Here is a 120,193-nt window from a genome sequence, read left to right on the forward strand (position 1 = left end):
TATCAAGAAAAAAATAAAGATAGCCTAAAAATAATAGTCCTGAAATAATATATAGAGTAATTTTGTTTAATATACTATAGTATATACTATAATATGCTAAAGTAATATATATATATATATATATATATATATATATATATATATATATATATATATATATATATATATATATATATATATATATATATATATATATATATATATATATATATATATATACGAATTACAGAAACAGTAGAACAAAACAAGAAATTAATAAGAAAAATAGATAATACAAGATAGCCTTTATAAAAATTAAGGTAGCCTCTAGAACAATCTTGTTATAGCATTGGTTTTTCAGTATTGAACTTATTAATTTTGAAGTAATTAACTAATTGTCAATAAATAATGGATATATACAATTAAGTAACCATAAATATGATTTGTATAATTTGTTTGAAATAAAATTTGTGATGTAGTTGATATATAGCCGGAATTAAAGCTATTAAAATAATATGGTGGAAATTGATGGAAACTAGAACACAGATGGAGAAATAAATTGCTCTGTCTGCAGACACACAATGTAAGGTCCCAGTGGAGCTGATATTAGTCAAGAAGTACCATATATAGACAATAAATACCTCTAGGCATTCTTGAATTATCTCAGCCTGCTTCTAAACTTGACTCAAATTCCGTTTACCTTGAAGGAATGCGCGCTGTACACAAACGACTGCATCAAACATCGAGACGCTAAAACTGAGTGACAATACATTACACTCTTTCAACCACTTTGAAGTGGGTTATTAGTGAGGAAAATAAGTTGAAATGAAGATATTATGATGATGCGCAAAACAAAGGAGAAAGAGAAATCGTTAAACGTTTCCAATTATTAGAATATATTCTAGTAGAATCTTATAAAAAGTAGAATCTTTGTTCTTTTTGAAGACTTTGGCGTAGGCGTAGGCTTAATATACCGATATAATAGGAAGATTGATGTTGTTTATCTAGAAGGATCGTCACAATTGACGTGGCTCGTCTAATAATAAGGTATAAGATGAGCACATCAACAGTATTGGGGGAGAGCGACAGGGGGTCTCTTGTGCGCGCAGTCGTTAAGACGCACTGAGCATTATTAATACCCTGCTGATCCCTTCATGATTTGGAAGAGGTTCATCCTGGGTGTTTCAGCGGCTACTAAACGCTGGGGGTTAAGGCTGGGTTTAATGCCTGTCTCTCAGGAGGGGACTGCTGATACCGCGCGCTTATGAATGAGGTGCCTCGTGAGGATCTCTCCACGCGAGCCTCATTAGCTGTCCATCAAACTGTTCCACGCCAGCGCGCGCTTCCCCCGGTCAGTCTCTGGTTATGTAAATAATCCTTACGAACATTATAATTGATGAAATAACAATATTGTTAATTTAATTGTAAATGTAATAATGTAATAAATAAATGCTAACCATGGATAGGCCTAAATGATATTGGGAACCCCTTTGCAAGTAACTTTTTTATTTATTTTTTTTGGTGGGAGGTGGGGTCTTTTTCCCTTCTTGAATTTATAATAATTTTTAAATTGGTAAATATTAGTTCTAGTTAATTGGTTAATACTGTTATAGTACAGTTTGGAAACATTGCTATTTTTTATGTTTTTGAAAGAAGTTTCTTCTGCTCATCAAGCCTGCATTTATTTGATCAAAAATACAGAAAAAACAGTAATATTGTGAAATATTATCACAACTTAAAATAATAGTTTTATATTTGAATATACTTAAAAAAAAAAAAATTATTCATGTGATGCAAAGCTGAATTTTCATCATCATTACTCCATCCTTCAGTGTCACATGTAACATCCAGTCTATCACATGATCATTTAGAAATCATTCTAATATTCTGATTTATTTTGAGTGTTGGAAACAGTTCTGCTGTCTAATATATTTGATGAATAAAAGGTTAAAAAGAACTGCATTTATTTAAAAAAAATTCTAATAATATATTTTCTTTACTATCACTTTTTATCAATTGAACACATCCTTGCTGAATAAAAGTATTTATTTTATTTTAAAAAAGAGAAAGAAAAAAAATTACTGACCCCAAATTACTGACCAGTAGGGTATATTGTTATTACAAAATATTTATATTTTAAAAACTTCTTTCTTTTTTTTTTATTCATTAAAGTATCCTAAAAAAGTATCACATGTTCTGAAAATATATTAAGCAGCAGAACTGTTTCCAACTTTGATAATGAATCATCATATTAGAATGATTTCTAAAGGATCATGTGATAATGATCCTAAAAATTCAGCTTTGCATCACAGAAATAAATGATAACTTAAAGTATAATACATTTAAAAACAATTATTTCACAATATATATCACAATATTACATTTTGTTCTGTATTTTTGATCAAATAAATGCAGGCTTGATGAGCAGAAGAAACTTCTTTCAAAAACATAAAAAATAGTAATGTTTCCAAACTTTTGGTCTGTACTATATATATATATATATATATATATATATATATATATATATATATATATATATATATATATATATATATATTATACATTAATATTATAAATTAAATTAGCTATTTAAAATTAAGACATAGGCCTACGAATACAAATTAAGGAGAAGCGTCGGCCGATTAAAACTGTATTTAATTGTAAGATTTTTACATCGTGATCTGACAGTCGGCCTATTCGATGTAGCAAATAGGTCATCATTTTGTCATTTTAATTCAGAAACAATCGATTTATTTGTATTATCATTTATAAGATATCAAGAGCAACTTTTAAAGGCCGATCAAGGCCATTATCAAATCTGATCCAAGGACAATTAATGATGTTTTAACATCCTCGTGGACGCAGAAGTTAAAACAGCTGGAGGGAGAACGCTGTCGTGAAAGCTGTATGAAATGCTAAATCAGTTAGGCTATAGTCATTCGTCAATAAAAATAAATAAAAAAAGTAATTAGTAGATTCATAACTCAAGTTTGCCCTCCTTCAGTAAGAACTCCTCGTCTCAGCCCCCCAGTGTCTGAAGTCATTCAGTATCACCTCTGTTACTTTATCTTGCTTTATCTCAGAATACCCTCAATAGAATTATTATTTACAAACAGATTTGTATACTCAGACAATTGTTTATTTAGTTTAGCTAATGGTACATATTTATCTAATTTTATGAACGTCATTTCTTAAAAAAAAGAAAAAGAAAAAAAAAAGTAAACTGGGCCTTCCAGAATCACAACACGATTTTCCGTCATCAATAACACAAGCAAACACACTCACACAACTAAAACCCTCGGCATTGCGCGTGACCGATCGTGCAGAACAGAATTTACAGTTCTTCTCTGCATCAAGTTCTTGCTTTGATTGTCTCTCAAGACAAGTGAGGCAGTCATCTCTTAAAAACAGTTTAGGATGTGATGAGCTTGAGTCCTAAAATATTTTAAAAACAAAAAAATAATGTAACCTAAAACAATAATTAATAAAATGGTGTAGATTTAGGTAGGCTACCACACATTAATCGTTCGTTTTTATACTTTTATTTTCAGTTTGTGTTGATGTGCCAAACACGTGACGTTTATTATTTATATCTATTGACGAAACGAAGGTAAAGGTAAAGGCAAGGTGGATTTATTTAACCCGTGTGGCCTTGCGGGTTCCCCCGTGATCAAACAGTCAGTGACTCCCTCACTGCAGACAGGGTGTGTGCTCAATTGTCCTCTCCACGCGATTGAGGCGCGCGCAATGAGTTCACAGGTCTCAACATCACTTATTAAGCTCATTATCGGCGGCCTGTGGAGAAGACAGATAGAAGACCACCCTTCTGAAATTTAAGAGAAGTTTACAACAGTTGGTTACTTGAATTCGTAGGCCTATCTGAGAAATAAAACCCCTATTCGATTATTTTTAGTCATTTGCTTTGCGCAGAGGAGTTCTTCGTTAATCATCCCTTTTAAAAATGAATCTAAGAAAAAATTGTATCATTGCTTATCATGATTATTATTATTAGCTATTCTAATAATTACGCTTTCAATTTGAGAACGTATTGTTAATCGTTATCTTGACTTTAGCACGTGTAATTAGTATATTTATTTACATACATATTTAAAACTCTGTTTTTATCCGAAAAAGGGGAGGGGTGATAACTCAAACAATACCGCTAAGATAACAATATTTCCAACCGAGTATAATGAGTGTGATTATTGTCGTATCATCATGCTAAGCGGTCGCTCGTATCTCTTATCTCTCTACAGCTTTTATAGAGAACACATCCAGATTTATCGGGCAATAAAATTGAGCTTTACGTTCTCGCACAGACAGCTAGGCTGTTTTACTGCAACATTTTTATTTTACAAGAAAGTCCAAACAAAATCCCAAGCCATTACTGTAAAACAGAATGTGAACAGAAGCGCAAGAAAAAAGTTCTTCCAGTGCTTTGGTTTTTATTTGGATCGTATTTAGACTCATTAAATAATAATGATAATAATGCGTTCCATAAGTATAAAAGTAAAATAATATTTTACAGCACTACGTAACAATATATGTTTTTTTTTCTTCTATGGCATAGCTAGCCTTTACGCGGATCATATTTGTTTTGGTGCAATTTTCTAACTGCTTTTAATGTGTCTTAAAAGTTAACTTTCATCAACTAAAAAACACAATCATTTTAAATAAAGTGGACTCAGCAAATATAGATCTCTTACAGGTAGAAGCACACTCCTCCTCCGCAACACACCATCTAGTTTATCCCTCGTTCTTCTCCTCCTCCATGGGTCCTACCTTTGGAGCGCGTCACGTGGTTCTGCTCTTACAAATAACTCAGTAAAGTAGAGAGCAAATCAGAGAACAGTTATATTAGGCATTATCTGCAGCAGCAGCTATCTCCAGATACAGACAAGGAGGCACAGAGACACGTCCAAGCGCGAAGAGGACAGCTACAAGGTTTTTCGTGTGTCGCAGACTCGTTGAAGTTTGGATTCTGGGCTAAAATCAAGAAGAAAGAAGAGAGTGGGAACTTCCACGGCGATATTAAATCAAGTCACTTGGAAAAGAGGTTTCCTGACTTTATCACTGACCGTCCTTATCTGGTGAGATAATAAAGCGAGAGCTCTTGGATGAAATTATATAAACCCTTTCCTTACAGCTATCAATGTTTGTATGTAATCTGCGTTTTCAATGATAAAAATATAGATGTTAGAGAGATTACAGTGCGGATTGATTCGATCCCCACAGATGATTTAATGGGTTGGTAAAGAGTTTTCCCAGGCTATCTGAGACTGCTGCTGATAATTATTTATATCCCTACGTAAAGATATGGACAGTGATTAATGTCATTTTAGTCTATTAAATACAAATCGAAAGATGCAGATAACCGAAAAATCCCGACAACTATAACGGTTTGTCTATTTTGACTGTAGCATCCGATGCATTATTTTTCCAGTTTTTGATTGTTTATAAAAATAAAATTCGACTTATTACATTCCTGATTTCAAAGCATTGTTGCAAATATTGGATACTGGAAAAAAAATCATTCAATGATTATGAATTCAAAACTATTATTAGGCCTATTATTATTTGATGGTTTTATTCTTTATAATCTGTTACAGAGAAAATGATTTGATTTGTTATTTTTGGTTTGTTATTAGGAGAGAATTCCTTTTTCTGAGGCCGCTGCCCACGAAACCCTTGCATTGGAGATTGTTGGACGTTATCGAGGGTTTTACAACAATTTGGGCTAATTTTAAGATTTCAAAACTTGAAAGGATTGCTTAGTCACTGGATACATTATGTATTCGAGTCTGGCTTTATCTTCCAACCCGTCCCCCTACGCACACGATTCCGGGAACTACATCCATCCGTCCGCCAGCTCACCTGTGTATGTGCCCACCACCCGTGTCCCTGCCATGCTCCAGACCCTGCCCTATCTACAGACGTGTGAGTCCACGCATCAAGCCCACGGGCTCGGCAGTCACCACGGCTGGCCACAGACTGGCACGGAGAATTCCTCTTTCAACCCGGGCAGCCCGCATCCGCCGCACGGTTTCTCCTATTCGCACAGCCCGCCGGTAAGCAGCAGCACCGGCAGGGACGCAGCGTACCAGAATCCGCTGGTGTTGGGTAACAGCGGCCGGGCGGATCAATATGGAAGTGCCTTGGTGCGCTCCGTCGGTGGATCGTACTCCAGCCCGTACGCGGCCTACATGAGCCCGGAGATGGCAACCTCGTGGACGCCAGGGCCCTTCGATGGAGGCATGATAGGTCTCCAGGGACGCCAGGGAACTCTACCAGGAAGGAGGTCCAGTTTAGGTAAAACTATTTACCACAAAATATTTTTTTTCTCTGTCTCTGATTGGGCATAGGTAATATATCAGCACAAAAATAACAAAACTTTTACTCACGTTTTGTCTGCACCACTTTTAAAATAATTTTGCTGAAGATTTTGAGACTCGTTTTGACGTCATTTTGAACAAATCCCGTAGGCCCTATGTTATAGTTAGTTACTACACTTGGGTCGTTAACTGGCAACAGTTTAAAATCCATCTTTCAAGCCAGCAGGCAAAAAAAAATGGTTGGAATGGAGGGGGTTTTGTTTGATGCTGTGATCTCACAATTTATAGTGGCGGTCTTTCAGGTTATTTATTGCTGTCTTGGTGTTTATGTTAGACTCTCGTTGTTAAAAGGCACTAGAATACCAGCTAGTTTTGGCTAGGGCACACAGTCAAATTACAAAACCCTATCAAAACACAACTTGATCTCATTCCACTAATACACATCCTTTAATGGGATATGCAATCAATTTAATTTAGATGTTAATTTAATTCCCTGCTATTGTCTGTCCACTTGTGGATTGATGAAAGGGTCCCGTGCACACCTCATAATTGTGAGAACTATCCAAGCTACTGTCACCTTGATCAAACTTTTCTAAACAGACCATTACGGTGCTAAATACACATTTAGCAGCCATTCCCTTTGAAGCTCAGTTCTTTGGGCCGACATTTTTTCTTTGATAGTCCATAAAACGTCACATTTCTTTCTACAACCGGGGCTAACATAAGCTCGGGCGTTTGATATTGAGCAGTTGCGTATTTTGATGCTTTGTTACAAACGTGCTGGATTTTAGATTCCAGCAGCCCATCAGGATTGAACAGCCTAGACATTTCCAGGCTTCTTTGAAACTATGCAATGTCAATACATAATAATATTACAAAGATTATTAATACGCACTTCGTTCAAATTGTCGGAGAGCGTCACGTGTCAGTATCTTGACTGATCGGTGACCCCTCGATCTTTAACACTGATAAGAGTCCCATTGACATTCGGCTCGCCCGAGGCCCTCGTGCCTCGTCAGCCGCCCTAATAGACACTGAAGTGACCCTGGATATTCTTCATTCCGTGTAGAGTTTCGTCACATTCCATACCGCTGATGCTCAGAAGACACCAGGCCTCACCCAAAGATCTGTTTGGATCGATCCAAAGTGTTGAGTTTTTACAGGACTTCAACGATGAAAAGCAACTTAAATCAGGCCTTTTCTTAACACATCAGTGAAATTTTAGTTATTACATGTTGTTCATTTCTTTTTGCAAATATGACCATATTGGATACGGAAATTATAACTATTTGAAAATTCTTCTATTTTATAAATATAATTCGATTTTAGATATTATTGTGTGCCCAGGTTATGCGTCATGGTGTTAGAATTCTCCCTACATACAAATCATATACACACATATAAAATGTTACAGTGAACCTGTTACTTTTTGAAAGGTAGCCTATAGCTATATTTAAACATTTTCGAATTTTTAAACATTTCCGAATTTAGGTCGAGAGTGTGTAGTAACACGCAAATAATTTTTTGTGTGACAGGACTTGAAGAACTTAAATATTCATCGCTTCCCATTAGAAACGGCCCATATTTAAAAAAATATAAAATTATTATTATTATTATTATTATTTTCATTTAAGTTTATCCATATGTGGCTTTATAGACAAATAAAACAGAAATAACAAAAATTAAAACTGTAACACCTTGAAAACATCTCATTACACTGATGTTCCCTTGATTTGAACTTTAATTATCTCTTCTCGCGTTGTTGGCTATTTTATGATTTTGACGATCATTGTCCTCTCACAAATCATTTTGAACCTATAAGAAAAGCTTTGGAAATGAATTAAAAACGAACTGCATCTTCTTTCAGAGATGCTGGAAGAGCTGCCGGGTGAAGGGCGTGAGTGTGTGAACTGCGGCTCCATCTCGACGCCGCTGTGGAGGAGAGACGGGACCGGACATTACCTGTGCAACGCGTGCGGCCTCTACCACAAGATCAACGGCATCAATCGACCTCTAATAAAACCACAGAAACGCCTGGTAAATGCCCATTTAATTAACAGTTAATTATTGTCATTTACTTGTGTTTTAGGTTTTACACGACCTTCTCCAAACCAACATTTTTTTTTTTTCAGATGAAGCAATTGATTTAGATGTTTACATAGATGTTTAATTTTCAAACAAATACTTTTTTTAATGTGAAGTAGGCCTATTCTTTATTGGCAAATACTTCAAATTAAATTATTTTTAACAGCCAATACAAAATTCCAGATTACAGAGAAAAATATAAGATATCCTGATGTTCCCAGACAAGATCTAAACCTTTTTACAGATGAAATACTTAGCCAATATTTTTACAATATACAGTCTCACAAAATGAAATTATTTTTGCTAATTTGTGTTCATGTTAAGAGTGTAGTGGGTTGATCTCAGGGTCAGAATACTGGGGAAGGCCATTGAAAGAGAGAAACTATGCAAAGCCTTCACTGCTGTACTGTTTCCCAGGAGGAGTTCCTCTCTCTCTCTCTCTCTCTCTCTCTCTCTCTCTCTCTCTCTCTCTCTCTCTCTCTCTCTCTCACTCTCTCATATTCTCATTATTACTCTCTCTCACACAATTTCTCTCTCTTCTCTACCTCTCTGTTTTCATTTTTGCACCCATGACCTTGTCCTTGGGTCGGTCTGTTTTTAGCCAAAGCAGCGCAAAACTCAAAACAGCTTCAAACTTTATGCTGAATTTCAGCCGAGAAGCTCATTCTTCCTCTAGAAGAATATGAATGATGTGTACCTTTAAAATCCTTTCTTTGATTTTATAAAACGATGCTTTGAATTAATATATAGGCCTGGTCACAGAGCTCCCATACATTTTCTTTATTATTTATGACATTAGTTGCTAACATTTAAAATAAATGCTGTATAATACAATTACACATGTTTTAACAACAGATATATATATGTATAATTTCTTGATTAACACATTCATGATTCAGGATATTTTTTCCTTATATATACACATTTTATCTCCCCTTTTTCTTTCATTCATTCCCTTCTCAATTCCTCTCTTCAGCTCTCTTAAATTCTGTATGTTTGTCTCCACAGCAAAACACGTCACGACGAGCAGGTCTATGTTGCACTAACTGTCACACCAGTACGACCACGCTGTGGAGGAGAAACGCAGAGGGAGAGCCCGTCTGCAACGCCTGTGGACTGTACATGAAGCTCCACGGGGTGAGTGTGTGACTCAGTCGGCATTATTGGGCCACACAAGACTGATATTTCTAACTAGAGCTCGATTTGGGAGGTGCATGCTGTGTGTATAATATGTGCAGACCTGTAGTCTACATGATGACATAGGTGTGTTTTATCTGAAGACAATAAGAGCGAAGAAAGGAAGGGGAGTCACTTAAATCAACTTTGTTCTATAAACTAATTATTATCACTGCTGACAAACTGACTCTCACAAACAAACAAAAAAATTTTTTTTGTTACACCCACTTCAACCGCCATTATAACTGAACTCATTTTTAACTCTTGATTGCATAATGAATAATCAGTCAGAATTAAATGATAATCTTTTCACTTTACTCTTGTTTTAGGTACCAAGGCCATTAGCAATGAAGAAAGAAAGCATTCAGACGAGGAAACGCAAACCGAAGATGCCCAAAAGCAAAGTATCCTCAGGTAAGAGTCGAGGAAAGCATTTTTAAAAGAGACGTTTTTGAAAAAGGTTCGATTTTAGATGAAAGCAGGCATGAGTGATTTGGATGGAAGTGTGGGAGTGGGTGACTCAGAGAATGTGCGGAGAGAAATATGGGGTGAGCGAGAGAGTAAAGGGAGGGAAAGGGGAGTGAAAGAGAGAGAGAGAGTGCACTCTTCTCTGCATTCAGTGGACATGTGGTGTGTGTGCGGCAGCACCGCAAACACCAACGGATGTTTGACGCTATTAATTGTCATTCACAATAACCAGCATGTCCAGTTTGCTGTTCTTTTTTTTTTTCTTTTTTTTTTTTTGGCTGTCAGTCACATTTTGTTCTATTTGTCTTCAGGGTCAACAGTGTCTGGCACTACGTCTCCCAGTTCATTGCCCGTGTCAGAGAACGCCTCTACAATAAAGAGTGAGCCCAATATCGCAGCTTCACCATATGCGGGCCAAACTGTTGTCTCAGTCACACAGGTATGTACTCCTGTGATTGACTCAATTGTATTTGTTTTTCTTTGAAAATGTCACCATCAATGAAAGGCAATTATTAAATATGGGTTAGATAAATGATTGATTCCAGAGTTCAGTCTGGCAGCTAACAATGTCTCTCTTTGTTCTTTGTCAGGCATCCACACAGTTGGACAGTGCCAGTTCAGCACATGTGGACATCAAATATGAAGACTACACGTACACCCCGACGTCGATCGCCCCACAGAACTCCTGGTGTGCGCTGTCCCAAGCGTGATCTGAGACCTACTACCTTCTCTAAACCTCTCCGGAGCATCCTGGGAGAAAAGACTTTTAACAAGATCTACCTAACAGAACCTTTACATAAATGTAGACAGACGGATCTGAGGATCGCGAGAGATTGATTGTAATCAGTGCTGCTTTGCCTCGTTGTTTCAGCGTGGCATATCTGTCTGTGATGTCACGGCAAATTCACACAATTCCGGCAAAATACGGCGGGCGACAAGCAGCGACAGTTCTCAAGTTCCTTAAGCAGCGATCAGGAGGACAAAAAAACATGCTTTTTATGGCTTCTGAGCATGTTTCATGGCTTAGCTGTTAATGATTACCTTTTAAGATACATTATTTATGTTGAGATAAGAATAGTGGAAGCACACAAGACTCTCCCATAATTCCCCTTATCCTTCAGGGAATGTGTCTTTATGGTCGCTATGACTTTAGATCGCATACTTTCCCTGGATGAGGCTTTTGAAAGTCTCTTTGTTGTCTTTGCTGATTCCAGACACTTTTAATGCTGTATTGTATTCCTCCGAATGATCCGAAGTGCAATGACCCTCTCTTTTCAGCAAATTTTGAAAAGGGACACTTTTATATTAATTGTTATATTTTGTGTTTTGTTTTGTCCGAATATGTTAACCTAAATTTATTTGCTGTATTTTGTTGATATGTATTGGAAATATAGCATTGTTTTATTTCATATAAAATTGCCAAACACCTGCTTTGTGTCTGCACTTGTTTGTAAATCTCCCTAAATTGTGTCTATGAAACTATGAAAATGTTTTTTTTTTTTTTTTAAATACATTTAAAAAAATGTTTATGGGTCTTAAACGGTTATTTATTTGAAAAAAATAAATAAATAAAAAATGTGTTATTTAAAAAAAAAAAAAAAAAAACTGATTAGTAAACATAAGATAAAAAAAAAACACATGTAAATCTTTCTGGAAAAACCTTATCTTTGAAGGTTGATGACGGTTCAACAGGCAAAAGTGTATTTTATAATATCATATTATATTTTGACATCAGTATCGTCCTGTTTTTATTATAATGATTTCCATAGATTTATATTCATTTTTTCAGTGTCCAAAAACATCTCTGTGAACTTTAAACTGATATACCAACACACTTTAGTGTCAATTTCTAACTATGTTATGTTTTGCTGAATTGAAATCATATGAAAATATACAATCTCATTCGTAATTTTTGTAGTTTTTCTGTATTTGCTCACGCCCCACTGACAGTTTAGGTTTGAGGCGGATCTTGCTTACTCTATTCTAAACATCTTATGTTTTTGCACAAATTAATTCATATGAAACCACCATCTTGTCAAACACTTAGTTTTTCTCATGGACAGGTTGGATATACACATTAATTTACTCGATTATTCCTCAAAATATAAGTTTTAAAGCTTCATTCCCCAAAAAAAGACCAATTTAACATGAGTTGTTCTGTTTTCAAAGGTAGTTGTTAAAAGTGTTAATTTTTAAAATGTCCTGACTTTATAATGCCAAAGCGTAGGCCATATATGAATTGTATATGAACGCTTTGATGTTTATGACTTTATATCGTTCTTTTGTGTAACCTGTATCCTCATAGCTATTGCTGAGTGTTTGCGTGAATGACTCTGAGCGTACGGTGTCTGAGCGTACCTCTCTCCGCAGAGTGTTGGCGATCAAAGGTTGCTTTCCAGCTTGGCTTTATGGTGCTGAGGTTTTGGGTTGGGCTAGAACATGTTGGCTCTTGGCGGGCACGTCAGCATGTAGCCCACCCTCTTTACAGCCCCATGGCGACAGAGAGGCACCGCCATCCACCTTTATTGCTATTGGTCAAATAAGCTGGCGTTATCTCTTGGTGTCTTCGTTTTTGTTGCCCAGGTGATGCTGTGCAGGGTCAAGAAACTGTTGCATCAGGTTCATAACCTTATCCTCAGGAGTAGTGCTTCATAAGCATTTTTAATTCTGGGTTTTTATGTGCTCATTCTATGATTATCATTACACAATTTAATAATATGAATAATTATCACTTCTGAAATCAGGCACTACTAAGTGGTAAGTATGGAAGCCTACTTTATACTGAACGTCACTTTGAAACATCGAAACTCATCCATTTCTCCTTTAACAATCTTTATCTGAGGCTAACCAGGCCATCAAGACCTTCAGGACAACAATGAAGTGATTTTCTGAGCAAGAACTAACATTAAAACAAGTGACAGGCAATTGTGTTTGTAAGTGGTAAAATGTAATAACATTTTCAAATATTTCTGATAATCATCAGGAGATTCCATGTCTTTTGTCTGTAGTCTATATTTAATGATTCTATATTTATTAATTAGTATTAATGAGTCTATATTTAATTGAATTTCACATCTCCAAAGGTCGACCATCATGATTTAAAAAAAAAAAAAACGCTTGAGGTTAAGTCAGTTTAAAGGTTTTTTTTTTTCATCTGTTTTTTGTTTCTGTTCCTTGTTCCATTCCATTTTCTTTTAGATTGATATCTCATTTTCCTCTTTTTAGATTTTCTCTTACTGTTGAGCGTTCCTGTGGCCAAAGGCAAAGTTTTCCCAGGGTCACCTTCCTTCTTTCACTCTATCTGCATTGCGCTCTCTATCCTGCGGTAAAAACAGGATATTATAGAGCAGTTCTGACCATGAAGGAAGTTATAGAGGGGATGACCATTTTTCCTACTGTGACAGTGGACTCTGGAGGATTGTTGTTTTTTGTTTGTACATGTGTGTGTGTCACAGTGTGATGTATGGCCATACACATCAGTGACTGTGTCTATAACCACATCTGACAAGCTGCAGCAATCATCAGAATCCTGGGATGGATTCATGGGGACTAAACTAAGACTTTTTTTCCAAACACTATAGACTTCAAAAGATCACTTTCTTAGCCAGTATCGCCTTGTTTTCCAAGTTTATTTAATGCTTTTGAAAGAAGTTTCTTATACTCTCCAAGACTGCATTTATTTATAAAAAACAACCCCCCACCCCCACAAAAAAAAACACATCATAATATTTTAAGCATAATCTATTGTTTATTTTAAAAATAACAAACTTTTATGAAATTTTGCATCTCAAATAATGATAATAATAATAATAATAATAATTATTATTATTATTATTAATATTATTATTATTATTATTATTATTATTATTATTATTATTATTATTATGTAAATCCAATCTAGAATTTATATTTATGTTATATTTATTTAGACAATTTTATTGGGAAAAAGAATATACAGATATATTTTGTATTGTATATATATATATATATATATATATATATATATATATATATATATATATATATATATATATATATATTGTAACAACCAAGTTCCACTCTCACGAGAATTCATTTGCAATTTTGCAACCCAATTATTATGCAAGATCAAATGAATTGGCTACAATGCTGTCAATCATAAACCTCAGTGTTATATGAGGTAAATTATACTCTCAGAATTATAATTGCATGCTCAGAGAACAAGATTTAAAACTAGAAATGTTTGATTTAAAAAAAATAGACATCGAACAAGACATTGCACCTTGTTTTTGTTCACCTGTGCATGTGTATACTTCAGGGCAGTTTTTATTGAGAATCTTCTTTAGAATGAGCAGTCAGATATCAGAGCTGACAGAGCTACCACAGCCAGAATGCACTAATACTGTAATGTGTTCTCATTTAACCCCAATATAAGGCCTGGGTCAGAGAACAACCCAAGTGTGAGGGAGAAAGTGAGATAGTGCCTGGAAAACGGGGAGAGAATCAACAATAATGCAGCAATACTAATGAGTGCTCCAACTAGAGCACCCAGCTTACGTCTTCATTCAGAAATGTCTAAAAGGGGAGTTTTCTTAGACTTGATGTCTTTCTGTAGACTACTGGACTACTCGATGGAGAAGGATTGAGCAAGATTGTTCTCAATTTTCACCAGTCTGTAGTTCTCAAAAAACACCAAGGCCACCAGCTTTCAGAACACACTATCAGTAAAACGACCTTAGAGGTGCCCTGTGTACTTTAAGCTATAGCATTTGTGAACTATTAAATCTGCCCAGGCTCTTTCTTTCTTTCGCTCTCTTGCAGTTTCTCTTTCTTAACAGCACTACACCATGTTGACTGCCTTATTGGACCCCTACATCAACAACAACAAAAAAACACCCCTCATTCCCTAAGACACTGGCACTGGCACTTGTGTGTTTGTGTTAGTAGCTCTTGGGGGTTCACCACAGGACTCCTATTATATTGCAATTGAGGACTTTGTTCTTGAATATGACCCCCACTTTTCATGTTCTTGCAGAATACAAAGTAACTGACAAATGGTCCAATTCAGAGAGGTCAAATGAACCTATTCTTCATGGGGCAACATTAACATTCTATGTTACAATAATAGTTAATACTTATATTATCCCTATTGAAAAGAAATAGAAGCATGTTCAATTTTAGCCCCCCCCCCCAAAAAAAAAAAAAATCACTGAAAAATGCAGAAGAAATAAATTCATACATGTTTTTTTGTTGTTGTTGTTCTTTTTTTTGTGCAAAACAAAGCCACTGCAGACGAAATAAAGCAATAAAGGTTTTTTATGACATGAGTTTAAGTAAATAACGAGACATCTTCATATTTGGGTGAACTATCCCATTAACAATGCAGAAAAAAAATGTCCTAAATGACAGGGTGATTAAAAGAGAGTCCCTCTCCGCTCATGCACTCACGAAAACAAAAACAAGAGGATGACCCCACCTATCCAAAGGTCAAGGTGTGCTCAGGCCAAAGGTTGTGTTGTAACTAAAGGACCATAAAACAAAGTGCATCTTTGTACATAATTATCACAGCATGCCACGTGCACACTCAAATCCAGTGCAAGTACAGGCTCAGAAATATGCTACCGTAGCTACACAACACACAAGCAAGCATGCACACAAAGTAAGACAGGTGTTCTGTGTTGGTGTTTGCGCGCACCAGCTTTTCCGGACACACACCTGACCAATAGTCAGCTTCATTAGACACATATATCAAATATCCACTGCCTGTTATCCACGGTCACGGTCAACAGTGTGTTACTCATTAACATGTTTTAAATAATAAAATGCCATTGTATTTATTATTAAAAAAAAATAATTTAAGTAGTGTTTGCATTCACATGTTGCGTGTAATTTTAGCACATAATATTAAATCAGCCCTAGAAGTTTTCATCCTTCCTCTATTTTATTTCATTTATTTATTTATTTGCAACATATTGCAATACAAGTTATAATGGAGGCCCTGAGCAGTATCTGTCAGAACATGCTCAGAAATACAAATCTGTATTAAATGTACCATTCATACTACCTTGCACTGCAATGCTGGGCCATTTAACCCACCTATGTCCACAAGCATAAGTAAATGTTTTACCAACTTTGAAGACCTTCAGCATGGCAAGCGATTTTAACATTTACTTCTGAAAATTAACTATCACAATTTTTAATGAACAGGTACTGATTAGCATCTTCGGTTTCACTAGTAACTATTCATTAAATACAAGATCTTATTTAAATAATAACTAGGAAACTATCTATTTAATTGGTAATGAATCATTTTGATTTTTACATTACTATTCCTAATACCAATAATTATTTTGATACTAGTCACTATTCCAGCAGTGGCTAGTATCTAGTTATATTCTGTCACCATTCGAAATAAGTACATTTACCTCATTCATGACATTTAATTAATAGGTATTACTATGGAATAGTTACTAGAGAAACTGAAAAATATGTTGGTCACAAAAGGATTGCTTACTAAATAGGCCTACTGTGGTAGTTAGATAATAAATAAATAACTGAATACTAGTTAGTATTACTCATTAGTCTTAAGGAATACATTTTTAAACAGCTAGCCATATATTGAGTGTGTGAAGGTGGGAGAGTGTGTTTCACGCGCATGTCCTCGGAGAAGGGTCAGCTCCTCATGCATTTTTCCTGTTGTGGGATTTAATACCATTTCATGTGGGTATTATTAGAGGTGGCTGTTCCTAAACTTAGCTTCATTCTCTAAGTTATTCATTCTCTAAGTTTGTCCATGCGTACACAAAAAAGAAATGGCAACAAATAACCAGACGGACGAGGAAAATGCCAAAACAAGAAGGAAAATAGCATTGTAAACGATGAGACGGAGACGTCTGAGAGCGATGACTTCCGAGGCTTGGAGTAAGATCGTTTCCTTGCAGTGGAAAAAGAGACAGGAAGGGGAAAAAAGTTTGGGGGTAGGTGTGGGGTAAAGAGAAAGAAAAACCCTGATCTTTGTCTACAATCAATACACCCCTCCTCCGCCATGTCGCCGCCATCTCCCATGCCGTAATTTACGATCCCTCGCTATTTATTTGGCTCACACCTCCCGGTACAGCCCAGTTAAACAACTTCACACCAAAGCATGCAGTTGAATCATGATGGCAGCTCCTTTTGCCGGTATATTGTACAGGGCCATGTATTTATTGTGATTTTTTTTAACTATAAGTTGGCGTGGGAAATGGCGACGTCTCTCTATTGTAATGTCTGATGGGACGTATACATTTTCTGAATAGATCGTTTTTGCTGAAGCTTCCTCATGGCTGTGCTTTGCACTTCTCAAGTGTAGCTTCACCTCCCTTTCAACTTTGAACCCTGAATAAGTACCATGTGGTAAATGACAAAAAAAAAAAGTCCAACTGAATCTAACAAGCAAAAGAGAGAAACACCAGAAAACGTCACATTTTGTACAATCTCCAAAGTTTTGGTATTCTGTATGTGCATATGTGGTGTGTTAGCCTTGTATGTGTTGTGTGTCTGTGTATGTGTGTGTGTGAGAGAGAGAGAGAGAGAGAGAGAGAGAGAGAGAGAGAAAGAGTGTTTGTCTATTCATCTGTCATCAGGGAGGCTTGGTGAGAAGACTCTGTGGAGCCCAGAACTCAGGGGTCAAGTCCAGGTTTCCCAGCCCCCAGCATCCCTCCCGCTCTCCTCCGCTCCAGAGAGATGGACAGAATCAGGGAGAGGCGTGAAGGATGGGGAGGAGAGGACATGCGCCTGAAGTGATAGATTGACGCTTACAATGAGAAAACAGTGGGAACAGATTTTTTATGGACGAAAAAAGTGTTTACTTTTTGAATTTCACATCCAATGTGTTTGGCTTCTGTAGGGTTCATTTTTTATTAGTTGCAGTTGATGGTAAAGAATGTGTATTTTGCATATTTTAGGAACACAGCAACCTCTCTGCTGATGTTTTTCAGAACTTTCAAATAACTAAGGATTTTTTTTTTATTATTATTATTCTAAAAAAAAGATGGATGTTTTTACATTAACAAAACTTTCAGAAAATAATTTATAGAACTTAATAGAAATTTGAGAACAATTTTGGTTAATTTCTATTTGACATGTATGCCCTTCTCATTATATAGTAGCATGCAGAAGTTTGTTGTCTGTAGGATCTTTTGATGATTTTGAAAGAAGTCTCTTATGTTCACCAAGACTGAATTTGTTTGATCAAAAATACAACACAATGTGAAATATTATTGCAGTTTTAATAAACTATATTGCTTGTAAATTCCATTATCAGCAGTCTTACCATTGATTTCATGCGTTCTTGTTTCACGCTCATGTCTGTTCTTTGTTTTATTATTGATCAAAGATTCCTGGAAAAAAAAAAAAAAACGTTTTTCACAAAAAAAACGTTTGAATATCTATAATGTAATTTATTCCTGTGATGCAAAGCTGAATTTTCTTCAGTGTCACATGATCCTTCATAAATCTTTCTAATATGACATGAATGCTGATGCTCAACAAACAGTTTTACTATTGTCAATGTTGAAAAAAAAATGTGCTGCTTAATTTTTTTTTTTACAGGAACCCTTGATCAATAATAAAACAAAACAAAACAAAAAACAGACATGAGCATGAAACAAGAGCACATGAAATCAATGGTAAGACTGCTGATAATGGAATTTACAAGCAAAATTAAATCATGATGGTTTAATTGCTATAAGTTGAGACCCTGTGCCACCCTATGACCCTATTTTAAGTAATGTCCTCCATGTCACCCTCTGTGTGTCTGTCTGTGTGTCTTGCTGTCTGTCTCCTCAGGTGAAGTGTGGAGTGATAGGGCCCAGGACTGCTCTTTCTTTCACCTTCTTGTCTCCAAAGTGCCAGGCGTTTCACTCAGGGTGAGAGATGTTACTGAGGTGTGTGTTATTCTTGATGTCAGCCTCCAGCCGGAGCAGGAGTCAACACAGCTAGTTACATGCACAGCACCATCAGCCTGTCAGTCAAGTCAGGTAATCACACCCCCACTGGTTCAAACACGTGCTCTCACATGCACACGCAAACATACAGGGGGTACTAGTTTCACACCTAAGACACCTTTAATGCAGGTGCATTTAAGTCCAATGTTTCCTGAACTCTGATTCCACTCTCATTTTACCCTTTGTGTTCACTCTAGAGCCCTTCCATTCTCAAATCATTATGTTACGGCATTATCCGTGTGGAGATAATATCCTCTTGGGCAATCAGTCACTGGGTATGTCGAAAGAACCACACACATACAAGCACACTCCTTAAAACATAAATTATTGTCATCAATGTATCTGTGTAACTAATACATTTAGACTATTGATGTGTTTATGAATTTGTAATAATTTTTTTTCAATCACTTTATTTTTTCAGGATTCCTTGATGAATAGAAAGTTCAAAAGAACAGCATTTATTTGATATAGAATTTTTTTGTAACCATATGATTATTAATTTAATTTTGTAATAATATTTTATTCTCTTTACTTTTATTGTCTTTTTACAATTTGTCATCTTTAATTAAAGTGTCTATATATATATATATATATATATATATATATATATATATATATATATATATATATATATATATATATATATATATATATATATATATATATATATATATATTAATGTATGTTAAATATATGGTAGTTGCATTGTGTTTGCGTGTGTTTCAAATATCCAAATATCCACAATCCACAATAGTTCGATTTTCATGAAACACATGTGAAGTAGTTTCAGTCAGGTCTGATTTTTGCAGAGTCACATTCCACTAGAAACATTTTCATGAGTGGAATGAACTTTGACCCTGCCCCCATCAGCTGAACTCTAGCCTACTCATTAATTTATAGACTCTGTGCCATCTGATTGGTGCCGCTCTGATGATGTCAGCCCTGAAACAGCAGCACTAAATTATAATCAAAGCCATCGTAAAGACAAGGGCCTGCTGCACATGTGGAATTCTTTTCTCTCTCTCTCTCTTGTTGCCTTCTCTTCTCTTTCATTATCTCTCCACCTCTCCCCTCTTCATCGTCTTCATGCAGGATTTCCTTATGTTCTCGTCTCCATCTATTTTCTCATTGTCTGTTTGTTTCTCGTGTTCCTTCATTAAGGTTAATCTCTCACCCTTTCGTATTCTGTTGTCTCTCTCTCTTGCTGCTTCTGAACATGCACTTTGGATAACCCTGTTCTCAGACCCTATTCTGCACTTTGCAGACAGGAAGCCAGAGAGAAAGCCAAATACACTTATATTCTGGTGGGTTAAATTCAAAAGTAGTTGGCTGAAAGTAAGAGTGTGTGTGTGTGTGTGTGTGTGTGTGTGTGTGTGCTGGCCGACTACGTCTTCAAGAGAAACTTCCAGATTTATAGAAGTGGCTCTGGACCTTGAAATATTTTTTAATCGTGATTTGTTTGATTATGAGGGGGAGTAGAAAGAGAGCTGGACATAATTCTCTCTCTTGTCTCTTTGTCATCCCCCCCCACCCCCCCACCCCCCCACCCCGCACATAACCTCTAAGACACAAACACTAAATCACTGTCTTCCTTACCGAATTATGCTCTTATTGTTAATAGTTTCATTAACAAATTTTAATTCTGGTTCCAAAGATTCATTTTATTTTATTACAGTCATTAGAGTTGCATATTATTTCACCCCATTTTTTAAAATAATATTTAAATATTTTCAGTAATTCTACTCTAATAATTGTTAATAATTTCTTCAAATTGTTGTCATTATAGAACCATTCCTCCTTGAAAATGACCCTATGATTTCCTCACCCTCAAGCCATCAGTGTATTTGGCTTTCTTATTTCAGTCAAATGCAATTGGAGTTATATTTAAAAATATCCTTGCTCTTCCTAGCTTTACTATGGCAGTGAATGGTGGTTGAGATTTTGAAGCAAAATAAAGTGCATACATCAATCATATCAATGGCTCCAGGGGGTGAATAAAGGCCTTCTGAAGCGAATCAGTGCATTTGTGTAAGAAACATATCCATATTTAAAACTTTATAAACCCTAATCTCTAGCTTCCATCTACTGTCATGCGCACATTCATGAAAAAAGTGGCATTCCTGTGGATGAAGTAGGCATAGCGTAAGAATATGCTAGTTTAGCGAGAACCGTTTTGTTTACAGCAAAGGAAAACCAGTCTCCTCTTATATTATATATATATATATATATATATGTATATATATATATATATATGTATATATATATATATATATATATATATATATATATATATATATATATATATATATATATATATATATATATATATATTTTGGTATCAAAATAAATATTTGATACCAAAATAAATATATATATATATTTATTTATATATATATAAATATATATATATAACTGCCATTATAAAACCTGGAAGAGCCAGGGCTTTTATATATATTTTATATATATATATAAAAATATATATCTGAAAGGAGAAATTCATATACATCTAACAGTGGTGGTGCAGACTTACACAAATGTTTGCCCCTATTTGCAATGCTACCTGAGGAAAGAGAGATTTCACAAATAAAAAGTATGGTGTATGATGGTGTACAAACACTACATCACTGTCTTCCTTACCTATTTATGCTCTTACTAGTTTCTTTAACAAATGCTCTGAATCAGGATTACAGACTCAGGGGGTGTTTACATGACACCATTTTCAACTGAAAACAGAAAACTTTTTATGCCATTTAGCTGTTCATTTGAAGGTTTTTGAAAGTGCATGTTTTTGAAAACAATACCATTATTGCAACTGCTGGCCTGGCATGCTTAATAGAGCGTTTTTAGTCGAATTCAAGTTTAAACTGAGATGATTTTGACAGCATTCAAAACTGGCTGAGATGATATTTCAAGTTTGCAGGTTCAGTCTCAAACTTGTCATCAGCAAGGTTGCATGACTCATGGAGAAATGTTTGTCTGAAAGGTATGGATCTCTCTCTCTCTCTCTCTCTCTCACTGTAATGGTATTTGTTGGGTTTGATAAGCTCCTCTCTGACGAAGTGGACACAGAGACAAAGGCCGCCTGCTGCATTCTTCTGAACCCAGAGTTTAACACATGCTCAGATAACAGAAAGGTATTTACAGCACACTTTACTGTTACCTCAGAAAAAAAAATGGCCTGACTCTAGAGCTTATAACTAATACTGCATAAAATGTCAGAAGAGCATTTACGCAATAGTCCTTTTAGTTTATTGAATAGAAATAATTTTATGTGCTGGAATTGACTGGCTAAGACTCTCCATCTGTCAGCCACTGTTATATACATGAAAAGGAAAAGGACAAAGCAAGATTTAAATGATGTCAGTAAAAGCGAAGTGAGGTTATTGGGCTGTTGTTATCGCAGTGATGTGAGTTTAATGTGTGCAGAATAGACTGCAGTCAGTGTGACTGTGAGTGTATCAGTGAACGGCAGGCCTGTCCATCTGAAGTCCCGCTGGGATTCCTCTGGCTGTGTCTCATTGTGCTGGGCCCTGTAAGACAAAGGGTTAAGTAAATGTTTGGGGAAGATAAGGCTACTCCTACTGACAGCATGCAGACTTCATGGACCGGGCTCCACTACGGCCAGATACGTACTCTCAAACAGGCGCACAGACACACTCCTCCTCACTTTTGCCTCTTTCTCAATTACAAATTTTCTCCCATCTCTCTCAGGATTACTTTATCATTCTGCTCGAGTCAATGACGGTGTATGTACAGATTTGTGAATAAGACACTTTATATTCTAACAATGCACTGCATTTTCCTGTCCCCATCATAGTTCATGATTGTTTTCTTCTATCTCAATATCAAAAATGAGTGAACACTGGATGAATTTTAACTATGAGCTGATGTTGCAATTTTTGCCATGTTCGCTGACTGCTAAGCAGTGACTTCTAACATCAAGAAATGGCACTCTAAAAGACAGGAGGTAAAACTCAATGTAGTCTAAACATTCTTTGCTCTCTTTTTTATACAGTGAAAGTGTTATATATGCTAATTAATTTGCAATGTTTTTTCTAAATTCACATTAAATACATAAGATTATTAAGATTTTTATACAAAGTTAATAGATTACACTATTAGGCTACTTTACCAGATAACTAACATAATCTATAAAGTTGCAAAATGCATTTACTTGCAAATATTTGAGAACTGAAATATTTCATGATATATTTTGGGAATATTTTGAATTAAAAAAAAAAAAAAACAGTAGCCATGATAAAAAAAAATGCATGGTTTCACTGTTTATAATGGGACTTGTATTGGTTTTACTGAAAGAAATGTAATGGACCCTCTTGGTCCATTTTGTTAAAACCAATAAATCCTAATGGAATATGTCCAAAAACACACTACAGAAAACCATAAAATGTTCTGTGATTGTGTTTTTATTTATTATCATTAATAATTTATTTATTTATTTAGTAGGGACATACGTCTATATCAGTTGTGGCTGCTGTGTGTCCCATGACATGCATGAGAGCCCCAATCCCCAATCAACCCCCACCGACCCACACCTCGTGCCCCCTCAAAAATGATCTCCTGGGGCCTCATTTAATAAAACTCTCTATAGATTTCATCCTAAAAGTGTACGTAGGCACAAAAGCTAGATTTTGCATATGCACAAATGTTTTCAGATTTATAAAACCATGCATACGCCAGAACCTGCGCAAAAAGTCCCTATATAAATCCCAGTAAGGGGAAGATTGTGAGTACATGCATTTCCAGCTCGTCTCCTCCCTGAAATAACCATATATGGAGCTTGCAATGCTTAGTTTTACTTAGTTTTACCCGTTCTGTTCCAAAAATACTCCTTCCGGTTTGTCACAAGTTTCAGAAAGTTTTTTTTCGAGTATGGCTCTGTGTGACGTTAGATGGAGCGGAATTTCCTTATATGGGTCCTAGGGCACTTCTGCCGGTAGAGCGCGCGCTCCCGTGCCTAACCTGATTTTACCAAGTGAGACATGTTCCTGGGACAACATCGTTGTTGACCCTGGAACAACATTGTGATTAACCAATCAGATTTGAAGAACCAGTTTATAGATTTTGTGAAGTTTATGCTTAAAATCAGTGTTTGGTGCTTTTACATCAGTGTCATTCATCTATCATTTCCTCTGATTTTAGGGATTACTCATGGTTAAGGTTAGGTTTAGGTGTAGGGATATGGTTAAGAATATATTTTTGGAGTAAAATGTTGTTCCAGGGTCAACAAAATATGTTGACCTAGGAACACATCGGACTTGGCAAAATCAGGACGTGCGCGCTCCCGTATAGCAGAGCACTGAGTGAGAGCACAACAGGCATTCGCTGATCGGAGCGATTCACTGATCAGAGCGAGAGAGTCGCGAAATGTCACAAAAGAAGTGTGTTTTTGGTTGCCAGGGCAAGACAACCCTGCACAGATTACAAAAAAAAAAAAAAAACAGCATTAAGGGACCAGTGGATGGAGTTTATTTTTACAGAGCATCAACGGAGTTGTGCAAGTGTTTGTGTTTGTTCCCTGCATTTCGAAGATGCTTGTTTTACAAACAAAGCCCAGTTTGACGCCGGATTTGCACATCGTTTATTTCTTAAGGATAATGCAGTCCAAACGAAAAAGGGTCACGATCGTGTGTTGGAACCGCATGCGGTGAGTAAAACTGCTTCAAATATCTCTGTGTTGTTAACTTAGCTATCGGCGCGTAAGCACATCAAGTAAACTGCACTTTCCACATGTACAGCTTAAAAAAAACAACAACAAAAAAAAAACACGACAAAGTGGAACTTAGTCATTTTCCAAAACCGCTAAGCAAATATATACAGTTTCAGTACATACCACATAGAGATGTCATTGCTGATGCTGCTCTTGTTAAATTTCAGCCTCTGGATCTGATTCTGGATCATAAATATACGCTGAATCTGACTGTTAGCCATGGTTTGTTTTGGTTTGTTTTTCCTCACGGTAAAGTCACAGCTTCCAAACGCTCTCAACGCAAAAGCCTACTGGCGCTCGTGATTCTTTAGCTCCGCCCACACGTCACGCCTCCAGCCGGTCGTGTTTTTCCGGGAAAAATCGGTACAGACTATCTTTCTCTTATGAATATAATAAAACTAAATACTTTTTGGAGTTATGAAGGATGCAGTACTACTCTATAGGTACTCAAGATTAACAGGATATTGAGTGAAAATGAGCATTTCACCCCCCCCCCCCCCCCCTTTAAATCATAGCATAGCCTAACACAGGAAAATTAAGTAGCCTAGTGTTAATAAAATGATGTAATTATGTTTTTTGTAAAATTGTGTAATTTTAGTGTTTATCTCCATTAATGCGAGTGGAGTATTTAATGTAAATGTGTATATCGACATGAAAACAGAGTTTAAAATCGCTGTTTATTTAATTACTTTTCTCACTCCAGGAAAAAGAGTTTGTACGCATGGTCTAACAGGGCTATTCAAATCTTGCCCTGGAGGGCCAATGCGGTGTAGAGTTTGGCTCCAACCCTAGTCAAACACACCTGAGCATGCTAATCAATGGATTTGGGATCATTAGAAAATCACAGGCAGGTGACTTTGATCAGGGTTGGAGCCAAACTCTGCACCGCATTGGCCCTCCAGGGCAAGATTTGAGTAGCCCTGGTCTAGAATGTCCGCAAGCTGTGTACATATTTACAGCAAGTTTATTTTTTATAAATCACAATATGTCCGTGAAAAATTGCGTACACATGTTTCTATGCACATTTTGTGCGGACGCAACATTTATAAATGAGACCCCTGGACACTACATTACAAAATTATTTGTCAATAAAAATGAAACAAAATTCATTTTAGTTGAAATTGTTATAGTCAATCCCCCACCCAGTTAATGTGGTCTAGAACCGCTCCTGGCTGTTCCAGTTGCTATCTCAAGCTACAAGACTGAAAGTCTGGCCAGGAAAACAGACTTGCACACACTCATTCCTATTTTCTTTAATGTGCTCTGTTCAGTTTTTCCTACTCTTAAAACAAGCTATGTCCCACAGTGCTCTGATAAGAGAGAGGCTGTGTCAAGGTTTTTTTTTTTTTTTTTTTTTTGGAGGGTGTGTGGCAGTTATTTAAGCTATGACATTGGTTCTATATGTGTCATGTATGTGGGTACATTACATTGATGTGTACAACACATCAGCGCTATTAGCATCACGGAAAATAGCTATCAAACAATGTTGCATTAACAAAACATTGTTTAGTGTCATTTTATGGCTATTTATGACAGCTTGTGAACTGAAGGTGGGCCTACAAATACAAAAAGGTCCTGTTATTTGCCATTAACATGTTTTCTTGGCCATTGTACCATAGTAAAACTGTTCCTATACTCATTTTTGTATGTGTACTATGGAAATGGAATGATTCTTTGGCATGCATGCACCATGTGGTAATACCCTGTTAATTTTTGAATTGGCTTGAAGAACCATGTAAATGCCATGGTACACTAATATGGTAATCATTCAGTGGCATGGTATATAAGAAAATGCCATGGTGTTTCCAAATGATAACATCACGGTACCACCACAGTACTTTTTTAAGGGTCAACCCAGCACAGGCTCATTCAGTCAGTTCCAGCGAAGACAAATGAGCCCTGAAAATACATAAACTACCCACTTTCCGTTTACTTCTTACTTTCACACATATTAAAATTATGGCCTACATTTTACACACATAGAAGGTCATAAATTTAACCACAGACGTCAACTACACAATGAAGTGCTGCCATTGATGTGTTCTCGCCATGCACAAACAGTGAACACTTTCTGTACACAGTTAGACGTTTTGTTTTTCTCCATAATTGGGCTGTAGAATAAACACAGAGGTTAGGTTGAGGAGCAGGGATGTCAGATAGTTTACGGAGACTTCATTCATGTACGGTCAAGTCTGATTCAGCCAACAGCTAATAAGTACGGCGAACGTCCCGTCAAATTGTTAGAGATGTCTAGAGCAGCTCGGTTAATGATACACAGTCCTTGATTTGCGCGAGCTGCTAAATAGCAGTAACATTAGTTCAGCTGTTTTAATGGTCTTGTTAGCATGTCAATAAAAGATTAGTATATCAAATGATCCATCACCTGCCACCTTAGTTATGAAGAGCTAGCACCGGCAAAAATGGGGGGAAAACAGTCAGTTTTGTTTAAAACTGTTCTTGGATCAGCGTGAATCATAATGCATATAGTGGGGGTGCATCCTTTCTCAGCCAGGGAAGATTTAGGCGGACAGCTGTTTGAAACGGGGGAATACATTCATGAACGTGGAAATTAGCTTGTGCTCTTTGGGTAATCTACACCTTTGGGAGGACTGGGAATCTTAAAAACACACGCCTATCCTTCTCTCACTCCCCCCACTCTGTCCATCTCTCGCTCTTCCTCTGATTCTTCGTTTCACACACATACACTCACATAAACACATTCAGACGTTCTTTATATCTCTCTTTCCTTTTGCTTTACCCTCTCGCCCATTGCTATGACCCTTGTTTCTCCCACTTACTTTCTCTCCATTCTCTCTCTGTCTTTCTCCCTCCCTCCTGCTGGTTTTATCAGTGGTCCTGTTCAGTGTCCTACTGTCATGTCTTGATGTGATTTATGTCATGGGCTGTTAAGTTTACTTATCTCCTCCCCCTACACACACACACACTGAGGAGTTGGCTCCTACTTTCTAGGGCTCAGCCATCTTGGCTCCTCTGTTGCCCAGCACCCTGACCTGGGCAGAGTGAGCAGGAGTGTTTTTGTGTGTGAGAATGCTGGTGTCAGTCAAGAGTATGGGGGACTGAAAATAATTGAATGGTGTTTAGTGGACAGTCAGAGATAGTGATGTCACTCATGAAGCATTAGATTTTCTCCCTGATATGATCCTATCCTATCCTATCCTGGTCTATCCTGTCATATCCTGGCCTAGCCTGTCCTATCTTATCCCATCCCATTCTCTCCTGGCCTATCCTTTCCTTTCCTTCCCTATCCTATCCTTTCTCAATCCTGTCTTGGCCTGATTTATCTTAACCTGTCCCATCTTGACTTATCTCATCCTGGTCTACCCTATATCTTGTCCAGGCCTACTGTATGTTGGCCTATCCTATCCTGTCTTGTCCAGGCCTTTTCTATCCTATCCTATCTTCTCCTGTCCTGTCTAATCCAGGCCTTTCCTATCCTATCCTTTCCTATCCTACCCCACCATACCCTACCCTACCCTGTCCTGTCCTGTCCTGTCCCGTCCAGACCTGTCCAGTCCTAACTAACCCTACTCATTCCTGATCTAACTCGTCCAATCCTAGCCAATCATATCCTGTCCTATGCTATCCTATTCCAATTCATCATATCCTAGCTTCTCCTGATTTATTGTATCTTGTCCTAACCTGTCCTATAATATCAAACCCTGACCTATCCTGGTCTATCCTATCTTGACCTGACTTATCCATTACCATACAAAGAGAGCTGTATCCTTTTCTTCATTCCATTCTTGAAGTCTGAATCTTTGCCCCTTGACTTCATCTGGCACCAAATATGTCATTTTCTCCATCGCACAATAACTCACAGAGTATCGAGCTCCATATATATGTCGTTGTTCTTTCTGTAATTTTGAAATACTTTCATCCCAGTGTCTGCTATGAATGCATGTGATATTTGTGAGGTGCATATGTGATTTGTGTATGTGTGTGCATTGGAGAGGTCATCCACATCTCTCTTCTACACGGCTCTTAGAGCAGAGCCTTTGAAGTGCTTTTAGAACGGCCACACAGCTCTCTGCTTTACCTCTCGCTTGACAATTGTTTATTAGTTTTGAAACGGCTTTAGTGGACATCAGGCTTTCTGAGATGGCGCGTTTGAGAAGAGGACAACTCACCATTCAACCAACCCCTCCTCCCCAAGAGCAGGACCCAGGACAGTGAGTCACAGAGACCTTTGAAGGGTAAAGGGAGACTCAGGTCTGTTGGGGTAGCGAATTTGAAGGATGGAGGAATGGGTAGGATAAACGTTACATTTCGAGTAGGAGAAAGTTTGAGATGGTCGCAGAAGAAAGCTTAGGAGAGTAAAAAGACAAGTGAGAAGACCACCCTGGTGTTTAAGAGCTCATTGCGTGTGAGATTTATAGCAGTGGTTACTGTTTGTAAGAGGTCTTTGAGAGTCCTGTGGAAGTGCTAAGAGAGTGCTGTATAAACGCCTCAAGAGGATTAGGAAACTGACATTTATGTGAAGGGACAGCATGACAAAGCAGTTTTAAAAAACTGGACAACTTTGTAAGAGTGCCTTGAAGACAGTGTAAACATTGCACAAAAATCTAAATAATCCTCTTAAACAGGTAGCTGTGTTTCGTAGTTGCTGGTTGGTCATTAGCTGGATTGTTTAAAAGGATGTGCAGGTGCTGAGAGTTTTGTGCCGGGAGAAAATAGTCTTTTTTTAAACTCATTTTACAGTGAAAAATATCTAAAAAGCTTTATGATTATCATACGATTACATTCTAATTTATTTACATTCAACCTTACAGTAGAAAAACTGTCTTACATTATATGAAAACCCCTCAATAAAATATATTGATTTTGGGATATTTTAACTAGAAATCTGACAAATCTAATAAATTGGTTGTCGTGTTGGTTTGTTTTTGTAATATTGTGTTCACACAATGATGTTTTTGAGTAACCTGGAAGTGACTAGAGGGAGATTATTTGTAAGAAAAAGTAATTGTCAATTATTTTTAAAATACAGTATATTCTAACCACACTTCTATCCCCTTGACTAATATAGTCCTCATGCTAAAAAGAACAGTACAATGCTATTATTAATCAAGAAGTCACTCGAACTTGCCGTGGCTAAAATTATTACTGTGGGTGCTTTTTTTTGTCTCTGTTTTTCTGAAATCAGGAAATCAGTGCATGTCTGCATTGCAGCTGCTTCCTCCAGTGACTGTCATAAAACATGTACATGTACTTGTGAACAGGTTATGACAATTTGAATCAGTTGATATTAGTTACTTATAAGTCTTATAAGTCTCATCAAGGTTTTTAAACATTCCGTCCAAAGAAGACTAATGCAGACTTGAAAAAATAGACAGTGTGTCTCCACTTCTAAGGCATGAAATCAGAGCTACATTCCAAAAATATGTGAATTACCAAAAAAAGACCACAAACTTTGTCTATTTAAAAGTGTGTATTTAATGTTTTTAGGACTGTTACGTTACAGTCTTTTGTTTCATTGTAAGCTCTATTGAACAGTATTTCGAAGGTAATTCACTGAGCTTATACGGATCAGTCTGACCCTAGATGAACAATGCTTCTTATTGGTTTTAGATTAATAATCCATACACAGCACTAGTTTTCTTACTTAATTTTTCACAACTCTTTCTCAGGAGTTGAAGAGTTACTGAGAGTTCAGTTCATCTGTCTTCTCTCAAATAAAGAGAGACTCCCTGCAAATATGTCTAATCTTCCTTAGCTCTTTCATAACCATCACTTTTCCCTCTCTCTGTGGGACATGATACGTTCGCTCCGTCAGCTTGAGGCTTATCGCTGTGTTTAAAGGGTAAGAAAACACTGGGATGTTTGGTTTCTAATAGGCCTGTGTGGTGTAATTGGCTAATTGCTTGATTTTTCTCTGAAGGGTTCTGTGTTCTGTCACAGAGGCAGGAGGCCATAAACACATATGAGCATCTCCCTCACTGTCAAGGCTTTCTGAGTTGTAATTGGCTGAGAGCTGCACTGTCAGCTGATTGGCCGGGCTGAGGATGAATGGCCACGCTGACAACCAATGGGGCCAGATGAGGGTGAGCCGGGTGAGATATGGGACGCCGCATTCTTGAGCATAATCAAATCTTTGGAGCTTTCACTGATGGGTATGTGTTATGCTTGTTGATTTGCCTTCATTCGTCTTTACGATGAGTCCATGTTCTTATGCATTTTGTGCATGCGATGAATCATGTTGAGAGACGGCTGTATAAATCCTCAATGAGATTTTTTTGTTTTGTTTTGTTTTTTTGCCAGTGAGTGAATCAGTTTGTATCAAGAGTTCATATGCAAGAGGAACCAAGACACACCTCAAAAGATTCAAACAAGTTTTTGCAGCAAGCTAATAAAGTTTATATTGAAGAGGTTTTGGGATGAAAGGTCACCAGCTGCCCTCTGCTCAGCCTCCCCTCACCGCTCCATCTAGCGCTCCAACAGAAGTGCTGAAAATAACCTGTGATGGATGCAAATCTGAACATTTCCCTCATTCCTTCCTCCTTTCTTACTCTACCTTCCTCTGCTCATCAGACCATCTCTCGTCAACTCTATTAGTCCAGATGAAGATGGATATGGGCAGTCAGTTATTTATGGATTAGGGGCGGGGCTCTGAACCACTCTTGCCATTCTTTAATGTCCCTAAAAGCTCTTGGGCATGTTTCACATTACCATAATTATCTTCTTTTTCTTTTCTTTTTTTTCTGTTTTTAGGGCTCCTTGAACTTTTTCTTTTTTGATGTATTTATTATATATATATATATATATATACATCAAAAGTAATACTTGCTGAATAAAATTAAAACTTTATTCAACAAGTATTACTTACATTGATGAAAAGTGACACCAAAGACATTTGTAATCTTACAAAAGTTCAGTTTTAACAAAAAAAAAAAAAAAAAATAAAATATGGAGCAGCTCAAATGATAAGTCAATTAGTCTGTCCTTCAGATGAGACGTTAAACCGAGGTCCTGACTCTCTGTGGTCATTAAAAATCCCAGGATGTCTTTAGATAAAAGTAGAGGTGTGACCTCAGCATCCTGGCTAAATTCGCCCATTGACCTTTGATCATCATGGCCTCCTAACAATCCCCATATCTGCTGATTGGCTTCATCACTCCGTCTCCTCTCCACCAGTAAGCTGGTGTGTGGGTGGCGTTCTGGCGCACTATGGCTGCCGTCGCATCATCCAGGTGGATGCTGCACACTGGTGGTGGATGAGGAGATACCCTGACAATGTAAAGCGCTTTGAGTGCATAGAAAAGCCCTATATAAATGTAAGGAATAATTATTATCATTGTTAAGTAATTAATAATATGTTTGCTCAAGTTATGTTTGCTTTGTTTTATTCACTGCTTACTTACGACTTGTGTTTTGTAGAAAAGAGCAACTAGGACTCGGATCTCGTCAAAATATCTCATTTGTTGTTCCCTGGAAGCAAGAAAAGTTTGGAAATTACATTTGGGTGAGATATGATCATTTGGTTGAGTTATTCCTTTTATGTAAACATACTGTACAAACACTCAGACGCCTCAGTGTTGCGTAAGAAACTGTTTCAGACGCACACGCACAAATACTGAGAGACGACATGTCTAGTGCTCTGTGAGGCGGAGATGGACGAGATGATCTGATGTGTGGGTAGACACACGTCCTGGGACACAGGAATCAGGTGGGGGTGTTTTTGTGCTCTGTTCTAGTCGACTTCCTCTCTGCGCCACAGAACTTCCTGTGTTGATTCCGTGAAAGCAGACCCACCAGCTTCCCCCCAGCGGAATGAGTGCATGCCTGTGCACGTGGGTGCCCATCTTATATATTGTAAGTCACTGCCACCTACCACACTCAGCATTCTCTTTCTGCACCCTGCAGTCATTTAGCCTGCTTCAGTATTTGTCTACAGGGTGTGACTGCTATAAATGTGGCTACTTCAGTGTGTTCAGTGTATTTGATACCAATTTATTGTAAGTTTTGCAACCAATTATGGGTCAATGACATAATACAAATATTTTTGAAGCGCCAACCTGTTGTTATTATTATGAACATATTTTTGTTCATTTAAATAATTAGGTCATTAATTCATTCAAATTAAATTTGATATTTTTTACATTTGTCAGGTCGATACTAGTTTCATAATGGGAACATTAAAACAATGAAATAAATCATTTAAAGGAGAACTTTAGTAAGTAAGCAACAGTGTTGTTATTTCTTGGGAATACAAATATTTTTAAAATATGGTAAAAAAAAAATTGCTTCAGCTTTTATTCATATTTTTATTAATTCATATTTTATGTTAGTCATTATATTTAATGTGATGCCACAGAAACGTAGTCCTATTTTTGAATTAACAATGTGTGATATTTGTTTGAAAAATATGTCTTATATTGACCAGTATATTTCAACTCTCACATGTAATCAGGATGTAAAATGTCATGTGGTGCAACTCCATAGAAACAGTGATATTTAAGAATTGATAGTTTTGTGATCTTAAAAAAAAAAAAAAAAACGAACAAAAAAAATGTTTGAATTTTTGGAAATAACTATTAAGCACAATTATATATATATATATATATATATATATATATATATATATATATATATATATATATATATATATATATGCATATTCTATATTGAGGATGCAGACCACATGTGGTGCAACTCCATGGATTAATGGATGGGATTATTTTTATTTCATTTTATGTAAAAAAAAAAAAAAAAAAAAAAAAAAAAAAAAAACACTAAAACACTTCCTACTCTGAAATATATATATATATATATAAAATATATTTGAAATTAAGATGATTAATAATTTTGAATAATGCAATTAATAATTAACGATTCAAAGTTGTGAGGAAACATAACAAATAAATAAATAAAATCCCTTTTTGATTGCTAATACCACATGACATTTTTAGAACCATTAAACTAAAACTTTTCTTGAAAATGGTATAAACAATTTTTTTTTTAAAACCTTATGAAACCAACAGGAATACAAAGAATTTAGCAAGTGTTTTGCACTAGATTTGTATTGTTTGCACTCTTTGACCGATGCTTAGAACCGCCAGCACAAAATACTCAAGTGCAGCCTCTGTCACCTCGACTGAAGGGCAAACAGAGACCGTCTGGCTCGGTGAGGTCACCTGTGACCTGGGAAACACACAGAATTTTGCAGAAGCATATGACAGATGAAAAGATTTTCAATCTATGGCATGTCCAAACAAATGTTCTAATGATTTAGGATATGGGCTTACATTTGAAATACACATAAAGTGAAATAGGCCTATATCTATTTATGCTACAGTGATTTTCCATCATTAGAAACGAAGAAATGGTGACTTGTGAATCTCTGTGTTAAGATTACATTATTCTTTGGGGATTGGTAACCAAAGCTCCCCTGTTCCCGACCCCGGTCCTGTATCTTTCTTTCCTCTCTCGTTCTTGTTTGATGTCACTGTAAGTGGAGTCTCTGGGTGGGCTTGGACGGTATCGGGTCTTGGACTGACTGACTGCTCCATCATGTTGTTTTCTGGCAGCACTACAGACAAATGATCAAGACACATCCATTCCTTTGCTCCGTAGCGGAACAGAGCGATCTGGCCATGCCTTGTGCTGTTAAACAGCAATGGTCCTGGTTTTCATCCTTTCCTTACCGGCAGGTTTAAAGACACTCTGTTGAGTTTATCAAAAGTAGTTTAAGAGCAGAAACGACATCAGGACTTCCAATGGGAAATCATGCGTGTGTGTGTAAGCGTGTTAGTTTATATACAGCATCTCTGATGAATCACTGTGGTTGTGAATTACACAGCATCCTCTAGTGAATGACTGCAGAACTGCTTCAAAACTGCACCTGGATTTGTAATTTTAGACTAAAGCTAAAGCAAAACCTTGTCTGCTGCTGTCATGATATCAGCTTAATTAAATATCAAGACAAATTGGGGATTATGTATACTTTTTTGTATTCATATTTAAAATTTCTTGTTGAAAATGTGTAAAAAGAAAAAAAAATAGTATAATGCTCAATGTAAGCATTTTCAATAGTTATATTAGACGTTTGGATCCCATTGTATTTGGGAATCATTTACATCTGTTTTTATAGCCAAAGTAATATAGCTTTTTTTTCACAAAACACAGGTAGCCCATTGTTCTTTCATGCGAACTGCCATTTTATGATGACTGAGCTTGTTTCTGCAGTGTTAGACGTCTTTTGAGTTACATAAACATTTATGCAGCAGTATTTTTTTAAAGGAGGATTCGCCATGCCTTGTAAATCTGTCTCATGCTTTGAAGTCTTATCTGGCTCAAGACATGGATCGTAGTGCTGCTCTGATCCTATGGAATCCCAGTCCCTCGTGTGTGTGTGTATGTGTGTGTGTGTGTGTGTGTGTTCCTACACTATGAACAGCCCCCAGAAAACCTTGATGCATATTTTACTGTTGAACGTTCAAGTGATGTGATTAATGAAATGTAAAAGATAAAACACTTTTTTTCTATGTCGTAATTTGAATTTGTACATTTAACATACATAAATCAGGTATTCAAGCAATATGGATTGTTTTTCCCAGGGGCAGACTATTGTTAGCGTAAAAGTGTCTGTGTTTGAGTGGTGTCTGTGTGTGTGTGTGTGTGTGTGTGTGTGTGTGTGTGCATTTGTAACATTTATCAGCAATCCCTGTTTGTTCATTATAGTATGGGAATATTGATGAATGTTTCCTGTGTTAATCCTATAGTTTAGGCATATATATACTTTTAAAACGTGCTGTTACTCCCCCAAGTGGGCAAAATGCAGATCACATATCAGATTAGCAGATTTTACGCTTTGCTTCATGAACCTTTAGAAACCAGTTTGCATAGATCTGTCTCCATTTGCTATCAAGATTGGTGTAGTTGCGCTATATATCCATATGCAATCCACAGTGATTAGCCTATTACATGTGAATCTGGTTTAGTCTACAGTAGAATAGTGTGCGGCACATGACTCAGCTCACTGACCTGGTCCGTCTGGTACTGCAGAATCAGATATTGCTATCATCTGTCTCGCTGACTTCTGGTGTCATTCTCTCAGAGCTGCAGTTCATAGGTTTGAATAGCTCATGCTGGACCAGAGCCCTGCTGATTCATCTTATTTAATATGCATAGACAGAAAGGTGACCTGGCCTGTTCATTCACTTATAGACCCAAGTTTATGCCAGCGTCAACACTCAGCACTCTTTGTTGTGGAGTATTGAGAACTGTGAGTCCTAACTTTAAATGCATCAGCCAGGATATATGAAGTGTGTCTCTGTTTTGAAGCTCTATTTGGAACTTCTCTGAGTACCTTTACAAAACATTACAATGTCTTTAGTGAAGTAAAAGTTTTTTTTGACTAAATCTATGGTTCACATTCCACACATTAACTTAACACATTAAGTTTTTTTAGTTTAACCTTGTTTTTCCCTTATTATAACTATGTTTTCACAAATGCCATGAAATCTTATAGATTTATTCGCAATTCAGCCAAATAGTCTCACCTCTGACCGCCTTGACCTCCCTCAGAAATACGCTCAGGTGGTCTAATACAGCTGAAACTGTATTTTCCAACCTCAAGAGGCACTTCGTTTTGGCTTCCATCTTAGTCACCCCTGATCCCAAACGTCAGTTCCTGGTGGAGGTCGACGCATCAGTGGTGGGAGTAGGTGCAGTTCTTTCCCATCGTGCTGCCTCAGACGACAAGATGCATCATTGCGCGTTTACTCCCTAGTGTGTTTTACCTCAGATAATAGTCATCTCATCACTCATATGGGAGGTTGAATCAAAAGTCAAGACGGCCTTAGAAGGGGTAATGCCTCCGCCCGAGTGCCCACTGAATCGGTTGTACGTTCCAGAGGAGTTACGGTCCAACGTTATTCAGTGGGGTGCCCTCGAGCTGGCGAGGTATGTACCGCCATGGACGCTCGAGGCGGTGGGCTGGAGCGAGTTTCCGGGGACAGGCGAGCTAGCTGCCGGCCGCCCACGATGAGGAGGGGCGGCTGCCGTCCGTGAGGGAGCGGAGGAGTCGGCGCCGTTGGCCAGGGGGCCGGAGCCTGCTGCCTCCGCGATGGAATCCGGAGGGGGAGGGAACGGGGGACTCCTGCCGGCTGCCCAAAATCGGAGGAGCCGTCGCCGTCCATCGAGCGGCGGAGGAGTGTCGTGCCGTCCGCCGAGGGAAGTCCAGTGCCACCGCCAGGCACCACGGAGGAGATCACCCAGCTGTTTTTCTCTCTCCCCTCTCTCGTCCCTGTCGCTCCTCCTTGCATCTCCTTTTCTCTCACCTCGTCTGTCCTACCCCCAGGTTCCCGCAGGTCCCCGTGATCGTTCCCCCCGGAGGGAAGGGGGGGGGAGTAGAGCGCAGTCTCGGGAGTACCCCCCGGCCTGCAAGGGGCGATGGGGGTATGTGGCGAGTGGGGCGGGGCCGAGAGGCGTGGGAACGAGGAGTGAGGCCAGGTGTAGTGATTGGAGATGAGCTGCACCTGTGCCCCACCGCCAGTATCGAGTCCCACGTAGGAGATGGAAGGATATAAAACTGGAGCGACTATAGTGAAGGACGACCAGGCCTGGGACAATATTTTATGTTTTGCTTTTTATTTTGTGCGCACCAGTCGTCCGTGAGGGGCTGGTGCGCTGTTTTGTGTTTATTTTGAATAATTAAAGTTTCATTTGATTGTGTGCCGGTTCCCGCCTCCTTCTTCACGATGAGTATGGAGTCTATCATTACATGTGGTTTCTGACAGGAGATCCCAATTTGTGCCCAAAGTTTAGAGGGAGTTTTGTTAATTATTGGGAGTGATGGTTAGTCTGTATTCGGGTTATCATCAAAGCAATGGTCAGTCTGAGCAGGCCAAATGAGATTTGGAGAGAACGTTGCGATGTTTAGTCTCCAAGAATCATTCTTCCTGGAGTCAACAAATCCATCTATGTTTGAGTATGCTCATAACTCTCTACCAGTGTCATCCACGGGCCTCTCCCCATTTGAGTGTAGCATAGGTTACCAGCCACATTTTTTCCTAGTCTGGAATCTGCGCTCACGCATTTGTCCAGAGGTGCCACCGCACATGGACCAGAGCCCGTGAGACTCTGCTTCAGGTGAGGGCGAGCACCAAGGCCAAGGGTGATCGCCACCGGTATAAGCCTCCCGTATACGTCATGGGCCAAAAAGTGTGGCTTTCTACCAACAACATTCTGCTCCATTCTGTGTGTTTTATTCACAAATTAACCCGCCCACCCCGGTTTCCCCACTGCCGCGACTCATAAATGGGGAACCCACCTATTCAGTCAATCGTATTCTGGACTCCAGACGGAGGGGATGAGGTGGACTGGGAAGGTTACGGTCCGAAGGAGAGGAGTTGGGTACCTGCTAGGGACATATTGGATCACTCCCTGATTGATTACATTCGACAGGTAGGGTCGTCTGGGAATGCCAGGAGTCATTCCTAGAGGGGAGGGTACTTTCACGGTTGGTAAACCATGGTCTCGGGTTTGCACTATGTGGGTGCAGTTTGTGTGTGTCTCTCGTCAGCACTGATTGTTTCATGTGGGCGTCTCCGTTAATTGTTCATCTACACCAGCTGCTACTCATTACCCAATCCCTACTTATTGCCCTGTCTTTCGTCTTGTGTTTGTCAGAGCGTTGTTTGCAGTCTCCCGTGTGTATGCCTGGTCTCTCGTTCCTGTTTCTCTGTATTCTCCTATTCGTTGGATCGTCTTTGTTTCTGGAATCCCACTCTTCACCACCACAGATCCAACTACTCACCCCCACAGATTGCTCATCTCAGTTCCTGTGTCACACTCTCCTGCTGCATCTCCTCACCACCACTTCCTGGATCACCATCAGACATCGCTACTTCCTGGATCACCATCAGACATCGCTACTTCCCGGATCACCGTCAGACTTCGCCTCACTTACCTGTTGTCCTTGTCATTGTTCCTTGTGTATCTAAGTTTGTTAATAAATTCCTTCTTCTACTTGCACTTGCTTCCTCACATTGATTTGCCATTACAGCTTTTACATCAAATATCGTTGTTACTATAATATTTACTAAAGTAAAACCATTCTGAGGAACCTCGAATGCTGCTTCTGGCTTGGGTTTTCCAAAGAGACTTGATACAGATCATTCAGTATGATGATTATTATCATGTAAAAGATGGGTTTATAAAGGCTAATTTCTCTCACTAGGCTATTCATAAAGTAAATAAAATGCTAATAAACTTTCCCATGCCATGGCAATGAAGTTGAATAAATGAATCTTTGGTTCCTTGAGATTAAAAGAGCAAATCAAAGCAGAATAAAGCGGCTTTGTGTGTCTAAAGGTTCTCTATATCCTCCTGTGGATTTTTTTTTCTTTGTGGCCAGGCAGGTTTAGTGGGATTTCAGCAGGACCGGTTTATCCAGGGGAGAACTGGTGTTTGTGTGCCGCGGTGAGGAACTGCTCGAACCTGTTCTCCTCGTCAGTGGAGAGAAGGAGGGGCTGCATAGAGAAGGAGAGAAGTGCAGGGCGTATGTAACACTCTTCCTTTCTTCTTTTTCATTTCGTTCTCATTCCCATTTGTTTTTTAATCCGATGTGGCTCTCCGGGGGGCTCTGGATGAAACTGGCTTGACGAGGAGACCAACAGCATCACGTGATTGGCAGGTGAAGTGATTGACATCCACAAGGTGGCACGAGGTGAGTGAACTGCTTGTTTCTCCTGAACATACTGTAGTGACCAGATGTCATGTGTTTTGGTATTCATTTATTGAGCTATTGCATGATGTTATGGGTTAACAGTAACGCAACATATCACATTTACAGAAACACAGTCACTCATTATTCAAGCTATTTCAGTTGGGTAGGAAGGTTTTTTTTTATTTTTATTATTAGTGATATGAATTAATCTGGTCTTAGTATTACATTTTTTCCATCCACATCGATCTATTTATAATATTAACGTTACTGTTTCTTATGTTTTTATTTTCATATCAATTGGAGTTTTGGGGTTACAGGTTACAGGTCACAGGTTATTTTTTGATCAATGACAATCATTAAAAAGAACTATTAAAAAGTAATAACTGAATACTAATTACATTGAGTCCATTGACCTTATATGATGAACTCAGTAAATTTTCACACAGTTTACATTTGTTTGCAACCCCCCCCCCCCACCTCTCTCTCTCTCTCTCTCTCTCTCTGCCTTGCTCACTTGCTTGCTCACTCCCTTACATCTCTGTCTCTGATTCTCTCTTACATTTTTTGAGTGTCCTGCTCTTGGTGATAGACCAAGTAATAAACTGATAGTGCTCTGAAAACTTGATCATGTAAAACGTAAAACTCAAGCAACTGTCAAAAAACAAAACCCTAGCAAATTCATAGACAGAGATTGCGTAAAGTCAGACCTGATCCACCACTCCATCTAAGAAGCATACTTTCTCATGTATATTAATAATATTATTTTGCCCCAGGCCTGCTCAAGGACTGCACCTGTCCATCATGTTGACGAACTGATCGATTTTGTACGTTTTAGATCAATTACAGTATGCAATATCGGTAAAATGCCACTTATCTACTGACACTGTGAATGACCTCTGACCCCAAATGTCAAGGTCACTGAGAGTCAGAGGTCAGATCTAATAGTTAACACCTATTCCTGTGGTAAATCTATACAGGTAAATTCTAAATGGCTAGTAATCTTTTTTGCAAAGTCAGCTTAAAGGAGTTGGTTTAAAACATTAGTTGTCATGTGTGTGTGTGTGTGTGTGTGTGTGTGTGTAGATGTGTGTGAAAAGTAAAGTTTGCAGTTCTTAGAGACAGGTTCCCTCTTGCTCCTTTTGCTGTAACGTTCAAAACTGTTATCTAACGTATCCCGACATGCAGGGAGAGTTAAGGAGCAGGCGAAAAACACACAGATCAAAATGCAAAAAAGATTGTATGGGGGAGGGAGGGGGGGGCGGTAACCGCACCCTCCAAAGAACCTCCAGCGGCATGCTGTATCTTAACTGTTAGAAGACCTGCAGATGGGGTTAAAAGCTATAATGAGTCATTATAATCTATGTAGATTTTTCTAATGTTGCTTTGCAGCACTGTTCCCACTTTGTATTGAAATGAAAATCCCTGTTTTATGAGAACGTTTGTTTGTGTCCCATCAGTTTTAAGATAAGTTATCCTCTCCTAAACTTGTATCTGGTGTAATTTACAGAACCTAGGCTGAGACTACTTTTCAAAAGTTTGGGGTCGTGAGATCTTTTGAATGTTTTTATAAAAGAAGTCTCTTCTGTTCACAAAGGCTACACGCTGTTGGGCCTGACAGTAATATTTTGAAATATTATTACAATTTTAAATAACTGTTTTCTGTTCTAATCATTTTAAAGTTTTTACTGTCATGGCAAAACAGCATTTTTCTTTGTTCTTCAGTATCACATAATTCTTCAGAAATCTTATTTTCAAAGTTGACAACAGTTTTGCTGCTTAATTATTTTATGTGGAAACCATGATATATATATATATATATATATATATATATATATATATATATATATATATATATATATATAGGAATCTTTGAAGAATAAAAGAGACGAAAATTATTAATTTTTTGTATCATATCATTATAAATAGCTCGTCTTTTTTTTCTTTTTTTTATTGAATGGGTCTTTGCTGAATAAAAGTATTAATTTCTCATAAAAAGTCATACTGACTCCAACAGAAACCAAACCCATACTTTTGAACTGTACTGTATATATTATATATGTATATATATTCGCATTTCAGTGCATTTAAATCATTTGAAAATAAGTTTATATGACTAGGTCTTTACATCAACCATGGAGATCATCAGGAATTTAGCTTCAGTGTTCTGGTAAAGATTTCTGAGACAGTCATTTATGAGGCAGGACAATGGACATTTGTAGGTAGCACAGGTCAGGGAAGATAAGGTGTACATTGTCATATTTAGTTGGTGCAGCATATGTCAGTTTGAACTTAAGATTTCTGCACATTGCATGGGTTATAAATAAACTCCCTGATCCTGTTTGTTTTTAAATGCTAACACACACACACACACACACACACACACACACACACACACACACACACAATCTCTCTCTCTCTCCTTATATCTTACAGAGTCATACATGCATACACAAATAAAGTTGGGCCTGCGGTGCACATCTTGCAGAACCAGTTTGGCAAGTCCAGGTTTTAATAGCCTTGGTGTATATGAGTGTAGAAATTTCAGGTCATATTTTAGCAGGTTAAGCCAGGGCAACAGCAAAACGAACTGGCATCAATTGTACCCTAATCATGCATTGATTTAACAAATCTTTATCTTTTACATGTTTCCCTCATTTGTCCTTCCCATCCTTATTTGTAGGAAGACGAGTGAAGAGGCAGGTGTGCAGGAACACCAACATGGCTGTGGAAAGCTTTCCTGAACTCCTGCAGAAACTGCGGGAGGTGCATGAGCATGATTTAGAGGGTAAGATCACCCATCTTTTTTGTTTTGTCTTGAACACTCTTGACTGAGATTTCATCACTAGACAACTTCACTACCACAGTAACAGTGACAATCATCGGGAAAACATCTTTACATCACCACAAAATAGATAACTGAGAGTGAGGTCACATTTACTGTTGCTTGGCGAAATTTCACAGAGAGAATCCAGTCAGTTCAATTAGGAATCTGCATGATCAGGAGTTTCGCTTGAGGGTGAAAAATTTCCCATGCAGATTTGGAAGTGACTTCCGTGTGAGCTTTTCTTCACATATCACTAAACTGTTGACTCTGGACATTGGACCTTTCTGCCTGCAAAATGTCACTAATGTAAATGCACCTTAAAAACCACAGTAAGTGCATAAATAAATGAAATACATTTTAACATGAATAATACATTTTTTTCATAAAATGCTATGAGCTCACAGATTCAACAACATTGTTTAATATGAATCTGACATCATTCATTCACCATCATGTCCTTCCAAACCTTGTTGACTTCCTTTTTTTTTTCTCTTGAGCACAAAAGGAGCTAGTTTAATGAATGAAGGTGGGGTTAATTCAGCAAAATGGAATTACATTGTGACTCACATTAACACAGCAGCCAAAAATATCAGCAAAAATAAGTCTGAACATGTTCTTTGAAATAATAAGTAAAAAAAAAAAAGAGACATGTATCTGAATATTCACTGAATGTTAGGTATTCCGAGTTTGTTCCATCATCAGAACAGATTTGGAGAAATGGATCCTATGCAGTGAATGGGTGCCGTCAGAATGAGAGTCCAAACAATTGATTAAAACATCACAATAATTCACAAGAAATCCACACGACTCCACTCAATCAAACTTGTGAAGTAAAAAGCTGCATGTTTGTAATTAACAAAAGTATCATTAAGTAAACAGTTCTAAACAAATATTTTGGTGGATTTTGATGTGAGAGGAAAACAGGGGACTTGTCACTGGATGTAGAGTTATTATGGATTATGGACTCGTATTTTGCCTGAAAGTGACAGCTTAAACTTAAAACATCTTGACTGATTTATTACAAACATGCAGCTTTTCCCTTCACAAGATGTTAATGGATGGACTGGAGTCATGTGGATTATTGTAATTTTTCTTTTTATCAACTGATTTTCATTTTCAGCAATTTTCTTTTTATTTCTGTAGGAACTTTTCCTTTAAGTAAAATCATAACAGCTGCCACTGCTTTCTTATGTGCCGTTCAGTGCTTCAGACTCCAGTTGTCCAGATTCACTATGTGTTTTTCTCACTCTCTTCAGGGTGGCAAGAGAAAGTACTGGAGCTGACAAATAAAAAGAATATGTGAGAGCGCATACCATATTTTTTCAAGCTAAAATTGATTGACATCAACTTTAACATCCACATCAATAATGTTTTATGTGCATTCTGTTGTAGCGATGCAAAGCGCATGGAAGAACTTTACAACAGGAACCAGCAGATGAAAGAACAGCAGCGGATTCTTACTGAGAACATCAAACAGCTGGAGAACAGGTGTGTGTGTGAGAGAGAGAGAGTCAGTTTTAAATGTAATGCCACGTACCACTGCCCACAATGTGTCTGTCGATCCTCAGGTTGCGGGCCGGGTTGTGCGACAGGTGTACAGTCACTCAAGACGTTGCTAAAAAAAGACAACAGGAGTATGAAAACTCCCAGCTCCAGAGTCTGCAGCACATCTCTCTACTAGGTGAGCTATAAACAGAGCCTTTATACGAAGAGGAAATATTATGGCATTGACCGTGTTGATTCCTTTTACTCAAAAAGTCAGATTTTTTGTGAAATTATTAATCAGGTTTTACACAAATTTCATGCAGCTGCTGTAATTAAATACCACGTTTTTATGAAGTCCATCTAGTTCACAGAGGAATATATGAGACTATTAATTATTTTCCCATTCACTGCTGCAGTGAGTGAGATGAATGCACTAAAGAAAGAAAACGAGAGACTGCGAGAGGAGCTGAGGGGCTTGAGGGATCTATCAAAGTGAGTGGCCCATTTGCACAACATGCTTCCTAGCCATATTTGTGCAAGAATTTCCTGTTGCTTTGCACGTGCAAGTTCAGATCCTGTCACATAGTGGCACAATCTGATTACACACTGTGGTCTGCACCAAATTTTGGCAAAATATCTTTCGCCAGATGTTAGTCACTTGTGTTCAGGGCCAGATTGTATGTTTTACAATGTATTGTATGTAATAGTCATGCAAACTCCCTGCTTCACCTTTCAGTAAGCAGAATGGTCATTCAGAAGACGCAATCACCCCAGAGGTCAAGGAGTCACCTGACACCGCAGTGGCTGCTGTGACTGTCCTGGCCTCAGGGCTGAAGTCCAGCCAGCCTCCACCAGGGGACGCTACTGTACCTGCAGCAACTGTCAAACGTGAGAAGGACAATAGCCCAACTGACATCCTGGGTAAGTTACGGTTGGGTACATGTCTGATATACATGAGAACAGTGCTATATAGTTCTGATAACACTTGAGATTACTGCTACTGAATGTATCATATCTTGTTCACATCTGATGAAAAGATATTTAATGTTCTTCATTCTATACAGAGAAAGCTTCTGAACACAAATTTATGCAAAGCTGGGGCAGGGCGTTTTCATTAGTAAGCAATAATTCGTTTATTCAATATTGTTTTTGATCTTTTAAATTGGTTGTTTTATAGTAAATCTTGTTCTCTCTATCCCCTTGTGGTTTTCTTGGTTGCTGATATTTGTGTTACTCTCTTGAAGGAATCGAGTAAACCCATGTTGCCCACCTCAAGATGGGGCACAGAGCACAGTGCTGAAAGAAGGTGAGGTGGGAAGACAAAACAGACCCACTAGCCTGGATTCCATCACCATGATTTGTGCACATTTTGAAGTATCACATCAGAATAGTCATAGAAATGCTTCATTCGAAAAAAAAAGTTTTTACGCTCAGATGAGGTGGTTTTTGACTTGTGCAAAAAGGGAATAATGTGAATATGGGAGATGGAAATGCATTTTGTGCATATATTCCTCCAAGCACATCAAAAAAGCCATTAACTTTGTGCTATGGGAAGGTAAATCCTAACTAACCAGTGCACCAATCTTGTTCCATAGCATCTAAAATGTTGTTGTATGGTCATTCGGTAATGCCCGAGCAAAGTCTGTCATCAAATTTCTGTATAATTGCCTCCTAGAACTGTTAAACTGCGTTCCCAAACAGCAGCATCCACCTCCGAAAGCAATAAGCACATTCATTGTGTTTCGTCTGCTCGTACTGAGGTGCAAGCAATTTATTATATAGAAAAATTATTATATTCAGGAGCTTCTCCTACTTTACTTATTGATGTATAGTGCCAGTTTATTAGGAAGTGACAATGTTGTTCTCTTTGACTCGTTGGATGGAAACGGTGCTTGTTCCCAAATGTTTTGTGCGATATTCCAGTTTTGAGCATAAGTTAAATTTGCAACTTTTGATTGAAACCTGGCTATTGACAATGGAAGTGAATTGAGATTGATGACACATCTTAATTCTTCTCCTCGTGTGTCCACAGATCTTCCAGCGTGGACTTGGTTGAGCACAGACGTTCCCCTTTGTCTCCTTCTCTTCCATCTCCTCTGAGTCTACTGAAGAACAATCCTATTTTTTCTTCTGTTGCCTCTGAGGATCGTAGCAACCGGCAACGTATCCACACCCCCGTCCCCTTCCGACCGCTTCCAATCAAGACCGGACGCCTGTCAATCCCGTGGTCGCTCTCAGAATCTACTGACTGGGTAACATTAGCAGCAGGCGGCTCTGGTGTTGGTAGCAGGATAGCGGTTCACACAAGCCAGACCCCGATTCCCAGCTCAAACATTTTGCGATTCCCAAAACTGATCCCATCAGGCAGCGGCCTCCAGTCTCGCACACATGGCCCAACACCTAGCGTTCTGCGGCCCTGGTCCCGCAGAAACCTGTCAGAGCATGCAGAGAGTACAGAAAAGAGAGTGACAGAAGCCGTTACAGCGCCGCCCCAGTGGAAGCCTTCAGCAGCGCAGCCAGAGAGGATTTTTGGAGAGAATCTGAGAGAGGATGAAGAAGAAGCTCCGTTAGACCTGTCTGAGTCGGGACGTTCAAAAAGCAAAGAGAAAGAGAAGACACACTCACAGAGCGATGGATCTTCATCTTCATCTTCCTCACCACCTCCTGCACTTTCATCATCCTCTCAATGCCCATCAAGCCCTCAGAGTGACCAGCAGACAGTGGACAATAATACACAGGTAGACTTCAAATATGCAGAAATACCTCCACAATAAAGACATTCCTTTGGTTGAGACAATATTTTGTATTCTGTTAATGCCTGAACAGAAAGCATAGGAAATCATGTTACGATATGTTTCAATCATGAAAATATGTTAATTATACTAACAAACTGCATATCAAGTTATATTACCAAAGCTAAAAATTGTCAAGTCAAACATTTCTTTGCTTTTCTTTGCAAGATAGCTGCTTAGCTAGCTGCTAGCTTAGCTTATTCCTAGCTTGGTTACGAAATGCTCAGCTAGACTACAATAATGAAACAAATTCCTTTCTCTGTGTCTTTTAGTTTGCTTCCAATAAGCAGGCTAACATTGTAGCCTACCAGCTAAGCAAAGTGCTAACTGCTAAGTAAAAGCTTTTTCAATTAGCTAATACAAAATAATGAAACATTTTGATCAAGCATTCAGGATCTTGCTCGACTAGCAGTCTTTGCTCTCTGACACACAAAGGTTCTGCTTTGTCTTCGTTTTGCAAGAAGAGCAACAAATACAATAGATTACTGATCATGTTGTTTTTAAGATGTCACTTTCTCAATATTAGCTTCTTGTGTATGAAACTCTTTGCATTTAACCTGTGTATACTGTTTATTAACTGTTGCACACCCAAACTTCTTTTTGTTTGCACTGTTCTTGTTTACGAAGCTCTGTGCATAGCTATGGGGAGGGGGGGTTATATTGTGGCCAAACAGATGTTTTTTTAATCATGGCCACATTGTACTATTTCTTTCCTTCATTTTAATGTAGTTGAATAGTGGCCACACTTTAAATAAAAACTTGGAACGAATTAGTACAACATGGCTATGATTTACCTAAAATGACTTCATATATTCTCTGTACATGTTTGTATTTACGAGTACGTGAATAAAACTGACCGTGAGGTTTGGTTCATATTACCCAGCAGGAGGAAGCACAGGAAACATGTCAAGGGCAGAAAGAGGAAAAGGAAGGTGAAACATCTCCAGCAGCTGAAACGTCTGTCAGCTCAGAGAAGAAGAAAATCCCAGCACTAACCATTTCCCTCCAACCAGGTAAAGCTTCACACTTGTTGGTCGGTTTAAGTTTAATTGCACTGCTCTAAGTATAATTGGTCTGTCTTGCTTTGCAGTTGTGGTTGTGGAGTCCCTTAAAACAAGAGGACAGGTAACCTTAGCACTGAATAGATGTTATGCAATTATGTTTTAAATGGCTTCAGTTGAAGTTTTCCGATCTTATGAGATCAGTTGTAACTTCTGCTTTATTGTGGTCGGTGGTGAAGGTGTCTGATCTTGGAAGCAGACTGACGGAGCAGGAGGAGAAGGAGAACAATAACCTTGAAGCAAGCAGAAAAAGACCTGGGCAGGATACTGATGGTAAGAGAGCACGCATGCATGCATCCATTCCATTCATCAATTTAAAGTTCATTCAATTAAAACATTTAGCATCCTAAGAAATTTCACTTGTGTTGTTACATCTTAGCTCTTTCCCAGCGCTCACTAAAGGAGAGGAAAATACGGCTGTGCAGGGGACCTCAAGCAACCCATGCAGACTCAGACCAAGGATGAAGGTCTCTTTTTGAATACATGCACACTGCAGCACAGACTGGAATGAAATAAGATCTATTTTCATCATGTTCAAGCTATTTTGTTCAAACTATATGTGGATGAATTTGTGCATTCATTGTGTCAATTTCCCATCCATCTTTAGCACTACTTTATCAAGAAGCCAGTTTTTTTTACTGAGAAGGGGGCTGTTAATAAACTTATCAGCTATGTTTTTATTTCCTTTTATTCATTTTCTTCCTCTTTTATACCAGAACATGAGTTTTTAATAAGAACATATAACAAGTCCATGTAATTGCTTGCTGTTTTGTGTTGTTACCATTCTGTCATGTCAACACTCAGTTTGTGTTCATTCTCTCTTCTGTATAAGAGGTGTTGCATCTCATCTATTTTTGTCTCTGAGCGCTTAGGCCCGCTTCTTGTAGATGTGACAAAATGAGAAACCCTCGGCTTCCCCTTTTGGTTTTTTCTGAGATGTCAAGCATATATTTTGTAATAGAGAATTTTCCACTTGCAGCTGTAAAAGCTTTTAGAGTGTAAAAGGAGGAAGGGCAAAATTGTGAAAAAAAAAAAAGTTAACTTTTTTAACTTCCTGTACCATTGCTTCTAACTATCTGTAAACCTTTGCTTTGCACTATTTTTTAGATACTTTTAGAGATAATTTGGAGAAATGATCTAATAACCGAAATGTATCACTTTTTAGACACTAGAAGGACATAACTACCTAACAGCTAATGTCTAAATAAATACACATATAAGTGCATTTCATGAACAGATGGCTGCAGTCATACTTTGTGAACTATCACCTGTAATTAGGATGTGGGGAACACCTACATTGCTACAGGAAGAGAGTAAATCATTTTCACTGTGAAAAACCAGAGAGATTTGATTCACTGGAACAATTTAGAGTTTTCACTTGAATATGCCAATCACCACGACACTTAGCTTGTTACTTTTGTATTCTGAACAAAGGTGGATGAGTTTAAAGTTGCAAAGGTAAAAATCCAAATAAAAACCCTTGGTTCGAGGTATCACACCTGACTCTCTGTTAATGTGAATCTCTCTTCTCTCTATTTGCATATTAGGAATTACGTTCTTTTGCCTTAGTAGTTATTAAAGAAGAGGTCGATTTATGTCTTTTCTTGTTTATTATGTTTCTTTTCTCTGTCTCTTTCAAAAAGAGGGTGTTTAATCTGACCATCAGACCATCAGTCCTTATGTAACTGTGAGGCCAGACCAACTGTTAGTTTGACTATTTCCAATCCAAAAATACATCTGTGTGTTTCTGTCTGTGGTTGTACACTAATAGATACCCACAGCGCACTCTTCTAATCTGTTCTCAAGCAAATCTAAATCTAAATCTGTTTTTATTTTATTTTTTTTTATTTTTTTTACTTTTCTCCCTTTTATTTTTATTTTAGTATCACTTATATTTGAAATCACTCTTTTTAAATATCACATTATTTGTGTTCAAAATTTGAATGAGGCTTTGGCTGAACGAACAGTGCTGGGCTTTATTTCTGAGAAGTGAAGTGACATTGCAAAAGGTTTTTAAACAACGTTTTTGCAACCTTCACACAAGGTTTCACAGAGTTGTACAAAGACTATTGCGTGAATATGACACGCGGATGCTGTAGAGGAATATTCATGACAGATTTCCTCTGACAACAGGGTGTGTCTCAATACTTACTGAGCTCCCTACCTAGAAAGTATTTTTTTGCGTCATAGAGCTCGATTTATTGTTGGCTATTATCACCTTGTTGGGAGTCGGGTGAGCTCAGTGTGTGTGTATGAGCTGAGCTATACTTCCAACGGGTCTGGTGTCCTACACTGTTGCCTAGGAAGGCGTCTCAGAAGTTTTTGAGACAACAGCCGCTAACTTCCTCTTGGGCAGTAGCCTACAGCGCGAGAGTTTACTGAGACTGAGACACAGAAGCGCATCACTGATGGAGAAACCGGTGTGAAGCGACTTCAGTAATTCTACATCTCGGTCAGCTAGCGAGATCTTGTGAATAAAGAAATATACTTCTCGTGTGGATTGCGACTGAAGTGGTAAGTGCACTTAAAATATTTAATTTTTTTTAGTATCATTTGCATAGTTCGAGTTGTTATTTATTTAATTATATTTTTTCTTCTTCATTATTTATATTTTATGTAATTGTCTTTGTAGTTAAACGATTAAGTTTAAGACCCTGTTCTTTAAAGCTGTTTTTTTTAACGACGTTTCATATGTATCTAAATTAAACAGTAGCCCTAATATTAATATTTTAAATTAATTCAATGTATGTCTTTAATGCTGCTTGTCATACTCTTTATGGTTTTCGTGACTGTTTTTGTCGTTTATCTGTAAACTAGTCTCTTATCTCCTGTGTTAATTTTAGAAAGAGATAGAGAGATACATTTATCTTGTTCACTCAGACTCATGTTTAATCAGATTATTTAATTGGTTATTCTCTTGCTGAACTCTTTACTCGGATTCATTTCTAAAGTATGACACAGTTACTGTGTCAAATCCAGTAGGTTACATGTTTTTTTCTTTATTTATTTAAGCGCAGTCCTGTGTTTGAGGAACCCGCATGTTTCTTTGAAATAACTTCATGCTTTAACTTTAGTTACACTGGTACTTCCATAGTTCACTATAGTTTTACACACAACAATATCAGAGTACACATTTCAATATTTTTCTTCCTCCTTGGTGGATTCAAAAACACTCTTAACGGTTATATTTCACATTTTTCTATTGGTTGCTGGCCCGATAAAGTCAGCAAGCTGTGGTGCTTTCTGACAGTTTGCACATACAGTATGTTTCTGGGAAAGAAAACAAATAACAATGTGAAAGTCCTGACAAGGAAGGTAGAAATTGATACATCCCAAATTTGCATGTGTGGTTAAATGAAAAGAGCTGTAGTTCTGAGTCTCCCTGTTCTCCTGCAGGAAAGGTGGCTCTTGGGCTTTGAGGTACCAAATAATTTTTTGACGGGATGGGCAACACTGTTGAAAGGCAAATCTGAATATTTCCTCCGGGAACGATCAGTTATCGGATTCTGAGTCGGAAGAAGGAAATGTACTTGTGATTAAGCCAGCAATTAAACAGGCTGAGAGGAGACAAACTGAATGAAAGCTTGAAGAGCCACTCTCTTGTGAAAAGAACTTTACACTTTAGTATACCTTTCATTAAAGTACTTATTACAGAAATAATATAATTTAAAATTGTGTTCAGACACTTATTTGCAATTGAATGAAAATTGAATTATAGTTTACATTTATGTGCTATTAGTTGAACTTAAAGGGGACATATGATGCAATTTCAATTTTTCCTTTCTCTTTGGAGTGTTACAAGCTGTTTGTGCATAGATGAGGTCCCTAAAGTTGCAAAGATTAAAGTCTCAAACCTAAAGAGATATTCTTAATAAAAGTTAAAACTCGTCCACACCCTTCTAAAACGGCTTGTTTAAACGCGCCCCCACATGTCTATGTTGCTGTGTGGGACATTTTGCATAACACTGCCCAAATGTTCACTCAAAGAAAGAGGGTGTAATTTTATTCTCACTGTAGTATTGTTGTTGCCTCCGCCATGTTGTTGAGATGCTGTGTGTTTCGTTGTGAAAGAGAAACTACTTTTTTAGGGCTTCTAAAAGAGGACACAACTAGAAACCATTGGTTAAGATGTATTTACAACACTGTTCCAAAACAGTTCGACAAATATTCAGATGTGTTTAGCTTTTACAGAGGACTATTTCCTGAACCTGGTAGAGTAGCCTACAGTGCCAGCTATTTTGTATCTATAAAGTGGGGCAATTCCATCTGCAAAGGACAGTCTGGTGCTTCTGACTCACAGCCTGTAAGTATGTTTTCATATTTAAAGGATTTGCCACTGACTATTCAACACGAGTTTTAAGCAGTGTAGAGTAGTGCTTGTTGTTTGTCATTTCTCCGATCACAAAAGCAAACATGGTTTTATGTTTACGCGGCGTGACATGCAACGCGATGCGTAAAAAACAGTATAAGTTATTATAATCAGTAATTGTGTCCCCACTGTATGCAAGAAATGCCTCGTTGGTAATGGGTTTTATTGTTTTTGTCTCATTGCACCGGGACACGGCATCACAATAAAATGAGGGGCGTAACATTTCCATCACCTGCTTGATGTATTCACCAATCAAAACGCATGGGATATCTGGCCAATCAGAGCACACCTCGCTTCTCAGCACGATGAGCTTTGTAAAAATCTACGAATTTTAGGAAAATGAGGCATAGAGGAGCAACAATAATGTACAGCAGCGGGAAAATAATGTGTTTTAAACTGCATATACACATTGCATTACACCAAATACACAAAATAATGTTCTTTTTTCAGAAATGTCATATGACACCTTTAAGAGTGTGTTTGAAACACTTAAGTAAAGAACTTAAATCTTTATATATTATTTAATTATTCTTTTGTCTTTAAAACATGGTTAAAGTACTAATGACAACGATTTATGATAAATAAAAATTAAGTGCTTTAGTATAGTCAGCACATCAGAATAAGTGTACCTCTGCACTTTTTAAAGTAAAACCTTTAATTTAAGATTATTACACAGCGCATGGTTTAAAATCTAAGAAGCATTGCCATGAAAGTGTACTCTGTAAGTGCCATTTTTTCAGTATTATTATGTTGTTTTCAAGCTCAGTTGATTTAAAATACACTTCTAAATCTCAAGTAGTCTACAAGTTAACATTTCATAAACTTAAGTGCACTTCTTTTTCACAACAACCCATGGTCCGATTAAAGTGTCAAAACTTTTCAAAAAGGATTGGGAATCATAAGCAACCCAAAGCAATAACAAGAACACAGAAAGAGAAAGCAGAACATGGGTGAACGAGCAACGGGAAACACATTTTTAATGTGCCACATATTTCTCAGAATAATTGTGTCTACTCTAGGCTGCAACTTTAGCAGTTCTTAAATTATAATTCAGTGTTCAGCTGAACTCAGCTTTCGTGTATAGACCCTCCAGTGACATTTCCACAATTTCCTTCTTTATCCTAGTTATCTTCAGGACAAACAGACTGGTCATTGATATGATATATGGTGTTTTGGTAGGGTGTTTCTTTTTTTCTTTTTTTTTGTAGGGTCATGCATGGCCAGGTCAACAGAGGATAAGTTAATTATCAAGCATGAAATGAAACATAACCCTGCACCATAAGAGCACATTGCACTCGCATGACAAGAGATGCAAGCTGAAGGTCCTTTGTTCTTTAGCGATAGCCACAGAGCGGCCGAAGAGCCCAGAAACACGCTGTTTCCTCTCAGCTCTCATTCAAAAGTGGGGGAAACGTTGCTTTTTTTTTCTTTCAACAGTCAACCAAGTTGGAACCTATTCATGATGGGAGGCCGTTTTGCACGTTTCGGTTGATTAATTTCTGCTATGCTCTCAGAAATGTGTTAGGGTGTTAAGGCTAGCTGATTTGAATCAACTTTGAACACTAGACCTTAACCAACCACAGTTTCCACTGCGCAGCTTCCGTATGTGCATGTGTGAGCGAGTTAATGACAAAACCACAGGCGAAAGAGAACTGCAGCCTACAACATGGAAGTCAGTACGAGAAACCGGTTATTTTGACTTTCACTACATTTATCGCTCAAGGTTACATTTCCCAAAAGAGTCATAAGCTTAAGTAGATTCTAGCTGCCAATGGGACCAAGGGTCTCTTTCGATCTACACAGACTTACAATGGTTTTGGGAAATCATTTACGTATGACTCATATTATTGCAAATACTAATCTGAAGTATCCTCTTCAGCCCACCACTTAAATCACCACTCAATCGTGTTGTACAGTAGGCCAAAACACGTGGCATTTAACATGACATGGAATACATTTTTTTGTCATGTATAGCACATTACAGTAATTTTTCCATCATAGTCTGTACAATAAATGCTTTTCAAGCATCAACCGTTGTTTAGTGGGAACTCAGAACAGATCCATGGTTTGCATATTTTCTATTTCTGGAAATGTTGTCCTGTTTTTAAACCGACAAGGCCAGCCTGCATTAGTGTCTTGTGTTGTGAACTCTTCAGGCCTCAACATGGGCTGTGTGGGGACCAAACCGGAGCAGGATCCTATCGGGAAATCGATGGGCAATAATGACAGCTCCAACCAGACAGCACATTACACCAAAGACCCCACGGCAGGGTCCAAAGCTGTAAGTAGAAGAATTTAGGAGTTTACGATTCAATTGAAAAGACAGCTTTTGAGGGTTATTCTTGAGTATGATTTCTAGTGGAAAGTGCTGAGTTGATCTAAACCATCAGTATTGGTGGTTTCAGCATATATTGTGACAAATACTGTGCTTCCACTTTCTTATAAACTGAGAGACGGAGTAGTTTCTAAAGTACAGTACGATCATCTTGACTTTGCATACACATAAATATAATTGTATATATAATCAAATATTATATATATATATTATTTTAAATTATACACACACACATACATTCCTGTTTAGATTTACTTAATCTATATTTCAGTTTTAGGAATATTAGCAACATTTCTCATTTTCATTTAAGTTTTCATGCAATATGCATACTGTATTTCATTTCAGCATTATTGAAATGTTTATTTGTTTAAACCGATGTCCTTTATTTGAAAGCCTCAGACGGGTCGGTTTTCATGCACAGAAAAGTGAACTGAAATGTCTAGTTTGGTGTTTTAAATATACTGCGCCTATTTTTTCATCTACAGAACAAAAGCCTCTCCAACCCTACTTCCGGTCCAGAGAGTAAGTGAAATTATCTTTGATGTCTAGTAAATAGGATTTCTAATAAATAGGATGTCTCGTTCAGAAGGAGGTGTTGTAAAATCTTTAAATACTTTTAAAAATATACATTCTCTACAACTCATACGGTTGACCTTGTGAGCAAGAGTAAAATCTTTACAGCGATGTGGATTTAAATGTGTCGGAAACATAAAAAAGTCGCTTGTTTTGAGGTTTAGTGGCGACCTCAGTGTGTTCTGCAGCACAGGCAGCGTATACGCCAGCTATTAGTCTCAACCTTTTAAATGACTGTATAAAAAGTATATGCTCACTTTAAACTCTTTGGAATTGTGATAAGGCCACTGCTTGCTATATTTAAAAAGCAAGTATTGATATGAACTCTATGGTGTGACACCAGTCTGTTTCTTACACAGAAACATAGTGAATGTGTGATCACAGCTCTTGTAAACTAAAGATTTCATTTGCCTTTAGCTTCAGACAACATTGCCATAGCTCTGTATGACTATGAAGCTATGCATGAAGGTGACCTGGGCTTCAGGAAAGGAGAAAGACTCAGAATCCTTCAGGAGTAAGCAGATCTGTCATTCTATATGAGGATATAACACGCAGTATATCGCTTCTTTAATTGATTGATTGACTAATCGATGTGTTTAGGTCAGGGGAATGGTGGAAAGCAGCATCTATCAGCACTGGGGAGGAGGGCTTCATCCCCAGTAACTATGTGGCCAAGGATACTCTGGAAACTGAAGAGTGAGTACATATAGTTTGTGCACATTTGTAGTGATATAATATAATATAATAATATTGCTCATATTTATATGCAATAATATTGTGTATATAATATAATATAATAAATAATATTAAGCAGCTCAGCTGTTTTACATTGATAATAATAAGAATGTCATTTTAGCAACCAATCAGCATATCTGAATGATTTCTGAAGGATCGTGTGACACTGAAGACTGGAGTAATGATGCTGAAAATTCAGCCTTGCATTGCAGAAATAAATAATATTTTAAAATGTTTTTACTGTATTTCTGTTCAAATATACATGGACTCAGTGAGCGTAAGTGACTTTTAAACGGTTCTGAGTTTTAAATGTCATTTTTAATCTATTTATGTATGTGTTTACAGTTGGTTTTTTAAAGGTGTCAGCAGAAAGGATGCAGAGAGACAGCTACTGGCATCTGGAAACAAAACAGGATCTTTTATGATCAGAGACAGTGAGACCACCCAGGGTACGTTCAGCACAGAGTGGGTTTTAGTATGGAAGCATAAGGGTAGCAATATTCAATTTGGGATGTAATATGCAAAATAACAATGCAATATGTAAAATGACAATATATTTCTGTATTTACATTTACATTTTCCAATACATTTGTGCAACGTTTGGTGCAAAATGAAAATGAACATACACCAGTTTTAATATGTAAAATGAATACTACTTTTAACGCTTTATAAGTTGCAAAATTAAAATTAAAATGTATTACAGAAATCGTTAGATATGTATAACATGTTCAAGTAAAAACTGTGGCAAAATTATCATTTAAATGCTATTTTTCTTGAATGCATTAACACCCACAGAAACTTACAATTGCATTTTCATTCAATGTCCCGCAATGTTCAAGCACGGTTTTTGCTTGAACATATTAGACATATCAAATAATTTCTGTAATACATTTTCATTTTCATTTTGCAACTTATAAAGCGTTAAAATTAGTATTCATTTTACATATTAAAATTGGTGTATGAAATAGAAAATGAAAATTGTGTAATGGAATTTTCATTTTGCACCAAACGTTGCACAAATGTATTGGAAAATGTAAATGTAAATACAGAAATGCAAATGTAGAAATGTAAAATGTCATTTTACATAATGCATAGTCATTTTGCATATTACATCCCAAATTGAATATTGCTACCCATATGCTTCCATATTTTAGACAAGGAGCGTGATGCTGAAGAATTAGCAGTGCTGATTTTTAACTTCTGAAACATTTTAACTTCAACTGCACATCTACCAGATCCTTATCTGCTCTTCAAAACATCTGTGTCTCCCCCTCAGGAAGCTACTCTCTGTCTGTCAGAGACTCCGACCCAACAGGAGACACTGTGAAGCATTATAAGATCCGCACGCTGGATAATGGCGGTTTCTATATTTCCCCACGCATCACCTTCAACACCCTGCAGGATCTGGTCAGCCACTACAAGAGTAAGTACAGAATGAAAAGATCTGGACTTATTTAATCGAATAATACATGTATTTTTAGTCGTTAATGTTTGAGGAGAATTTTACAAAGCCTTTTCATGAAGGATTGCTCACCACGCAATTTGGTTTAGAATTAACAATATGTAAAAATGCACATCTACAGAGCAAAGCGATGGGCTGTGCCAGTCTCTCACTGTTCCCTGTCTGAGTCCCAAACCTGAGAAACCTTGGGAGAAAGATGCCTGGGAGATCCCACGTGAGTCCCTCAAACTGGACAAACGTCTGGGAGCAGGCCAGTTTGGAGAGGTCTGGATGGGTAAGAAACATGCTGCTGGCTCTAATATGTATTTCTTATGTGTCTATATTGCTTTAATAACAATGAAAGTGCATGAGACAAAATGTAAGCAATTTATATATAAATCACAATGACACTGTTATTCAAACACAAATGATTATTACAGGGATATATCTTTAATTGTTACAAACCTAAACGAAAACGCTGTACCCAGAAAACCTGACCTGATCTTGAACCTGATCTGAAACTTGGGTTTTCCGTTTCCTGTCACGGTTTGGACAGGGAGCAGACACTAATGATGATATAGTGAACACTTTTGACTCATCTCTGTTTGCTTCACAGCAATATACAACAAGCACACAAAAGTGGCAGTGAAGACTATGAAGCCTGGCACTATGTCTGTTGAAGCTTTCCTAATGGAGGCCAACTTAATGAAATCCCTCCAGCACGACAAACTGGTCCGTCTCAACGCTGTGGTCACCAAAGAGGAGCCCATATACATCATTACAGAGTTCATGGAGAAAGGTGTGTGTGACTCCAGACTCCAATGTGCAGGACATGGCTCTATACATCTTTGGTATTAATCTGTTTGTGTGCATGTGTTTTACAGGCAGTTTACTGGACTTCATTAAAACCGATGAAGGCAATCGTCTCCAGTTGCCCAAACTGATCGACTTCTCAGCACAGGTGAGATGGTTTGAAGATCTCATTTGTTCAGTTCACGTGCTTTCCTCTTACATATAGAGTCACGCGTTCCCTTGATGTAGACGACAGGTTTGTCTTTGTAGATTTTAATATTCAAATGTGATAACTGACATACAGTAATATTTGTGTACAGAGGTGTGTGTGTCTGTGTGTGAGAGAGAGGGGGTGGGGTGAGTGTGAGAAGGGGTGGAGTCCACCTTTAACATGAAAATCTAATGCTTTTATTTTTTGTCACTGTTAATCCACGATAACAGCAGTTTGTTCTCTCTATTGTCCAAGTGATTCTTTAAAAAAGTGGTCAAAAGTAAGAAATAATTATATTTTAAATGTTTTAAAAGAAGTCTCTAATGCTCGCCAGGACTGCACTATTAAGCTTTGAAACTGTTTTCAATATGTTTTAACGTTTTCAGTAATGATGCTGAAAATTCAGCTCTGCATCACTGGTGTAAATTACATTCTAAATATATTCAAACAGACAACCGCTATTTCAAAGTGCATATATTTTGTTATATATATTTTGTATATAATATTACATTTGTACTGTATTTTTGATCAAATAAATGCAGCTGAGCATAAGAAACATCCTTAAAAAAAAAAAAAAACATTTATTCCAAAGTTTTGACCACTAGTATACATTCAGAATCAGGTAATATGGCAGTTATACAAAAAGATTTACGAGAAATATAAGGGAAATAGGACATATTGTCACTGATGTTTCATTCAAGTGAGGAGTTTGAATATGAAAGTGTGTGACTGTTTTAAAAAAAGGGTGTGACATTGAGTTGGAAAGAGGAAGAGAATTGCAAGCACTTAACAAGACAGACGTGAATGTGCCCTGACTGATAAGAGGATTCACACACACACACACCACACCATTATAGCTCACTAGCTGTGGCTGTCTAACCTCTCACTGTCAGTGACACAAATCCGGTAAAGTACATCATTAAAAGTAACTAAAATATGATTCCTTTTCCTGACTTCAGATAGCAGAAGGCATGGCTTACATTGAGCAGAAAAACTACATTCACAGAGACCTTCGTGCTGCCAACATCCTGGTCAACAAGAGTTTAGTGTGTAAGATCGCTGATTTCGGACTGGCCCGTATCATAGAGGACAACGAATACACTGCCAGAGAAGGTTAGTCTGTGAAACAGCCAGCAATAATATAGAGAAACCGAATTAATAGAAGTTGGTCAGCTGTGGATAAATGCATGTTTCTTTATAGGTCATTATCAGTGGAAGTCATGTTAATATATTTTTGTGACCTCAGGTGCAAAGTTCCCTATAAAATGGACCGCTCCAGAGGCCATAAACTTCGGCTCCTTCACCATTAAATCAGATGTCTGGTCTTTTGGCATTCTGTGCACTGAAATCATTAGTTATGGTCGCACACCATATCCAGGTTAGTTGTCACCACAGTGCACTTTAAATATGTTAAATGGGTCATTCTCTGCAAACTGTGGGACTTGAACCTACTTTTTAGTATGAATTCTGAGCTATTTTTATTGGTTTCACTTTGTCTTCAAGCATTTTAGACTGCTAAACTCAACAAGTTAACTGAAAATTTTAATCATTATGACAAAATTTAAATCATTATCATTATCATCACTGCCTTATCAATTATTTAAGTAAAAAAAAAAAATCTGAGTAATGTGAATTTCTACTAAAAGTCTTCAAAAAGTAAATTGTTTGGCATTGAATTCAACTTTAAACTTTGCTCAGCTAAAATTCATTATAAGACACAACAAATAAACCTAAACACTTCTTATAATTAACTACTAGCAATAAGAAATAGTTTCAGTTCTCCTTAGTTGAGTTCACATAACTTAGTGCAGTGAACTTTCAGCAAGAATCGAGTGAAACCCAGTCACGTTATGCTACTGAATAGAAAATGAATATGAAATAGAAATCAGTTTAATGCATCCTTGTTGAATAAAGCTGTTATTGTCTTACCAACCTCAAACTTTTGAACGGTATTACATTGAAAACATTTCTCTTTTTAGTTTTACAGTGTATTTTTACATCTTTGCTTTTCATACGAATAGCAGCTAATCTGCGTGTGTCTATTCATCATCAATACATTCACAGAATAAGAAAAGCATTGTTGTTATACTGTAACATTTGCCTTTTAAAAATAATAGATATTTCCGTCATCATATATTCGAGGGAATGACCTAATACAATTAAAACAAACAGACGTAAGTTTCAGTCTTTATCGTGTCCGATGCAGTAATATTAGCTATGTTCTCGGTATATTGAGTCTGGAGTGAGAAAATATTATATATTTTTCAATATGAAATTTCAACAATAACCTTATACAAAAAAACTATTAAATTGTTAAGCTGAAATTGCACAATTCCCAGAGAATGACACAAAACTACATTTGTACTAAGTGCAGATGCTCAAACTGTGTACGGTGTGTTTAGGTATGACAAATCCCGAGGTGATCCGTGCCCTGGAGAAAGGTTACCGTATGCAGCGTCTGGACTCCTGCCCTCAAGAGCTCTATGACATCATGCTGGAGTGCTGGAAGAACAAGCCAGAGGACAGGCCCACCTTTGAGTACCTGCAGAGTATACTGGAGGACTTTTACACTGCCACAGAGAGCCAGTATCAGCAACAGCCTTGAGACACACACACACACACACTTTGACATGACTTTGATTTTGCATAAATCCCTTCTATCAGGAACTGTCAAAGAAATGCCCCCAATACATATGCAACCCGCCAACCTGTTGACTTTATACGTGTGTAGTGAAATCAAGTGTGAACAGTTATAGTGTGTTATTTAATGACATGTAGCTGAATACAATTTCAAGATCTCGGTAATAGCAGTTTTATTCCTATCATGCAGAGCCCTTTGCCTTACACTGAGTGTTGCACAATAGAAGCTATATCATAATATAATTGTATTCTAAAATGTTAGAAACAATATTTCTTTTTTTTATTTGACAACTTCTCTGATGTATTTGTACAGACCTGATGACAGATGTGTTTTAGAGCTAATCGTGTGTGCATGTGAATTGTAATTGAGAGTGCACATAGGAGCATTAAAATAAATTGTGGTTTTGATTGCTTATGAGAGGATTATTTCTAAAACTTCAGCCTACATTAGGTTTCAAAGATCTTATTATCAAACGTATATTTAATCTGAAAACAAATTAACATTTTAAGAAGAAGAAAAAAAAGCATCTGTACCTAAGGTAGTCATAAATATTTCTTGAAGTCTGTGGGTTGTTATTTTTATGCTATTGTAAATGTATTCGGTTTTTATCACTTTTTTCGGAATTTCGGGTTTGGTACTTTTCAAAGCCTGAAGCTTTTGCTCAATGGATATGTATCTTTGGATAAGAATGTATCTTTATGAATTTTTGTGCAATAATAGTAAAGGATTTATGTGACATTCTTTTCTTTTTTTCTTAAAAAACTTTATTAACTTTAGATGTGGCTTCAGGAAACATGATGTTGATTATATGCAGCTGATTTTCAATACACTTTTCAATGATGTAAAGTATTTTCCAAAGAGTTGCCTGTAAATGTATGTAGTGTGTATGTATGTTGTTAAAATCTCTATAAAACAAATAAATTAATTTTAATTTGGAGTTGTGTGAAGGAAAATAATCTCATTCACACTCATTCTCATAATAGTGCTACAAACTAGTTCAATTATTTTATTGAAGCATTTATTAAACCACGGAAATCACCACATTATTAAGACATAACTAACACTCATGTTAGCAATCTTATTATTTATACATGGGTATACATCCCTTTTTTCTTTTTCCTTTTTTTTTTTTTTTTTTTTTTGCTTTGCAGCCTGAAAAAAAGAAGGACACAGTTTTGCTTTGTGATCAGCTGTGGTCATTTTGATTAGTTCAGCATTAAAATAGCTTTCCTGAAGCTTTTAAGTCCTTGTAACTGCAACTGAAGCAAACAATCAACTGTGGGAGGCAAGACACTGTCAAAAGTCAGAAAAAAAAACACAGAAAAAAACCCTCCCTGGATCAGGACGCCGCTCCAACCTGGATGAAAGAGCCAGGGACCTTAAGTAGAGCAGATTCAGTGCTATGTAAATTCCTAAAGCCAGACTGGAATGCATCTAATATACCAAAATCATTCAAATATAAACAAATATAATAAAATACAATTGTGAGTAAGCCACTGTCTCTAAAATCTTGGAAGTAAAAATCGATTTAGAAATAGGTCTAAACGTATTATATAGTATACTGTGTGATCCAGATGAGGAACAACAATATCACAAATTCTCCAGAAATGTTGCTTATATGGGAGTTGCAAGAAAAAAGCCACTCCTCAAGAAAGGCCACATGCAGTCATGAGTGAGTTTTGCCAAAACACACCTTTAAGATTCTGAGGCAGATGATACTAAAATCGAATTATCTGGCCTCGACACCAAATGACATGTCTGACGGAAATCCAATCCAGCTCACCATCCAAATGACAGCATTCCTACAGTGAAGCATGGAGGTGGTGATATCCTGTTATGAGCTGTTTCTCTGCAGCAGGGATTGGAGCAATAGTCAGGATTGCAGAAAAAAATGGATGGGGGAAAAATCCTGTTCAATTATTGAGGAAAATCTGCTGCCCTCTGTCAGAACATTGTGAAAGGGAAGAAGGTTTCCCTTTCAACATGACAATGACTCAAAGCACACAGCAAAACTGAGTTCACAGGGGTTGAAGGAGAAAAAGGTAAATGTCTTTGCATGGTCTCATCAGAGCCTAGACTTAAACCCCACTGAAATCTGTGGAATGACTTAAAGACTGCAGTCCACAAACACTCACCATCAGACTGAACTGAACTTGAGCAATTCTGCAAAGAAGAGTGAGCAAATATTGTCGAGTCTAGATCTGCAAAGTTAGTAGAGACAGAGACATATCCTAAAAGACTGAAGGCTATAATCTAGCTCAAAGATGTTCAACAAAATACTGACACATGGGTGATCCTTGTGCTCAGGGATTATATATTTAATATAATTTAGTAATATTTTATAGTTCAGTGTAATGATATATGTTCGCAAAGACATAGATTCATGCAGAAATGTTTTCCTCTTGCTGTAATGTGTTTTCCTATGACACATTATATATTTTTTAATAAGAATTTAAGTATTAATGTGGCCAAAAATAGTTTGTGATCCATTCATTATTAAGGTTGCTATTACTAATAATGAAGAATTAAAGGCCAGAGTGTATTAAACCAATATAATATACGGTAACTACATATATTGATAAATAGGAATTCCGTTTTAAAACGCTGGAACATCCGCATCTGTTGCTTTTTTGTCACTATCTTTTTTGCCTTGACTTCCTCGTGAGTTTTGTGAGATGACTCACTGACATCCTTCCTGTGACGTCTGTGATGACACGTGTAGTCAAGATGGCGGCGGCGCTGGTGAGTACCGACGCTAAAGTGTCTTCTGTTTGTTTGTTTCACAAAAGGTTTAATTTCACACTGCCGGAGATGACCCAATTTAAACCGGTTTGTTTTGTTCTGCTCATTGTAAGTGTGTCATTTGATGTGTTTGGCTATGTCCGCGCAGTGGATGCCGATTAAAAAAAACAGACGGCTAGCATAAACACTTAGCAGGGAGCTAATTATCGAGTGTTTGCTTCTAGTGAGAGCGAGTTTAAATCCTGATCTAATCTAAAACCTTAGTCATATGAAGCAGGCACTTCTCTTATTTTAACAGAAGCGACTGTGTTTGATAGGAAACGGCATCGCTTGATTGAGTCTGTATCTGCTCTGTCAGTCATTGAAATGCGTTTGCGTTGCTTTAGCATTCACTGCCTCACGAAATAAAGGAAGCTGGTGAAATAAAGTCAACAAATCACACTTGCTGGATGAATTCCCTTCATAGTTTATTAATATGTGTTACTCCTGCTGGCTGGCAGTGTTGGCAGTGTTCTGATTGTGTTCACTGACACTTGTCGACAGTTGATTAAAGTTCCGGTTTAATCTGAAGAGTTTGGATGCCATTTATGTCATATTGTATAAAATAATGTGTCGTTATTGCAAAACAACCCCGTCAGGTTGATTAGCATGCCGACACGAAACTAAATGCACATTTTCCAGCATAATTAAACGACAACTTATCAGTAAATAAATTCCAATTCTGTATTGATTTAAGTGTAAATGTTTTTTATCGTGTGAGGAGAAAAGTGAGTGAAAAGTGTGATGTCGGCAGGAAACGAAAATTCACACTATGACATGATTCATCCACCTATGTTACCTGTAATTTTTGACTTTGTTACTTTAAATCAAATTGTCATAACTGTGTAATGTCTCAATCCAATAATAAGGATGTTTCTCTCTAGTGACATCTGCTGAATTCAATCATTCGGTCTGCTTAAGTCCCGCCTCTTTCTTACAGCAACACCCACATCTCATAATTTAAATCAACAGTCCATGCATAAAATATATTTATTTCAGTAATCTGTTTCACTCATACATATGCCACAGAAGAGAAGATCTGTCGCTACTTCTGTTTCATGGCGACTTTAATTATTACACAATTATAACTCCACTCCACAGTACTCTCATACTCTGAACACAGAAAAGTGAGTGAGATAAAGACAATGAAAAAATCACAGTGCTGTGTTATTATTGTAATCGTTTGCCTGGATATGTATCATTTATCACCTGGTTGTGTTATAGAGGGCATTCAGTCCGGCAGCAGAGCTCAGTATTACCATCATTAAAAGTAACATTACCATCATCAACTGACCATTGTTCAGTGTTTAACAACAATAATGAATGCGTTTATTTGAAGTGTTAACTGTATATGTGCTTTTTGGTTCTGCAATAAGATTACAGATGAGTAAGTAAAGATATTTGTCTTTGTGTGTCTTTTTTTGTCTTTGTAGGAGATGTGGGCACTGTTATTGGTGTCCACGCTGCCTTTAGTAGCACCCTTTTATGTGCCAGGGGTTGCACCTATGAATTTCCGCCAGAACAGCCCGGTTGAAATAAAGGTGAAGCCTCTCTTTTTTTTCTTTTAAGAATTTGAGTTGGGATTTGCCTGTGGCTTAATTATTTTTAACTTTAAAAATTCTAAAAAAAACACGACACGGCAGGTCCTAGGGCCATTTGCTTGTGTATTGACCACTTGTTTTCCACAGACATGTCTTTCCAATCTTTATTGATCTGGATAGAGGCCACAGTGTTTGACACATCTTTATCATTCATCCCACAGATTCTTTCTCCACAGGTTTCTAGATTTGTGTATTGTGGTGTTTCTAATATTGACCTGTTTTTAATTACCAGGCTGTAAAACTGACCAGCTCTAGAACACAGTTGCCCTACGAGTACTATTCACTTCCCTTCTGTAAGCCTGAGAGCATCTTCTACAAGGCAGAGAACCTCGGTAAGGATCATGTGTCATTTCACTGCAGTCACGTGTCTGAAGCATTTAAAGGGATAGTGTAGTTCATCCAAAAGTGAAAATAACCCTAACCCATGATTTCATAATTACCTACGTCATCTGCTGGGGATCACAACTTTTTTGGGAATGCATATCCAAATTTTCTGAATGGAACACTTTTTATGATGGATGCATCATTTTATTGGACTATTGAATTTCAACACCCATTCAATTCCATTATAAAGCTTGGAAGAGCCAGGACATTTATATATATGTATATATATAACTCATAAGTCATATACACCTAGGATTGGCTTGAGGGTAAGGAAATCATGGAGTAATTTTCAGTTTTGGGTTAACTGTCCCTTTAAGCATAGATATGTTTAAAAACATTGCTTGCAGTGAGAAGGTTGACATATTACTGTGACGCGCTTCTCATTTTGGTAATGATGATATGTGATCAGGTGAGGTGTTGCGAGGAGACCGTATCGTAAACACACTGTACACTGTTCTCATGAACCTGGACAAGAAGTGTGAGGTGTTGTGTAAAAAGCCTGATGATCCCATCAAACTCAGCGTGGAGGAGAGCAAGCTGCTGGCCGAGCGCATCCAAGAAGAGTACTATGTCCACCTGTGAGTCCCTCCTCTACTCCCAACACTCCCCGGCCTCAATGATGAAACATGAGCAGAGCTTTGTGCTTAATTATGAGACACATTCAATGATATGCATCAGTTTGCTTGTTCCTTCTGCTAGTGTTTCATGAACGAAGCCCAATACGAATTGCTGACTTTTCCTGAAAAGTATTTTTCTATCAATCAAAACATGTCTAAAGTTAAAATTCAAACGCACAAGCGCCACAACACAACTCATTTCTACAAGCTCTAATGAAAATGGAAATACGCTTTTAGACCAGACTGATTTGCATGAACGTTGTCATTTAAAAAAAAAAAATAAACATTTAAGTTCCAAAAGTATGTCCAGAATGAAATTGGTTTTATTCAATGTTGTCAGTAGTTTTGGATTAATATGTTCTGCATATGAACAGTATTGCAGATAACCTCCCTGTGGCCACACGGCTGGAGCTTTACCCAAACAAAGAGGAAGGAATAGAAGAGGAACAGAAGAAGGACACACAGAAGGATATCCAGTTTGAGCATGGCTACAGGCTCGGCTTCACCGAAAACAACAAGGTAGTCCTGAAGAGCATCTTTTTCCATTAGCAGAATTTCATGCCAGTCTAGTAGACTTCTAATATTGCATGTTTGATTGACATGCTGTCTCGCTCTGCCCTTGTAGTTCTACTTGCACAACCATCTGTCATTCATCCTGTACTACCACAAAGAAAAGCTGGAGGAGGATGTCGAGCACAATTACAGAGTTGTACGATTCGAGGTGATGCCAAAGAGTGTAAAATATGAAGGTAAGTCACCAGCAAAGCAATGAGATGTCAAATTCAAATAGCACGAAACGTCTTGATAGATGGGGTGACAACAGAAAATGGCAATTTTAAATGTAGATAGATATAGACACTATATTTTAACAATGGTATGTTTATTTATGTGTGTGTGTTGTGTGTGTGTGCATATGCATATATATTTAGCACTGGTTTTCAGTTTATTTACTACAATTTTGTTTGTTCTTCCTTCACTCGTGTGTGCTAGATATCAAAGCAGACGATCGAAACACATGCACGTTACCTGAAATGGTCGCCCCTGTCCCTCAGGAGATCGACCCGACTAAAGAGAACAAAATTCTCTTCACCTACTCCGTGCACTGGGAGGTGAGACACGTCGCCGCCTCCATCAAGAATACTGCCTGTGCCTCGCTTATTCTTGTTCGTCTCATAAAGGGCTGCTCTGTCCTTCATTGCAGGAGAGCGAGGTGAAATGGGCGTCTCGCTGGGACACGTACCTCACCATGAGCGACGTGCAGATCCACTGGTTCTCCATCGTTAACTCCGTAGTCGTGGTGTTCTTTCTGTCAGGTGAGGCCGATTTTCATCTTCATTCTCGTTTTTACTGTTTACTTCGAAGCACTTTTCGATTTGTACTGGTGTTTCGGCATTTAAGAAAATGCTTGTCTGCAGGCATCCTGAGTATGATCATCATAAGGACGCTGAGGAAGGACATCGCCAACTACAATAGAGAAGATGACATCGTGAGATGCTGCATTCTGATTGGTTACTTTGCCTTCTGATTCTTATCTCTTACATCACGTTATCTCAGTGCCTTTTCTCTCTGTTTGTCACCAATAGGAAGACACAATGGAGGAATCTGGTTGGAAGAACGTCCATGGTGACGTATTCCGCCCTCCTCAGTATCCCTTGATTCTTAGTTCCCTGTTGGGATCTGGCATCCAGCTCTTCTGCATGATTCTTATTGTTATCTGTGAGTGTTATGCTAATATTTTTGTTTTAGCTTATTGCTCATGGCCAGGCCTGTATGGGAACTGCAGAAAACATTTTCTTTTTGCTTGTCGAGTGTTCATTCATTAAACATTTCTAATATATGACTCATAGATATGATGAAACTCTGCTTGTGTGTTTTGTAGTTGTGGCGATGCTTGGGATGTTGTCTCCATCCAGTCGAGGAGCTCTGATGACAACGTCCTGCTTCCTCTTCATGTTTATGGGGTAAATGCACAATAAAAAACACCATGTACTTCCAGGTTTAGCTTTTTCAAAGGTGGCCATATTTAAACTCTGTCCATGTGTCTCGTCCTGCAGTCTGTTCGGAGGATTCTTTGCAGGAAGACTTTACCGCACTCTTAAAGGCCACAGATGGAAGAAGGGTGCTTTCTGTGTGAGTACAAACTAATTTTGCATTTGTGGCATGAAAATAAACAAGATTATCTGGCTGAAAGAATAAGGAAATCTAATAACATTTATGTGTGTGTGTCTTTTCCTAGACTGCAACCCTGTACCCAGCTGTCGTCTTTAGCATCTGTTTTGTTTTGAACTGTTTCATCTGGGGAGAACACTCTTCTGGAGCTGTAGGTATCTGGACAAACTGATGCAATTAGAAATTTAGCCAGAAATGTTATGTAAGGCTATTTATGTGTTTGTTTGGTTTTTAAATAATAATGGTGCAGTTAATTAAAATTATTAAGGAAACTAAAACAGTTCAGCTGTTTGGAGATACGCTACTGTTCAAAAGATTGGGGGCGGTAATTTTTAATTTGTTTATGTTTTGGAAACAAATCTAAAAATATGGTTAAATCAGAAATATTGTGAAATGTGATTAGAATTTAAAATACTATTTTCTACTTGAATACATTTTAAAATTAATTTTTTCCTGTGTTTGCAAAGCAGAATTTTTAGCACCCATTACTTCAGTCTTTAGTGTGCATGATCCTATATGCTAAAAAAAACTATTTTAGGTGTTAAAATAACAGCATTTAATTGAATAAAAAGTTGTAACAATGTAGTTTTTATTTTTGATCACTTTTGATCAATTTAATGCATTCTTGCTAAATAAGTGTTCATTTCTTAATTTTAATTTCAAGCAAAAAACTAATCTTTCTGACTTTTAATTTCTAGTAGTATGTCAGAAATCACTTGCAATGATGGATTCACTGTTTTACTCCATAAAAAGTCATTAGACTTCGATTAGATTTTAAAGGACAATTCATACTCTGTGTGATCCATTAGAAGAACAGCCATGTGTTTCAGACCGAAACTAGTCAAGTTGTCTGCTTCATCAACTAACTCTTACTCCGCCTGGATGTTCTTGCTGACGACCATCTCTCATTTGCGCATATTTCAGGTTCCTTTCACTACAATGCTGGCTCTGTTGTGTATGTGGTTTGGCATTTCTATGCCTCTCGTGTACCTGGGCTACTATTTCGGTTTCCGGAAACAGCCGTATGATAATCCAGTTCGTACCAATCAGATTCCCCGCCAGGTCCCTGAGCAGCGCTGGTACATGAACAAGTTTGTTGGGTATGTGGTTCTCTTTGTGTAGTCTGTGAATAGTTGATTCAGCAGTTTTAACGGTGCATGTTTGATGTGATTGTATTGATCTCTGTCTTTTAGTATCCTGATGGCGGGAATCCTGCCATTTGGCGCCATGTTTATTGAGCTCTTCTTCATCTTTAGTGTAAGTCGAATAATTTATATAGTGCATAGATCTGGTAGATGTCATATATTGATGTTGTGAATATGTAAGCTCACTGATGTGCGTTATACTTTCATATAGGCTATCTGGGAAAACCAGTTTTATTACCTGTTTGGCTTCCTCTTCCTCGTCTTCATCATCCTTGTGGTTTCCTGCTCTCAAATCAGCATCGTGATGGTGTACTTCCAGCTTTGTGCAGAGGTGGGTATATTGTCATGAGTTGTTAAGGAATTGCAACAGTAAATATTTGCAGTTACGTGTACAGGTATACATTAAACACCACAAGTTTAATACAATTAAAATATAGTTACAACACTTCCACTCTCAAAACTTCTCCGGACAACATTTAGACCCTTTTGTGTGCCAAAATGCTGCTCAGTTTCATTTATTTGGTTCCTGTTTTACCTGTTGACCTCTATAATCTTTGACACAAAGTCCACACAAATACACTCACTCAGGCAGAAGATAAACAGGCAAATATTAAGAGTTATGATAACAAAAGCAAAGGTCACTTTATTTGAATGAACAGCGAGCATGCTAAACCACCTCTAAAATAGAGGCGATGTGCACTCAGTATGGTACAGCTTGACCAGAGCTGTCAGTAGACACTGAATAAACATCTGTCAATCATTGTGGCTCCTCCCCCTACAGGACTATCAGTGGTGGTGGAGGACATTTCTCGTGTCTGGAGGTTCTGCCTTTTATGTCCTAGTCTACGCTGTTTTCTATTTTGTCAACAAGGTAACTATCTTTACCTCAGCTTGTTACAATAGACCTGTTTTATGTACTGTGTTTGTAATGGCGGGGTGTACGCCATTTAAGTTTGGCTTAAATTAACTAAAATAAGTCACTTTTTTTTTTTCTTTTTGCATTGCACAAGCAATGACATTTCACATTTATAATTTTGAGTATCTACATTGATGCTAAACAAAAAAAAAGCAAAAAAAAAACTACTGATGGATATAGCATCAATTAAAATAGTTCGAAATTTTTCTAGGATGTAAATGATCCAGATTTACATGACTAGTCTTATTTTTTTATCCAATAAAATGTATCTCTGTTTTGATGGACTCTTTCTTTTTTTTTTTTTTTTTCAGCTGGACATTGTGGAGTTCATTCCCTCTCTGTTGTATTTTGGCTACACAACCCTGATGGTTTTGTCTTTCTGGCTTCTAACGGGAACGATTGGCTTCTACGCCGCTTACGTGTTCATACGGAAAATTTATGCCGCGGTCAAAATCGACTGAAATATTTCTTTCAGTTTTTGTTTCCTTTTTTTTTCTGTTTTTGTGAAGCAAGCACTGACGTGTGTGAATTGCTGGCATGAGGCACAGCAGCGCCCCCCATGGACTGGAGGATGAATGGAGATGTGTTTTGTATACCGCTATCAAAACCTTTCTCTTCTGCTCCCTCTGCCTCAGCAAAGATGTAAAGAAACCACATGAACAGTTCCATTTTTAATGTCTGTATATCTTCTTGCACACACAACATGGGCCAAAGTGTGTCAATTGACAGTTTTTCTTTGTTTTGGTGGGGATGTTGGATTTTTGGGCTGGGTCTCATGGTTTTGAAGACTTTGAGGGTTAGTTGCATATATAATTTTACAAATTAACATTTTGTGTCCTTTTAATATAACATTTGATTTCAGCTTGTTTCTGTCTTTGATTCAGAACCGAGTTCTTGAATGCTTGTCTTGTTGAGGGGTGTGTGTGTGTGTGTGAATGTGTGGTCACGCTGTGGTCATTATATTTTGGCGTGGAATGAAATTATGGGCAAGGATAAGGCAAGGTTATAAAAAAGATTAAAAAGTAGATTTCCTTCTGTTTCCTTGTGCTTGCTGGTCATTGGACCTAAAAGACTCTTATCATGATGCAGTATTGCTTTGATCGTTTGTTTTTGCCATTATGTAAAAAAAAATTCTACATAACACACGTTTGATATTCCATATTAGAAAAGCCATTGTTATATCATATATATGAACTATTGCTGTAGCCAAAAACATGTATTTTGGTAGATTTACCCCAAGATTCAAGGGTTTCAACACCAAATGTGTGCAGTGCCCAGTAGGAAGTGATCTATTTGCTTACATCTATGGTACTTCAAAGATATTAATTTAACATGGTTATTATTTTAGCTCTCTCAAAACACAAGACACGATATTTGGATCCCAATTTGGACTAATGTGAAGCAGCTGCAGGATTCAGTAGTTTAAAACACTATAGCAAAATCTTCTTCTACGTTTGAAACGGTCTGGATTCTTCATCTGTCATCCTCACAGGTGACTTTACGAATAAATGCAAGAACTTCAGAAAATATTTTCTCCAGATGTACTTTATTCTGCCTGTTGCGTTGGGTCAATTGGTCTGTGTATGTTTGTGGTGTAAATGCAGTGCTTTATATGGTTGCATTTTATGGTTTTATTTGTGGAGCTGTTTGTCCCTTTATGTCTTTGTTTTAGGCAAAAGCATGTTATTTTCTTTTCTTTATGAATCTTTCTTTCCCTTTCTCTTTCAAGAATGTCCATTCATAATGTATAAAACAATAAAGGTGCCAATATGTTGACATTTGAAACACCGTCCAGCTTTTGCATGAACATTTTCTCCAATTCGGCCGTTCTGGGAGCGATTTCTCAGAGGAGTAGGAAGTCCAAGCCTTGGCTGTTCTTGGAATACAAGACAAGATTGTAAAACCTCAAATTCCTCCAGATTTAAGTCATTTTCACATGAGAAATGATGGTGCGTTATGTATTGTTGGTGGGCATTTTGGGCCTAACACAACTGAGATGTGAAAGTATAGGTTTGAGATAGACTTTATAACTAAGCCTGGCTATAGCTCAGTTTTTTTTATTACTTGGAATTGTGCCGTTCTTGTCTTTTCATTTGTGCGCTGTGGTGTGGTTTCCTGTTCTGGCTGTATGGTATGCGAATGGCAGTTTTTCGGCCATAACCAGCCCGCTTCTTCTCGCACCCTCTCTCACCACTGCAGACAGGAAATCAGACGCTTAAAAAAAGGACGCCAGAAATATGAAACCGTGGGTTTGTCTTTTAATCATTTTTAACATAACACATTACAAGTCAAATGGTACAATGTACTGTACAGTAAGTAAATAGGATTGTTGTAAATGTCATCTCTTTGGATCAACCAATATACAAATCTGTCAACTTTACAATGCAGCAACTGATCGCAGGTGAGCTGTGTAACAAAAAAGCAGACTGTTTGTTGCCATTATGCTTTTTTTTTTTTTTACAATTCGTCCTGTCAATCATCAGCTCCATGTTATATAAAATAGTGTAAGGATGAATAATCCATTATTTATTTTCACCTTTTTTCCAGAAGTCATGGTAATAAGCAAGTACTAAAAATAGAAGGACTATATTGCTAAACAAGTTACATAAAAAGCTTGGAATGCAAGACTTACATTAAGCTAAAATATATCAAACTACAAGTGGATTTTGTCCTCTGCGGACGTACCCATTTTCTCACTAAAAGCCGAAAGAGCATTTTATCGAATCATTTTTCCTTTTCTTAAAAGTCCGATTGTTTTGATTTACTCTAGCTTGGTTACCTAATAATTTCCCTTAACATTTCTGTTATAGGTACCAACTAGTATTTGGGGAATAAAAGACAAGTGCATTGATACAAGAGAGGAAAAGATCATTTTAACTTGGTTAATCTGTCTTGCTGGTTAAAAAAAAAAAAAAAAAAAAAAACTAAAATCAGATGTGGCGCAGGTAGTTATTATATAAAACTTCATTTGAACCAAAAGTGCTTTTTTGGGGGGCAGAGAGCTGGGAATAATTTCCCACCAGTTGAACCTGCCAGCTTGCTTTTATAAATGCTGACTGAAAACACCTCAAAACAGTTATAGATGGAGATGGAAAAGGCTTTTGCTTTGTTTGTGGCATTGATGATTTGATCAAGTTTCAGAATTCTGAGATTGATTCTGAGCATGTTACTCTAACATCTATTATAATAAGATTAAATGACTTCCTCATATGTATGACAAGACAACATTTGAAAAGGGCCAATGCAGTTAATATTAGTGAAAATCTATCTAAAATACTGTTACTCTTTTGGGAGAGGAGGAAAAAAAACAATTCACATAAAGATGAATACACTCTACACATCAAACTAATGGCACATACAAGATCAAATACAAAATTAAAAACATATAAACATACAAGGCTGAAAAATACTCTCTTTTTTTTTCTTCTTTTTTTTTTTTTTAAAGGTTTAAAAGTGCTAGAATTCAGATCAGCTCACAGAAAACCCAGGGAGGACAAACTCAAAAATTGCCAAAAGCCTTATTTTGTTGTTAAACATATATCCTCCTATTTCTTAAAAATAAATTATAAATTATATCTATATATAAAAAAAAAAAAAGTTTTGATAGCTTCAAGCCTAATACGAGAATATGTTCAATTCTATTGTTTTGTTTTATTTTAATAAATTTTATAATTTTGTCCGTACACATTTAGAATGTCCAGTTCCATTCATTTTAAATGTCCTTATGTTTTTTTTTTTTTTTTAATTCTTATTATTATTTTATTATTTGTTGGGAAAATGTCCAAGAATCCATGAATGCCTGTGAATCATTATCAGCCCACTGATAATGCAGGATGTTTATTGCTTTCTAATGAAACAATTATTTCTAAAAGAATCACTCTTACCGTATAAGCTACACTAACTCAATTATTCTTTAGTTAGCAATTGTCCAAAAAGAAGTTTCTTCTCCCCAGGTTTTTTTTTTTCTTTTTTGTATGAAAAAACAAACAAACAAACAAACAAACAAAAACAAATAAATGAGGTGATGCGTTGTGTTGTTTTGAGGTCCTGTTTCAACGAACAGAATTAATATAATGACAAAACGACTAGGCAATATCCCAATCAAATGTCCCATGCTTTGAATGTCAAAGACCAGGCTGGTGACTTCTTTGTGTCTCTTTTCAGACCCTTTTCATAAAATGTTCATTCGAATCAAAGCAGCTGAAGAACAGAGAAAACGGACAAACATGTGTACTACTGTGCATGTTTTCTGCTAAAAGATCATTTGCAGTTTCAAATGTTTCCAGAGTGGTCTATGGTTGCTGGCAACCACAGCACAAAGAGCAGCATAATATTGTTTCGTCTTAGTTTTGTGATGTGGACTTTTACCTTTCTATGGTCTTTCCTGCTTGGGAGATATTCACATTCACTATACACACAGATGTGGACACAGAATAGATTTACCCAAAATGGATTATGTGAAGAGAAAGAAAATGACTGCTGGTACTGCTGGTCATCTGTTTCTTCCTCACATGGCCATTGGTAATGAATGATTATTTGGTAAGAACTTGTGCAGTCCACTTACTGTGAGATGGCAATTTATAAGAGATTATATGACAAAACCCCTCTTAACTCCTGTTTTCGTAAATCCAAACTGACCCTACAGCAATTGGAATTGTGGTTTCAGACATTTCAGTGCGGTTAAACCAAAGGCTCTGTACAACCAAACACACAAATAGACAGCATCAGTCAGGTCTGATCGAATACTGAAAAAAAAAACAAAAAAACATGCAAACTGAAACCTGGATCACATTTTGGGCCTCTAGTACTTGCTCTAAAGATTAAAGACTAGTCCATTCTACTGGATTATGCCACTATTAGTCTATAATATGCAGGTCAAATCCCATCCTATTCATCTCCTTTGACTCACACGGAAAAACAAGGAACAGGAAAAGCTATAGGGAAAAGCTAATACTTCATTTTGTTCAATATGATGCAAGATACATAATTCTGTAAACCTGCTAGACATTTATTTTTAAATCCATCAGCAATTTTTTTTTTTATACAACTATCTAAATTACAAAATGTACTTGAGAAGCAATTAAAATATATATTTTTGATGTGGTACTTTGTACACTGCAAAAGAAAATTGTTTTTGTTTTGTCTTTTTTTTCCATTCACATATAACAGGGTTATCATTACAAATGTACGTCTCTCTAAAATATAAACCTGACTAAAATACTTTTTTTTATTCTTAAAATACATATATTTTATATCATGATCTGGCGGGAAGAATGTGGAAGTGAGATATAGTTGTAGGAGATTTAAAATGAGTGCTGGAAGGAGGAAAACCATTTAGAGACTCGGATTGCTGTGGATTATTCAAAAGTACTTGGAGGATGTTTGAACTGTGTGTGTGTGTGTAATGGTAGTCTCTTTTCAGGAAGTGTGAAGGTAGAGTTGGGAAAGGGAGGAGGGGGTTTCAGTGGGTCACCTTGTCAACCCAAAGAGGTCAAGTGCCTTCTGCTGTAAACAAAGTGCTTCTTTTGAAATAAATTGTAAACCTGTAAGATTTTAATGTAAATTTCTTTTGATTTAGTTCTGTCAGTGTTCACATTGTACCAAATGAACAAAGTGTGCAGTTGTTTTAACCCTCTTTGCCTTTCTACTTTCAGTCCCTCTGCTTCTCTGACATAAAAACTAGTTATTTCACCATTCCAACAAATGTAAATTTGTATTTGTAACCAAAAGTTCTGGAGGAGCGCATTTTATATTATATTTTCATCTAATCAGGTACACAGTCGTTGTTCTTAAACTGCTTTTGAAACACTGATATGAATTTGTAATAATAGGGATTTGATTGAGTCTTGAATCAGATATAAACCCATTTCACTCCTTCATTCCTTCACTAATTCTTCCACTCCTGGCCATGAAGACGGTTTTAGTTTAAGGGCAACCAACTATTACCTGACTTTAAGCTTAACAGAATAGAGACAACAGAGCTAAGTCAGGCCTCACATTTGGAAAAGAAAACTAAATTCATATATCACTTCAAACTAGTCTTTCAGAGTCTCAAAGACAGATTAACTTCTCTACATTAATCTTTTTCTACTAATATTATTACTTTATAAAGTATGCAGTACCATGCCTTGTGGCCTACTGATGCTGCTGTCTAACTACACAATTTTAGGAGAGGGGATGGTGGGAGAGGTTCAAAAGGGTATTAAAAAAATCATAGCTAAAATTCAGACAGCCTAAATAAAAGCTCCATAATATTTCATATGCTTGTTTTCCTCCAGGCTCATTTAAAAGCTGTTGTGCGCTTTTGTTAAGGATTCTACGTGTTCAAGTGTTCTACCTCCACACCCCTAGGGGGAGCACTAATGCTCCTCTGCCCTGAGGCCCTGTGGCAGGCCAGGGTTGGGGTGGGGACCTCATTGAAAGGCCTGGTGAAAGCGAGGCAGAGTGGTCGTACTGAGGCTAGAGCTGAACACTGGTGGGAGTGGGTGCAGAGACCCAAGACTGAGACCCCCACTGGAGCCTGGTTGCTCCTGAGGTTGAGGTTGCAAAGAGGTAAGAGGCACTGCAGCTGTGGCAGCATGTGGTTCGGCAGCATGCGAAGATGCTGACGATGAGGAGGAAGAAGAAATGGTGGAGTAACCCATTACCAGTCCTCCTGAACTCATGGGGGCACTGTAGGGTGGCAGATTGAGCGGAAGAAAGCCCAGAAGATGAGAAAAATCCATGTTAGCAGCACACAAAGACTCAATGACAGCAGGGCTCTTGGACAAGAGTGTGTCCCCGCAAAGTTCATCCGACAATCCTGCCGAAGGTTCCATACCCTCCTTATTGGGCGACGCTGCTGAGTGGGGGTCGTTTGAGGGTGGCGGAGGTACCTGGAGTCCACTCTGTAGATCCATCAGGAAACTCTCCATCTCCAACTTCAGGGGCTTCTCCAGCAGGTATGAGGTAGATCCGAGCTGGTACTTGGGCGGTGGCTGAGGGTGCTGCTGTTGCTGATTTTGTAGGGTAGACTGTTGCTGATGTGGAGGTGGGGAGTGATGATGATGATGAGGGTGGTGAAGGTGATGATGATGTGGGTGATGGTGGTGCAGTGATGATGGCGGCTCCATGTGGCAACCTATTCCCATGGAAGTGGATAAAGACCCTGGAACCAGTGAGTGATGGTGGCCCACACCCGGATTGGACATAGCCTGGAGATGATGAGGGTTATACATGCCCATGGGAAAAGGGGTGGCACCATGGAAAGGCTTTGCCATCATTGAGTCCTTGGTGGGTCCCATGCTGCACATCATAGGACTTATCTCTTCTTTCACAGCACAAGGTGGAGAACCAGACCCAAGTATACCCAACATATCTGGAGACTCTGTCTTGATCTTCAGCAACTCCTGCGAGTGGCTCTTCTTGACATGCCGTGTCAGATGGTCCTTCCGCCCGAAACGTTGGGCACAGTACTGGCACAGGAAGTCTTTGCGTCCTGTGTGTACCACCATGTGTCGGCGAACATCCTTTCGGGTGTAAAAGCGACGATCACAGTGGTCACAGGGGTGTTTCTTCTCCTTGGTACCACCTGAAGACTTGCCTGAGTGGCTCTTGAGGTGCTCCAAGAGTGCAGGCGTGCTCTCGTAGCTTTGCAAGCACACCTTACAGGTAAGATCACCGGCTGTGGCTGAGTGCATAGCCATGTGGCGCTTGTAGCCCAGCTTTGTGTTATAGTGTTTGCCACACTCTTCACACTTAAAAGCCTCTTTATTGGGGTCGTGAGTCTGCAGATGGTTTTTCAGGTGATCTTTGCGGTGAAACATCTTTTCGCAAAATGAGCACTGATGAGTCTTCTGTGGGGAGTGTGTGGCCATATGCCTACAAAGTAGACAAAAAATAGTTTTTAGCTAAAGATTGACACATTGGAAATGTCTTACTGAAATGCTGTATTCATTATGCTCATATCAGATTGCAAGGGGACACTCTAAAGTAGGGGTATCCAAACTTTGTCCTGGAGGGCCACTGGTTCCAAAATGCCTCAGCACACCTGCCTGCTGTTTCTAGTATGCCTAGTAAAGCCATGTTTAGCTAGTTCAGGTGTGTTTATTTAGGGTTGGAATTAAACTCTTCAGGACAGTGGCCTTCCAGGAACAGGACTGGACACCTCCTGCTCCTGGATGAAAACCTTCCAGCATAGATAAGCTCCAACCAGCTACAACAAACCTGCCTGAAAGTTTCTAGTAATCCTTGATACATTAGTCAGCTGGTTCAATTGTGTTTAATTAAGGTTGGAGCTAAACTCTGCAGGAAGTTGGCCATCCATTAGCTGGGTTGGACATCCCTTCTCCAAAGTATAAACTATTTTATCAGTGGTGTCCAACCCTGCTCCTGGAAGACACATGTCCTGCAGAGTTTAGCTCTAAGGCAGCTACCTTTATAGTTTACAGTAATTCTCAAGATTTTAATTAGCTTGTTCGGATGTGTTTAATTAGGATATGAGCTAAACTTTGCAGGACAGTGGCTCTCCAGGAACAGGATTGGACTACACTCCTGTACTTTATACTATTTTAACCCAGAACAAACCAATTTCCAATGCTAGCCGTGCTACTGAGAGTAGTGTTTAGCTGAGAATCCTGTGCACTTATCTTCTTTACACTACAGACATACAAAAAAAATGACAGCAATGAGAGAAGAGAAGCATCTGATCATAGGGACGGAGCTCATGTTTTCATTTCTTCGTTTCAAAGATTTTTCACTCCCACCTATTATGTAATTGCCCTGGACAAATCGCATTTTTGTAACGACATTACAAAAATTAATTATTCTATTTAACTTGAAGTATACTGTGGCCTTTACATGCAAGTAGCACCTACCTAAAGAGCTTATATTTGGAGCTGAAAGCCTTTGGACAATGGGGCTGGGAACAGTGGAAAGGTTTCTCTCCTGTGTGACAGAACGCGTGGAGCCGGAGCTTGTCCTGTGAGCTGAAGAGGGCACCGCACACCAAACACTCTTTCCCACTGCCTCTCCCGTCCCTCTCCCTCTCTTTCTCGTTCTCTGCCTCTCTTTCTGTCCTCCCTGCAGCGGGACCTCCAAACACTTTGGTGGCGCCTCGTTGTTCCTTGTCCTCCAGCGTCAGTGTGGCAATATGGTGTGGGGCATCGGCGGCAGATGCTGCCATGGCAGCCCTAGGGTGCCGTTGCCATTGAAACTCGGCCGTGGCTGCCCTGCCTTCCAGGCTCTGGTTCGATATCGCAGCAACGTTTAAGGGGATGCAGGCTCCGAAATTGTCTGCTATGTGTACAACATGGGACCAACAAAAAAAAAAAATAAACAGCAGGCATTTTTAAGCATGTCAATTTATGTCTTTTCTTACACACATGTATGTCTTTTTTGTTTACCTTCACACTCTCATCCAGTCCCACCTGCCATGACTGAGGCGGAGTAGATGATGATAGTGCTCATCATTATCTTCACCCTTTCATAGAAATAAAAAACATAAAACGTTGATTAGTGTTTAACTTCAAATATCTGATTTCAGTTTATATATATATATATTTAAAAGTAGCACTTTAGAACAAGGTTTGTTAACATTAGTTAACTTGATCTAACTGTAAACAATACTTTAAGATCATTTATTGAACTCAGATTCACAAGTTGTATATTGTCCCATTATTTGAATTAAGAATTGACAACAAACAATATTTATGTATTACAAACATGATAATAAATCAAATAAGAATTTATAAATATTTACATGTATCAAGATTAATAAATGTTTTTTTGTTTAATGTTCATGGTTGATCAACAGACACATAAGCTCTAATATAATTTACAACAATAAAAGCACTATTTATCTGACATTATGGGTAAAATGTGCAACTGCCTGTGGGCATACTGTAACCAATCTAAACACATTTCCAATGCCACTACGCTAGCTAGAGGGCAGTAATGTACAAAACTGTTAATAAATTGGGCAGACACAGCAGTCGGCAGTTGTTCTCTTCTGTATTCTCATCAACCATTGAGGTGCACAAAGTAAGTTTGTGTGTCCATGCATTTTCTGTCATGCATGTGTGTGCATGTTCTCCAGTGTTATGAAACGGTGTAAGGCTCCTGTAATCCTAAAGCAAACACAGACACAAAGCTGCCTCTAGGGATGACAAATAAATTAGCCCTTAAATAGCACTACCTGTTTCACAGAAAAATGTATACTTGAGTAAAACCCCATGGCACAAGCATCCATTTAACATCAGTATGGAGTATTATGTATTAACATCCCTTTCCTGAAGGATGCATCACGTTGCTTTAATATTAATGAACATTATTTGGTATGATACAGAGTATTGTTTCTTTCTTAATCTCTCTATCGCTCGTGAGTTAACCTCTAGTCAGTGGCCATTTTGGTTAGAGTTCAAAATCCACCTGATCCCTGCTGACCACACAGTTTCTAATGTGGCAAAAACAAAGAGTCACATGAGCCTAAAATGTAAACACTTACAAACAAACACAGGTTACTCCTGTTATACAGTACACTAGATTTCATAACCAAACAATAAATAAGTATTTATTTGTTAATTAATTTGTTGAGGTCAACAATCAATACTTTTATTTTGCAGAGATGTATTAATTTGCTCTAAAGCGACAGCAACGGCTTTTGGAATCTCACAAAATATTAATTTCAAATACATGCGGTCCTTTTGAACTTTCTATTCATCAAGGAATCCAAATCCAAAATATAAAGCAGCACAACTATCTGGAACATTGATAATAATAAAAACTGTTTCCTGAAAACAGCCGATCAGAATATAAGATTGATTTCTAAAGGATCGTGTGCCATTGAGTAATGATTCTGAAAATTCAGCTTTGGTATCACTGGAATACATTACATTTTTAAAAAAGTCAACAAAAAAAATATATCTTACATTTAAAAAAAAAAAAAGAAGTCCAATCCAATCCAATCGCCAATGATAAACTTTATCCAAGATATTTTTTTCCTCACTGATTATCTTGTTTTGTTCAGATATTTGGTTAGGGTTAGAGTAGGGTTAGGGTTAACCCTAACCCTACATAAGTAAACAAGTTGCAAATGACAATTCTTGTTGACTTTAAAGGAGTATGTTTATCCATATGTATGTGGATAAGAGGAAGTGACAGCTGTGTGGCGCTGCTGCAGTCGTCACCCAGCGGGGAGGCTGCAGGGGGTGACACTACTCCATTCAGCTGCTCCAGGAAGCCCCGCGCCATTGTCACGCTTCTCCACCGCAAACATTCCACATGCATACACCCCATCCGTCACACAGCACATCTAACATGCTGTATGCACACTCGAATAAACACTGACTTGCACTTCTGACACTAAATCCAACACTACTATCCTAAGCTACCCAATACAAAACCGCGAGCATTTTAGCGTACGAGTGTACCCATGCAATCTGAACAGTCTTTGAGCGTTTCATTAGAGTTTGACACATCAGTTTGTGGGGGTGTGCAGTTTATATGACCCTCCTCTCTTTAGGCCACACAAACTCATGCTGCCACAGAGGGGGGAACTGGCCATCCATACTGGCTGGGTGAGTGTGTCTGAGGTTTTGTTTTGAGATTAAAGGGTTTTCACATTCCTCTGGCCCGGGGGTCAGAGGTCACCGTGTACACCATGCTGCCTCCTGTGTGCAGGTTTAACCCTTTCTGGCCGAAGGCAGAGAGCGAGAGAACAGCTAATTCAATGTCACAAACAGAGTCAAATACACTTTTACAAATACATAAGAAATCTGCACCCAATGAAATTAACACACATTGCCACAGAAATAGCCATTTTTTGCCAACTCAAGGGAACATTAACCACCACTTTATGATTATCCAATAAAATATTTTGCTCCGCTCAACTGAATTTTAAGTGTTGCTAATTAAATCAAACGCTTTATATCAGGTGTCTTTAACTACTATATGTTTCAATATAGTTTTATATACAATGTACTTATTGTGTACATGTTTTATTGCAAAACGCTGTTACTGAGGAGGGATACAGGTAGGGTTAGGGACAGGTCTAGTGGTTTGGTTAGGTTTTAGGGTGGATTAGGTGGAATAAATTGGTTCAAAAGTGAAATTATAGAAATTAAAGATTAAATTTAAGTACAACGTAAAACATGCATTTACACAATAAGTACTTTGAACAAATTATCTACCGTATTTCAATGTTAATAGTACATAGTAGTTTAAGACATTTAAAATGGGTCTGCTCAACTTGTTCATTTGCCATTTTGTATGTATCATAAACTTAAAAAAAACAAATTTATGTCCTAAAATGACTAAAAATCTTCAGAAGACTTAAAATAGCACACAGAGGGAAAAAGAAAATCTATTGTAAATTTAATTAATTTATTTTTTTAATTTTTATTTTTATAACCACTCTTATGGCAAACTTAGACCTTTTATACAATCAAAACTCTGTACACAATACTGTGGTAATTTGAAAACGTAATTTTAATGCAAAATATCAGTTCTTGGGCTATAATACTACCTGTAAATCTGCACCTGATTCAATGCAATTTACTCATTGCTACATTCACAGTACACACTTTAAACATTATAAAATAATTTTCTATCACTATAACTCTTTCTTTTTCAACTACATGTAAACTATCACTAAGAATAAAGCTTACAAGATGCTTACACAAAGTTGGCAGAATCATTTTCTATGATGTAACTATTTTGATTAACTTTAAGAGCTATTATGTACAGAGTATGACTCTTGTTGCAGTATTACATACATTTTATTGAAATACATAGATTGAATATTGACTCCAGCAAAATACTCTATTACTGAGAGAAATAGAGAGAATATTAAGAGTATATAAAACCTTAAATATCTTGTTTCCATTGAAAATTGTCAAAATATTTAGAGAGAGAATGAACTGGAGTGCCTTTTCTTGAATGCGTGTTTATGGAGCTATACACAAAAATGATTTCAGCTGAAATTAAGACTGTCTACTCCTGCCATAGAGTGACTTAAAAAAATGCAAATGTTTGTAAAACATCTACCCAATCAGAGAGCATATCAAAAGGTCATTGAGTGCACTTCTGGTGAACTTCCACCAGGGGGGAGGGACTTCCGAACAAGAAAGATGATTTGATTTGATCTGCACACATGAACAAACGTCACCTGTCCTGCACTCCAATAAACAGAATCTATTCACTCAAATCACAAAATAAAAGTCAAAATATTTCATTTGACATGCAAACCATATCAATGTCACTTATGGGCAAGATCAAATATACCGTACTCAGTCCTTTGGCAAATTAGAGATGAATAATACATGAAACCAATAAAAACGCTAAAATTGAGAGATTTATTCAGCAGAAAAACAGACATGGCTATGTGAACCCAAGTCTCAGGCTTCACAAGTCTCACGTCTGTGAGGGTTTTATTAACACAGAGGCACACGACCCTCAACGTGTTCCGGGAAAAAAAGAAGTTCAGTTACCAAAAATAGCTCCGTGAGTTCACCATACTGAGCTAAAGTGACAACAGCCGCGCGCGAGAGAGGGAGACGAGGGAGATTACGAGAGTGTGGTAGTTAAGCAGAGCAACAGATGGCACAGAGAGCGGGTGACAGACAAGAATGTCAGAGAGGAAGGAAAGAGGAAGGAGAGAAAGAGAGAGAAGAAAGAAAGAGCTCTCGGTCAGTGATAGTCACACAGACTCCAGAGGGGAGGATGGCTAGTCATGCTTTACTGACCACATTGACAAGGGATGACAGGCAGAGGAAGAAGGGGGAGCAACTGCAACAGGAGATGCCAGATATGAGACCTGCGGGGGACAGAGAGTATGTGTGTGTGTGTGTGTGTTATCTTCACGTTCAGGGGCTTAAACACAAACAAAGACAACTTTTAACCTGAGGGCCGGTGAAAAAGCACAATGCGCACTTTGTCCAAGTCATTTCGGACCTGTAGTTACAAATCAGCATGTGTTTATGTTCAAGCGCACTTTTTTTAAACACTCGTAGCTGTTCGACAATCTCTCTGGTCACACTTCTGTGACCCCACCCACGCGGTGCTCTCTGTGGCGCTTGCTGTGACGGACAGGTTTCACTTCCTCAAACAGTGTCCGGTTGGACTGTACTGAAATCTTAGCGGGGGTCGTGGAGAGCGGAAAGCTCTCCTCCAAGGTAAAGGCCTGCCAAACCATCAACAGTTACACTGCACTGGTCCTGGCTACCAGCACGGGATGTGGCCACAGTCTCCGCCCACCTCCACATTAAACACATGCACCAGCCTGGGCACAAACACAGGGAGACGCAGCTATACTTAGCCCCGCTGCGGTTGACCGTTACAGCAGGCCAGCTCACCTCATCTGCCTCGTGTTTGTCTCATTAGAACAGATTTGATTGGTGCGTTTCATTCTTCACGATCGCTTAGGGAAGTGGTGAAGTGCACTGTGTGATTCTTCAAAAGAAAGTGGATGACTAGCAACAAAAAGGACCATAAACAAAAAGGCACAATAAAAACGCTCTATATAACAAACTCACGCACTACATCTTGAATCCTTTGCAGTCGTAAGACAGATATAAGTGAGGAAATCCATGAAAGTTTGTGAATCACTTCTAAAAAGTATTTAAAGTCATAGCTCTCAAATCTAGATATGCATTATTTATATGCAAATTCATTTCTAGGTTAACTGTCTCTTTAAAGATGTCATTAATGCATGGAGAAAGCTAACCATTAGCATTCCGTTTAAATTCAATGGGAGATGCTTGGCTGCCACAATCTCTGCTCATGTGCATGGTACTTTCAGAAGCAGTTTTTAATTAATACTCTATTATAATATAACGAGATGTATAAACGAACTGCCAATCAAAAGTCTGCCTGTGTGTAAAATCTTCTCGTGTTTTTACATTAGTCTCTTATAGCTCACCAATGCTGCATTTATTTGATCAAGAATACAATAAAAATAGTAATATTGTGAAATATTATAAAAATAAAAAAAAAACTAATATTTTTTTAAAATATTAAAACTTTAATATTTTCATTTATTTAAACATATAAATAATTCTTGTGATGCAAAGGAACTTTCAGTCTCATTACTCCAGCCTTCAGTGTCACGTGATCCTTCAGAAATCATTATAATACAGTACATAATACAATCTTCTGTATAATGTTTTTATTGTCACGTTTGATCGGTTTTATACATCCCTGTTGAATAAAACTAGGAATTTAAAATAAAAGAAAAAATTAAAGCAGCAAACTTTGAACGCAATATAATTCAAGAACGGTGCTTTTATCCTATAAAATGGTGTAGTTACAGTATGACCCCTTGAGTCATACAATGAAATCTGGATATTATGGGTGATGACTTACTAAAAATGAAACCGAGAATTAGACCATATTTTACTAAAAGTGATGCACACCTGAGAAAGGATGAAAGTTCATGCACAAATCAAAGTGAGAGACTGTGAGGAGAGCAAACTACTCACAGAAACCTACGGCTCAAGAATAACAATAGTTTATTTGCCCATGACTAACAAGCACAAAGGTGCCACAACAGATCCTCTCCGTCCCTGATGGCAACAAAATCACACAGCACAGCTATCTGGCTTGCTTTCACTCCCTCTCTCTTGGTGTGCCATTAGTGTGGTTAAAGTGAGCAAGAAAAATAAACAGATTAAAGTTCTATTGAGGTAGGATTGCCAAAGAACAATTCATCACACCATCCAAAAACGCTTCACTGAGGATCTCTCCCATCACCGTGACAGAACAGACACATAAAGCTATAGCTTAACACCTTTTCAAAAATGTATGAAACTTAATAAATACTAGCACGACTTTAACATTTAAAGGGATAGTTCACCCAAAATAATAAAAATAAATAATTCTGCAATCTGTCATTTACCGTCTCTCCGGTCGTTTAAAACCTCTATGCTTTTAATACACAAAGGAAGATATTCTGAAGAATGTTAACAAAAATACATTGAATACTGGTAACCAAACAGCTACGGCGACTTTTGACTTCTATTCCATGGACAATAAATAAACAAATAGACAGATATTATTTGCATAAGAAGTCATTTCATCTTGAATATTAAGGCTCAGCTTTATGTCAGTCATTTTTCTGGAAAGTCTCAAGTTCTCAAAGTCTACAGAAGAAAATAAGTCATACAGGTTTGGAATGACATGAGGTTGAATAAATTACGACAATTTTCGTTTTTAATTATTCATTTGCACTGAGCAAACAGAGTCTTTTAAGCAACACTGCATTCAAGGTTGTGTTCTATTTTAAATACAGCCGTGGTTAAATGACTTTGTTAGACACTACGTAACTAAGTGACTATATTCACAATACAGTACAGCCTTGAGTGCTTTACAGCTTTTCTACATTAGTTCATGCATATCAAAAATTTTAAGAATTAATGATAATGTTATTTTGTGAGGAAAACGTTATTAAACAGCCATCATTCTGCTGGAACAGTGATCCTACACTAGTGGGTCACGACCCAAAACTGGGTTAAACAAGGTTAATATTTGGCTTATCGGGTGCTGAACAGTGATATACACAGCAGGGGAGTAAGAGATGTTCAGCATCATAGCTGTTAGCACACTGTGTTCTTCCCCAGCTTGACTGGAACTATCCATTTTGTAACTCAGGACAAACAACACATTCAAAACTGCCCGCATAAATCTGAAAAGTCAGCAAGAAACGTTTCCGCTCCATTGATTTTATAACCACTGACCCCGCGGTGCACAAACGCCACAGAGTAAACAGCACTATCTGCATCCCCTTTCATTCATCCTTTCTTCACGCTGAAAAAGGCTCTCAATATACTTGTAGCACGAAGACATCTGGCCAACACACGGACCCCACTTAACGACGCCTGAGAAAAAAGGAGGGAAAAGAAAATTAACAGGCTTCACACACAAAGGCCAATTAAAGCGGGTTCCCTGCCTGATCTAATTTGTGGCCAAGCAATGACCGGGCAAACACGCCAGTGTTTAGCTGAAGGGGAGTTTTGCTTTAAGTCTGATTTTGGCTATCAGAAGCTCCAAACGCTGGATAACAGGAAAAGGCATGTGTGGAGTTAAAGACATCACTGCCAGATGCCTTTCTGATTTCCTCAGGGATTCCCCTTGTGAATGCCGAAACACAACTTTAAGACAGGACGGGATCTTGAGGCTTTTTGGTTTCCACATCAATGTAAATAGGCAGGTGATCTGAGGGCAGAGAGCCAGAGCGTGGTGGAGACAGATCAGAGGTTAAAGATATTTCAGGTTTTATATGTAGCTCTAGTGTATGTGGGGTTCACAGTGTGGGTTGATGTTGACGTGACTGTGAATGGTGTGTGTGTGTGTGTGTGTGTGTGTGTGTGTGAGTCAGGGGAAACCCCTTCTGGCAGGGAGTCCTGGCGCTGACACAGAGCTCCAGAACAGCAGGCATCCTGCCAGACGGCAACGTGCCAACTCTCTTCCTCTCTCTCCCGCACACTCCCTACCGCATCCCTCAAACATTTCTCTCTATTACAGCGCTTTAACGTCTCTGCTTTACATCTCAATCACTTGTTTATTATTTCATTCTGTCAATCCTTCAGCATTCTCACTCATGCGCTTCCTGAAATCGCTGTCAGAGACGCGGAGTATTTACTGGTAAAATGAATGACGCAGTCCAAAATCAACTGGTATTTTTCATTGTTTTTATTAAACTACATTTTTGTTTAAACTATTATTTTTCCGATTGCATATTTGTGACAGATGCTTGAGATGAGCAACTTCTTATGTCTTTGTAAAAGTGCACTGTTAATAAAAACGTGAACAATACTTGACTTTGTTTCCCAAATATGTGTTTTTATTAGCTTATTGTGAACATAAAAATTATAGACTAGCATCAAAAAAGCGTCTAAAAAAACAAACAAAAAAATATTATATATATAAATATATGTATATATATATATATATATATATATATATATATATATAAATAAACACACTATTATTCAGCCAGGATGCATTAAACTGATCAAAAGTGTCCATTTCATCAAAGAACAATTTTCAACATTAATAATAATAAGAAAGGTTTTCTCAAGCACCAAATCCGCATAAACATTTCTGAAGGATCATGTGACGCTGAAGACTTTGCTTCACAGAAATGAATTACATTTTTAAAATATATTCTAATAGAAAACAGTTATTTTAAATTGTAATAACATTTCACAATATTACTGTTTTTACTGAATGTTTGATAATTACATTTTTTTTTTCAAATATATACAGTCTTGCTGAGCAGAAGAGACTTTAAAAACATCTAAAAATGTTATTGACCCCAAACTTTTTAACAGTAGTGTATATATATATATATATATATATATATATATATATATATATATATATATATATATATATATATATATATAAATATTCACACACAATATCCTTTAAGCTTTATATATACATTGAAAAACACCAGTTAATACTTGAAAGTAAAGTAAAAAACTAGAACCATAACCTCACAAATAATGGAAATAACCTGATGTTGAAACTGTTGTGTTGCTTAAACCTTTAATCCTAAACTTCTGCAAACTTTTAATCACCTCTAAATTGTAGTTTTTATTAGTCAAAGCTGCCAATGAAACTCAATTACTCCCTCGCAGAAACATCTGAACTTCTATTTAGACGTCTCTAATCAAACGGCGTTTCAAACAAGTGCAGATTTTATTTTAATGACATGAAAATATGCACACTAAAATCTGCTGTTTCTTCTCTCCCTTGGTTCTCTTTTTATCTTTCAGACACGGTCAGCAACAAACAATCTCCAAGTTAAGCTTCGTAAGCGGCGCTTAAAACAACAGGCATTGTTGCGACAACCCTTTTGTTTACAGATAACTGCAACACTTTACAATAGACTCTCTCTCCCTTTCAGCCTTTCCGTCAATCAACTCCAAAGTTAGCTCTTTTTTTGTTTACCTCTCCCTCCTTTCCCGTCTGTGTTTCGAAGGATGTGCAGTAAAGAGACGAGGAGGAGGGGAGAGCGAAAGTTGTAAAAATAACATTCCTGCATAAACAGGCTCTGAAAATGGTGGCGGGGCAGAAGGCATTCCTCACATTTCTTTCCAGACGTGATCAGTTTCTGCATCTCACCGTCGGACGCTCAGTCAGAGAAGGATGACATATTGATAACCCAAACAACATCTGATTTGAGAGGCTATTTCACACTGATAACTATATATAGTTTGTTTAACTATTTTTCAGTTTTAATAATTTTATGGTGCTTTTGTTGTTTTATGCATTTCTATATTTCTATATAGCCTCTACTAATTTTTATTTCACTTTTGGTATTTTAAATGTTTTTTTTTTTTATATTATATATATACTGAAAACTTTTTCAGTGTTAGTAATTTTATTAGTTCAGTTTGTTTTTTTGTTTTTGTTTTACGTTTCATTAGTTTAGTTTTAGTTATTTAAAGGTCCCATTTTAAGCGCTTTTTTGTAGCTTTGATTGTGTTTACAATGTGCAATATAACGTGTTCATGTTTCGCATGTAAAAAAACAGTATTTTTCAAACAATTCACCTATCTGTATACTGCTGTTTTCACTGTCACAAAAACTGTGAAAAAAATGAGCTGCACATAGTTTTACATGTGCATTATAATTTTCGGGAACCGAGTTAAACATAAATTGTAACCATTAATCTCAAAGTACAGCGTTCCTGGGAAGCCCAAACAAAGAGGATTGGACTCCAAGATAAAAAAAAAAACAGCGTTTCAACGACATGGCGACAAAAACAAACAGCTCTTCCTTCTTCTCCGTCGGAGCGCAACAAGGCCACGCCCCGTTTGTGAATTCATGTTTGTGTTTGTGGTGGTTAGTCAAAAAACTGTTTTAGTGACGTCATTACTACAGGAACTAGAGGGCTGTAGTCCAAACGGGTCGTTTTTTGTAGGCAAATTCTGTTAAATCAAATATCTCGCTTGGCATTGAACTTTGAGCTTAAGAATTTTACAGATATTATTTATACTCTAACAACAACATTACACACTAACTAAAGTTTAAAACATGGAATCACGAAGAAGAAGGGTACATTAAGTACATTTAAGCTGCCCGTTTTCAAGGTTGGTTTTTTGGTAGAGCTCACAAGGACTAAGTAGAAATAGAAAGATATTCAGGGTCTCACCAAATTTGATACACAAACTACACACTCACATTCACAATAGAACCACAAAATAAGTCTCACTTGGTCAACAAACAAACACAGATTTCTATGGCCATATATCACTTTTTGTTTTCAGAGATCTCAGCAGACACAAGTCCTGTTCTGTGTGTGTAAAACGGAGCTTCTGGTTGAACCAGGGTCGGCACCAGTGCAGGTATTTGAAGACTTATTATCAGAGAAGAACAAGCATGAATTGTGATGCAGTGAGGTCTGGCCCTTCCATAAGGAATCTCTCGCAGCTTCTCTGATGACAGATAGAGATCAGCTATGCATTACAGCTCCCCTCCTCGCTCACACACACATAAAGACGTGCGTATTGATGTAGGCAACCAAACACTGGTGCACGAGTTCGCCGTACTGATCCTGCATGAGGGTAAAGAGAAAGAAAAAAGGGCTGTGGAGAGAAAGAGAGCGATGTGTGTGTGTCGGGGGGCGGACTCCCTGTAGGCCGTGAGGTGAAAGACACCGAGGCAGAGCAGTTATTCATTAAGACGCTGCTCTCTCTTCCTCTATTCTCTCTTTCCCCGGAGCTAAAAACACTTGTTCTCCCTTCAATGGCTCTCTAACCAGGGGTGGTCTTCCAGCCCACTACCTACACCCACCAATCAACACCACAACACTGAGCTGCGTGACTGTGTGCATGTGTATGTGTGCGTGCAGATAAATTCCTTTTCATGCACAGAGACATTAAAAGAAGGAACTTTAATACTTAATACTTACAATTGTCAAGTAGAAATTCTTATTAGAATTATTATTATTATTATTACTAAAAGGTCACAATTTATTTTAAGGTCCAGTTCTCACTTTTAACTAACTATTAACTACAACTTTAGCCTCAAACTCCTAACTGCTGCTTATTAATAGTTAGTAATGTAGTTGTTAAGTTTAGGTATTGGGAATAAGGATGCAGAATATAATCAGACAGAACATGTGCTTTATGAGCACTAATAAACAGCAAATATGCTAGTAATACTAGTCAACTGTGCTAAATTGTTACCATTAAAAATATAAAATTAAAACTTAAAAATGCAAAAATAAGATAGAAATATAGTTGTATGTATTTAATGAATATTACAATAAAACCTTATTAAGAATAATACTTATTAATTACAAAATAATAATCAAATTAACATAAAAATGTCAAATATAATTATATGTATATAATGATAATGTTATATTAATAGGTATATTAATTATTATCATTGTATAAAAATAATACATACATTTTACATTTGTAATGTTTTGATATTTAGATTTTGATATTTAACATTTTTAATAATAATAATACTAATAATAATGATGAGAATACACATCATCATTAGATGCATTATAATTATTTTGTTATTAAAATGATTGAATTATATATATATATATATATATATATATATATATATATATATATATATATATATATATATATATATATATATTTTTTTTTTTTTTAGCATAATTTATTTAATCAGTTCATTTGTCAGGGACAATGTACAAAATACATTTATCTTACAAAGAGATGTTTTGTACCAGAGTTAGCAAATGCTAATTTCCATCTGCAGTCCCGGGAATATTTAAATAATTTAAATGATAAGAATATTGAAATTATTGTGCCAAAAAGCAAAAACAAATCAATCGTTAAATATCAGACTGCATAATGATTATCAGACACTTCAGCATTAAAGTAATCTGTATCATTTTAGTCATAGATAAAAACATCAGTCTCTAGTAAAAAGACACGATCAGGACAAACTTGTTGACGTATAAGTGTGTGTGCACAAAACTAGCACCGAGGGGGAGAATGTCTTTCTGTTAGGCTGTGCGTGTGTTTGTGTGTGTGGCTTGATCAGAAAGGGTTTGGGTTTCACATGAACGGTGAAATAGTTAACAGACTGCTGCCTCAGTCCTGCTCACTTCAACTTTAACCCACACACACACACACACACAGGTTTCCATGTTTTATGGGGACATACCATAGACATACTGATTTTAACACTGTACAAACTGAATTTTCTATACCCTTACCCTAACCTGCCCACAAAAACTTTCTGCATTTTTAGAAATTTGAACAAACTAAGTACTACAGTGTTAAACAACTTTAAGTGATGCTAAAGAATTTATTTAAATCTTGTGGAATCATTTAACATCCGTCAACATTTCTTTACACTGACAGCTCTTTCTGTGACAGACATCTGCATCTCTTCTGCTCATTTGAACTCGAGAGAGGATGCATGTTGTGTACTGTACTGCAGCTGCACCTCACAAGACTTTGATACACAAAACCTGAAAGTGAGATGAAAAAGATGAATGCACATAGAGAGCACTGCTTGGTGGACACACAATCTGTAGCACATGACCGTGAGTACAGTTCTTTGCAAAAACGGTAATTGCCAAACTCTTATCTCCCTACCATGAGCTGATCACATCTTACTGAACACATTCAACGTACTCAAGTGTCAAAACTACGTCACGAGGGCCAAGTCTCAGCTTACTTCTCAAACTGGAAACTAGAAATGAAAAGTGCAGGTGGTCAGATTGTGCCTCAACCTAAAGAAATCTTATGTGACACATTAGTGACCATGTGTGACAAATGTGACAGAACAATGTGATGTAGAGCTGAACAGCATGAATCTTTAAACATTTTAGTCTCTTCTGCCAATGCCACGTTTGTCTAGGAATATAGAATTGCTTGTTTTGAGGATTCAGTACGCTGAAAGAATGTAACTGTCTTCTGAGACATGCCATATTGTTGGACATTAGTCAAATATCTCAGCCATGTGGTTTTGAGGAATGGAGTGGAGACAGGTCCTGAAAAGATTTCCACCCTTACTACCTGGCCGTGACCCAGAGACACCAAGAAACTTGTGTCCATCCAAGGATTTGCAGGTTATAGCAGGAGGTTTATACTACTTCGATGTTTATTCAAACTTGTTGCACATGGATGCAAGGCTGCATGGACCTGGCACTGCACCAGGAACACAAAAGGAGGAGATGATCCTCTGTCCGTGGACTGTCACAAGCTTCACAAGGATCTTTCCAGCTTTACAAGGTGAAAATGTGCTCAAATATGCCAGTTCAAATATGCCAAATATGAATTCATTTTCATTCTACTTCATTATAACTGCAATTGTGTATCCTGTTTGCTACCTTTATTTAAATCTAATAAAGAAATAGTTCACCCAGAAAATACAATTTGCTGAAACTCACTCTCAGGTCATTCAAGATGTAGATGAGTTTGTTTTCTTTACTTTATTTTCTTTAAGTTTATCTTCCCATCACTTGCTCACCAATGGATTCTCTGCAGTGAATGGGTGCCGTCAGAACGAGAGTCCAGACAGATGATAAAAACATTACAATAGTTCACAAGCTTTTTGTAATAAATCAATCCATCGAGATGTTTTTAACGTCTTCAAGTAGTGCTTTCTCCAGTGAAAAAGTTAGAATCAGAGAGAAATATGCAGAGATAAAGAACCGTTCACAAGCTAACAGTCCAAAACTGATATGAGAGGACAACAGGAGATGGACCCTTTCACTACAGCATGTGTTATTGTGGATTATGGACTTGTATTTTGGCAAGAAGCGACAATTTAAAGGGGGGTGAAATGCTATTTCATGCATACTGAGTTTTTTACACTGTTAAAGAGTTGGATTCCCATGCTAAACATGGACAAAGTTTCAAAAATTAAGTTGAACGTTTGAAGGAGTATTTCTGTTCCAAAAATACTCCTTCCGGTTTGTCACAATTTTCGGAAAGTTTTTTTCGAGTATGGCTCTGTGTGACGTTAGATGGAGCGGAATTTCCTTATATGGGTCCTAAGGGCACTTCTGCCAGAAGAGCGCGAGCTCCTGTATAGCAGAGCACTGAGAGCACAGACATTCACTGATCAGAGCGAGAGCGTCGCGAAATGTCACAAAAGAAGTGTTTTTGGTTGCCAGGGCAAGACAACCCTGCACAGATTACCAAAAAAAACAGCATTAAGGGACCAATGGATTTAGTTTATTTTTACAAAGCATCAACGGAGTTGTGCAAGTGTTTGTGTTTGTTCCCTGCATTTCGAAGATGCTTGTTTTACAAACAAGGCCCAGTTTGACGACAGATTTGCGTATCGTTTATTTCTTAAGGATGATGCAACCCTAAAGAAAAAGGGTCAAGATCGTGTGTTGGAACCGCATGTGGTGAGTAAAACTGCTTCAAATATCTCTGCCTCCTTGTTAGTGCGTCTACCTCCCCTGCCGGAGACCCGGGTTCGAGCCCCGTTCGGAGCGAGCCGCTGCTGCTCTCGTTCAGTTTCAGCCTCGGGATCTGATTTTGGATCATAAATAAACAGCTGACTCTGACTGTTAGCCATGGTTTGTTTTGGATGTTTTTTCCTCAAGGTAATGTCACAGCTTCCAAACGCTCTCAATGCAAAAGCCTTCTGGTGATTCTTTAGCTCCGCCCACATGTCACGCCTCTAGCCGGTCGTGTTTTTCCGGGAAAAATCGGTACAGACTATCTTTCTCTTATGAATATAATAAAACTAAAGACTTTTTGGAGTTATGAAGGATGCAGTACTACTCTATAGGTACTCAAGATTAACAGGATATTGAGTGAAAACGAGCATTTCACCCCCCCTTTAAAGTTAAAATGTCTTGATGCTTATATTTCTTACTAACACTCACAAAACATGAATCAATGGACTTGATTAGTTGTGGATCATTGTGATGTTTTTATTAGCTGTTTGGACTCTCGTTCTGATAGCACCCAGTCACTGCAGAGGATCCATTGGTGAGCAAGTGATGTAATGTTACGTTTCTTCACTCTGTTCTTATGATGAAACAAACTCATCTACATCTTGGCTGACTTGAGAGTAGAACAGTTTTAGCAATTTTTCATTTTGGGGTAAACTATATCTTTATTGGATTTAAATTAAGGTAGCAAACAGGATACAAATTTGCAGTTGCAATGAAATAGGATTAAAATGATTTATTTTTTTTCTTTATTTTTTTTTGAACATCAACACATTTTCATTATTGTGTGAGCTATTCTTTTAAAACTGAAATGGAATTTAACTGCACGCTAAAATCAACTCTGAATGGCGCACAGCCTGGTTGGTCATTCTGGTCTAGATGAAAAATGTATGTCTCAGGAAAAGCTCAGAGGAAACCTGCAAAACAGCAACATGTTTACAGTGTAGCGGGAACCAGGGTATTAAAGTGGTTTATTTAACGGGTCAGAGCGTTTCTCTTACAGTGCAGAGTGTTGAAAACCAATGGTTAACTTAGACTACTAATGTCGGAAGAAGCTGAACAAGCACAGATGCCTGAAACTGAAGACTTGACTTTCCACAACCCGCACCAGCCATTTAAACTTAAGGTGAACAACAGCTGAAAGAGAGGAAGGATCTGCAATGCTAGTGGCACTGGCAGGGGAAGTTCAACAAGAGCATGGTAAGGAAGTCGAGTGGAGTCAAGAAATGTGCATGCTAAAGACCTGCTTTAGAAAACTGACCTACTCAACTCTGGGGAAAATCATTGTATTGATCATGGATTATGAATTGGTGTAACCTACTATTTCCCATCATTCTAAAGGAGTCCAGGGACAATAACTCAAAATTTCAAATTCACACAGAAAAAAAAATCCTTATCATAAAAAGGATTTACTGTGTATTGTCACATGTGTATCAGTGATGCGCGGGTCAATGTATAAACAACCCGCACCCAACCGACGTTTTCAACTTACCCGCCGGCAACTCGGACCCCAAAAAAAGAAACAGAAAATATTGTACCCGACCCGCGTTTTTAAAAAGTAGTAAATGCTCATCGTAGCGTCACTGGGCCATAGACGTAGGAACTAGGCAAAAAAAAAAAAAAAAAAAACACCTTAATATATTCAATTTTTTTGTCAATAAGCTCATAATTTGTACTAAAATAATCTAGTCTGCCAATGTCTATTCTGATGTTTCTACAAGTTCAGTGAGGTTTGGGTTTGTTTCCGATCAGAGCTCGTGAGCAGAGAGCATTTCTGAATATCCCGCTCCACTCACTCACTCTGTGGGGTTGCTCGCTCAACCCAGAATGGCCTGCTGGTTCGAAAATATGTGGAATAAAGGCTGCCTCCGACTAATTTATTAATTTATTTTTCTAGTCGACTAGTAGTTGTTCTTTTAAGCCATTCATGGACAAATCGCCCCTTTATATTAAATTTAATTACTTAAATAGGCTGTAGCCTACAGGATAGTAAGCGTAATGAAGTCGTCAAAATCATGTTTTACAAAAAATAGTGCCGTTGCTGCCAAGTCTTCATCTTTCTCTTGCCGTCTCCATCTCCACGTGTAGGCCTATGTATTTCAAAATTGTGTCTAGTCCAATATAAATTACAAAGGATTAGTTGGCATCTTTATTTCAAACGACACGACCGACCGCTACCCGAATATCATGAAAAAAAAAATTTTTTGCCCACCGATCATTTTGTATCAACCCGCACATCACTGATGTGTATGTTTCAATTCCAGGTGTATTTGTCTGTGTGTTAGGGGGCAAAAAAATTGCAATTGACACTAATCTTATGAACTCATTAATAGAAAATAAAACTTCTCAGATTGTGCTTGTCTTTGCTTACCTAACAGATTAGATGTATATGCTAAAATTTAGCTAATTTGCAAACCATAGACTGTATAAAAACATGGACGTAGTGTCCATGACATCACCCGTAGACTCCTGAAGAGCGTTTTTGAAGCTTAAAGTGTGCAGAGCGGGCAGTCGCCATCTTGGTAGCCCTTCACCGCGCGACTCTCCCAGACGATCGAAAATGGGCAAAAAGGCGGGAGCTGGTTGCTGAAGCCATGCCCGCTTAGCGCGACAGCACTGCCAGCAGCATCAAACCACCTAATTTACAGAAATTTAAGGCTTAATATAATTGAAAAAATGAGTTATAAAAAAAAACCACCCCCCCCCCCCCCACAGTTGTCATGAAGGGCAAAATTAGCTATATAGACCAAAATATTTTTTTAACGTTTTTTTTTTCTGCTATAAAGTTGGTCATTTTAACATGGGGAGTCTATGGGATTGACTCTCTTTTGCAGCCAGCCTCAAGTGGCCAGTTGATGAATAACAGTTTTAGTCACTTCATTGTTTGTTTCACAAGAGAGAGCGGGAGGTTGCCGCTCGGTGCAAACAGACCCCAGCAAGGCAGCAGCACACAGTTACTGTAACATTCATGAAGACACTGTCCATGTAAATTAACTATTATATATCCCTACATTTATTTGACAGTACAAACTGAACAGAGCTGGGTCAAAAAAAATCTAGTGAATTTACAAACTTTTTTGACAAAAAGAATCAAATTTAGATTTTTAGGATTTAGAAATTAAGGAATTTTCTTAGAGGCACATTTGTTTTTTATTTGATTTTTTTTTTATTGCCTTTTGATTCCATCTTTTTTAAGTTTTTAATTTAAGGGAAATGTTGCATTAATCATTTTAACTCCTTAACCCAAACCTGCACTATAAAAACAAGCCTATAAATCCAATCTACTCTCTTTTTTAATATAAATAACAGTTACAGCAGAAAATCTGCATAAACAAACTCTAATGGATGGTTACATGACATACCGGTAGATGTTCTTTCGGTGTATTTTTGTTCTGAACATAAAAATAAAGGATCTAGTAACTGCAGATAAATATAAATAACATGTAACAGGCATAACACTAAATGTGTTACCCTCTAAGATCAGCTAGTGACCCGCCAGTGAACTAGACGATAATTGCATCCTGAGCAGTGTTATATTATTAGCGATCGAATCAAAAGATGAACAGCGTCTGCCTCTGATCAAACATTAGAGAGCGTTTCACTTTCATCGGATATGATCCCACTACAGCTAGACCAGAAGAAGTCTGGACTGTTAACGGCGTACGCGGAAAGTGCACCGACATGCCATTCTCTTCCTCACCAGCGTCCGGCAGGCGAAGTGTGTGACAGAGAAAGACATGTGCTGTGAGTCAGCTGCTGGCTAAATGAGGGCATTCAACCACATGGTCGCTGAGAAATATCCCTGCAGCCGTCTGATTGGCCACTCTTCAGCAGGGGAGGGAGGGGCCGGGCGAGCGGGCAGGGAGGAGTCATGTGACCGAATCTAGCAGAGCGCTCGATAATGGGACCCCCACTCACAGCGGGGCAAGAGAGAGAGAGAGAGAGAGAGAGATAGCGAGAGAAAGAAAGAGAGAGAGAGTGGCCTGGAAGAGAACCAAAAAACCCCTCTACCACACACAGGCTGTGTATTGTTGCCTATTCACTGGACTCCATCTCGGGCCACTTTATCATTCAATTAGGACAGCTTTCACACCACACAGCAGAGAAAAGGGCCCTTCAATCAAACTGAAAACTTCACGCTGCCACTGGAGGGCACACAGAAAGAGAACCACAGTCCTCTCTCTACTTTCATCTCTCTCTCTCTCTCTCCTGTTGTTGTTGTTCTGCACTTTGTGAGGAAGAGAGAGGGAGGGAGAGCGAAAGAGAGGAAGAAAGCAAGCAACAGAGGTCATTTGTTAACACCAGAGCTCCTCTCTCTCGCTCTCTTTTTCATTTCTTTCCCTTTGTTCTCTCCTTTTCTCCTCTTTTCTCTCGCTATCCCTTTGAGAGGAAATCAGCATCTACAGTTTTGCTGTGTTGCCACTGGAGTGAGCTGTGGTTAGCCTGAGAAAACATGGAAGAAAGGGAGGGCAAGAGAGAGACCGCATATATTTTAAAGACTGTCCGAAAAGGATCAACGCGAGTGGAGCATTTGCTGCAGAACAACTCACTTTTGAGCCGCACACCTTCAGAAATTACAGTAAAAAATGTATTTTATTTTTTTTACTTTTATCATATTAGGATTTTCATGTAGTCTTGAAAATGTGCGGATGTTTTCTTGAGTGATTTCTACCTGTCCTGATCCTTAAAAATGACATCTGATGACTTCATATTAAATATTATATCTTGCTTTAATACTGTTGACCGACACATTCAACAGGTTTTACACTCTTATTTTATTTACATTTTTTGGTTTGGTTTTGGTTGATTTTTTTTATTATTTAATGCATTTTGGAAAACGTGCAGTAGTTGCATTTAGAAGCGATTTTTCTTGAAAACGTCAGTCGGGATGATTCAGTCATAGTCTTTGCTGACTGCAATGAAACCAATTCATTTAGATGTTATCAAATCAAGTACATTTTAAACTAAAAAAAATCTCAATACAGTTTCTTGCTCTGTACTTGTTCTTATTTTTTTAACCATTTCTGGCCCTTATATCACTAAATTCTTGCTATATATACTGATTAAATATATACTTATATTACTGTGCTTATCATTTTTGATCATTTAAAATGGCAAAAATAAAAATCACAATTAGAGTGAGAGAACTGAAGCATTTTCCATAAACAAACAACTAATTCTGTCTGTTTAAGAGTAACAGAGACAATGAAAGCAATTGCAGAGCTTCGGTAATAGCATAAAGTAGTCATATCAGATGCATGATTCCTCTCATTATTTTTCTTTCTTCCTCCACTCATATATTTTCTGAGTGAATACTGACACTAAGATCTTCTAGCGATCCTTCTCTCAGTTCCAGTTGAAAATGTAACAATGGATTCGGGGGACCACACACCTGACCGACCGCACACAATGAGACGTCGCTCTCATGTGCTGCCAGGAAACATTTCTCCATCAAACTCATATTATATCACCGCAAATCTACAAATCATCTCCAACTTTAAATAGCTTCTGTACAAACAGGCTCTCGGATTTCACTCCCAATCTAAGCTGCTCACACAAACATGCACTTTGCATACAGATCCCACGTCAGGAAGCCAAGTTATAGCAGCATGAAAACCTGGAGGAAAAACACACACAGTAACGAAGAGCTCCAGAACATAAAGCCAATTTGCAGAGCTTCACAAAGTGAATGAGTGCGAGAGAAATAAGAAAATATTTGCCAGATATTCTCCCCAAATGAAAGATGGAATTTGCATTCATAAAGCTCCAGAATACATCATGAGAGTCTATGATCGCAAGACACTAAATACAATGATCACCTTTCATACTTAAGTTGATGAAAATAGTTTTTCAGTTAAACAGAGAAAGGAGAAAGAAGGATTTTGGCAAATCTTAGATAAAAGTCTTATTAACAAAAAAAAAAAAATTATATATATATATATATATATATATATATATATATATATATATATATATATATATATATATATATATATATATATATATATATATTTTTTAACCTTAGATGGTTGATTTGTTAAATGTAAAAAAAATAAAAATAAAAAAAAACCTTTGCTTTTCTGCTCATTTATCAGAATATACAAATACAGTTAATATGGAAATAATATTTCCACTGTGGAAACACTTAATGGGAGCAACTGAAGGAGGGAGAAAAAGAGAGAGAGAGAATATAACACATATTCAATAGGTTATATTTTGGTTTTGGGCATAGGTAAAGACTTTTAAACAATAACAACAAAATTTACCTTCGGATCTGAACCATTCATATTAAATATAATATAAAACTATGGAAAAATATATACAATACAAAATATATAATGTATTAAACCTATATTAAGTAAACATGTTTAAGTAAATAATTACATCAACACACAACTAAACAATCAAAACATCTGATTAATATGTGTGGGATACAACTGACACGAGCACCTCAATCACAAATGTTTTCCTGCACACCTCTTCGGTGACACTCTTTCTCATCATCCAGCTTTTCCTCTCTCTGACTGACTCATCTAATCACGCTCAAGGTCTTTACGGTTCTCTGTGCATGACTGTGTGTCTGTGAGCACTGTGGTATCCGTTTGAGGCTCATAAAGTTGATCTGATTTCACATCCTTTCCATATGACTGGTCTTGATTGTTTGTTTTCTCATACTGTTACAATTTACCATCAGAATTAAATTTGATCAGCCTTTTAGTGTCGTACAAAGAGTTCTCATCTCCACACTAATCCACAGAAGTAAACAGCATCATGCTGAAGACTGAGTGAGGACTACAGCTAATGATAATGAATACAGATGAATATGCATTTTTAGGCGCATATTACAGGTCTTGATGTTTTTATTTGTCATTTGAGATGTTACTAAAATCAAGCTGCCCAAGTGGATTCATGAATCAACAGTTGTGCACTTGATAGGTGTGCAGAGTGCTCAGCCAATCACAAAGACACAGAAGCACCGCCTCTTGTCATGTGACTTTTACGCCTTTAATACACTAGTTCCTCCTCACGATCTCAATGAAAACACAACAAGCTCAAAAGACACTGTCCTCTTCTGAACCTTCCTGGTGTCGCTGTTGGATGATGATGCTTTAGATCGATTTTAGATCGATTTTGGTTTTATTTCTCATCATTTCCTCATGTCAAATTTTGGACTTTTTTATTTATATTTTTTGCATCGGACTTTTTAATGTGGTAATACCTAAATTCAACCAATTCAAAAAATATTATCGATCTAAATCGAATTGTTACACAAGAGTTAGATCAGGTAGAAATAAGCTGTTTAATGTAACTGTTTATTACAATGTGGGATCAATTTCTATTGAGCTATTGATATACTGAATATATTATTTAATGGCATCTTTTGACAATGTTTTACTTGAACCCGTTATAAGATCTTTCTTAACAGAGCATATTAGTGTAATCACATTAAAGACATTACACGTTTACTACACAGTAAAGAAAACAGCTCATTTCCTGAACAAAGACAATAAATTCACATCAAAGATAGGAGAGAGACAGTAAAGGAGTAAGAAAGTAGCTCGGAGAGGAAGAAGACCCATCTTTGGGGTGGAAAAATGGACGAGGGGGATCTGAAGGAAGAGAAGGAGGGGTTGCAGAATAAGTGGTGTTCAGTGATGGATAGACTTGGGTCTTGAAAAGCTACACCTGGCTGGCTGCTTTCAAAGGCACAGCTCTACTCATGTACAGTGGCACTATGCGTATCAAACATCTCGCGTCTTCTCACTATCTAAAGGCATGGCATACTTCAAGTGCAGTCAGAATGCGTGCCGGCAAAAAGAAAAAAAGACACTCTTTTTTAGTGTGTGTGTGCGACTTGGTTGCAGTGTGTGTGGCATTTGTATTTTATGTTTGGACTCGTTTTGCAAAGCTGTCAAGAACATTGGCATGTATTTACACACGCACTATTTATGGGTTTCTTTTCTATTACTCTTTGTTTGGTTTACTTGATGACGCTTTCTCCTTCAGTTAATGAGCTTGGATTTGCATTTGATGAAACTGTTGTTTTATACCCCCTCTGAACACTGTTCTGTACTCTAACATTTAGTGCTTTAAAACTTTGTTTTTATATATTTACTTTTTATCTTTCTTTTTGCGCTACATCATATGCATATCGAATTCTGATTGATGAGGGAACGGAAAAGAAATACTTCAGAAAATGGTTAAGGATATTGTAAAATGCATCAAATGTGTAGATTCCGACTAAGAAATCCATAATAAACTATTTGATTTATGACTTTCTAAACTATCAAAACAAAACTAAGCCACTTTGTTGCCTTAAGGAGCCACATGACTTCTACCTGAAAGATTTAAATAGTTAGCTTTTTTTTGTATTAAAAATATTGTAAACTTTTTAAAATATTTTTGTCTAGAATAAAACTTAACTTAGATGTTACCACATGAACCAAATTTTTAGGTTACCTGACAAAAATATTGTTTACAGTACAATCCAGACAGATTTAAAACCGTTTCTGAGAATGGTTTCATTTAAATCAACAAATTTTACATTTTAAGACACTATTTGTCAATGGGACATTATAAATGTATTATTAATCTGCACATTATCATTGTTATAATCAATCTGAATTTTTGGTTGTTTGATGACATATTAATAAAATGTAAATATATCTGCTAAATTTGCCATATTCTATGTGAAAAGAACTTTAAAAGTACTTTCATATAAAACCATACATAAGGGCTTATTTTCATGACAACAATTAATAACAGCTCTTAAAATGTATTAATAAATGAAAAGGTTTTTCCACACAGTAAAAGTTTATAGCATATTTGGAGTTGATTTCAACAACTTTCTACACTAATTAATATCCGTAATACACATTTAAAGTACAATGCATTGTTTTTCATTTGTGTTAATTAATAATATTTAATAGCCTTAAAAACACCACTGGTAAAATTTGGTTCTGACATGAATCGTTTTCTGCTAAGAATCAAATCTGGTGTTACGGTGCTTGGAGGAGTTGTAAAGTCCTCGTGAACTTGGCCTGATTTTATCTCTCCGTTTCTCTCCTCCCTTTTTTATGGGGCGACCAGGTCAGCTACTGTTCATCCTGCCCACATAAACACTCCCCAGTGCCATTTCAGACATGGATTTAGACACAACACAAACACATATTATATCCTCGCGACCACACATACAAACAAACAAACTCATCGACTGAACCAGAAGCACATATCACGGTCACGAAACACTTAAATCACAATGCAAAATAAATAACTATATTAATATAACTCGGTACAAAACTAAAGCACAGCATCATCCCCGTTCGCTCCTCACTACTATAAGTGGAGGATATAAGGACTCAGATGAGGGCTGATCCTCATTCTACACTGGGTATTTAGTAGCGTTTGTGCTCTCCAAAGCCTGTCCTACCTATTAACCCCTCTGATGTCCTTTCTCATGTTAATCAGCCTGTTACCCACCGAGAAGCATGGAATTGTGGGATGTTTTCAGATGAGAAGCCCCCCTTGATGCACATGCTCTGTGTCTCTGTCTCTCTCTGACTCGAGCATGCAAGATGCCTTTTCAGAGAACACGTGAAAATTTAAATCTAAACCTGAGATGGAACAAGAACCAGAACTATTTTTTTTAATTGTTCTCACTCAAGCCCTTGTCAAACCCTCGGATAAACTCATTAATCAGTCAAACCCTTGTATAGACTCTCAGAAGCAAAAAAAAAAAAAAAAACATCTAACCAAAGCCAATGCTGAAAAGCTAAACGATCTTAACCTCACAATATGCGTTTCAACATGCAATGTCAATAACAAAAGCACTGTCTCGTGACGATCTCACTTCCATTTCCTTATTATGTAGCTCGAGGCAGTGGAAGTAGAGGGCCATGATGGAGCACAACCACCAAACAAGAGCTCGTCGCAACCTGTTCTTTATCAATCACTGTTAGAAAGCCATCTTTTCACACACATCCAATGAATCCAGCCAAAGTGAACAGTTTCGTTTAGAAGCACAGAGCAACAAAAATGACTTTAGCCCAACACAAACAAGAGCAAGAGGAAAAAAACAGGCAAAGCAAACGGAAATCTTACATGCTGTAATTTATGTTTAAAACAAAGATATCACTGAGCTACAGGTGTGTGAATATGTGACTAGAGTGTTGCAATCATGCGGACTGGTGAATTAAAACAGCAAAACAAATTCACTTAAATTACAATTTCTGTACCTTCAACCAATACAATAAGCAATGCAAAAAACACATTTTTAAACTGCTCACAACCTTTCTGGATTTTAACAGTTTTTCCCTTATTAGTAACAATATTCAAAATAGTCAAATAAACTTGCAGATTGTGACTTATTTCACATCATATTTAAAGCACGATTTAAACGCAAGGTTTCAAATTTAGTGGGACGAAATTGTTATAAGGTATCATTTTCATTTTATTTTAAAGAGATGGCACCCAACTGCGTGTGTTTAATGCGTAGGGATGGTGTTGCACCTTTACTGGTGGATGATTGGTAGATTGCATAAGCATACATGCACCAAAGAACAAAATGAACTTTTAGTTTTACATCTTAAATCATTTCAGTGAGCTCTCTGTGCTGTAAACAAATTTGAATCATTCTGACAATCAATGCAATTGTTAACAGCAATACATGCCATTTGTCATCAACTGGACCCGTTTTAATGATATTTTCTTCGATTCAATGTGGTTATAAAAGTGTAATAAACTCATCACTCAAGTTGTGACTGAAGAACCATTTTGATTTTACTCTCCAACTAAAGGCAGAACTTAAACCTATGTTTTCAGTTTGATGGGATATATTTGTTTAAAATGTATACAGAACATAATGTGATCATTTCTCAGCATGGTGACTGATTAATGATCTCTACATAGCCATATGCAAATGAACATTAAAACGAGGTGCCCCAAAACCTCGACCCACCGCTTGACACTCTTGTTTGTTGAGCACCTCTTGATAGGAATCCACAAACAAAGTTTTTCACACAAGACGGCATTATAGAAAAGTCACAATCCGCCCAGGAACAACCGATCTGGGGCAAGCAAACGCCGAGCAGCAGATAAGCCATAGCAAGCACCGAGCTAGAGTTCTAGCACGAGACAAACTAGCCAAAAATAGTTGTATATTTACAGCCCAAGTGTGATTTTCTCAAATCAATCAGTGAACTATTCATAGACAGACGCGTTTGTATAAACCAGTGTTTGAAACTCAACAGGAACGGAGCTTCAGCTCGTGTCTGTACACAGCACAGATAGAAATATTCAGAAATTACTTAAAATTCAACTATTCGCTCCAAAGTCCCACTGAACAGCACCGAACACAGCCGAGCCGACGGTCGATCCAATGCAAATGCATCGGTTTGTAAACAAAAAGCATCCGCACTGTATTTATCGATGAAGTTTGCGAAGCGCCAGCGAACGTGCACCAATTAAAAGTTAAATACCCGGAGCCTCAACAATGTTTTACAAAAATAAGGCAAAAATAAATTACGTGGGCTCGCGGAAAAATATCAACCGTGTTATTACTATGAAGCACTCGTGTATCATCTGCCATATCGATCAGCGGCCGAATGAGTTGTGTTAATTATCGGGATCTCGTTAAAAACATGCACACACCAGAGCGTGCAGCTACATTATGAGGACTTGCAGAAAAAAAAAACCGAGCAGTTGCCACCAAAAACTTTCCAGTGCCGCATTAGTCAATTTCACAAGGAACCGCCGTCACATTCCAGCACCGACTGAGCGCAAACCTACCGTGGGAGCCCCACACCACCGTCCCCGGTCTTTCACCTCTTGATCTGTTGGTTTATTATTTTTTTCCAATTTTTTTCTCTAATTTTTCTTTTTTCGGGGCCTGAGTGTCTCGCGCTCCTCAGGCTGCAGCAGCAGAGTTATGGGGCGCGCGAGCATTGTGGGAGTGTGACGTCAGGCCACTTTCACAAACTTTTCACAGGGGCTGGTGAACTGGTGTGTGCGTGCTGTGTGTTTTTGGGGCTGTAGTTTACATATCGTTGTGATTAAAGATAGATAACGGCGGGACCGATGAGGCTCGTCGGTGAATGTGTATCGAAAGTAAAAGGATTGAGACAGCCGATAGCGTTTTTGAATTATTTAATGCAAGCATGTTTAATGCAAGGAGACTAAGTCAACGAGCTGCTCTTTATTTGAAAACAGAACGCCGCGCAGTTTTGTAATGCAATATAGACATGACGTTTTGAAGAATCTCGATTTAAGCAATAATTAAAGCCTTAAGCAGTTAAACTCTGGATTAATCAATGGCTTTGCATGAAGGGGTTAAGACATTTTTTTTTCTTTTTCTAAACGTTATTTTCTTTAAATGTAAACAATCTAAAACTTTTTAACTTATTTTTGCTTTAAGTTGTGAAAACTGCAGTGATAAAAATATATAGCCTACTTATTAAGAAAACGGGGTAGAATTGACAGGAATTGTTCGAGTTAAATGAATGGAAACGAATATGAAAATATTTTACAGCGAATCAAAACCTAATTTCTTATTTTAGCAGGTTTACTGGAGTATTTTTGGTATTTCTTTTTTATGGCTTTAGGTTTACAAATGTAAATAATGAATCTAAAATATAATAAATCTAAAAATGAGCAGTGTATTACTGTTTATTTCAATCTAATTAAAATGTAAAATATAGATTTTTTTTGTTTGTTTGTTTTAATATAATTTAAAATCAGTCAGAAAAAAGGTCATAGCCTAGACAAGCAAACAATCTTTGGATGATTTTCAAAACCTTAGAAGTGTGATCTAAGTCCTGTTGAGATTTTCTGTCCTGCCTGTCATGACATCATTTTTTTTTAAAATATGTATTTTAATCTATTAATATCCTAAAAAAAAAAAAAAAGGATATTGTTGAAGGTCAGATGATTGTATTGCAATGCCCATCAAATATTCACACATTAAGAACAAATAAATACAATAAATGCATGCAAATATTCATCAAACTAAATTTTTAAGAGGATGATGTTTCCATAGGGAAGGCATGGATAATTAATAATTATTCTGACAAATAAATTGCATTAACTAGAAATCAAGACAACTTGGGATGGCCCATAAATTTTCTGGAGTGTCCTGTTGAAGTTTTCTGAGGATACATCAGGTAAAATGCAATTCTCAAATGATTAGTAAACAAAAATCGTTTCTCATCAGATGTTTAATCAAGTGGTAACATCTAGTAAGGTTTTATGCTGATTGATCAATTGAACATTTGTGGTTATGTCTCTAGACGATGTCTGATTTAATAAAGGATGTTTAGGGCAGGTCCCACGTGTAGTTTCCGATTCTCCCGTTTCACCTTGTGTTTTGGGGGAAGAATCACTTCCAGGGCACAGCAGCCCGTTTCCTCACCACCCCAACCCCCTCCGACCCGCGGGTGTGTGTGTGTGTGTGTGTGTGTGTGTGTGTGTGTGAGGGAGAGATAGAGGGTGGGGGAGCAGGGGTCTTCAATAAGCCTCTCGACTTGCTCAATGCAAAGGGGCGAAACCTTTCCGAGTTTTTATGTCAAAAAAGAAAAAGAAACCCCTCCAGGAACCCTTCTGGCACCAAGGTTTCAGAAGTTTTTTTTTTTTTTTTTTTTTTTTTTTTTTAATGTGAATTTATGAGATCTGTTGTGAAATTGATCAAAAAAGTCATTCGAAAAATGTCTGTATACGGAATGATATTTGGAGTGATAATATCAGTGAGTTTTGAAACGGAATTGTTGCGGGTTTTGTGAGTTGAAGGGGACGTTCGTGAGAACGTTTGAAAAGAGATATTTTAACTTAGGAATTACTGAATTTAAAAAGAAAAAAAAAATATTTATGCTGGATTCCTTTTCAGTCTTTCTCTTTTAATGCACATTTAGCTCTGATGCAAGCTACAGTGACTTAGCCTAAAAAAATAATTACCTTACTTTTATTTTATTTTAGAATAAATATTTTAAATATCTGAAAAATATGACGTAGTCATTCTAACCTTTCCTCGAAGAAAGATACAAAACGTGGTACTTGTCAACACGTAGGCTATATAAAGTTTTCGTTTCTAACAGTCTTAACAGTCGGTTGAAGGAAACATGAAAAGATCTTGGAATTTCATTAATAAGCTGAATGAAAATCTGACCCTTAAAATGACTCCCGTTAATGTAAAAACTGGTTAAGTCACATAAAATAAAAATTTGAATTAAACTAATTTATTTAGTTTAGATATTACAACATAAAGCATCTTTTTTACATAGTAAGTTACACTATTTACAAATAGTTCAAATCAGAGTAAGAAATTAAAAATAATTTGTACACCACATTACATTTAGACGAATTAGATTGAGTGATATTTTAAAAGACGTTATGTGTGCAGACAAGGAAGAAAGATCAAAAGGAAAAGCTCAAATGACTACATTATGTGGTATGAGATGATTAAAGGTCAGGAACTGAGGCTTTTATACAATTTAAAAAGACATAGAAGGCACCCAGAATCACTCATTTATCAAATAGCAAGTGAATTAACTGCTTGCATCTATTTTTATTTTTCTAAATGTTTAAAGATGTTTTTGCTGAAGATCAGATGCATGTGACACATGCAATGTCCATCAGATATTAAAAAAATATAATTTAAGCAGTAAATAAATAAATAATACATGCATGCATGGCTGAATAAACTCTCCATAAAATTTGCACTTTTTAAAATGACTATGGCCATTTAATATTGTTTTAAAGAATGTGGCACTTTAATGATAATCTGGAGATAGATTTCATTAATTTCATTTTATTAATTTCATATTGATTTAGAACAACTGATAACAGATGTCCATGCAACAACAAATATATATGTATGTGCACGCATATCATGTACACACAGCTAACACAATCCAGTGTTTATTTATTGTTTTGCTAAATGCAAAATGTCAGTGAAAACTTTTTAGTAGGAAATGAAATTAAAGACATGTCACTTTCTTAAAGCCATTGTTATGGTTGTCAAAATATTTGTGTGTTCAGGCAATAGCAGAATATCTGAAGCATAACTGCTCTCAGTACAGTGGTCAGAAGTGACTTCTCCAAACAGCAAACAGAAGGATGTGAAGAGAAGGTCAGGTAAACTTCACATAATGTGAAGTGAAGGTGAGAGGGACCTGCTGAGTGAGCTAGGGGGCAGCTGAAGGTGTCCAAACAAAAGAATTCACAAGTCTAAATAAACAAATGACATTATTTTACATATGAACGTATCATATACTAATAATGATGCATCATGTTGCATTCTAAGCCTAAAAAATAAAATAAAAACAAAAATGTTAAAGCAGTGATCCCCAGAAGTTTTCTCTTCTTTTAAACAACTTCTTTCCTAAATGTTATTTTACGGAAAGAAGAGTATAGAAAGAACTGGATTCATATGGACTCATACAATTACAATGATATTCCAATATCATTGAATAATAAGCAATTAACATGTTATAGTTTATTTGTATGGTTATAGAGCGATGACTCTGAAAGTTTCTGTAAGAGAAGATTTTGAAATACTAAGGGATTCTGCTTGCATAATTGCATAAGAATTCTTAAGTTTTGGAGCAGTTGAAGAAAATGCTCTAACAAACGAGTAAGCAGAACAATTAAAAGGCCAGCTTCCGAAGAGTAGAGATCAAGCGCTGGTGTGTAGAAGGCTAAAATCTCAGAGATATAATGGGAAGCCAAACAATGGAAAGCCTTATAAGTAAGCTTGAGAATTTTTAAATCTAAACAAAATCTGACAGGGAGTGATGTGATCACTTGTCCAGTTTCCAGACAGGATTTTAATGGATGAATTCTGAACCAGCTGTAATTTATTTAGGGTAGCTAAGCATTGCAATAATCAATGTGAGAAAATACAAAGATTTTGATGAACTTTTCATCCACCGGCAATTATAAAATATAGGATACAATCTGGCAGTATTTCTAAGATGAATTTTTTTTTGTCTTTTTATAAGTGTTCTGAACATGGTGAACAAATGTTAAATGAGCACTAAATATCACCCCAAAATTATGTTTGAAATTCCAGTGTAGAGCCATTTACACTTTAAGTTAAAGATCCAGCCTTACGCATAGTGGGATGAACCAATGAGCATTGCCTTCATCTTGTTACTCTTTAGATGCAGAAAATTTCAAGACATCCACTTTTTAATCTCAAATATACATTTGAAAAGACACATCCACATCAACATCAGGTTTTGAATGTATACAAACCTGAGTGTCATCTGCATAAAAGTGAAAGTTGAGACCAAGTGATTTTAAAAGTTGACCAAACGGATATAGATGCTAAAAAGTAAAGGGCCCAAAATTGATCCTTGAGGAACATCAGATTGCACCACATCAATATCAGACCTGCAACAACCTTTAGCAAAATACTTTTTTTGATCTGAAGGATAAGACTCAAAATAGCTTGGTGCAGTCCCAGAAACACCAAAGACAAACTCTAAATGGGTAACTAGAATTTGAATGATCAACAAGGTCAAAAGTGGCACTGAGATCAAGAAGAATCAAATACAAAGACAGACAGAATCAGAAGCCATTAACAAATCATTAGTGAGCTAAATAATGTTGTTTCAGTACTGTGGAGTATAAGGAATCCTGATTGAAGGTACTCAAAAAGATTGTTTGCATTAAATTGGGAATGCAATTGAGTAGAAATAATTCACTAAAATTTTGTCAAGAAAGGGGAGATTGTAAATGGGACAAAGTTCATATATTATTATTATTATTATTATTATTAATTATTTTTGTATTTTTTATTTTTAGGTCACAGCAGCAACTTTAAATGCTGATGGCACAACACCAGTACACTTAATACAGCAGGATGTAAAGTTTGAAACAACCTGGTTGGTACAGGATCAACTGTGGAAGTAGCAGCTTTCATTTTTGAAACCTCATTGCAAAGAGAATGAAAAGTCCTATGTGGAAAAGTTTTAGAGAGGAGTACCAGAAAATTTTGAAATAGTAACAGGAAAAACAGACGAAGGAAAAGTACAGATACATTTACGAGTGTGATCAATCTTTGGAACTGAAGAAATCAAGAAACTTACAGAGGTGAGTTGAAGCAGAAACATTTGAACGACGACGAAGATGAACATATTGTATATTACAAGATTATTGTATTCATTATTTTTGAAAAAAAAACAAAACAAAAAAAAAAAAAACTACTGGTCCTAAGAAGCTTACATAAACATCTCTTATTGGAATAACAAGCAACTCCACATAAAGTTTCAGATTTTTTTTTTTTTTTTTTTTTTTTTGTAGTGAATGATTCAAAAGTGCAGTGCATTTTTAAAGGTATGACCAAATAGATAGTTAAAATTAAAGCTTGCCTACCAGCATTCAGAATTCATTTCATTTGGGAAGTGGCCGCTTTCTCTCTCTCTTTCATACACAAGCCTGCACACAGCTTCTGTTAGACATCAGCATCCACACACATTCAGTCTTTGTCTTTAAATTCTAAATTGAGGTTGTGGATCCATTTAAAAAGAAGCTAGCTGATGAGTCATGATCTGCTTGTTTGTTTATGTTTTTTTTTTAGGACTTTGCGGCTGGGCTTCATTCAGGTTGATTACAGTGGAGTGGTGCTCTGTCATTTAGATGATCCAGACTGATTTTAAAGTGTTCTGTGAAACGCCACACACCACACTGCTGGCCCAGTAAAACCTCTCCTCTCTCTCCACCTCAGCAGTGCTTGTAAAAAAAAAAAAACACTGTTATGAGGAGCAAAGGTAGAGTGAGTTTCAAAGCAAAGTCAACCCTCCATTCCTGCAGGACCAGCTCCTAATTACTTTCTGATTAACCATTGGGCTCACAAAGCCAATATCTGGCTTTATATCAATGCCATGATGACAGGAAACAGAATGGGGGAAATGCGCACATGTACACTGAATAAAGCCCGACAGAAGTGTTCGAAGGGCATTGGGGAACATCTGCGGCTGTTTATGAGTAAGTAGCCAGTAGTCAAACCTCTAACAGGTTTAGGTGTCATCCTAATTCCTTGTTTTTTTTTCTTTTCGTTTTTTTCTGCTGGTCTTTGGCTCTCTATCCTAAACCTCTGTTAGTTTGATGTAAACAAAATCCAGCACATTTACTCAAATGATCCTGTCACCTCCTCCAAAAGTTACCAACGCCTTGCAAAAAACATCTATGACAACAATGGCAATTAAGAAGGGGGCCATTTGTACACATCTGGAGTGGATTTCCTCACCATAACGGTCCCTGGTGCACACATTCAGCTCTACGGCTGCCTTCTGCCCCCTCTGCGCTGCTGAATTGGGGACTGTATTGGGTTAAGGGGAGCATGTTTTTATGTGTTTGGTTAAAAGCAGATGGTTGGTTTATATTTGCTCAGGAAGGCGATAAACAGCTTCTACGTGCTGTCAAACCGCCGACAGAACGATCATGGAAGCCTGCACTCTGTGTTTGGGTGATGATAATGTTCAACATGTTTCATCACAATATAGCAAAAGGTGCTTAGAAAAAAGAAAATCTCATACGGTCTGCTACACTGGATGATGAAAACACTTATGAATGTTAAAAAAGTATGATTCATAAAGTATTGATGTTAGTAAACATAATATGGTAGTACGTTCACAATGTTTAAAGCATCATTTGCTTGGCTTTACCGTCATTTACAACTCCTCTCCTGTAGCCTCCATGATGCACATTTCAGATTCTTGGAAGGTAGTAGGTCATCCGGGTATTTTATTGCCTACTGTTTTATGCATTGTACAAACTTAGACATACTACTCATTTCACATACTGTTTTCACAGTTTTTCCATTCTGTCATTATGACTTTCTTTCTACCGTAAGAAGATATGTTGTGAATGTATTTGTCCATACAATGAAAATCAGTATCAACAGTATCCCTTTTATTGATAAAGTCATAAAAACACAGAGACATATTTCAAAATATCTTTTGAGTTTCACAGGAGAACTAAAGACATATGGGTTTGGAATGACATGGCGGTGAGTAAATGATCACACATTTTTTTTTTTTTTTTGGGGTGAACTATTATATAGCTGTGGATGTGTAAATCTGCAGACTAAACTAAACTAAACTAAATATGTGATGTGCCCATTTTGAGGATGAACAGAATAGAGATTTTGATCATCTCATTAGACATAAAACAGCTGGTTTAGAACAGGAGTTCATGCAACATTTTTTTTCTTTTTTTTTTCAATATTTTAACAATACTTTTATTTACAATATACAATAATATTTTCTACATTTTTGTATAGGAAATGAAATAATTATTACTTATACATATAAAGGCATGACATGTCACTCTACTAGTCAATGATATTCATTGCCTACAGTCATTTTTGAGTGAACTATGCCTTTAAGATGTCACTGTGGATGTCCATATCAATAAAATAAAATAAAATGACTGAATTAACCTGACACCTAACACTTCTGCATGTTATCACTTTTTTTATTGCAAATGTTTTATTTTATTTATTCATTTATTTTGGTTACCTTGTAAGAAATGTATCAGTGTCATAATTGGGCATTTTAACGGCTCTGAAATAAAGACCGGAAAGCAAGAAGGTAGTCTGTGGGAAGGTAGGTTAGCCTGAGCCCTAAGGTAACAGCAACAACCTGCTATTTCACCCGTCAGGCCGTCATTGCAGTGGCTCTGTTCAGCACTGATAAGAGACTTGGGTGGACCTAGCAGAGCTGTGCACATGCATCGCACTCTCCTTCTTACTAGATAATGTGATGTCTGTAAGATGATCCTGATCCAGTCCTCCGAGAAGTGTTTGATGCGCCATATGTTTAATCAAAGCCGTAAAGTCATCACTAACACGTCTTTGAGAGTGAAATTATGTAGAGGAAAGGATGAGTGCTTTTTTTACATTTAGAGGAAACATTTGTTCTCTCAGAGTTGCTGTTCCCCTCTCTCATCATAATAGGCTGTGCTCGAGCACACAATGAGAATGAGAAGCGATTGTTTCAACTTCTATCTCATGGCCTTTGAAGATGTGATTCGCTTCCTCACCTGAAGGAAGTTTCAGAACTCTGCACAGTTAGAAAGCGAGAGCAACCCAGTCTCGCTCCGCTTCGTTATCATCGCAGTCATCTCTAACAATGAGAAACACTGTCTGCTGTGTGCACATGTGAACATTTCAATGGAAGGGGGATGGGGCAGGTCATTAGAAAGCAGGGATAAAGTGAGGGCAGTAGACACAGGAAACAGAGAAACATGCTGACAGAGCGCAAGAGGAAATGTTGTGCGATATGACGAGAGAACAGAGTTATATATATATATGAGACGTACAAGACCCTGTGGTCTTAACTGCTTGCCCACCAAAACCAACTGGTCATTCTGTGACAGAAATCTATCGAGCAGATCCTTTTTAGTTGGATGTTATCATATTTCCTGCAGAAGTCAGCCCCAATATGCTTGATCATGTTGCATTGGTGATTATGTGACTGGCAATTATCACTCAGTGAATGTACTGTATAGGTACCAGGTGCATTAATTTTCTGTGTTTTTTTTACATTTGCAAAAGTGTCAGATTCACATGATGGCAATACTACTCAAATTAATAAATGCCAGGGCCATTTTAATCATGTGTGTGTGTGTGTGTGTGTGTGGGAACTCCAGTGGAGGGGGATGGAGTATATAACCATGTTGCACACACATGCTGCTATTAATGATGGGTTTTGATAAAAGAGCTTTGGATTAAGCATAAACCTTTTTTATTTTTTATTTATGGTATATCACTTTATCATCACTGAATATCACCAGCACTCAACAGTTGAGCTACACTGGTGAAAACAAGTTGCCCTTAGTTGTGTTTTCAGAGAATTTCTTCAAAAATTAAAAGAGATGCATGAGAAAGTAGTCATACCCTTGAGAAAAAATGTACATTTTAGCATAAAAATATAAAAATTAATATATTAAATTAATACTATATTATAAAAGAACATAATTTAGTATACTTAATGTACATTTAAAATACATTAACATTAAATGTAACATCAGATATCATACTATATAATCAAGTAATTTGCATGTGCTTTATAGTATGTTAGTCAACACATCACAATAAGTGTAGTTCTTTTAAGCATGACAAGTTTATTAAAACAATGATTTAAAATGTACTCTAAAGTAAAACCTTTAATTTGACATTGTGAAAAGATGAACTTTTTATGTGTTTAAAAAACATTGTTATGAATGTGTTACCTTAATTATACTTTAAGTACACTTAACAGTTTTGTTTAATATATATATATATATATATATATATATATATATATATATATATATATATATATATATATATATATATATATATATATATATATATATATATATATATATATATATATATATATATATATATATATATATATATATATACTTTTAGGATTTAAAGTACACTACTAGTGCACATTCAATACAATCAAGTGCACTTATTTCCATAAACATAAACAACTCAAACGTATAAATTGCAAACATACACTTTAAAAACAATGTTTTTACTCTAGATGTGAATATGAACTGATATTCTGATTTCTTTGACATTGTGTGTACTACATGTGAAATTGTCCGTGGGGGAGAAGTGTATGCCTATTCTTTTGTATTTGTAGGTTTTTTATTCTCTTTAAATTAATATGTACTGAGATGCATAGCAGCAGTGACGGCTTCAAGTTCTAGTTCAGACTACAACATTCAACATCCATTCAGTGTAATCAATGGCTCATACATGAGTCACTTTTGCGCAAATAACAAATTCTTCTGACAGAAATCTTCAGACAGAAATGACTCAGTTTCTTCTGCAGAGTTATTAAAAGAGTTTGTTGCTCATCTAAGCAACTCGACACAGTCTGGGATGATCGTAGTGTTGAATATAAGAACTGACAATACATATGATACAAAGCAAAAGAAAAGAACAATGAAGACACAGGACAGGTTATGGTCTTTTTCACTTTAGGTTATAATCAAGAGGAAATGACAGGTTGGTGGTGTTAGCGCAGTGGATATGACACATGCCTTTGGTGTGAGAGACCCGGGTTTGAATCCACTGTGAGACACCAATGTGTCCATGAGCAAGACACCTAACACTTAGTTGCTCCAGAGGCGTGCAACCTCTGACAAATATAGCAATTGTGTCAGCTAAATGAGTAAATGTAATCAAGAAGACATACAATAAAGAAAAAAGCACACAATTTAACAAAAATGTAAGGCTACTGGAAATGTCATCTGCACCATTAATGTTTGGAAATAAAGCTACACTCAAAAAAATGAATTTTTAGTTTTGTTCACTTTACCTGGACAATTCAGGTTGAATTAATGCCATTTTGGATATTTTTCATTTCAACATGATTGTGTCATGTTAAACTGACTTAAACCTGTCTCACGTTGGTTTAACATAAAGTTTTCATTTTGAAAGAACATGTTTCAATCAAGTCCCTCAAAATAAGTTTTACACTTCCCATCATGCTTTGCACAGGACTGGATATGGGGAGAGAAAATGTTGAAATAAAGTGTTATTTTATGCAGTTTTTAATAAAATGTGATAATAAGGAGACTTTTTCATGTATAATGCTCTATTATGTGGGCATTTTAAAAGACGTTATATTGGTGTATTTTGTGCGAGTTACCATTGTGGTGAAGTGTGGAGCTTGTGGTTGGGTTGAGGACCTGGTTGAAAGAACGTCTAAAATACTTAATTTAAAAAAAAGCAACATTAATGAGAGTGCTAGTGTATGATGTACACATAGTAACATCCTTAAACTGCAAACAATTAACATCATGTGTAAAGAAAAGTTATATCTTACTTGCTAATGTTTTTATAACACTTTGGCTAAACTTGCATGGACAGTGGTTCTACATGATGTAAACATATTATCTCTACTCAGATATTTCATGTAGGATGAACTAAAGCAAACTGAGTAAACTCAACTAAAGGTAGACAAGTCCTTATAACTTGATTTATTCATGTCCAAATAACATGGTACAAACATGTGGAACCACTGTCCATGATAGAATCATGTTCAGCCAAAGAGTCATTTTTTTGAGTGTAGTTGAACCAAATCAGGTCATGCAAAGCATACTGAAACACAGTTATTGCTCTGTCTGAATCTCAAGTAGCATTTCAAACACACACGCACACAAGCAGTTTAAATATATATATATTAAAACTTTTATATGTGGACAAATCTGTAATAGGGTCATTGAAAGACCCTAACTGTGACATTTATAATGTTCATTTTCAATTAATTACAGGTAAATTATAAACTATTTAAACTAAATTTAAACTGTTTTGGTCAATGGTACAATATATGTGTGTCTATCTGCACATAAAAATAAATAAATAAATAAATCCACAAATATAAGTGCTGAAATAGTTAGATTTGTACAGTTTTAACAGGGTGATTATTGCTAGTTAACCAGGACTATATCTAAAAATATATAGGTAAATAGTTTATAATTTACCTGTGATTCTGAAAATGAAAAGTATACATTTTTAAGTTTATAAAGTTTTAACAAGACTGCTGTGTCAAAACTCACCGAGACGTGAAGGGTTAACGTTCTCTTCGCAGTGCATTATGGGATATCTAATGATCATTATATATCATTTTATATATTGGTCATATTTTTTAAGTGATTTTAGTTAGTTCCCAAGGTAATTTTTCTAATGTTCTAAAGTTTAGGGGTTTCAACTAATATTTATATATTTTAAATAGTTTAAATATTTTACAGAATTTTTGTTTAGTTATAATAACTCTGGTTCAAACTGATCATTGGCTGTTTCATGTTGGTCATTAGATAATCCATATTTATCATAAGTTGTTCCATCAGCTGGCGGCTGGATCAGAAACAGTGGCTGATCATCTATCTAATGACTGTCCGACACACTAGTAGATCAATAGGAGAAAGTTCAAGTTATTGATAAGGTATGGTATGCTTCTGTGTTTCTCTGTAACAGGTGCATGTCTCTTACAGTGAGTATTTCTAGTTGGAGCCAGTGAAGCACCACCGTGTGGTGAGTGTAGAGGACTTCATGGAGCACTGGTCAGAGAGTGGCCTTCTGCTTTCAGTCAGCAACTCACAGGAGCACGTGGAGCAATAAGGGTCTTCATTCTTCAAGGTGCACTTCATTTCTGTATTTTTGCTAGACCTTCATAATCCGAAATTCTCTGAATAACTGCGCCTCAAATATTCTTTCTAATGTATTATGCCGCACGCTATAGAAACACTGCCATCTATTGGACTTTTTGCAGATCTGCACTTTCTTTCATACCATGAAAGCATCATGCATTCTTAAATATTCATGACAGTGCACTTGTAATGCATTCTGTTGGTTCTCATGCAGGCCGGAAATCCTTTTGGTCCACTTTGGGACCATTTTGTAGTTGATTTTGATCACTCTGTTCTTTTCGGAGGACTGTCATCCAGCTCCTACTACCCGCCGCACTAGATAAAGAGGTTAATTAACAATTCAATAAATCAATCAAAAGTGACTGTATAGATTGACATTAAAGACTTTTATAATGTTACAGAAGATTTATTTCAAATAAACCCTGTTGTTTTGAGTTTTGAAACATTGCATTTTAAAACGTATTGAAAAATACAAATTAAATATTTCACAATATTTCTGCAGTGATTTTGTTCAAATAAATGCAGTTTGGTGAGAATCAGAGACTTATGAAAATACATTTTATAAAACAATTGATTAAAAAAATAGCACTGACACCAAATATCTGAATGGTAGTAGTTTTTATTTTTCTGTATGGAAATGATTTATCCGGTGTATATCTGTCATTTAAAAAAAATATATAAATTTGTTTATTTACATAATTATATATTTTACATGTATCTTAAAATAGTCTTAGATACTGACATGGCATAAAAACATAAGTAAAAAGATTCAACTGGATATGATATAAAAAAATAATACAGTAAATGATGTGATCTCATCATAAAATTGGTTCTCCAAAGGCCTAAGTGAATTAATGTGGATGATTTTATTAGATTTCTGAAGTACCAGCATACCAAGTGTGAAATTTCAGGCCTGATGTGGCTTGAATTGGATGATATATGTCATATCCTCTTAACAAATCTTATTATTCCACACAGCAAAATGCCTGCAAGCGTCTGAAGTAAGATGATACTGGTCCACCGTGCAGTGAAGCATCAGAACATCAGTGCTCAGTCAGTTTACATAGCCACCGACTCTGAATTGCATACAGCAGAGAATCAGAAACTCTTCAAGGACAAGGTGATGATCAACAGTTTATGATTATTTAAAAGGCTTTTAAAATGTAAATCAAAGGAGTACATATGCGTTTATTATCTCTGCACAAGAAATGCACTGAAGAAAAGTTTCCACTGAAATGCAATGGTTACTCCAATGCAATTCAACATTTTGGAGTTGGTAAGATTTTTTTTTAAATGTATTTGAAAGAGGTTTCTTAAGCTCATTAAGGCTATATTTATTTGATAAAATAGAACA

The 120,193-nt window shown here is 37.1% G+C and overlaps 5 protein-coding genes and 1 long non-coding RNA gene across 10 annotated transcripts; 5 read left to right on the top strand and 1 right to left on the bottom strand.

The window, feature by feature from the left end:
• Positions 1 to 4,838: 4,838 nt before the first annotated feature.
• Positions 4,839 to 11,471, top strand: LOC113078061 (transcription factor GATA-5). The gene is made up of 7 exons (XM_026250342.1): positions 4,839 to 5,069; positions 5,628 to 6,288; positions 8,179 to 8,348; positions 9,405 to 9,533; positions 9,902 to 9,986; positions 10,352 to 10,479; positions 10,631 to 11,471. The coding sequence occupies exons 2-7, from the start codon at positions 5,769 to 5,771 to the stop codon at positions 10,748 to 10,750; spliced, it is 1,152 nt and encodes a 383-aa protein (XP_026106127.1). The 5' UTR covers positions 4,839 to 5,069; positions 5,628 to 5,768; the 3' UTR covers positions 10,751 to 11,471.
• An 18,926-nt stretch (positions 11,472 to 30,397) lies between these two features.
• Positions 30,398 to 31,454, top strand: LOC113078070 (uncharacterized). Its single transcript, XR_003281452.1, has 3 exons — positions 30,398 to 30,552; positions 30,631 to 30,862; positions 31,011 to 31,454. It is a non-coding gene; the product is annotated as an uncharacterized LOC113078070 (long non-coding RNA).
• A 672-nt stretch (positions 31,455 to 32,126) lies between these two features.
• LOC113078067 (RBBP8 N-terminal-like protein) lies at positions 32,127 to 49,075 on the top strand. Of its 3 annotated transcripts, none has more exons than XM_026250355.1 (16): positions 32,127 to 32,211; positions 32,444 to 32,561; positions 39,109 to 39,420; positions 42,101 to 42,205; positions 43,501 to 43,543; positions 43,637 to 43,732; positions 43,813 to 43,925; positions 44,146 to 44,221; positions 44,466 to 44,650; positions 44,794 to 44,846; positions 44,974 to 45,035; positions 45,762 to 46,467; positions 47,405 to 47,534; positions 47,612 to 47,646; positions 47,762 to 47,855; positions 47,962 to 49,075. In XM_026250355.1, the coding sequence occupies exons 4-16, from the start codon at positions 42,139 to 42,141 to the stop codon at positions 48,045 to 48,047; spliced, it is 1,746 nt and encodes a 581-aa protein (XP_026106140.1). In that variant the 5' UTR covers positions 32,127 to 32,211; positions 32,444 to 32,561; positions 39,109 to 39,420; positions 42,101 to 42,138; the 3' UTR covers positions 48,048 to 49,075. The 3 variants fall into 3 exon arrangements, with proteins under 3 accessions (XP_026106140.1, XP_026106142.1, XP_026106141.1); XM_026250357.1 differs by having other exon boundaries at positions 32,135 to 32,211; positions 32,467 to 32,561; XM_026250356.1 differs by lacking the exon at positions 32,127 to 32,211 and having other exon boundaries at positions 32,321 to 32,561.
• A 722-nt stretch (positions 49,076 to 49,797) lies between these two features.
• Positions 49,798 to 61,428, top strand: LOC113078068 (tyrosine-protein kinase HCK-like). The gene is made up of 13 exons (XM_026250359.1): positions 49,798 to 50,096; positions 54,108 to 54,232; positions 54,772 to 54,808; positions 55,277 to 55,373; positions 55,460 to 55,555; positions 55,940 to 56,043; positions 56,871 to 57,017; positions 57,178 to 57,330; positions 57,652 to 57,834; positions 57,920 to 57,996; positions 58,998 to 59,151; positions 59,285 to 59,416; positions 60,441 to 61,428. Exons 2-13 carry the CDS (start codon positions 54,116 to 54,118, stop codon positions 60,641 to 60,643), a joined length of 1,500 nt encoding a protein of 499 aa, XP_026106144.1. The 5' UTR covers positions 49,798 to 50,096; positions 54,108 to 54,115; the 3' UTR covers positions 60,644 to 61,428.
• Positions 61,429 to 63,323: 1,895 nt separating this feature from the next.
• LOC113078059 (transmembrane 9 superfamily member 4-like) lies at positions 63,324 to 72,068 on the top strand. Of its 2 annotated transcripts, none has more exons than XM_026250339.1 (18): positions 63,324 to 63,421; positions 64,894 to 65,001; positions 65,294 to 65,393; positions 65,855 to 66,023; positions 66,437 to 66,581; positions 66,688 to 66,811; positions 67,053 to 67,171; positions 67,264 to 67,375; positions 67,478 to 67,548; positions 67,646 to 67,778; positions 67,942 to 68,023; positions 68,117 to 68,192; positions 68,299 to 68,382; positions 69,156 to 69,331; positions 69,425 to 69,488; positions 69,588 to 69,707; positions 70,158 to 70,247; positions 70,604 to 72,068. In XM_026250339.1, exons 1-18 carry the CDS (start codon positions 63,389 to 63,391, stop codon positions 70,751 to 70,753), a joined length of 1,956 nt encoding a protein of 651 aa, XP_026106124.1. In that variant the 5' UTR covers positions 63,324 to 63,388; the 3' UTR covers positions 70,754 to 72,068. The 2 variants fall into 2 exon arrangements, with proteins under 2 accessions (XP_026106124.1, XP_026106123.1); XM_026250338.1 differs by having other exon boundaries at positions 63,392 to 63,508.
• Positions 72,069 to 72,532: 464 nt separating this feature from the next.
• Positions 72,533 to 106,782, bottom strand: LOC113078060 (zinc finger protein PLAGL2-like). Of its 2 annotated transcripts, none has more exons than XM_026250341.1 (4): positions 106,477 to 106,782; positions 79,676 to 79,752; positions 79,148 to 79,565; positions 72,533 to 78,152 (listed from the first exon to the last, which is right to left on the bottom strand). In XM_026250341.1, the coding sequence occupies exons 3-4, from the start codon at positions 79,453 to 79,455 to the stop codon at positions 76,706 to 76,708; spliced, it is 1,755 nt and encodes a 584-aa protein (XP_026106126.1). In that variant the 5' UTR covers positions 79,456 to 79,565; positions 79,676 to 79,752; positions 106,477 to 106,782; the 3' UTR covers positions 72,533 to 76,705. The 2 variants fall into 2 exon arrangements, with proteins under 2 accessions (XP_026106126.1, XP_026106125.1); XM_026250340.1 differs by having other exon boundaries at positions 79,148 to 79,568; positions 106,477 to 106,781.
• Between the last annotated feature and the right edge of the window lie 13,411 nt (positions 106,783 to 120,193).

This window comes from Carassius auratus, unplaced genomic scaffold, assembly GCF_003368295.1.
Source record: "Carassius auratus strain Wakin unplaced genomic scaffold, ASM336829v1 scaf_tig00024134, whole genome shotgun sequence".
NCBI lineage: Eukaryota > Metazoa > Chordata > Actinopteri > Cypriniformes > Cyprinidae > Carassius > Carassius auratus.

Coding starts and splice junctions, on each gene's coding strand:
- LOC113078059 (XM_026250338.1), top strand. CDS start 63,407: ATGGCGGCGGCGCTGGTGAGTACCGACGCTAAAGTGTCTTCTGTTTGT. Junction 68,024..68,116: donor TTCCTCTTCATGTTTATGGG/GTAAATGCACAA, acceptor CTCGTCCTGCAG/TCTGTTCGGAGGATTCTTTG. Junction 68,383..69,155: donor GAGAACACTCTTCTGGAGCT/GTAGGTATCTGG, acceptor CGCATATTTCAG/GTTCCTTTCACTACAATGCT.
- LOC113078060 (XM_026250341.1), bottom strand. CDS start 79,455: ATGGCAGCATCTGCCGCCGATGCCCCACACCATATTGCCACACTGACG. Junction 78,153..79,147: donor TCCAAATATAAGCTCTTTAG/GTAGGTGCTACT, acceptor TCTACTTTGTAG/GCATATGGCCACACACTCCC.
- LOC113078061 (XM_026250342.1), top strand. CDS start 5,769: ATGTATTCGAGTCTGGCTTTATCTTCCAACCCGTCCCCCTACGCACAC. Junction 8,349..9,404: donor TAAAACCACAGAAACGCCTG/GTAAATGCCCAT, acceptor TTGTCTCCACAG/CAAAACACGTCACGACGAGC. Junction 9,987..10,351: donor CAAAAGCAAAGTATCCTCAG/GTAAGAGTCGAG, acceptor ATTTGTCTTCAG/GGTCAACAGTGTCTGGCACT.
- LOC113078067 (XM_026250355.1), top strand. CDS start 42,139: ATGGCTGTGGAAAGCTTTCCTGAACTCCTGCAGAAACTGCGGGAGGTG. Junction 46,468..47,404: donor CAGTGGACAATAATACACAG/GTAGACTTCAAA, acceptor CATATTACCCAG/CAGGAGGAAGCACAGGAAAC. Junction 47,647..47,761: donor CCCTTAAAACAAGAGGACAG/GTAACCTTAGCA, acceptor TCGGTGGTGAAG/GTGTCTGATCTTGGAAGCAG.
- LOC113078068 (XM_026250359.1), top strand. CDS start 54,116: ATGGGCTGTGTGGGGACCAAACCGGAGCAGGATCCTATCGGGAAATCG. Junction 54,233..54,771: donor CCACGGCAGGGTCCAAAGCT/GTAAGTAGAAGA, acceptor TTTCATCTACAG/AACAAAAGCCTCTCCAACCC. Junction 56,044..56,870: donor AGACAGTGAGACCACCCAGG/GTACGTTCAGCA, acceptor TCTCCCCCTCAG/GAAGCTACTCTCTGTCTGTC.